This window comes from Diadema setosum, chromosome 16 (genome assembly GCF_964275005.1).
Source record: "Diadema setosum chromosome 16, eeDiaSeto1, whole genome shotgun sequence".
Lineage (NCBI taxonomy): Eukaryota > Metazoa > Echinodermata > Echinoidea > Diadematoida > Diadematidae > Diadema > Diadema setosum.
In genome coordinates, this window is record NC_092700.1 from 22,356,735 (window position 1) to 22,500,913 (window position 144,179).

The 144,179-nt window shown below is 38.4% G+C and overlaps 4 protein-coding genes and 1 pseudogene across 5 annotated transcripts; 3 read left to right on the top strand and 2 right to left on the bottom strand.

Moving 5' to 3' along the window:
- The first annotated feature begins 23,668 nt into the window (after positions 1-23,668).
- Positions 23,669-36,015, top strand: LOC140239707 (survival of motor neuron-related-splicing factor 30-like). The gene is made up of 7 exons (XM_072319529.1): positions 23,669-23,731; positions 29,556-29,621; positions 31,610-31,752; positions 32,684-32,771; positions 33,082-33,167; positions 34,025-34,151; positions 35,503-36,015. The coding sequence occupies exons 1-7, from the start codon at positions 23,669-23,671 to the stop codon at positions 35,650-35,652; spliced, it is 723 nt and encodes a 240-aa protein (XP_072175630.1). The 3' UTR covers positions 35,653-36,015.
- Positions 36,016-42,110: 6,095 nt separating this feature from the next.
- LOC140240310 (uncharacterized) lies at positions 42,111-59,524 on the top strand. Of its 2 annotated transcripts, XM_072320093.1 has the most exons (7): positions 42,111-45,732; positions 46,496-46,570; positions 54,814-55,006; positions 56,144-56,264; positions 56,739-56,798; positions 57,488-57,652; positions 58,787-59,524. In XM_072320093.1, exons 2-7 carry the CDS (start codon positions 46,537-46,539, stop codon positions 59,210-59,212), a joined length of 999 nt encoding a protein of 332 aa, XP_072176194.1. In that variant the 5' UTR covers positions 42,111-45,732; positions 46,496-46,536; the 3' UTR covers positions 59,213-59,524. The 2 variants fall into 2 exon arrangements, with proteins under 2 accessions (XP_072176194.1, XP_072176195.1); XM_072320094.1 differs by lacking the exons at positions 42,111-45,732; positions 46,496-46,570 and adding an exon at positions 47,196-48,314.
- A 964-nt stretch (positions 59,525-60,488) lies between these two features.
- On the bottom strand, positions 60,489-90,238 carry LOC140239708 (gamma-tubulin complex component 5-like). Its single transcript, XM_072319530.1, has 22 exons — positions 90,150-90,238; positions 89,185-89,291; positions 87,779-87,890; positions 87,211-87,304; positions 85,138-85,220; positions 83,865-84,115; positions 83,103-83,192; positions 81,083-81,176; positions 79,070-79,247; positions 77,966-78,229; positions 77,032-77,231; positions 76,009-76,124; positions 74,916-75,199; positions 74,178-74,430; positions 72,732-72,897; positions 71,410-71,564; positions 70,436-70,526; positions 69,797-69,917; positions 64,299-64,501; positions 63,600-63,814; positions 63,056-63,156; positions 60,489-62,158 (listed from the first exon to the last, which is right to left on the bottom strand). Exons 1-22 carry the CDS (start codon positions 90,195-90,197, stop codon positions 62,070-62,072), a joined length of 3,315 nt encoding a protein of 1,104 aa, XP_072175631.1. The 5' UTR covers positions 90,198-90,238; the 3' UTR covers positions 60,489-62,069.
- A 190-nt stretch (positions 90,239-90,428) lies between these two features.
- LOC140239508 (small ribosomal subunit protein eS8-like) lies at positions 90,429-110,848 on the top strand. The gene is made up of 6 exons (XM_072319339.1): positions 90,429-90,473; positions 104,421-104,527; positions 104,923-105,022; positions 106,128-106,303; positions 108,693-108,822; positions 110,654-110,848. Exons 1-6 carry the CDS (start codon positions 90,470-90,472, stop codon positions 110,761-110,763), a joined length of 627 nt encoding a protein of 208 aa, XP_072175440.1. The 5' UTR covers positions 90,429-90,469; the 3' UTR covers positions 110,764-110,848.
- Positions 110,849-125,033: 14,185 nt separating this feature from the next.
- LOC140239525 (uncharacterized) lies at positions 125,034-126,955 on the bottom strand (annotated as a pseudogene).
- Positions 126,956-144,179: the final 17,224 nt, after the last annotated feature.

A 144,179-nucleotide genomic window follows, 5' to 3' on the forward strand; every position in this document is an offset into this window, starting at 1 on the left:
AAGCCCAGCCAATTACTAATGATTATTAGTTTCCATGTTTCAAATATGTCTGATGTCTCGTAAATGAAATATCGCGTATTAAGAGTGAAGCTAGCATTTAATAGTCATTTAGTGTGGGCGCTCAGCATCAGCGAAAAGCAATTAAACTTTTCTTTACTTTTGGCGGATCCAGAGGAAGTCGCACTGGGCGCGCGCCCCTCTTTGTTTTGTTTGTTAAAACAAAAGAAATAAAAAGAAAAAATTGGGGGCAGCCCCCTTTTGATTGTGTATAGGCGCTTCCCCTTTACAGAATTCCTGGACCCGCCCCTGGAAGCCGTAGTCTTCCTGCTTGATACGATATGATTTTTTTTTTGTTTTAATTTTGATTTGTTCAATACATTTACTGGACGCTTGCAAAATGCCGGACAAAATTGTGCTGAAGCCGTTCCTTTATTATTATTATTGTTATTATTACATTATTATTATTATTATTATTATTATTATTATTATTGTTATTATTATTGTCATTATTATTATTATTATTATTACCATTATTATTATCATTATTAGTATTGTTATTATTATTATTATTATTATTATTATTATTATTATTATTAGTCACGTTACTGTATGAGTTATTTCATTCTTGTTAAATATCACACACGGTGACAAACGAAGAAGAGTATACTCCTTTGAGATGGGGTCATCCCACGAGACCTACACTCACGAATCATATAGCCCACGAGTTCGACACAAGGCAAATAACGCACATGAGTTTGACACTAAGAAAGAACAGCCAATGAGTTTGACATCACAACACCGGTCAAATGGGCCTAATTGTTTGCTTAAAATAGTGTCGAACTAATGGGCTATTATGAGTCGTGTACTGTATTACTCGTGGGACGTATGACTCGTGGGTTGTATGACTCATGGGTGTCAGTCTAGTGACAGGCATCATTTGAGATTTGCTACTGAAATTTTCAAATTATGAAATGCGTGATATGTGAACACCCCCCCCTCCCCCCTCAAAAAAAAAAATATATATATATATATAATTGTATATATGTATATATATATATATATATATATATATATTTATTTATTTATTTATTTATTTATTTATTTATTTATCCTGAGGATTTCCCAGAAACAATGTTCTTCTGAGGAAAATATTTTAATTGTACAATCGCCTGCATAATCACTATGAAATTTGAATATTTTATTCTTTAAGGGCCTGTTTAAGAGGCCGGAGTGGGATGACAGAAACAAGTGTGCTGTTATCTAAGTCATTGGCCAACATCAAGAACAAAATTTCATTTTGAAATACAAGACCTTGACAGTGCGAATATGAAAATGCAGTGTTGTAGACCATAGTTCTGTGGAATGTATATCCCTAATTGTTGGCATGGTTGGTCAGCAATATCCCTGTAAAACATATTTGCAATCAGTGCAATAATGATTCCAAACAATCAGATTCGGAGGACTTGGTGCGGATGTACAAATCAAATTAGCATGAATTTCACCAATTTGATCAAACATTCACAATTTATACAACGGCGCATAGACATCAGATTTGTACCAAAAAAAAAAAAATGCTATAAAAGTAGTCAAGTGACTTCATTGAAATAGTAAGCTCATCTGTCATTTTTCGTGTGATGGACGTCGGCTGGAAATAATTGACGCAATCGTCCGTAGAAATGAGATCGGTATGATCAAACGTCACAGAGAGAAATACAACTATTTGTATCGTTTGTGTTTTGCTCTTCTTTAGTTTTTTTTTTTTTACTTTTTTTTGGTGGGAGGTGGAGAGGCATTAATTTTGTGTTAGTCTTTCTATTATTGTAAAGCTGTCAAAGCAAACAGAGCAAAAAGTCACATCACGGATTAGTGTGTTATTGTAGTTGCCCAGGCGGGAGTAAATGTTAATTTTTTTAGAGTATAAAGTTTTAAATCAAACGTTGTCAAAGTACCATTTCGTCAAATCCTGTTGCGACTCCATGGTGTACTATCGGTATCATTTCGCATAATGCAATAAATAAAGAAAATAATTGAGATACGAAAAAATTGCCCTGCAGGTCAACGGAAAGTTTGAAAAGAAATGTCATCTTTATTCCATATTGTGCCTTTTTTTTTAATTGTCATTGCTATAATACCTCATCAGTTAATTGGTGAATTACCTTACGAATGCAGACGTCGACAACTGTTTAAGATGTCCAATGCTTTTTTGTATAACTCCTATAAAAACAGCAAGCTGCAGTCTATTTATTTTGTGTGTGTATCGTTTCATGTTTATTTGTTTGTTTTTGCATAATTAATTTACACAGAGGGGACTCTTGAATTCCAAATTGGAAAAAAAAAGTAGTTTGATACGTCATAACATGAATTGTGATTTGTATTTTGGCTCTAATTTATCATAATTAGTCAAAATCAAGTCATCCTAAACTGAAATTAAAAGTGGATAAATCAAGAGTAGAATTATTTTACAAATAACTCTGCGATGAGTAGAGATCTATTACATTTATTACTCTACAGAAATTTGAAACTGACCCTGAATAAGTGCATGGAATATAGGGACATAGTGCGCTTATACTTCAAGTATGATGAATTATGATGCAATTGAATTAGGGCACAATGCTACTCCGGAAATAAATCAATTCAAATTAAAAATTCGATGCCGTAGGTCAAAAGTAATTAAAGAGTTAAAAGATTGAACAGGACATTTTTTGAAGAAGAAATGTTATTCATATATTTTTACTTTTATTATTTCAAGCAGAGAGCATTTACATCTCACAGCAAAATTAAGTCAGGGTCAAAAATCTTTATTTTTTTTTTCTTTATCGACTGCACTTTGACTGTCTCAAGTAAACCAATGATTTAAAGGCAAAAGCAAAAACAAATAAAAACATGCAAAAACTTGGCGTGGTACCGCCTTGCTATAATACAAAGATAATCTACAAAAAAAAAAATCAAAGTTATGAATCAATTTGTTGCTGTTCACTTTAAATACTTTATATCTACCTACCAATCGTATAAATATTCTGACTGGGATTGAAGTTAAAGAATTCAAAACTCTTTACTGACAATAAATCAGTGGACAATGATGAGTTCACTCTCGTTGGTGTTGCGTTACATTGGTGCTCAAGTGTATGTACACTGTATAATATACAACAAAATATATCTGGAGCTTCATTCCGACCAGGCAAGATATAAAGACGCCACAGTTTTGTCATAGGTGTTGTATGAAAGGTCCCGTCTTCCGACCAGGGCTAACCGACAAAAGCCCCCCCCCCCTCCCCCCCCCCAAAAAAAAAAAAAAAAAAAAAATTGTGGCCCGATATCAAATTTTTATTAGTATGATCCTGGCATCGCTAACATGACGAGCCTTGACAAACTTCCTGTCTGATACCAGCCTATAAAGCACGCCCTCTGGGCCAGTGGAACTTTCTTTTATGTGCGTGGGGTCTCATGGGAGTGGAGGGGGTCGTGCTCATGATAGTTTGGTCAAGGATCACTGCTGCTTTTTCACACATTTTCTTTCTTCAACCTCCAAATGGAAATTTGAAGGTAAACCCTTTGTTTCATCTCCTTTTTACTCTCTTTTTTGGTAGGGGTGGCGGTGGGGGTGGGGCTTGGTTTCTTTCCTTTTGCTATTACAAATGGCCCAAGGGTGCGTGGGGGAGTGTCCCTCCCCTCAGCAAAGCAATCAATGCTTTAAAAAAAAAACACCAAATGCAAATGACTACAGGACCAGACGATATTCACATGTTGTTCATTCTATTGTTTTAAAAGATATTCCTACAGGCCAGCGATATTCCTCCTTGCTATTACTGGTCTCATGATTGCATTCGCAGCTTCCCTAAACGTGTGATTTGTGGCATAGCAGATGGCGACGTTCCAGCAGGAGTTAATCGACGTCGTAAGTGTCACTACCACTATGAACCAAGGGGGAAATGTTACATACTTTGCCTTTTCGAAGAAATAGCATATAAACGGAAGCCAAGAAATGCAGAACGCTCCATTTATTATCATCAGGGTTTTCATTCCTTTCGCTTTGGGCCGTTGCTGAAGTCCTTGATGATTTTTGTGTGTCTCCGTGATAATATGGTCACTCTTTGCTTTCCGCACAGCCCACATCGCGTCGTTTTGTGGCGCAACTTGCACCACTTTGCGGTGTTGCTTAGCCACGATGAGAAAAATATGAACTGTGGTTGCAATCTGGACAACGATCCCTATCACCACGGGAGCGACTGTAAACGCAATTTGCCTTTCACTCGTGTAGAATGCTATAATGAAAATAGTTCCAGTAAGAAGATACGAAAAGACAAAAATCAAAACTTCGCAAGCTATGACATTTCTCTTCGATATCCAAATCGTGTATCGCAGTGGTCTTAAAATCTTCAGATACCGGCAAACATTAATTGTTAAAATCATGCCAAGACTTTGGTAGTACACCGGAATTGCCACAAAATATCGAAAGACATCCGAAGCAATTTGGCATAAGAAAAGTGTTCCGATGACCTGGGACAACGTACAAGCCCCAGAGAAAATGTCTTTAACCGCAAGCAGCTTGTAAAGTAGTGAGTCAATTTCTTCAAACGAGTCACTTTTTGTGAGAATGATAAGAAGTTCGACACCACAGACACTAGAAACATGGTAACTGCAAGACAAAGAACAGCCAATGAGTACTCATCGCGGACATCTGCTACTGGACATTGGTCATCTACAAATGTCGTCGCCGTAGTTTCCGAGGTTAGTGCTGCTTGGTTCATCATCTCAGTTGCTATGAACTATAAGGATATTGAAACGGTGACTTGAGTCGACAATGTTTTTTTTTTTTTTCTTGTACAGTACTTCACAAAGTATAATAGGTTACCGGAAGGAGCAGCATGACATTCCCCAATCATACGACATAATGGTGCATTCCATTTTCTGGCGATTGTGCATGGATTAGTTGAATGTGTTTTAATCCAGCGATAGTAAATTGTCTAGCGAGCTAGACCGAAATATCAAGGCTCTTTTTCCACGCTCGACTTAGATAAGTAATTAAAACAAAAAACAAAAACAAAAAATATCCGTACGGCACTGTAATTATGGTGTCACTATGTTAGCAGACAATAATAACACGATGAGTGTAAGCAAAGTTTGCCCAATCCTCCAGAATCAGAATTGTACCATCTCTCCAAATATTGCTGATTGATCCATTATACTGGCGCCTCTCATACTCATTGTAATGATCATGACTCCTTCTCCCCCCCCCCCCCCCCCCCGAAAAAAAGGACAAGAATTTCACGAAATTTTGTCGGGAAAAAACACACAACGAGAAACACATGTCGGCAAGCCTGCATGATTGATGATTACGATTAGTTTTCATGTGTCAGAAATGTACAGACTGAGTGAAGTCTCCTCAATTAACTACCGAGGTAGCAAAACTATCATGTGATCAGGGAGTTGGAAACAGATAATCATCTCAGTGTGCATGCGTACCATCAGCGAATTATTGCAATAAAGCTTTTCTTTATCAAGGTTGTTTTCAGCACTCTCCCTGGCTGACATGATAGGATTTATTTCTGTTTTGCTTTATACGTTTAAGTAAGGCTTTCAAAATGTCAAAGAAAATTGCACTGGGTTCTACGGGAAGCTACATTTCTTTTCTCCCCGTTATACGTATTTTTTCAATTTAGTATTGTATCATACAAGTCACACACGGTGTCAGACGGAAGATCGAAATTTCGTGAGTTTACTTCCGTGAGATACTTTACTAAAATCATATGAAAAAATGTATCACAATGTATGTAGAGCTCGTATGTCTTTTTTACGTAGTGTCTAACTCGTTGACCGTATTATAGCTCGTAAATCTATCTTACTTAATTTTTAGCTAGTGTGCCTCGTGCACTTATCATAGAGTCTAACTCATGTAGGCTGTATGACTTGTGAGCTGAAAAACTCGCGTGATGGGCAGTTTGACTCGTGAGGTGTATGACTCGTGAGCTGTGTGACTCGTGAGTGTCGAGCTCGTGTCGTGCACCTAGGCACACACCGTTGTTTTCGACAAGTATCCATACCTTAGCTATACAACATTTACGTGGTGCAGATAACATTTATGAATGAATTCATGGAAATATTTTGTATTGTTACCTCTTTCCTTTAATCTATTTTCTGCATTTTTATTTTCTTCAAGTCTCATCAATGAACGCCAATGATGCAACAATCATAAACAAAAATGGGGAACATAGGGTTTGCTGCCGACTGCAAAAACGGACTTTCTTCGTTGCATATCACTCTGCAGAACGTGGTTGTCTGTTTATCACTATTTATATTGAGAAGATTCTGTTATTGCCCCGGGGATTTTTGCCTTTCCTTTTTTTTTATCATTTATTTTGGTCCTACGTTGCATCCGTGTTCCTCATGTGTATCTTACACTCTGTTCAGAATTTAGGACCTACGCTTAACAAGCTTGCTTTTAAGTAGGTTCCATCATATTTCTTTAGCGTTATACATAGAGCCAAACTTACAAAGATTGACCGGGCGCTATGTTTTATATGGTTACATTACTGTGCATCCAAGCCGGATATTATGATTCACTTTATTTTATTATATTTGATGTACATTCCTTCATTGAGAAATATGAAAATAAATTGAAGTGAATTGAATTAAAGTTTTGCTGACTGTTTCGATATTCTGACTAGTCCACTAGCCGCATTATACTAGGCCTAATTAAGTGGATAATCCTAATATAAAACACACCAATATCATGAATATAAAATCACGCTGAGACAAGAAAATGTTGATATAAGAACGTGCTAATATATTACAAAGAGCAAGTTGGTATAAGAACATGTTGATATGAGAACATGCTGTTGTATAAGAATATCGTGTCTGTACGCATACAAAGCTGATCTGAAAGTTCAGTCCAACCATGTTAGCCTGAGAAGATTTTGTTAAACTATAAAGGAAACAGACTCTTCGCGAGTGAGAGGACGGACACCGACCGACAGAATCGAAGCTACTCAGAATGCGCTGAGTGATCAAAGTATGTAAAGCTGTTATTTTCGCAAATTTTGCGAATCACTGTTAGATCGCGAATTTAACAACACGCAAAGATATCTCGAATTGACAGGCTCATAATGCACTTTTGATAGCCTCGGAGTCAAATTCGCGAAAACAACATCTCTCGAAAATGTCGTAACCTCCTTATTCGCGTAAATATTTGTACGCCAAAATAACAGCTTTATATACAGTAGTGTCGTCAAACAATGGAAAAAAAAGGAACAATGCACGAGATCATGCAATCTAGATGACCTTTATTCGTCGTTCCTTCTATTGTTGTAAAAGTTAACGCCTATAGGCCAGAAAAATGAATCCTGGTTATTACTTGTCTGATGATTGCATTCGCAGCATCCCGAAACTTGCGATTTGTGGCGTAGAAGATGACGACGTTCCAGGAGGAGTTAATAGATATAATAATATATATAAATAAATATAACTACCACCGTGAACCATGGGGGAAATTCCATTTAGTTTGTCTTTTCGAATATATAGCATATCCAAGGGACCCAAGCAATGCAAAACGATCCATTTATTATTATAAGCGTCTTCCATCCCCTCAAAGTAGGCCGTTGCTGAAGTCCTTGAGGATTTTCGTTTGCATCTAAAAATAACATGGCCACCCTTTGCCTTCCGTGCAGCCCATCTCATGTTGCTCACGTTGCTTGGTGGCGCAATTTTGACCATCTTTCGGCGTTGCTTAATAACGATGAGAAGAATATGAAAGGTAGTTGTTATTTGAATGACAATTCCTATAACTACGGGAGCAACCATGACCACTACTATTTTGTTTTCCGCTAGCATAAAATGCTCATGATGAAAATAATGATGGTAACAAAATAGGATAAAAAAACAATCACGGCTTCGCATGCCAGGATATTTCGCTTCGATACCAAATTCACGTATCGCAGTGGCCTTGAGATCTTCAGATACCGGCAAATATCAATTGTTAGAATCAGTCCAAGACTTTGATAGTACAGTGGAATCGCGGTAACATAGCGAAATGCATCCGAAGTAGTTTGACTTAAGAATAGTGGTACTGTCACCTGGGATAGCGTATACAGACGCCAGTGAAAATGTCTTCAATCGCAAGCAGCTTGTATAGCAGTGAGTCAATTTCTTCAAACGAATTACTGTTTGTAAGAATGAAAAGGAGAAATGAGTTAGACACCACACATATTGGAAACATGGCAACTGCCAGATAAAAAACTTCCAATGAATAGTCATTGAGGATAGTTTCGGTTGAAAACTGGTCATCTACAAATACCGTTACCATGGTGTTCGTGGTTAGTGCTTGGTTCATCCTCTCAGTCGCAATTAAAAAGGATTGAAGTAGACTTTATGGCTTGACAATGTGCTGTTTCTCCTGAACGGTGCATTACAACGCAGGCTGCAGGTACATGCAACAACACGTTTCTAAATCATATTTTAATCCAGCAACAGTAAATATGCGAAGCTGAAATATCAGAGCTTCTTGTCCACGCTCGTCCTAGTATAGATAAGCAATAGAAGATCATTACTGCTCTGAAATAATTTCGTCACTATTGATAAGCAGACAATTATTACGATATGACTTTATGCATTTAATTCAAGTTTGACCAGCCCTCCAGAATTAGAATTGTACCACCTCTTTGTTTAATGAGTACTGATCGATTGCTGACGCGTTGACAGGCATACTCATAGTTATAATCATGACCCCTCCCCCAACCCCTACCCATAAAAAGGAATAAGAATCTCTAACATTTTGTATGGAAAAAAACAGAACAACAAGGAAGACCTTTCAGCAAGCCCAGCCAATTACTAAGGATTATTAGTTTCCATGTGTCAAAAATGTGCGTGATGTCTCGTGAATGAAATCAAGTGTGCGCGCTCAGCATCAGCGAAAAGCAATTAAACTTTTCTTTACTTTTGGCGGATCCAGAGGAAGTCGCACTGGGCGCGCGCCCCTCTTTATTTTGTTTGTTAAAACAAAAGAAATAAAAAGAAAAGAAAATGGGGGCAGCTCCCCTTTTGATTGTGTTTAGGCGCCTCCCCTTTACAGAATTCCTGGATCCGCCCCTGGTAGCCGTAGTCTTCTTGCTTGATACGATATGATTTTTGTTTTGTTTTAATTTTGATTTGTTCATTACATTTACTTGACGCTTGGAAAATGCCAGAGAATATTATGCTGAAGCCGTTTCTTTATTATTATTATTGTTATTATTATTATTATTGTTGTTGTTGTTGTTGATATTATTATTATTATCATTATTATTATTATTATTATTATTATTATTATTATTATTATCATTATTATTAGTCACGTTACTGTATGAGTTATTTCATTCTTGTTAAATACCACATACGGTGACAAACGAAGAAGAGTATACTCCTTTGAGATGGGGTCATCCCACGAGATCGACACTCACGAATCATACAGCCCACGAGTTCGACACAAGGCAAATAACGCACATGAGTTTGACACTAAGAAAGAACAGCCAATGAGTTTGACATCACAACACCGGTCTCATGGGCCTAATTGTTTGCTTATATAGTGTCGAACTAATGGGCTATTATGAGTCGTGTACTGTATTACTCGTGGGACGTATGACTCGTGGGTTATATGACTCATGGGTGTCAGTCTAGTGACAGGCATCATTTGAGATTTGCTACTGAAATTTTCAAATTATGAAATGCGTGATATGTGAACCACCCCCCCCCCCCCCAAAAAAAGAAAATATATATATATATATATAATTGTATATATATATATATATATATATATATATATATATATATATATTTATCCTGAGGATTTCCCAGAAACAATGTTCTTCTGAGGAAAATATTTTACTTCTACAATCGCATGTATAATCACCATGAAATTTGAATATGTTATTCTTTAAGAGCCTGTTTAAGAGGCCGGAGTGGGATGACAGAAACAGCTGTGCTGTTATCTAAGTCATTTGCCAACATCAAGAACAAAATTTCATTCTGAAATACAAGACCTCGACAGTGCGAATATGAAAATAGGGCTTCTGGAGGAAGTGTTGTAGACCATAGTTCTGTGGACTGTATATCCCTAATTGTTGGCATGGTTGGTCAGCAATATCCCTGTAAAACATATTTGCAATCAGTGCAATAATGATTCCAAACAATCAGATGTGGAGGACTTGGTGCGGATGTACAAATCAAATTAGCATGAATTTCACCAATTTGATCAAACATTCACAATTTATACAATGGCGTATAGACATCAGATTTGTACAAAGAAAAAATGCTACAAAAGTAGTCAAGTAACTTCATTGAAATAGTAAGCTCATCTGTCATTTTTCGTGTGATGGACGTCGGCTGGAAATAATTGACGCAATCGTCCGTATATGTATAGAAATGAGATTGGTATGATTAAATGTCACAGAGAGAAATACAACTATTTGTATCGTTTGTGTTTTGCTCTTCTTTAGTTTTTTTTTTCTTTTTTCTTTTTGGTGGGAGGTGGAGAGGCATTAGTTTTGTGTTAGTCTTTCTATTATTGTAAAGCTGTCAAAGCAAACAGAGCAAAAAGTCACATCACGGATTAGTGTGTTATATAGTTGCCCAGGCGGGAGTAAATGTTTATTTTTTTTTAGAGCATAAAGTTTTAAATCAAACGTTGTCAAAGTACCATTTCGTCAAATCCTGTTGCGACTCCATGGTGTACTATCGGTATCATTTCGCATAATGCAATAAATAAAGAAAATAATTAAGATACGAAAAAATTGCCCTGCAGGTCAACGGAAAGTTTGAAAAGAAATGTCATCTTTATATCATATTTTGCCTTTTTTTTTAATTGTCATTGCTAAAATACATCATCAGTTAATTGGTGAATTACCTTACGAATGCAGACGTCGACAACTGTTTAAGATGTCCAATGCTTTTTTGTATAACTCCTATAAAAACAGCAAGCTGCAGTCTATTTATTTTGTGTGTGTATCGTTTCATGTTTATTTGTTTGTTTTTGCATAGTTAATTTACACAGAGGGGATTCTTGAATTCCAAATTGAAAGGAAAAAGTAGTTTAATACGTCATGATATGAATTGTGATTTGTATTTCGACTCTAATCTATCATAATTAGTCAAAATCAAGTCATCCTACACTGAAATTAAAAGTGGATAAATCAAGAGTAGAATTATTTTACAAATAACTCTGCGATGAGTAGAGATCTATTACATTTATAACTCTATAGAAATTTGAAACTGACCCTGAATAAGTGCATGGAATATAGGGACATAGTGCGCTTATACTTCAAGGATGATGAATTATGATGCAATTGAATTAGGGCACAATGCTACTCCGGAAATAAATCAATTCAAATTAAAAATTCGATGCCGTAGGTCAAAAGTAATTAAAGAGTTAAAAAATTGAACAGGACATTTTTTGAACAAGAAATGTTATTCATATATTTTTACTTTTATTATTGCAAGCAGAGAGCATTTACATCTCATAGCAAAATTAAGTCAGGGTCAAAAATCTTTTTTTTTTCTTTATCCACTGCACCTTGACTGTCTCAAGTAAACCAATGATTTAAAAGCAAAAGCAAAAACAAAACAAAACATGCAAAAACTTGGCGTGGTACCGCCTTGCTATAATACAAAGATAATCTACAAAAAAAAATATCAAAGTTATGAATCAATTTGTTACTGCACACTTTAAATACTTTATATCTACCTACCAATCGTATAAATATTCTGACTGGGACTGAAGTTAAAGAATTCAAAACTCTTTAGTGACAATAAATCAGTGGACAATGATGAGTTCACTCTCCTTTGTACTGCGTTACATTGGTGCTCAACTGTATATGTACACTACGGTATAATATACAACAAAATATATCTGGAGCTTCATTCCGACCAGGCAAGATATAAAGACGCCACAGTTTTGTCATAGGTGTTGTATGAAAGGTCCCGTCTTCCAACCAGGGCTAACCGACAAAAGCCCATAAAAAAATAATAAAAAATGGTGGCCCGATTTCAAAATTTGATTAGTATGATCCTGGCATCGCTAATGACGAGCCTTGACGAACTTCCTGTCTGATACCAGTCTATAAAGCACGCCCTCTGGGGCCAGTGGAACTTTCTTTTATGTGCGTGGGGTCTCGTGGGAGTGGAGGGGGTCGTGCTCATGATTAGTTTGGTCAAGGATCACTGCTGCTTTTTCACACTTGTCCGTTCTTCTGCCTCCAAATGGAAATTTGAAGGCTAACCCTTGTGTTTCATTTCTTTTTTTTTTTTTTTTTTTTTTGGGGGGGGGGTCTTTTTTGTTGTGTGAGTGTGTGTGTGTGGGGGGGGGGGGTTGGTTTCTTTCCTTTTGCTATTACAAAGGGCCAAAGGGGTGCGTGGGGGGAGTGTCCCTCACCGCCCCGCCCCAACACAACACAATCAATGCTTTAAAAAAAAAATGCAAGTGACTACAGGACCAGACGATATTCACATTTTGTTCCTTCTATTGTTTTAAAAGATATTCCTACGGGCCAGCGATATTCCTCCTTGCTATTATACTTGTCTCATGATTGCATTCGCAGCTTCCCTGAACTTGCGATTAGTGGCATAGAAGATGGCGACGTTCCAGCAGGAGTTAATCGACGTGGTGAGTGTCACTACCACTACGAACCAAGGGGGAAATGTTACATACTTTGTCTTTTCGAAGAAATAACATATCCACGGGAGCCAAGCAATGCAGAACGCTCCATTTATTATCATCAGGGTTTTCATTCCCTTCGCTTTGGGCCGTTGCTGAAGTCCTTGATGATTTTTGTGTGTCTCCTTGATAATACGGTCACTCTTTGCGTTCCGCACAGCCCACATCGCGTAGTTTTGTGGCGCAACTTGCACCAATTTGCGGTGTTGCTTAGCGACGATGAAAAAAATATGAACTGTAGTTGCTATCTGAACAACAATCCCTATCATCACGGGAGCGACTGAAAATGCAATCTGTCTTACATCCGTGAAGAATGCTATAATGAAAATAGTTCCAGTAAGAAGATACGACAAAATAAAAATAAAAACTTCCCAAGCTATGACATTTCTCTGCGATATCCAATTCTTGTATCGCAGTGGCCTTAAGATCTTCAGATACCTACAAATATTGATTGTCAGAATCATGCCAAGACTTTGGTAGTAAACCGGAATTGCCACAAAATATCGAAAGATATCCGAAGCGATTTGGCATAAGAAAAGTGGTCCGATGACCTGGGACAACGTACAAGCCCCAGAGAAAATGTCTTTAACCGCAAGCAGCTTGTAAAGTAGTGAGTCAATTTCTTCAAACGAGTCACTTTTTGTGAGAATGATAAGGAGAAATGAGTTCGATACCACAGACACTAGAAACATGGTAACTGCAAGACAAAGAACAGCCAATGAGTACTCATCGCGGACATCTGCTACTGGACATTGGTCATCTACAGATGTCGCCGCCATGGTTTCCGAGGTTAGTGCTTGGTTCATCATCTCAGTCGCTATGAACTAGGATTGAAACGGTGACTTGAGTTGACAATGGGCTATTTCTCTTGTACAGTACTTCACACAGTATAGGTTACCAGGAGGAGCCACAAGACATTTCCAAATCATATGACCTAATGGTGCAACCCATTTTCTGGCGTTTGTACATGGCTTAGTTGAATGTGTTTTAATTAAGCGATAGTTAACTGTCCAGCGAGACTAAGACATCAGGGGGGGGGGGGCATTTCATGAAGGAACTTGTCGGATAATATGTCCGACAAGTCAATTATATCTGACAAGTTCAGAAAAATCAGCCAATCAGACTAAAGAATTTCTCAAAACTTGTCGGATATGATTGATTTGTCAGATATTTTATCCGCCAAGTTCCTTCGTGAAATGCCCCCCCCCCCCCCGGCACCTTTTCCACGCTCGTTTTAGATAAGTAATAGACAATCAGTATACGGCTCTGTAATTATGGTGTCACTATAGTTAGCAGATAATTAACACGATAATGTAAGCAAAGTTTGCCCAGTCCTCCAAAATCAGAATCGTACTATCTCTCTATTTTAAATGATTGCTGATTGATCGATTGCTGACGCTTTGCATACTCATTGTAATGATCATGACTCCCTCCCCCCCCCCCCCCGAAAAAAAAAAAAAAAGGTCAAGAATTTCCAGAATTTTGTAGAGAAAAACAACAAGAAACACATGTCGGCAAGCCTGGACGATTGATGATTATGATTGGTTTTCATGTGTCAGAAATGTACAAAACTGAGTGAAGTCTCCTCAATTAACTACCGAGGTAGCAAAACTAACGTTTGATGAGGGAGTTGGAAAGAGATCATCATCTCAGTGTGCATGAGTACCATCAGCGAATTGCAATAAAGCTTTTCTCTGTCAAGGTTGTTTATGCAATCTTCCTGCCTGACACGATAGGATTTTTTTTTTGTTTTGCTTCGAAATGTCAAAGAAAATTGTACTTGGTTCTAAAAGGAAGCTACTTTTCTTTTCTTCCCGTTATAGGTATTATGCAATTTATTATTGCATCAAATCACACACGGTGCCAGACAGAAAGATGAAGATCGAAATTTCGTGAGTTTACTCCCGTGAGATACGTTACTAAATGTTTCAAACCATCAAAATGCTAATACATTCTACATTACTACTACTTCACGTCCAAACTGCTTGGTAGGAAGAGAATCGAATAGTGAGAACTGAGTGATAAACCAACAGAAAAACAGAAAAAGATACAGATAGAAAAATAATAGGGGAAGCGGTTGAATGATACTGCTACCATGATACAAACACCGTTACCATCGTTGTGTAATACTTTGCCAAAGATTTCCCAGAAGTAATGTCCATAGAACATTAGAAAGGGAATTTAATCTGAAAAGGTCTTATCATTCTCTGCGAGGTAGTGTTTGGAAATACACACAGGAGATATAGTCACATGGAATACACATTATGAATGTTGAAAATGGCATTTTTGAGGAGCTCGTGTGCGAGAAGCTTGACTGGGATGACTAAACCGGTGCGGTATTATAGTCATTGGACATCGGAAAGAAAGAAAAAAAATCGTTTTACAATATTATACAAGACACTGACAGTGCGAATATAAGAAAGAGCTTTTTGAATGAGGAATGCATACACATATTAATATTATATGAATTCAGTGTATATTGTATGCGTGAATGTATGCATGTATGTACGTATTATAGTCAAGAGCATATATAGGAGTCAAATAGAAACACGGCAGGAGCCAAGGTGTTTTTATTTGCCTCCTATGTTTTTTATTCTTGTTATCTATTTATTACACACCGACGTACAACTTTATTTTCATTTTAATTATTATATATATATATATATATATATATACATGATATACTAAAAAATATACCTATACGTCATGACATTGTGTACGTGTGTGTGTGTGTGTGTGATGTGTGTGTGTGTGACAACTGTAGTCTCATAAAATTGGGAGAGGGACAAAAATCAGTTCATGAGATGTGGATATGCAAGTCAATATAACGTAGAATTCACCAATATTATTGTAATTAATCATTCACAATTTTACAATGACGTATAGCGTCGAATTTGTCAAAATACTTAGTCAAGTATTTGGCTTGTTTAAACTGTCACTTTTTCGTATGCTGGACTTCGGCTGCAAATTGATGAAATACTCGGTAGAAATAAGTCTGTTATGATTAAATGTCGCATAGGATATACAACTAATTGTGTGTGTTTTTAAGTGTGTGTGTGTATGTGTGTGTGTGTTATATTTTTCAACCGGATTTCAATCGGATGTACAATGTTTGGTTTCAGAGCGTAAGTGTTTAGTTTTAACTCAACAAGGTCATGCTCAAAGTATGATGTTTATCAAATCCTTTTATGACTATACCGGTATACATTATTCTAAATTAATTTCGATGGTCACATAGGATAGACAAAAACGTTTCGTTGTCACAATACCAATCATGACAATTTCTTTTTCTCGAAACACGAAAATGATTGAAACACTAAATTTGTCCTACAGATCAGTGGGAAGTTCAAAAAAGAGATGTCATCTTCACCTTATATTTGCGTTTTGGTGTGTAACCATTTGTCATTGACTCCTTAAAAGATAGATAACATTTTGAATTCCCAGTCTCATTTTATATGAATTTTTCGTGGTTGCTTATGAAACTTGAACGTGGAATAAATAATAAATTATTTTGATTTCGGCGGTGGGATATGATCCCATTTCAAGATTTTCTTATTCATTTCTTTATTTATTTCTTTATTTATTTATTTATTTATTTATTTATTTATTTGTTTATTTATTCATTTATTTATTCATTCATTCATTCATTCATTCATTCATTCATTTATTTATTCATTCATTCATTCATTCATTTCTTCTTCTTATCATTACAAAAATCATATTTTCTCTTTCTGTATTGTTCTATCGGTATATTCAGGACCGATTTTTCCCTTATCACGTCAGAGTTTATATCAGTGCTTTGATATTGGTGAATTAAGTAGAGTAGCACAGAACTCGACAGTTGAGAAAGTCCAATGCTTTTGTCATATTTTTCTAATATGAGCACATCGAGCGAAAGTTATCTTGTTTTTAGAGCATCTTTTTGTGTGTCTTTATTATACATTTACACAATAGATTGATTGCAAATGCAATACGTCATGATAGTTTGTACTTTGACTAATTTATTATATTCAAACAAATTAACATTTATATGGACCGAGGTAAAAAAAAAAAGTATAAAACTCAAAGTGTTTTTGCAACTAGGTGTTCAGCTTCAGATCTACTACTCTGTTGTTTTACAAGCAGAATTTTAACTGACGCTGTAGAAGTAGATTGAAGTCCAATGTTGCGATGGATTAGAGTTTGATGAAATTACCTATGCAATTGAATTGCAATATTGATATAATCATTCTAAACTCCAACATTTACAAATCAATCAAACATTAAAAAAAACTGTTTTAAGTTTAGAAGCGATTAAAAATGAAATTAAAATTATGATTAACATTAAAATACATCGAGCAACATTATGTATTCTAACATATTTTTTCACGTGTCGTATTCAATTTTCCGTAACAGCGACCGCCGTTCTTCTTCTCTATTATTATAAGCATTAAGCATTAACTCTCTGACAGCTACAATACACCAATGTCTTTCATATTTGTCGACTGCGCTTTGGCTATCCGACGATATCTCCTGCCTGGAAACCCAATGATATGAAGCATATATTTTCCAAAGTCTACACAGAATATGCACAACATCATCGAAGTTTGTCAGACACTTACTGTAGCCTACACATTCAATATTTCAAATAAACTCCAAAAAGCGTACAGAACGTGAAACTTTTTTTCGTGTGGGGGACTCCTGAGAAAGGGCAGAGGAGGGAGGGAATAGACCTATACCAAGTCTCATTTATTGAGGCACACATTAACATTTCTCTTGCCCACACGCTTGAAGACCTTTTTCTCACACCTCGCACACCCCGAAAACATGAATTTCCAATCATCAAACGCGTTACATTTTTAGACTTTTTTTTTCCTTCATCACTATAAGCCACGATATTGTTTTTAGTACTGAGTATGCACCATACTCATATCGCACTGTACAGTTGTATTTATAGATTACAGATGATGTACCTCTATATCGTGCAAGATACCCCCATTCCCAACACACACACACACACACACACACACACACACTTATTTACAATTCTTTATTCGAATTTCGTTCAATTTCATATCACGAAATTCAGCTTCACAAAAACGAAACCAATACATTATACAAAGACAAACTGCATTACACACAAACATTGTACAAAATAATGCCAATCTTACATTATACAAAGACAAAAAAAAAAGTATACACAAACATTGTGCCCTGCAAATTAATGTCAATCTTACATTATGGCTCTTTTGGTGTTTTTCTTTTACCAAAGAAACTACATTTTCCTTTTTTTTCTTCTTCTCTGAAACCAACCAATTAAAAAGTAAAAAAAAAAAATAGTCATCTGAATATTACGTCAGAATCTAAATGCAATCTGAAATACTATATGCCCACACGCAGATCACAAACCTGCCGACATGATATCGCACTTGAATATCGCACTTGAATATGCAAAAAAAAAAAAAAAAAAAAAAAAAAATCACACTGTACTTTGTTTATATGCAAATTCCGTATTATATGCTTTCGTCGGAAATGAAATGAAATAATATGTGGGCATATAGATTTTATGCATCCAAAGCGCTCCCTCATTTTGACTCAACACTCTGAGCACAAACGGGCATAGGGTCAGTGCTTATGGTTCACAACCGGGTTTTGTAAAAGGTCAATACTCTAAACTTCCCCTTAAGGGAAAATGTCGTTTTAATATCTCTCTCAGAGCCAAATTTGTATATTGGTGTCTGTGAGAGGAGACCACGCCTCCCCCAGCCCCCCCCCCCCCATTCCGCGTTTCAATACGTGGCCTCTGTCAAGTGTCGTTAACGGACTGAACGACACCATTCCAAGGGACTTAACAGAAAACCTAAAACCAAAGAGCAATGTGGATTGAGTGAAAGCAGCAACATTAGTAGAACACGTCAGTGAAAGTTTGAGGAACATTGGACAATCGATGCAAAAGTTGTTATTATTATTTTTTTCCAGTGTCGGTGTTGTGATTACTGGATAAAGAGACTACTAGAGTTCATGACGTCATGTGTTGACAACAATATAAAAAAAATAAAGATAATCCCCCCCCCCCAAAAAAAAAAAAAAAATCTTTTTTTTTTTCATGAAAATTACACAAATCATCAACTTGATACTGGTCAGAATGTTAAGGGTATAGTAATTTAAATTCCCCTTGCCTCTGAAAGCAGTTATGTAGTCAAGTGCTCTTTCATCACGATAGAAAAGTGAAAGCATGTGGAATTTTCTTTATTTTTTTTTAATAATTGTTATCCACACATGGTGTCATAAACGCAAGTAGTCTCCTCATCCAGTGGTTCCAACACCAAAACTTTAACGATGCAGATTTAAAGATCGTTTTTCTATCAATGTTGCTGCTCTCACTCAATCCACATTTCTCTTTGGGTTTAGGTTTCCTTTCAGAACCACATGACACTCACTACACATGATGTTCCTTTTATCGTTTTATAATTGCTACACAGTAGCAATGTTCATCCTCGCGGTCACTTTTCTCATGATTGCATTCGCAGCTTCCCTGAACTTGCGATTAGTGGCATAGAAGATGGCGACGTTCCAGCAGGAGTTAATCGACGTCGTGAATGCGACCACCACCCCGTACCACGGTGGGAAAGTTACGTAGCCTGTCTTGAAGAAGATAAAGCATATCCAGGGGAGCCAAGCAATGCAAAACGTACCATCTATTATCAACAGTGTGGCCAATCCCTTCGTATTGTTATGCCGTTGCTGAAATCCTTGATGTTTGGTGTTTATCTCCCTAACTGTTTCGTCATTCTTTGCCTTCCAAACAGTCCCTATCACTTTGTTTGGTGGTGCAATTTGGACGATGTTGCGGCGTAGCTTTGAAACTATGAGAAGAATGTGAGAGGCAGTTGCTATTTGAATGGCGACTCCTATAACTACGGGAACGATCATGAACACAAAATTTTGGCCCTCTGTGTACTTTGCCATGATGAAAATCATAACAATATACAAATACGATAAGAAAACAATCAAAACTTCGCACGCGATGATTTTTCTCTTCGATATCAAATTCGCGTATCGCAGTGGTCGTAAGATCTTGAGATACCGGCAAATATTAATTGTTAGAATGATACCAAGACTTTGGTAGTAAAGTGGGACCCCGGTAAGATATCTAAGGTCATCAGAAGTATTTTCGCTTACGAATAGTGGAACTATGATCTGGGATAGCGTGCAAGCGCAGGTGAAAATATCTTGAACAGCAAGCAGCTTGTAAAGAAGAGATTCAATTTCTTCAAACGAGTCACTCTTTGTAAGAACAAAAAGAAGAACTGAATTAGACACTACAGATACAGGAAACATGGCAAGTGTGACACAAAGCATTTCGAATGAATAATCTCTCCTGGTATCGGTCGGAAAAATTTGCTCATCTGTAGTTGTCGTCGCCATGGTGATCGAGGATATTGCTAAATTCGCCATCCCAGTTGAAATCGATAAAGGTTGAAACAACGATTTGACGATGGATTTCTTTTAAAGTAACAGCGCTTCACAAAATGCTTTGCAGGAAAAAGCTATGAGACATTTTCCAATCATGGGACAGACTGTAGGTCACTTTCTGACGTCTATATGCCATCTCGGCGTATTTTGTTTTGATCAGTTATAGATGGAAATTCAGTTGTCAAGTTTGAGCAACTGTTACGAGTAATGTCTTCACATTAATAACGTCTTGCGATGTTCCGAAAGAAAGTTGTTGTCGCAGCGCGGAAACTTCGATTGGTGAAGTAATAGATCAGGACGTTCCAGCAGGAGTTGAGGGAAGTGGTAAAAGTGGCAACAGGGCGTATCCATTTGCAGGTTTGCCACTTAAAGACATAAGCGATCCATGGTAACCAGGCAACCGCAAAAGAGGCGTCGATGAGAAGCAGCGTCTTGACACCCTTCAGGTTGACGCGGTCACGCACCTTTTTGGTGGCCGGATGCTGCGGATTGGGCGTGTCTCTGTATCTTGCCGGCTCGCTCTCGAAAGCAGAGGCACACTGAACGCGTAACTGTCTGGCGTGCTTGGCCGAGATGTGCCCAATGTGAGAGCTCATTGCCATGGTAACGCCAATGCCGGCCATGACCGAAGCTGTTGCCACAACCGTGTACAGACCTTGGCCATATGCACACAGTGCGTGCAACGTGAGGCTGTGAATGATGGCAACAGCGACAACCAGGGCCAGGGCGATCGTGACTTTGCACTTAGTGACCCACAAGTGGTAACGAAGTGGCTTGAGAATCATCAAGTAACGACAACCGGAGATTATCACGACTGCGCCGAGGTTGATGAAGTAAATCGCCACTGTCACAACTTGAATTAGTGGTACCGCATACGAATATCCCATGAAATCCCTCGCAGAGCGCAACAGCGTCCCTGCGGCAGAAATCATGTCGACGAAAGCCAACAACTTGAGTAGCAGGCCCTCGGTCACGTTAAATTCATCACCACCTCTCAAGATGAAGAGAGCAAATGTATTACAAATGAGAGAAAGTATGAAAAAGAAAGCAGCAATAGGGACAGAAAACGCCGAGTTCGAATAGTCAGTGTATTTTTCAATGCATATGAATGTCAGGTTCCCTAGAGGTGCCGATAGATTCTGTCTGTCGAGGAGAAACACCGTTGGAGTTGCCTGCGCCATTTTTTGAGGCTATCACCTGATCCTAATGTCACGATTGTTGCTTGACGTCAACTTTAAGGAAAGGAAAAAACTTGTTTCATGCAACATTATCAGTCATAATTATCACTGTATACCAGCTGGTACACTGAGAAGACTGACGACGTCAAACACACACACACACACACACACACACACACACACACACACACACACAAACAAACAAACAACAACAACAACACTTTTTGATAAGGTAATAAGGGGAGACATCTTTTCTACTTGTTTTTATGCCCACACGAACCTTCCAGGAAAACAAGATAATTATAATCTTCCCATCGCGGTAGCCACGTTTACGCGATCGAAGCCAAGCAAACAGAATTGAACATGACCAGAGTGGAATATTTTGTTCATTAAAGATGTCAGTGACATATATCACCTAAGAGAAGACCAATCTCACTTTCTCCAAAATTAGCCCTTATATAGCAGCAAGCAAATTTTGTGCGCTCCATTAACGATGTCATCTTCATTGCCAAGAGAGAATCAAACTTGATGGTTCTTTTTATTCCTCTCTTCACGCTCAAAATAACATCGAAGACTTTTTTTTCTATTAATAATATGTATATCGAGTACGTCAATAATATCAGCATTGAGGGTGTTAGTTGTGGTAAAGTAAGTTAAAGGAGGCATTGACATGGTACACATGTAATTAATCGTCGACTTCATCAAAATGAGCAAACATACGGGGGTTGTCTTTTTTATAGCAGTAACTATTATGAGACAGCCCTAGAATATGAAGTACATCGATGAATGACAACTTAATTTGCCAAACATTGTTTGATGGGCGTCGGAAAAGTGTGGACGATGAATAAACGAGTGACATGAGCTGGTTATGATTAAGTTGTCACTCATGTCTTATGCAGAGATATAAATGTTATATTACCACAGATTAACCCCCCCCCCCCGCAAAAAAAATAAAATAAAATAAAATAACACTTTATAATACATGTGTTCATGCTCCCTGTCTTTTTCAATGTTCAAATTGTAGTATCTAATTTTATGAGTCGTATCTATAACTCAACAAGTTGGTGATACTTGTCTTGGTTTCCTCTGTCACCCAAACCCAGATTAAATGAATATGGACAGGAGTGAAGAGTTTGCAGGTCAATGAGAAAAAAAAAAAAATGACTTCAATTTTTTCAGCTTATAATTCTCGTTTTACATTGTGACCCATTTCACTGATAGATGAAAAACGAACAAACAAAAGCACACTATTTAGGCCATGACACTGACATTTCTAAATTACCGCTTTCTTCGTCAGGTCTTATGGAACTGCCATTATTTGTTATTAATCTATTTATCTTTACTTATCTATCAATTTATTTAGTTACTTACGTGTAATACATATTTCTTTTACACTACCTATTTCATTTATTTTCTACTTGAACATGTTATTTATGGACTTGATAATTACAGGCCTTTTGATGAGGGAAAATAAATCCGTTCCACAATAAATCTTTCATTAGGTCAAGTGTCTTATAGTTTCCCATAGATTTTTAAAGACAAGCATGCAAGATAATAATAATAATAATAATAATAACAATAATAATAATAATAATAATAATAATAATGTCTTATTTACCCAGGGTAGCCTCTTCAGTGTTGCCACTGCTCTACCAGAGGGCCCTGCTATTATTATTACCCTAGCGGCCATAACTGTCACTCCCCGGCCATAACTGTCACTGTTCACAAAGCTTGTTGGGAGTGCATTCCCCGAGATGAACGATTTCAGTTAAATAATTTACTAGTATTCTCACATAATAATTTCGAGCAGGCAAACTGGGGAAAAAGGGGGACATACGCAGGGTTGTCATTAAGCCAAAATAATACTGTCAATCATTGGAATTTAAATACAATGAAAAACTATAATACTCATAATGTATGTATGTATGTAGGCCTATGTATTTTGAATTAATTTGTATGACCGGGTGCTAGGGCTTACGCGTCGTGTAATGTTGTTTCCAAAATGTGTGTATAATAGGCACCTATTCTCTTGTCATTATTGTGTGATTTGAAAAAAAAAAGAAGAAAAAAAAAGGCAAAAATAAAAACAACCATAAAAAGAAGTAAGGTAACAGTAATTTGTTGACCGTCACCAATCATTCATGATTATATATCATGGCATATTATATTTGTAACATAGATACATAATGTATTCACATAATTTACTAAGCCATTCGATGATCAGTAGCCGAGTCACCTGCTCCCCAGTCCAAAGCACAGTGGTACTAGTAACTAGTACGTCCAAAGTCTTTCATGTCTCTTTATTATTAAACTATAGAGGGCGCATTTCAATTCTGTAATTTTTTTAACGAGAAAAATGGCGACGAGCAGTGACGACTACTCCGTGAACTTGGCCACATATAAAGCACAGTTGCAGCAGGTAGGTTTCATAAGTTTACATGGTTTCAAGTCGTATAATCGACAGTCATTACCCTCTTACATATAAGTTCAGTTTTATTAGAGAGAAAGGCCAGGTAAGGATTTTTTTTTCTTTATGCGCCATGCACAGTGTGTAAACCAACTCCATCACTTTGTCGTAGCTCCGTACATGTATTCAACACGTCCGTTCTCGTCGCGTTGTCCATGTTACACTGTCGTGTGTACGTGTATGAGCCGAGTGTAGTCTGTAGTGTAAGGCCGCCCCCCCCCCCCCCTCACTAGGAAGGCGACCGTGACGACCATGGCGATCTGTGACGATTTAACAAATCGTGGTGCGATCGCCATCTGTCTCCATTTTGGGCCTCCGAGGCGATTACACTACGCCCTACGGTTTCTCTACGCTCAATCTGCGCTGTAGCACAAGCAGTGTAGGCGATAGTGCCACGAATGCATGGCACGATAATGCTACGAGTGTACGACGCTGCCACGTTTTTGCCGCTCTTCCAAGACCAAGCTGACAAGACACGCTGCTTCTACGATCAAAGCGATCGTATTGCGATATTCGTACGCTTATCAAGACTTCGCCACAACAGTGATACGATCGGAGCGACAGTGATACGTAGTCGTTAACGCCGGGCTCATGCTATCTGTACAAGTACAAATTTACAATCTCAAGCAATCGGGGTAGGTTGAGGCCAATGGGGTCTAACCGTTGGATATCGCGCACAAAAATTTGTGATGCTCTTATAATACTGAATAGAAATTATTCCACAATCATACTTGAATTTCTCAATAAATTTCACGAAAATGCAGAAAAATCACCTCCTAGAATCTCCTGGTGATACGATGACGGAGTAGTGAGCTGTCGCCGTTTGTATGTCGGACTTAATTTTAATGCGTTCAATTTCTCGGGGTATGTAAAGGTCGCGCAACTGCCCTATGTAGTTTCCTGCGTGAAAGTGTCTGCCCCTCTGCTGCTGTAACGTGCTTCGGCTTTCGTAGAATATTACAAACGATCGATCGAACAAATTACGAATATTATCGGCTACGAACGAGACAAGCGAGACGACACGTTTAGGCTACAACATTCTTAAAACAGATTTTAAGCTAAGGTAGGTAAATTACAAGGTAAAAAATGGGAAATTTAGTGAAAAATTTGTTCGAAAAAATTGGAAATTTAGTGAAAAATTTGTTTGAAATCAAAATTTCTTACGTGCTTCCTTCTCATGTTTAGCTGTTGGGCAATTCCATAAATTCGGACGTACATTTTGAACACATTATTAAGCTGCCAAAGATACCAAGATTGAGAATATGAAACTTTTTTCTGGCCATGATATGACAAGTGGTTAGTAGAAAACAATTAACTATGAAAAAATTATGTCAAGACCTCAGTGACCTTGGAATGATTACAAAATAGCATGTGTTCGGACGTACACAGAAAAAATGAATTTTCTGACTTCATAAGTTCAATCACAAAGTTCTGTGAAGTATGCAATATTTTTCTAAAAATTCACATTATATCAGTTAAAGTAGATGTGAAATGATGTGGAAATGTAAAAAAAAATAGCATTTTCGACAATTAACATGGAAATTATTATGTTTGTTTTTTGTTTCGGACGTACAGTTTCGGACGTACACGACCGCCGTTTCGGACGTACACTTTGTACACCCTCAACAACACTTATAATAAATGCAAAAAGAAATTTGTTACATAACTATTTTTCATCCTAAGCCCTTCTCAGATGATAGCACTTGTCTATCATGTCAGCATTATCAGTGTAAATAAATAAAAGAGCTTCAGAACATGAAAAATACTGTATACATAGGGTCTGTGCATTATCAGCTGCCTTAATACATGTAACAATATTCAGGCATGATAAGCATGCATATGTACTTGTATTACAGAACCAGAATTCTAATATCAAACTTTGTGATTATAACACAAAATACAGCTTAAAACCTAACTGGCCAGAGCAACAGAATCACATTTGTTGCAAACTGTAGGTAACCAATTGCTATATTAATTATAGAAACATTATATTTCAGTTTATTTTTTTTTTCACGGTACAAAATAATATTCAGTCAACAAAGTACTGTACCAGATGCATTTATTTTAACAGAAAGAAAAATAACATTTGTGGAAAATTGAAAGATTTACGTGTAGTAACCAATAACTGTTTGTAACATACTGACTAGATATTTGTTACATGTACATTGTATACCATGGTGGCAAAACAGTATATATATATTTTTTTACAGACAACAGTAGAGTAATCCTGACACAATGGATATTGTTCATAAATGGGCAAGTCAAAGCTATTTGATTTTGCCATCTTATGGGAAACAAGAGTGAAAAATAGGCCTGTTTTGCCAATATTAGAATTAAACCCTCGTAGTCTTAAAGCATGTTGCAGTAGTAAACAAGGACCTTTACAATTGTGGAAAAAAATAATCAAAGGAAACCGATTACTGATTACTTTGTTGATTCAACAGTTAGTACATGTATTGGACCAGAAAATTTTACATGAATTTTTACTCTGTTCTCAAAACTCTCTGAACTTACAATGAAAAGAGCAAAGCAAATATTGCACGGTCACATTCAATTAATGAGCGATTTATGTATTAAACACAACATTCAGTGTAATTTAAACATTATGGGTTCCTTTTTGTGATGTCAAGCTCACAGAATCATGCATGGTAATGTATGAAGAAAGTAAAATATGGGACAGTTTTGCATTTTGCTTGGAATATTCTGGTAATTAAAGGCTTATTTGATGTTGTTTTTTATATAGAATATTAGATTTTAATAGTGAAATGTTATTGAGTACCTGCTAAACAATGGGCTCTATGCAGTGTATTTTTGTTGCATTATTCATTCTATGGAAAAAATCTTATTCACTCTGAAATATTTATAATATCATAAATCACTAACACTATCATTTGTGTTTTTATGGCATGACCTGCTCCAGTACTTCTTTGGCAGCAACATCAGTCTGTAATTTTCAAATGAATGATTAAAGTGCATGAGGATAAATCACAAATTAGACAGGGCTGCACACTTACCCATTTTTCAACTGGTCGGACTGGTCTGTCAGACCAGTAGGTACCCAGTTTTTCCATCTTTAACTCGTCCATCCCTTTAAAAAAAATTACTGGTCCGACAGTAATTTTTACTTGTCCTGGACCATCGGACCAGTAGCATTGAATTAAATCATTAAATTAAAAAAAGATATGATATGACATAGATACTACAGTAGACCATGAAACTGATTTTGAAAGAAGATATATACATCATAGCTTTGTGAAGAAAATTGACAGAAGGTTAAGGAACTAACCGAAGTGAATTGAACATGGTAAATGTACGTATGTCTATGAGGTCTTAGGTCGTAACAATGATGTATATCATGTCTATTGTTGTCTAAATTGCAGGCTGTGTGTCCATATATCTGTAATCAAAATGCATGAAGATGCAGATGATAACTTCAAGTCACAGGATTAGGATTGTAAACACCAGCTGACAAAAATGGTAGGAAACAGTACATTGTAGTATCGCAATGTGAACGCAAGGTGATAAGAAGCTGAAATACTCAGTCTTGGCCAAAATAAGAGGGTATTTCATACAACAAGCCACCTTCTCTGCTCTATGTAAGTAAGCAAGTAATCAATATCTGTCCTTGTAAAGACACATTGTGTAAAGAATGTCTCAGAATGTTGATATATGACCATTCCCTACTGTTGGTGGTTTTCATACATTCCACAGTATCAACTTCAGACCACGCTCAGCCTACACTGTAACTTGTTTGTGTACACACATACATGGACAGAATTTGTTTATTTAATGAATAATTAAAATCTTATTGACTATTATAAACCTATGTATACAAGAGGATTAGACACAGAAATGTATTCCTTAAACATGTAAGCTCAATAGGATTGTTTTCAATGGGTTCCAGAGCATAGTAAGAAGTCAACATGAAAAGTGTTTCGGACGTACATAAAAGTTGTTTCGGACGTACATAAAAAAGTGTACGTCCGAACACATATTTTTTCATTAATTAGAGATAATTACAAAATTCTAAAGTTACATATTTGAAAAGCAACAAAAACTTGCTTTGCATTGAGATTTTGCATTTTACTGGCATTCAAGTTTTTATGTAAAATTAAAAAAAGGTGTTTTTTTGTTTCGGACGTACATTGAAATAATGCATAAAATAAAAGTAAAGAAGACAACATAAATTCTCACTTTCACGTTCTCTACCCTATGGATATGGAAAAAGTGATTCATTACCTTCATATTTAATGATGTAGTGAGTTGAAAAGTTGTCTTTTCCTTCACAAAAAATATCAAATGAAATAGTGGATTATGAAAGTGGTTCCAGAGCAGTTGTTAAATGGCTTCATTGAAATCATTCCTGTGACCTTGACCTTGGTAAAGTGCATTTCTAATTTACATTTTTGAACAGTTTAAACAATTCCCATCAAAATGATATATAATTTGTGCTGATAATTTCATTTTGAAAAATTGACCCTCTGGTTGACAAATTTATGGAATTGCCCTGTTGTCAGGTATGTTTATTCCATGGGAGTATCGGCAAATTTTGCGCTTAGTCCTACGCGTAATATTGCTTGCTATACGCAGTTTCGCTATGCGCGACCATTACAAGTTGTAAGTCGCTGCGCGAGATCTAGTACCCTTACTAATAGGCCTAGATACTATACCATATCTACAAAAAAATGGGTTTCATGATTGAATTTCTTCAGGCAGATGTCAGTGTCAAACCAACATGGATATGCAAAATATAGTTTTACTCGTACATCTTAACATTTTCTAGAACACACCAATTCTGAATTAGAACCTGGGATGTGAAATTCCACGAGACACGGTTCTATTTATAGTTAAGTCCTCCATTCAGTTAAAAGGGTAAAATGTGTACCCGTATGTAATAAGAACCGGCTTACGAGCAAACTACAGATCGTATCCTACAACGAGACAATTTTATGAAGATATATTTGAAAAAATTATAACTTGATTTACTTTCATTGACTTGCAATGGTATATGACAAACAATTGAATAAACAGAGTAGATTCGTACGGAGTGTATGTGGAAAAATGAATTTTATACGCTTTTCTCCGTGTCCGCCTTCCTGGTCTGTTCATCGCTTTCTTTTGTTCATGGTTGGTTCCTGCTGTAAAAGTGGTAATTGTCACGGACGATGGGGGCCGCTTTCGATGCGCTTGAGTTATAAGCCTAACACGTTGCTACCCCGTCAGAGTTACGAATGTGGCACTTTTAATGTGCTCGTGAGGCGATTGTGATACGCTCTAAAACCACGGCGACCTCGCTACGGAAGTTTTGGACATACAATGTTTTCAAAACCTCCGTAGCGAGGTCGCCGACCATGGTGACGGTGACGACCCTCCGCGCTCCTGAACAGCTCAAGATATGATGGAGAAGATTTAACTAGCGACATAGCCACGATCCGCCGAGCTTTGTCGATTTTTGATGATCGTAGTGGAATCGCCGTCTAGTGAAATGGGGTTATAAGTAACGTTAGAGCCACACTTGTAAGTTTCTGTTTCTGTTTCAGTTCCGTCGGTATAATGTTACCATACATAGTACAGTACATTATCTTTGTTTACTTACAGGATGAAGATTTTTTTTTTTTTTTTTTTTAAAGGGATTTGTCATTTGTAGACCTAGAGGGCTACTACTGGTAGGCTTTGTTAGACACGTAGATCGTCTCGGGCCCCATCTAACACCTTACGTATATATTTTGTGACTTTATGAGAATCCATTTTATGTTAATTTCTCTCCTTTTCCCAGGTTGAAGCTGCCCTGACCAATGATGCAGAAAATGAAGAACTTCTCAAGTTGAAGCAAGATTTACAAGTAAGACAAAAAGGAAACAGAGTAGATTCTAATTTCTAATTCTATTCTAGATGTCGACAGTGTACAGGATTCCATGACATTTGCTTCTGAGACAATTGCTCGCATGAAATACAGTGTAGGAAGTATCTGCACTGTAATTCTAAGCCAAACATACATTGTAATTTCTACTCACAAACATACTGTAACTTTAGCCCAAATCCTAATCCTCACATCAAACTAATCCTAAAACCCTATCACAACCCTAACCCTATAAATCCTAAGTCCTTGGAGAACATAAGACCGGAGCAATTGTCGCAGGAGCGTAATAAGTCATGTCTACACAGTAAACTTTACAGACAGTGTGTAGCTATAGCTCTCCAAACCACTGTCTGTTCTGTGCCCAGATGCACAATCCAAGCTTGAAATGTCAAACAAAATAGTAGGACAGCTAGAACTTAAAGGACAAGTTCACCTTCATTAACATAAGGATTGAGAGAATGCAGCAATAGTAGAACACATCATTGATAGTTTGAGGACAATTGGACAATCCGTTCAAAAGTTTTGAAATTTTGAAGTTTTTGTGCAGTCACCGCTGGATGAGAAGACTGAGTACTGCAGTGTATGATGTCATATGCGTACAACAATATAAGGAAAATATAAAGAGAATTTCACAAAATTTCATCTTTTGAAAAAAGTACACATTCCCTTGACTCGTTACTGACATATGTTATGGGTAATATTATTTCCATTGCCTTTAGAAAGAGGCAAGTCAAGTGCTCTTTTATTATGCGAAAAAAGTGAAAATATGTTTAATTTTCTTTACATTTTCTTTATAGTGTTGTACTCATATGACATCACGAGCCTTAGTAGTCTCCTCATCCAGCGGTTCCAACACAAAAGTTTTAAAAATTCATAACTTTTGCATTGATTGTCCAATTTTCCTCAAACTTTCACTGATGTGTTCTACTAATATTGCTGCATTCTCTCAATCCTTACGTTAAGGAAGGTGAACTTGTCCTTTAAAAAGAAAAAGCAGCAACACACAATAAAATATTCCAGCAAAGCCTCGGTTGTTATCAGTACAATTTTGCTGAATGCAGGAAAGTGGGCCTTAAATAGTTAAGAATGCCAAGAGTCACAGTTATGAATGTCAAAAGATTATCTTTTTTACCTCTTTCATTTTCTTTCTTTTTAGATCTACTGAAAAAAGAAAATAAAAAAGCTGTGACATCTTTAAATACAAGGTGACACATTTTTGATAGTATCATCAGACTTTGCATGCATATGGCCCATATCAGAGTAGTAAAACAGTGTATGAAACATTCTGCTGGTATACCAATCTGATTTTTGGGGTGCAACATTATTTCACTGAAATTTTTTTTAAAGTAAAAGGTTGCTCAAAAAGGTTGCTACTAGTATGAAACAAAAAGCCTCAGAAAGGACATAACCGTAGAGATTGCGCACAGTGAATAACAAAAACAAGGTGCAGTACAGTGTATGTATGAACTTAGCATTTGTTGAAGGCCCTTTTGTTTTCCTGCAGGTGCAGAAAACGAGAGGAGACAAAGTCATGCCACCAGTGAGAGGCCAGCCAAAGCGAATAGGACGTATGTGGAGGCTTGTCCACAATTCAGTATCTTTAATGTTAATGAGTTACATGGATTAAGACACCTGGTATGGACCTCCCGTGAGTGAAAATAGCAACTCTTTTGTTTGATGACACTATTGAAATACATGTATTCAGAGGGGGTGGTACAAGGGTTTTGGCTCTCAAGACTCACAAATATTATTCACAATCACTGACTTCAAAAGGCCCTCAGGCTGATGGCTTGACTGTATTTCACTTCACACAGCGTGGTATTAAACAAAGACTGCAACAAACTGAGTCTCATTCCTCACTCCCATGATACTTATATCAGCTGTAGGGCACCCAGGTACTCCCATCACTCTCCTGTGGAGTGTGTGTCCATCTTTAACATTACATTGTATTTGTTTCTCTGGAATTGTAGGAGGTCATTGACCTGACGACAGACCTGCTGAAAGCCGCCCAGGGGACCACCACTTCAGCCGAGTCGGACTCAGAGGAACCAGCAGTTAGTCACTCGTGGAATGTTGCAGACAGGTGCCTAGCATGTTGGAGCAAAGACCAACAGTGAGTATGATTACTTTAACACAGTACTGGTAATTAGTATCATGTTTTTCTCTGTGAAATCTTTGTCTCCAAGTTAAAATACCATTTTCCACTTTAAAATATGCCCTTTCAGCCCTCAAAATACTGCGGTACTGTTCACATACAAGGGTGGTATCCCTTTGTGTGATTGTAAATTACCCACACTTTCCTGCTTTGCGTACAATGCCTATCTGTCAGCTGTTCTTGTAATTTAAGAATAGTTCTTCTTTTTTTCAAGAAAAAAAAAAAAGCTTTTTCAACTATTGTTTTCATATTCTTCTGTCCTGACCATCTGGTATTAAGTGATTTGTGAAAATTCATATTTTTTTTTTTTTTTTTTTGCAAATATTTCTCCTAATTGTTCCAAGTTGTTTAGTGGCAGCATTGCAGCATGTATGGCAGTGTATCAATATACCCAGTGACGTTCTTGTTTATCATCGTTTTAAGCCAATGTCACACTTGCGAAAAGGAGACAAGTTGTTTTTTCCTGACATTATTCATGGTGTTTGTAGGTGGGCCCCCAAAGCAAATTTTTATTTGATGATTTGTTTGTTTTCTTTTTTTTTAAATACCCAGATGAATGTCAGAATGCAGTGACAGGTGACCTGCCTCAAAGTTGAAATTGTTTTATAAAGTTGATGAGTTTAATGAAAAGGATAGGTGCTGCTCCCTTGCTAAAGAGCTTGTACCTGATAACATGCAAATGAATGCTACATGTAATGACCTTCTAGGAAGGCTGTTTTTGATGTGTCCTAAAATATGTGATGAATATCATCATTGTTCCATTGATTTGCTTGTCTGACAGACAATAGCAAAGTAATAATTTAGTATTTCATAATTGCCATTTAGACTTCATTCAGGAATGGCTGAAAGATTTGGTTATCTCTTTGTTTTGCTCTTTCTCGTTCAATAGGTACTACCCAGCGACAATAGACCAAGTTCACGAGGATGGTACTGTGACTGTAATCTTTGATGTCTATGAAAACATTGAAGTCAAACATGTGAGTACTGTATGAGCACACTGGTCTAAATATTTGATACTTATGTCTGTCTATCTGTTTATTTGCAGATATGCACAATGTACTTCCATTTCTTTTAAATGTCAGCCTATGCATTTATTTGTAGATATACAGTGTACTTCCATTTTTTTTTATTTTTATGTCAGTCTATCATCTGTTTTCAGTGTACATTGTATGTATGCTTGACATCCATCCATATATGGGACTGCATAAGTTGTTCTAATTAAACTCTGTACAATCTCCTAAATTGTTTTACTTTTCTTATTGTTTTATTTGTTCCATTTATGATCAGGTGTCCAAACTCAAAGATATACCAGAAGATCAGAGAGAGAAGAGACCTGCCCCTGATGGCGACTCAGACAACAGATCGATGTCAAAGTGAGTGCTTTCAAATACTGTACACGGCATGTATTTAGCGAGTGTAATTCTTTGTGAAACAGGACTTCCCAATGATTCTGTTGTGAGTGCTTACAATCAAATTTATGATTGTGGAATACAGTAATGAATGAGGAAGTATATACATGCAAGTAGCATTCGTTTCGGAATTAGAGTAGATATTTTGTGTATTGATTAATACACAGAAAAGCACCGGACTCTGCAAAATATGTGAAGTTGAAAAACCTCGCGAAATGTATGGCATATACAGGAACTTTTTTTTCCCTCTCATCTCTCTGTCTCTCATTTCTATTTTCATTTCTTATGTAAGTAAAGACAGGTCATGTTTGGTTGATTACTGCCTATGTGTGTGGATCCAGTGTGTGTGTGTGTGTGTGTGTGTGTGTGTGATCACTTACACCTATAACTGATCTTGTGATGTTAACAGTGTAGTTTTGGATGACCTGCAGCAAACATTTCTTTATAACTGGCATGTCGCATCCAAATGTCTGTTGCTTCATGAACAAGCAGTTTTTAAGCACGTACACGGTCATCTTGCTTAGTCGACCTCGCCTAAGTCGAAGGCCTTTCCAAGTCCTCTTCTCTTTATATTCCATAGATTTTAACCCCTCATACGTGAAATTTTCTCAAAGTCGAAGATATTTCTTCAGTCCAAATAGATTCGACTTTTGATGTACAGTAGGCAAGGTTGACTGTATTATACCTGTTTAGTGGAATGCACTTGTGCATGCATGAGCTTTGTTTTTTGTTAACTCTTGCATACTCTCCTTGTTGCCATTGTTTTTCCAATGTGATATTTAAATTTCGTTTCTGATTTTGACACCCTGTTTCTTTTGCAGGAAACAAATGCTAGCCAAGCAGAGGGAATACAAGAAGAAGAAGCAGCAGAAGAAAGCGGACCGGCTCAAACAACAGGAGCAGCTGCACGAGGACCAGAAGAAGTCATGGCAAAATTTCAGCTCCAAGGTGAACTGCCATATTTCTTAATTCTGTGTTGCCAACAACTCTGATGTTTTCATTGTGGGCTTTTATATTTATGTGTCTGGTCCAAAGAGCACCTTAATTATATACAAATAGTGAATGGTCACAAGTGCAATGGTACAAGATCTTGCATGAGGTGAAAGATAAGAGGTGCTCTATTCAACTCGGCTTCGCCTCATCATTCACCGAGTGCAAAGTCTTGTTCCATTGCACGAGTAAAGACCATACACTATTTGTTTTGCACAACACCTCAAACGTCAACAGATTTGGTCCACACAGATTCTTGAATTTAGCACAGAAATGGCAACCATTTTCCGTGAAAGATGAATTAGTAGCCGCACAGTCGCAGTCATTGTGTACGTACATATACTATGTGAAATGAAGTTGTCACAAAAATGAGGGACAAAAGTATGCGCTTGTATTAAAAAAAAAGCGCTCGTAATTGTCGAATGCCCGCGGCAAATGTTTTTTTTTTATTGTCACATCAGAGCCGTGTGATGGAACAAAAACTTTGAGTCAATCTTGAGTTTAACACGGGAGTCAGTTGAAATGGGTGACGTCAGCCATGCGCTATCCATTTTTGCTCAAACAAAATTGCATGGCTGACAGCCAGAGCGTGCGATGGAACTTTCACTAAATGTCACGTGATGGGCAATCGACCAGACTGATAGCTACATTCTGAATAGGTGTTGTATAAAACATGATGTCTTTTTTTTTGTGTGTGTGTGTGTGTGTGTGTGCTATTTTTTTGTCTCTCTGTCTGTTTGCCACAGATTTTGTCTTTAGCTTGTGAGAGGAGATGTCAGGAGCAAAACTGGCTGCTGTATTTAAACTGTATCATTTTGCGACTGAAGCTGTTCTGGAAAGCATGTTTAGTTTGCTGCAGCTGCTTGTTTTGAAACAGAATATTATACTCCTCCATAATTGACTCCTCGTATAGTTCATCAAAATGTCCATTTAAAAAAAAAAAAATTGCAAAGGCATGCATGCTCAGAATGACTCAACAATCATTTGATATCATGCTTTTTAATACAGTTACTGATAGTTGAAAAAAAAAAAAAAATCTGATCATGATTTTGTTTCTGCATTCAAGAGATGCATGTATGTATTCCATGGTAGGAAAGGCAGCTTATCCCATCGGAAAGTATGAGAGTCCACAGTAGAGCAAACAATAACTTATTGTAGGACTATTTCATTTACATGCACAAATTTACATTTGTGTAAAAATCTAGGTAATGATTGAATTCTTTGAAAGTGAACCTGCTCCAAAGATCTGCCGTAAGTTTGAAGTCAATGTTCAGTATGTGAATGGAATGTTATTGTCCACTATACACAGGCACTGAAAGGGAAGAAGGGCTTCACGAAGAAAAGCATATTTGCATCGCCGGACTTCAACGAGGGCAAGGTTGGCGTAGGGACGTGTGGAGTGGGCGGTCAACCCATGACCAAGTTCAAGATGCCCAAGCACAAAGTCGTGAGGAAATGATGGCACGAGGAGCGCGTCCAGTGAGACCAAAGCGGAGGAGCGTGGGAGGGGAGAGAGGGACGGAAGAAGGTATTCTTCTGAGAGCCCCAGCTGGATGCCAGCGGTGGCACCGTCTGTCGTTGTTGGTTGTGTATATTTTTTGACCGATGACGAGGACAGCCTTCTGAGTCGTCTTCTGCTCATCTCTCCCCATCCCCACCCTTGGGGAGGATGCATCATCCAGGTTTATCCTGGGGAGAGCCTGGCCGGTAGTGACATCATGGGCTAAAAACGTTTACTCTCAACGCTTTCAGCTGGCTCAGACAGCTGTACTGAATAGCTCTGCAGAAGCATGCCGAAGTGTATGTTTCCACAGAAATCTCTTTAAAGTAGACATTCAAAGAGATCATTAAATTCTGCAATTTAGGCATCAGTAGAAAGCTCAGAAGACATAGAAGGCAATGGAATTTTGTTACCTCGCTTTCGCGTTGCTAGAAAGAAGTAAACGCTCACGAAAAACTGCGGTTTTCTGGAGCCTGATAAGGGCCAATTCGTCAGGAAAGATGCCCGTTTCGCCTGACGTCACGCACTGGATTTGCGGACTCTGCCCGGTGAATGTGTGTACAATGTTAACGGAGGTACAACCTGATTCTTTTGCATTTTATTTCCTTATGTAAAAGTCGAATTGAACGAAATATAACTTTTCATGGTTTAATAGTAATGAAGAAACATTTCTCTCTCGATTTTTTTGTAATTCTTACAGATATTTTCGTCAATATTCAGGAATTCAAGCTACTTAGGTAATCTTATTTTTCTTACGTTTGTAATGTTAGCACGTTCAAGTTTCGCTGGTCATATGAAGCGTTTCATTGGAAATCATGAGGATGTCCGTGACAGGATTGATAATCTAAGACATGGTGATGTTGACAATAACAAGCAGACTTACGAAAAATTGCGAAATATCAAAATAGGAGAGATTTTAAAACGAGGATCGAGATAACAACTTGTGCTGCCCATTCTCGTAGCTCGCGATTGCTCGCATGCAGTATGTACTTGTATTAATCCGCGGTGAAGTGGCTCTACTGCTCCGATCCGCATTGGTAGCCGCTCGCCGCACCACCATCCTCACTGCCTGCGTGCCTGGCCTGTTACGTGATTAGCCAAGTCATGGAAGTACTTTCATTGGCGTAGGAACATAGACGTGAACTACTCGTAATTGCCATGCATGCTTTGCATAACCACGTGTGTTTGTTTACGTTCGCGCCCGATACTGTAATACTGTACGACTATACGAGATTCTAACCAGGGAGGTGGGAAGAGAAGGAGTGGAATCTTCGACATCGACAAGGTTCGGTGTTTTCGCGAGTAATTACATCACTGCTTCACCAGTGTGCACACGCTCGTAAAACTTCCGTAAATGACATCTGCTATGATGGCTATCACGCCATTGCGCCTGACTAGTGCTGTTGCTGACCTCAAACCGGTCAGACCAAGGAGGTACAATACTAGGCTAGCAAGGTCTAATAGCAGGGCGGACATAAGCACTTCCCGATTGCTCGGGCAAGTGAAAATCAAAGTCGTACAAGTGTTCTGAACAAGGATAAAAATGCTTGCCCGAATCGGGCAGGCAAATAATTTTGAAGCCACCTTCTTTCTCCACATTTTCCCTTCAACAAACCCATGAAATCATGCACACGCAAGCCCAAAACTAACAACTGTTTAGCGATGTCACGATTTCAACAACTGTCGAACACTGACTTACTTGAAGAAGCCCGGGTATTGCATTACGATGCCACATCAACGCTCATCGATATCGAACAAAGTTTTTATTCCAATACGATGTATTAGCCTATTTTGGCAGTAGAAAATAGCGATAGCAGAAAAAACTGCCATTTTCTGCTCGCCGTTAGCTGCCTACAGGTGAGTCGGGTAGTCACTGGTAGTGCGTGCTCCATGTGGATACCGAGCACAGTGCGCAATTCAAGATAAAAATAACACAAATCATGAACGCGCGGTCAAAAGTAAACACCAAGTTTACCAAGAAACAATTCCACGACGGCAAGGTGCCCGACTTGGGGATGGGGGGGGGGGGGGGGGGGGGGCGGGGGTAGAGGAGAGAGATCATTTGACAAAAACAGAAACCGCGCGTACTGGCGCATTCTTGGCGGTCATGAACAGTCTGGGGCCTGGAGGAATGAACAGGGAAAATGTTTGACAAGTCGAAGACCTAGCCAGGATTACAAACGTAATGATTCTTTATTTCTCTCATTTAATTTGCCTAAAATAGGGCTATCTCTCTCTCCCTCTCTCTCTTTCTCTCTATTTCCTTTTCTATTTCTTGTAAGAATTGTTTGTACTTACCGATAAAGAAAAATGAAATAAATAAAAAGTGTTAAACTTGAAATGCCTTATTTTCATGCTTTAAAATATTTCTCCATTTTGTATACATTATTTCTATTCTGAGTTATGAAAAAAAGAGAAAACATGTTGCTGATTGTTACTCTAAAAGTTGTTTATTCCGAAGGTTCGCTAATCTAAAACTTAAGAAATAAGAAACTTAATCTGGGAACAAATTCAATTCGTTTTCAGATTAACAAGCCTTTTCCCAATTTTCACATTACCCAAACTTCAGAATAATGCTACAAATGTTTGGATTAACAAACCCTCTTATATTTTCGGAAGAAAAACATTGGCACAGGGATTTTGCGTGTTTCAGATTTGGAATAACGAATTATAGAATACGTACAAATGTATCTCATGTCTTCTTCTTTTTTCATTATTTTAGGAATAATGAATACCGGACAAACAAAAAATTAAAGATGTCAAACTACGACATAAACTTTAATATGAGAGAGAGAGAGAGAGGGGGGGGGGGGGGAGGTTACTGGTCGTTACTTTAAAAGATCGTCACCCCCGAGGGTTAATTATCCAAAAACTGAAAAAGGGTTCTTAAATCGAAAAGAGAAAAAGATGAAAATTAAGTTTCGTTATTTCGAAGTCCTGTTCACTCAAAAACATTCCATATTCTGAATGTTCGTTTATCCGAAAACGAAATAAGTAATTTCTTGCCGCGTAATTCAATTACAGATAAACGAACTTTTCGAACCACAAATCAAATTAAACAAACCATAATTAAATTTGTCCGATTAACAAACATCCGCACATGCAATATGCGTGTTTCGAAATAACTACCATCGGCATAGTGAATCTTATTCTTTTTCGGAATAACGAGCACCACGCATAAGAGACGCGATGCTAAACTAAAATTCAAACCTATTTTTTCTCCTTTTTTTACCACCCGTCTATACACGTTTTCTGAACATTTCCTTATGCCCGACTAAAAAAAATAATGTTTGCACGTTACTGTGAAAGTTCGTTTATCCGAAAATGAAACAAGCTAGCTCGAGAGTCGATACTCTGAAGGTTTGCTAATTCGACAATGAAAAAAGAAAAAAAAAATGTTAATCTGAACGTAAGATTAGCTTTGATTTTCTGATGGTTCGTTAATAATAATAATGATAATAATAAAGAGGTTTTGTAACTATTCTTTAGATTCATGTCCGGATAAACGCATCTATGGAATCACAAACATTCTTGCATGTTTTGTTTTGTTGGTTTTTTCCTTTTTTTTTTGGGGGGGGGGGGACGAATCATATTTCATTGTTACATTTGCGATCATCTACATTCATTAGACAGGGCTCGACACTATTAAACTGTGGCCCGGTGGCCCGGGGCCACCAAAAAACGCACGTCGGGCCGACAATATTTCAGAAATGAAGATTTTGGTGGCCCGATCGGGCCACCAAAAAAGTCGAATGTTTGCTTTTACCATGTTTACTGTTGGAAATGAACAGCGGTAACAATCGGCTCCGTAAGATGCTAAAATAATTGGAAATGAATATTGGTAAGATTCAGCTCCTTACGATGCAAAAATTAATGTCAGATATTTGATTTTGCGTTCGGAAATGAATAAGGATAACATTCGGCTCAGGAAGATGCTAAAAGTAAATGTCGAATGATCCCTTGTAACGTTCGGAAATGAATAACAATGATATTCAACTCCGTACGATGATTAGATAAATGTCGGATGTTTGTTTTTACTTTCGAAAGTAAATAGCAATAACATTCGGCTCCGGAAGATGCTAAAATAATTGTCAGATGATTGCTTTTACGTTCGGAAGTGAATAGCAATAATATTCTGCTCCATACCATGCTAAAATAACTGTCGGGTGTTTGCTTTAAGATTTCGAAATGAATAACAGTAATGTTTAGCTGCGTTCGATGGTAAAGTAAATTCTGATGTCTGCCTTGACGTTAAAAAAAAAAAATGAAAAACAGTATAACATACGGCTCAGTACGATTTAGAGTCTCGACGATCAGTATGTACGATGAATGACGGCGGCGGTTTAGACAAACAAAAAAAAAAATGTGGAAAAAGAAGTACTTCCTCACGGCTCATTCTTCCACCTCTGTAAGTAGCAATTCGCTTCGTAGTTATTAATGTTTGATGTTTGCTTTGACGTTTGGAAATGAATAACAATAGTATTCAACTCCGTACGATGATAAAATAAATGCCGGATGATTGCTTTTACATTCGAAAGTAAATAGCAATAATATCAGCTCCGGAAGATGCTAAAATAAATGTCGAATGATCCCTTTGACGTTCGAAAATGAATAACAATAATATTCAACTCCATACGATGATTAAATAAATGTCGGATGTTTGCTTTAACTTTCGAAAGTAAATAGGAATAACATTCGGCTCCAGAAGATGCCAAAATAAATGTCAGATGAGTGCTTTTACGTTTGGAAGTGAATAGCAGCAACATTCTGCTCCATATGATGCTAAAATAAATGTCGGATATTTGCTATAACATTTCGAAATGAATAACAATAACATTCAGCTGCGTTTGATGGTAAAGTAAATTCTGATGTCTGCCTTGACGTTAAAAAAAAAATGAAAAACAGTATAACATACGGCTCAGTACGATTTAGAGTCTCGACGATCAGTATGTACGATGAATGACGGCGGCGGTTTAGACAAACAAAAAAAAAATGTGGAAAAAGAAGTACTTCCTCACGGCTCATTCTTCCACCTCTGTAAGTAGCAATTCGCTTCGTAGAACAGTATACGAAATACACAGATTACGTGTGGCGAACATTACTCGTACAGTATTGAGTTTATGTTCATCCATTATTATTACAAACAAAAATATGCAGAGAGAGCGAGTGATCAGCTATACAGGGAGTCTTGCATCGAACGTCGAGGGGGCATGGAGCTGGCGCACATGTTCGAAGTACGTACAATAGTACATGTTCCCATACACACACGTGTTTACGCACAGCTCTCACTAGACCGAGGAAGAAATCAGAGCACGAACACTAATATATTCACACACACGCAAACACACACAACGCAATGCGAACCACACACCAGCACAGTGCATGAACAGCCGATGCAGACCAGCTGAGAGCGAGACGTACCATCCAGCTTGCTGTGACCGGATCTACTTTTTGAAGGCACGGAACCGAAATGTGGACAAAAACGTCTGAAAGAAATCTCTTTTATGCACCGCTAGCATTCACAAATTTCATACTTTATGAGGATTAAATGTAAGGAAAAACTGTGAACTACAAGGAGACATGCAAGAAAACTGCTAATAAACTAAATAATTGGACTTGCTAGGCTCCTAAACACAACACTGAAAACAATTCACGGTAGTAGTCTATGGAGCGAACGTGTACTTTCAGAGTACGAATCCAGTGCGTGACGTCATCTGGAAGGGGTATCGGCAGACCGTTCATCGGGGCATTTCGGGTTCACTTTTTCGTCCGATTTCAATAATTAATAAAAAATAGTTGGGATTGTTCTTTTCTCTCGATATTTTGTGTACACCTAGGACAGATGTTCAAATTCAATATTTTCTTCTCAAATTTGTGTTTCGTGCTCTTTGAATTTCTACTTTAAAGGTAGACACTTAATTCTGGTGTGTGTGTGTCCTGTTAATAATGGCAGGGCAGTTTTAATCAGGTGATGCCGAAAAAAAATGTAATCAGGTCCCTGTTGCATAGAATGATGCAATCAAACGTAGAGTAAGTCGGAAAATCAAACATGAGTTTAATAGGTATCAGCCATTTGAGATTGAGCTTCACAGGCTTACATTTGATTTTCTGATTAATGTTTGAAGTCAATTGCCATGCAGCAGGAGTGATTAATTGTAGGTGAATTATCAAGTTGTTTTTGTTTTTTTTGTTTTTTTTTCCAGAGTATATATTGCAATCAGCATATTTATTCATATGGAATTGAGATGCCTGTTTTTTAAGTAGGTCGGTTGAATATATACCCTACATAAAATGGATACGTCAGTATTGTGTTCCTATCTATGATGGCTGGCAAGGTGACAGTATCAGTGATAAAATGCCTTTCTCTCCATCCAAACCCCCCCCCCCCCAAAAAAAAAAAACAAACAAACAAACAAACAAAAAAAAAAAAAAAAAAAAAAAAAACACACACACACACACACACATTCACACCCAAACACACAAAGAATAGGGAAAACAGGTATACAAGTGAAGATGGATAACTCAATCCTTGGTTTGAGTTGAAAGCACTGCATACACATAGTGTCTTCAGATGATACTTGGTCCTATGGAACCATCAATTGTGAAATTGTTGTGACAAACATTGTACGTTTTCTTATCTGTCTGTTCATCTGGTAGAAGTCTTCACATTGGAGCTAATAACGAGATTTAGATCTGCGACGTGAATACAAAAAAGATGACATAGCCTCCCGGGTTGGACAATGGAAACGGTTATCTCACATGTGTGCAGAACACTAATTTCTGGCCTAAGTAGTGTCATCTTAGCATTGCCGTTGCAAATTTAAAACTTGCTATTGCGATTAGGGATACAGTGATGATTGTACGAGGTTATTTGCAGAATTGGTCATGTACTTGTTATGGGCAGTAGCTCTCCACTTTTAAGAGCATGTGCAATTCAAAAGAATGTCTAACAAAAGCAAACTGTACATGCGTCACTCAAAATTATAAATTAGAAGCACTTGTAAAGTTCATGCAATGATTGCCTCTGTTGGTTTCATTCTTTCTCTTCATATTTTCACACTCTCTTGCCTGTATCTATCTTTGTACTGTGGTATGTGAATGCTTAATGCATAATTATACGCATGTTCTAGTATGGTACATGTATGTCCATGTACCCCAGGGGAACCTCATTAGAAAGAGCACATGGGACCACTGAAATGTCCATGTTATATCAGATATCTTGTTATATCAGGGGTGAAAACAAAACAGAAAAACATAAAAGAAATGAGGCCTGCAAAATTACACGTACCTCATTATTTCAGGTATGGCACTTTATCCCACCTCATTATAATGAGGTTCCAGTGTACTGATAATAGTTGCACAATATGTAGATGTTATTTTCACTTTGTATTGTGCAAATGCCAGTTTTTTTGAGCAGTTTCATACTTTCTCAGCCGGTCTAGAATGTCCGCCTGTTTGTTTGTTGTTGTTTTTTTTTGCAAGTATAACCAGTAAAATAAAGATTAAGCCAGATTTCAATCCTCTTTTTTCTCTTTCCCTTTTCTATGCCAACCAAAAGTGTACCAGAGTTATACTATGTAGAATACAATTATGTGTATTATACACTGTACTAGTGTCATATAGCTAAACTTAATGAAACAAATGGTTTGTGGTAAATCAAATGTTGGGACTTGTTAGTGGGTTTCAGACACCTTTTCAAACGATGTCAAATTCAGCGCTTTGCACATCTTACACAGCAACGTGCAAATCATCAGTTGAATAGACAAAAATCAAGGACAACAGGCAACTGATGAATCTTGAAGTGCATTCGAAATGAAAAGTAGAGCTCTTTATCTACTACATTGTAGGTATACACAGCAGTGGTATAATTTAAGCAAATGCTAGCCTTTCTGTGCAATGGCCTGAAAGTGTGTATCCAATTTGAGACTGAAGAGCTATAAATAATGTGTGAAGTGTAGAGTCCAGACGTAATGGCCAGTTTGTGCGTTATGTCTGGATTGAAATAGCCATGGATGTCATTACACTGTGAAGCCCATTAAAGGTATGTAGACATGAAGTAGAGCCTTTGTCCCCAAGCTGTGGAAATTATGTTTAGTTTCAGAATAGCTAAAACTGCTGGAAAGTGAGTACCAGGTAAGCGTGAAAATACATGTAGCTGAAATCTGTCAATTTCCTCCCTATTTCCTTCAGCTAGTAGATGTCCCTAATCCTTAACGCTTGCCTTCAAGGAGATGTTCCCATGGACTGTTTAAAGTACAAATGTGCTTTACTTTGTAGATGAACTGAATACCATAACACCAACATATCTATGCTAGTGATTGTTATTTCGAGATACTGTATATTTAATCCATTGCAAAGCATGCAGTGTTTTACAATATTAGTGCTACACTATCTTGGCAGAGTCCAATCAGCTGAAGAGAAAATTGACATTGACCAGCCTTGGTCACACTTCGTATTAAGGAAATGTGCAACTGCAATTACGGTCACTGTGGCTCAGTCACTGTTTGGTTATTTCCTGGCTGTTGCTGTGGTACTGTAACTGCAATTATTGCTGCCTACAATAATTGCAGGTCTCGGTATGAATATAAAGGCCCTTGGACAGTTTACCTCATAACCTTTGCAAAATAGATTTGAGAATAGATCAGTTTAGAAAGCATAGAAGGCAATATTCAGGTTTAAAATGTGATGAAAATGCAAAGTACTTGGTAGTATTTCAAAAACTCTTTGTCAGATGAGTTTATAATTACCTTTTCCTTGTCAACTGTCCTGTTTGATACTGCTATGATTTGCTTTAGAAAAAAGTGCAGACCAATCTTGGACTAAGACTTGTTTCTTGTGCGTGATAATGATATTATGTCCCTATATTTGTGTTTCTTGTATATGATGTAAATGTGTAATTAAAGTTGGAAGTACAATATTTTACCTGATGAACCTGATGTCTTTTACTTCAATTCAGCACGTGACTTGTTTACACGAGAATTGGGAGTTTGTGCATTTGTTTGTGTGTGTGTGTGTGTTCGGAAGGAACATTCAGGTATCTAACTGATAAACAGAAGAGAGAGAAAAAATGAAATCAGCTAGGATAGTCCATACCCATGTTTGATGTCACAGAAGTTTGTGACCAAAAGCTTCAACAATTAGCCCCTATGCCACGCCACAATGCAGCATGGTATTAATCATAACCATGATAGATGATACATTTTATCTATCTAATCAAAGCATTTCCTGCGAAGATAATCGCAACCCACAAAAAAAAAGAAAAACACTTGAAATCCAGCATATTAAGAGTATGTAGGCCCTAATGAAAGTCTGTAGGCCTACTACTTTTATCTTTCTTATGTGTGTACACTGTATCAACTGTACAATTTCATCTTGAAACTTCAAGTGGAATGCCAAAAAAAAAAAAAAAATGATAATGCAAAGTATGAGAACATAGGAACCATATGAAAGAGGAAAAAAGAATCGAAAGAAAAAGAAAGAAGGACAAAAAGGAAGTAAAAAAGGAAGATCAAAGAAAAAAGAAGGAAAGAAAGGAAACGAATGGGAGTGGGTGAGAGTGATCACCAAGAAAATGAGGTCAAACCTGTGTGTCAGTAATCTGATCTGTGAAATCACAGTGTGCAGATCAGGTAAAAATGACCAAGGTGGTTTATTAGGCTAGCCCGCAGTAACGGTATACCAAAGGGATTTTCCCCAGTGCATGGGGAGGAGAAAAATCTCTTTGCGGTACACGCCCTCGCCCCGATCCGCGTTGCGTGTGTATCCATCCCGTAAACAGATAAGTACGTACAGCAGCTCAACACCGGCGATATAAGTGACGCCACGGAATTGAAGAGACTAGAAACGAGGAGAACGCCAACATGTACATTGTTGGGTAGAAATTTAAATATAATGACCAACATAGCTGCAATTTTTCGGCGAAATGAGACAAGATGGTGAACGCAGCTTGATATGACCTCGAAATGCGTGAAAAGGAGTGTAGCAAGAGGTAACGCCAAGAGCCAGGAATCCACCGAGAAACAACGGGAGCGCACCGGGGTGAGTGCCAATGAAGTATCCCGCGGCAGCCGGCAGCCCATTCATTCGCTCGGTCACTAAAAAGGCATGATACACTGTGGCAGATACAATACATGTAATTTGTAACGGGTTAGACACCAGTGAAAGATAAATGGTGCCGATGGGTGAATAACTCTATAATACCCAATATACCTGTACTACAGGTAGGTAAAGGCCTAAATTTTATAGTTTTACATATATACACTGATACAATTATACCATAAAAAATCAAGAACACAGTAATTTTTTAGTCGAGAAGAGGTAGGGCCTACATTGTAGACCTGCATGCGCAAATTGAATTTCCTGTTAATTCTGCTTTCTTTTCATTGTCATTGACATTGACAGATGTTCATAAGATAGAAAGTAAATTTATCCTGGTGATATATCATATTTTAGGAGTTATGTACTAGTACAGTGTATCATCATGAGGTTCTGCACTAACTATATTATATACACAGCCCAGTCGCTGTATAAAACTTAATATTCGCACAGCGTCTGGTCAGGCTATATAGTTTTGCACCTGTATGATCCTCTAGGCTCTATGTCTGATTGTTGATCTACAATTTGATAATCAGTTCTTGTATGTATTAAATTAATCCAGAGAGCAATATATGGTACCGGTAGTCTAGCAAATGCAGGTACGGTGATTGTTCTGTTGCCAAATCATTCTGAGTTCTGACATAAAGTTGCTAGGTTTCTTATTAATTAATTTTTTTATTTTTTTTTTTTTGTCATTATAAATCAGGTGTGCCTTTTCTGTCTTCTGGAGCAGGGCGTCAAGATGCAATGGAGCCCAGTATGTCTCAGGACAATTGCCAAGGTACTGAAAAGTAAAGTATACTATAGGGCCTACATGTGTACATGTCACCATTCTTGATAGACAGAAAGATCGGTCTGTATCTTGTTGGGGATATGTTCTGTGGAGACTGTGACTGGCTTCATGGAATTCCCTTCTGCGGAGGAGAGCTCTGTAAATGTCAAAAAAAAAAAAAAAATGACTTTAGACTTCCTCCGGACAGACAGATTTTTGTGTCTACATTTTTGAACCCTATGTATTTAATAAGGTGAATGTTGTACTTGAAATAAGAGAGAGATTTATTTTGGTTCCGTGTATATGTGTGATTTTATTGCATTTCAATACCGGTAGTTTATTTAATTGTCTGTATTAAATACAACACTACCATACCTGTTTTGCATATAATGTTTGCATACTTGCCAACATTTTCATTTGAGAAAGCGGTAGAATCCAGGATGCCTATGCGAGCAGCGCTAGCTTGAATGCTAATGAAATCTTTCAAAAGCGGTGGTCTACCGCCAAATGCGGTAGAGTTGGCAAGTATGTGTTTGTGCAGTGTAGACCTACTTATGTACCCCTCTGTGCAGCTAGAAAACAGTGATTAAATGTCAGAGGGATAGAGAATTTTCACCTCAGAAGTGTAGCATGATGTATAATTAGCATATGCACTATCTCATATGAGCGCAAGTACTCATTGCGCGTTGGTTGTAAACGGCCGTTCTACCTTAATAAATATCATGCAAGAAGCATGACGTTCTTGTTCCGAATCTCCGCCTCTGATAAGTCCGTCATTAATGTCCCTGCACCAATCAACTTATGACATGGTGGCAGCGGTGAACCATGGACTCATCTGGACAAATTTTGAGGACTTTTGTGCATTAACGGGACTAAAATTCGACATTTATGTGCGCCATGCAGGCCTAGGACTGAGTCTGATTCTGGGTTACCAGCGGATCGCCTGTGCTATAGATGGCCGCATACATACCACGTTGTGAGAAAGCGCAAACGTGCACATGGAATCGCAGACGGACTGTACTGCATGCTGTAGACGTAGACCTACACCGTACCGAAGCGGAGTGATATCGGCAATCAAACACTGTACGCGAACGCATAAGCACTACGTCATAAAGCACAGAGACTGACGGATCAGTACAGTAAACGTGTGATTGGTGCAAACCGACAATGATATACGCGGGCGTAAGTGCTACGTCGTAAGCTGAAGGACTGACGTAACAATGGTGATCGTGCCAAACAAGATCGAAGTGCCAGCGGCAGCTGAACTCAACGACACTTTGCAGAATTTTTGAGACCGACATTGCTGCTAAATTTCGGAACGTGTTTTGTGATCCAAAATTCGGGACAAAGCGGATAGTATATCAGCGATATATTTGACTCTTGTTCTACGGACAAATAAAACTGTTTCACAAACTGGATCAGCCAGAAACGTGAATTTGGAAGCGCTTGTCATCTCATTGTGCCGTATTTTCGAGTTTGGCAGCCCACCGCTTTATATGCTACAATACAGCGATGAGACTTTGAGGCCACTGCAGCACCGATTGGAGCGAACACGAGCGGCGACCCGGCCAGTGACGGGCGGACGAACACAGCGCATAGACGCACACCACCGGTAGAAGTAGCCGACGACGACAGCTTGCCGTGGATGAACGGGACCAGAACTGAGCGCACCAACGCCGGAAATCCGTGGACAGAGACCTCAACTGTCATACTGAATACGTGGAACCCTAAAATTAAAGTGAAAACTTTCACTGTGAGTGCATTTTCAGGACGCTTTGCGGTAATTAAACAGGTATTTGTTGTTCATGAAAATACACATGATAAACATCCAGCTACATGATGTAGAGACTGAGTTAATCGGAACTGACATTAAACAAAAGCTGGATTGATTGACATATTACGGACTTAGTTTATGGACGCTTTCCTGAAACGATAATTGATTTATGTGATGTCCACATAACCTGTGGAAAGTGTGTGTGATTGTGAATGTGTTGGTACGGAATATGCTCTACTTCATGTCAACCGTTATCTTTTGTAACAAACACTGAATTAACTCTGTACTGAATGTCCTGCGTGACATACTCAGGATAAGGTACTACAGGTATCCTTACTCCTTTGTGTAACAGGATAAGACGTTGTCTTACTCCTCTGTGTAACTAATTCCACACATTTCATTCACTCACGCATTATTATTTCATTGTTGCACACAAAAGAAGTTTCATGATGGGGGACATGACAGGAATCACACCTCCATGCATGAATTGGTCATCCAGTGATCCACCTTCAGCTTTTCGTAGTTTCCAGCACTACAGCGAGTTGATCTTTGAGGGACCCTTAGCAAAGAAAACCGATCAAGAAAAGATCACGTATGCTCTGCTTTGGCTGGGACAGGAAGGAATACGCATCTACAAAGCCTGGAATATAGACTTTACGACAGTGAAAGAACTGTTTGAAGCATTCGCAAAGCACTTTCAGCCGAAAACAAATTTTCGCCTGGAGAGATTCAGACTTCAGAAATTCCAGCAGGAGCCTGGAGAGACAGTAGATGACTTTATGAGCAGATGCCGCACACAAGTGCAGAAATGCAAATTCTCTGAACAGTCTGAAGTAAATGATCGTTTGATCGAGCAACTGATTCTTGGTACTCGCTACAAGAAGGTGCAAGAAATACTCCTCAGCAAGGATGAGAAACTTACTCTCGATACAGCACTTGACATAGCAAGAACGCAAGAGGCCACTGAGGCAGATATGCGGTCTCTCCGTAACCAAGCGGTGAACATTGATGCTGTCACACAAGGAAGACAACAGAGCCGCTGTGGAAACTGTAACTTGAGTCACCCTCCTAAGAAGTGCCCGGCCTATGGCACCACGTGCAAGGAATGTGGTCGCCCAAATCATTGGGCAGCTGCCTGTCGCAGTAAGAAACCCCGACAACCCTGGAGAGGCCGAAATCCTCAATCCCAAAGAGGAAAGCCAATGTTTCGTGATCAGCACAGAGAGAAAACAAAGTTCAGTGATCAACGCAGAGGCAAACCAAAGTTCGGTGATCAGCACGGACGAAGCCCTAGAAACAAGAGGCTACACGAGATGACTCAAGGGGCATCAAATCCAGATAATCTTGATGAAGACTTTGACAGACTTAGTTTTGAGTGCATCTCAATCGATGAAGTGTCAGCTACTCAAGCATTTGCAAAATTGAACATTTGGCTAAAACCAAATAAGCCAGCAACTTTGAAGGCCAAGGTTGATACAGGAGCTGAAGGAAACATCCTGCCACTGAGGCTCTACCGGCAGATGTACCCAGACCAGGTTGACGTCTCGGGACTCCCAAAGAAAGGGGTTCTACGACCAAACACGACTGTCATCACAGCCTACAACCAAACGGTCATCCCAAACCTTGGAACACACACTCTCCACTGTGAGCATGAACAAGCTGAGATTGACGCTGAGTTCTATGTAGTTGACAATAACGGCCCTGCAATTCTCGGTCTACCAACACTGGTTGGACTTGGACTTATCACTCTGAACTGTGTAGTCGAGAAAAAGAACACACCTTGTACCATCAAAGATGAAAGACATCTCAAGGACTTGTACCCTGGTCGTTTTGAAGGCATCGGAAATTTTGAAGGAGAGTACCATATCGTGATCGACAGAGAGGTACCACCCGTGGTCCATCCTCCCAGGAGATGTCCCATCAGTATCAAGGAGGACATCAAACATGAAATAGACCAGATGGTGGAAATGGGTGTTATTACACCCATAGAAGAACCTACGGATTGGGTATCCAGCTTGGTCTACACACAAAAGCCCAATGGGAGATGGAGAATTTGCTTAGATCCGAGAGACCTCAATAAGGCTATCAAACGCAGTCACGTGCCTATTCTAACATTGGACGAGGTTAGACATCAGTTCATCGGGGCCACAACGTTCTCCACATTAGACGCAAAGCACGGATACTGGTCCGTAAAACTCGACGATGAATCAAGCAAGCTAACTACCTTCAACAGCCCCTTTGGAAGGTATTGCTTCAAGAGATTGCCATTCGGTCTATGCACATCCCAGGATGTCTTCCAGGCCAAGATGACACAGATCCTTGAAGGATGCCCTGGTGTAATCGCGCTAGCAGACGACATCGCGGTCATAGGCAGAACTGAGGAAGAACACGATGCAAATTTGCACAACCTGATGACAGTTGCTACACAGCATGGACTCGTGTTCAACTGGGAGAAGTGCCAGATCAAACGTGACCGCATACGCTTCTACGGACTTGTCTTTGACAAGGATGGGGCCCATCCGGATCCTGAGAGGGTAGATGCCATGAGAGCTATTGAACCGCCTAGAAGCAAGAAAGAACTACAAGAGTTCTTGGGCATCGCCACATACATGTCGCCCTTCATCCCCAATCTGTCAGCCCTGACAGAACCCCTACGGAACCTGTTGAAGAAAGACGCAACGTTCAAATGGTCGCCTTCACACCAAAAGGCATTCCAAAAGACGAAGGACGCCATCTGCAAAGATGTTACCCTTGCGTACTTTGATCCCAGGAAGGAGGTCGTGCTGGAGGTAGATGCCTCAACACAAGGCATAGGAGCTGCTCTGACGCAAGAGGGCCAGCCAATAGCATTCGCTTCCAAATCGCTCACAGATGCCGAAAGACGATACGCCAACATAGAGCGTGAGATGTTGGCAGTGGTGTATGCCTGCGAGAAGTTCCATCCATATGTATATGGAAGAGAATTCACTGTTCTCTCAGACCACAAGCCCCTTGAAATGATCACTCTGAAAAATCTGGGTTCAGCCCCTCCCAGATTGCAGAGATTCCTACTGCGAATACAAGGGTACAACATGCAAGTCAAATACCAACCAGGGAAACAGATGCTCCTTTCGGATGCAATGTCAAGGCTCAACCCACTACCTGAGGAGTCAAGTGAACCGCGCATGCAGATCAACTTCGTGATGTTCTCGGACCGAAAACTCCAAGAAATACGAACATCGACCTCCCAAGATGTGGAGCTATGTGCACTGCGTGATGTGATACTGGAAGGTTGGCCGGAGGAGAGGAGAGATGTACACCAATCCCTGCGGAAATACTGGCCGTTCAGAGACGAGTTGTCCATTGAAAATGGCATCTTACTGAAAGGGCCGCGGATCATCATACCACAGAGACTGAGAGAGGAATACCTACACAAGGTGCACGAAGCACACCAAGGTGTAACCAAATGCCAACTACGAGCCAAGTCATGCATATTCTGGCACGGCATCAATAAAGACATTGAAGAACTGGTGAGCAAGTGCTCCATCTGCCAGAAACACGGAGATGCTCAAACCTCTGAAACACTCAGACCTCATGAACTATCTACCAGACCCTGGCAGACCATCGCAGCCGATCTGTTCACATTCGGGGGTGTAGAATACCTATTAGTGGCAGACACCTACTCCAAGTTCCCCATAGTGAGGAAAATGCCAGGACACCCAACAAGTGCAGCAGTCATCACCTCACTCAAAGAGATTTTCTCAGAGCATGGGACTCCAGAAAAGCTGATCAGTGATAATGGTCCACAATTCAGCAGTGCAGTGTTTGAGCAGTTCAGGAAGGAATGGAATTTCAACCATACAACATCAAGCCCACGATACCCCCAGTCTAATGGCTTCATCGAACGCCAGGTCAAAACTGTCAAAGCCACTATGGAGAAGGCGAGGGATGCAAACGCAGATCCAAACAAAGCTCTCCAATGCCTAAGAGCTACACCCCTAGACGCGCACTTACCATCACCATCAGAACTGCTCCTTGGTCGAAAAATCAGAACCAACCTGCCAAGCAAAATCTCAAACCAACTGCCCCAGAAGGATGAAATCTACCAACGTCTCCAGACTAGACAAGACGAGCAGAAGGGATACTTTGACAAATTGCACCCTAACACCCTACCTCCTCTACAAGAAGGACAGCAAATCCGAGTCCAGAACCAAGAGACTGGCAAGTGGGAGCGAGGAAGAATCACCAAAAAGAGACCTGAACCAAGATCATATGAACTAGAGACAGAATCAGGTCAAACCCTACGTCGAAATCGTAGACACATCCGAGGGACTGGAGAGAGAGATTTCAGAACCCATGAGTATGGTCACACATACCATGACAGAGACAATCACACCACTTCCACAGCTCAGTCAGAAGAACAAACACCCAAGCAGTCAAACGCACAACAAACACACAAACAGCCATATACCACCAGATTTGGCAGAAAAGTCCACACACCAAAAAGATATGGTGACTACAGAATGTAAAGTATCAGTTGAAATAACTGTATGGTGTTAATTCATTTAACATCTATAATAGATGGTTATGTTTGTTATGAAGTGTTTGTTCATGACTTAATGTACATATGTTATTCATTTTTAGGTCGGTAACCGGAGGTAGTATGCACAGAAAACAAAACAACTCGACACAATGGAAATTGAGGAATCATTTCATTTATTATCAGATATGTCAGATCTCAGGCAAACTTTGAATAAATATTATTGCATGGATATGTTATGAAATAATAAGTTGGTTCATTTGGATTAATAGAAGCGAAATTGGTTACATATGAATCCAGTCTAAATGTGTTAGAGAAGTTTCACTGCAAGACAGAAATGTATAAACTTAACATTCGCAACCGCTCATGTTGATATTGAAACCGATGGTTATACATGTATATAGAACTGAAGTTATATAGTAATTGTAAATGTGCACATTATAGGAAAATATGATACCGAGTATTTTAAAGTCTTCGACTTTTTGTGAAGAGAGGGGTTGTAGCATGATGTATAATTAGCATATGCACTATCTCATATGAGCGCAAGTACTCATTGCGCGTTGGTTGTAAACGGCCGTTCTACCTTAATAAATATCATGCAAGAAGCATGACGTTCTTGTTCCGAATCTCCGCCTCTGATAAGTCCGTCATTAATGTCCCTGCACCAATCAACTTATGACAAGAAGAGTTTTTTTTTTTTTTCTCAAATGTTTGAAATGAAACTAACCATTGCCTGTAATAGGTAAGGATGAATGAAATTTCAAATCCAATATTTTTGTGTGATCTCTTTAAAAAGAACATGTCATTCTGTAAAACTAGCCTATTCTACAGTACCGGTATTTTCTCCCCAAATTGGCTGACAAGAAAAAAAAAAAAAAAGATTAACAAAGGTTACCAAGGGGGAGGTTTAAACCCCCTTTGACCCCCTTCAGATCTTCCTACTGGAATTATGACTATTTCACCATTTTTTAGAAGGCTCCTTTTCCCCACTGTTCCTTGGAACATGGTGGGCCTTTTGCAACTCATGTGAGATATCATCAGAATCCCTTTTGTCTGGTAAATACCAGAAAATGAGCTGCACAAGTAAGTCAAGAAAGGTTAATTTAACCCTGTTCTAACTGGGGGGGGGGGGGGGTCAAATTGATCCCCCTTGACATTTCGCGCCATGATTCCGCAAAGATCCCGAAAAGAGCTCAAATTCACGATGTCGTGTGCAAATCCAATGCAAATTGTGGGTTTTTTTTGTTAAATTGTCATAAATTAGATTATTTCAACTTTGAATCTCTGAAATTAATCAGTTCTAATGTAGATAAGCTTGAAAGAGTGCCTGCAACAAATTTTGGAAAAAAAAAAGAAAACAAAAGGTCGAAAAACAATAAAATACATAAGAAATTAAAACAATAAAAAAGAAAGGAAATTGATTTTGATTGTGCTGTTGTTTTTTTTTTTTACAAGAAAATTGTTAAATGTGTTTTGAGGAATTCTGACACAAAAATCTAGCAATCCTTCAGTCTTTTAATGGAGTTACAATATGATTTCATGCATAAATTTGCATTTATAATTAATTTACAAAAAATAGAAAATAAATATTTTTTTTATTTGTATGACCGTGCAACCTTGTAGTTGACATCCGGTTCTATGTTCAGGCAAAATTTTGCGGCAATCGCACCATCAGCGGCCGAGATATGAAGGGGGGGGGGGGGGAAATCAAATTGACTCCCCCCCCCCCCCCCTCCCCCTTAGTAAAAACTTGGTCTCAAATAGCCCAGTTAAAATAGGGTTAAATGAGAATTGCAAAGTGATGATAAAACATGAACTTTGCAGACAAGACAATCAGTGAAATCAAAGTTCATAGTAACTGTTTAGGAAATGATTGTAATGTGCATTCTTTTTTGTGTGTGTGACCTAACCCTCGATTCCATCTCTCTCTCTCTCTCTCTCTCTCTCTCTCATCGGCAGCTGCCATCCAAGGAGCCCCCAACCCCAGGCCCCACACAACTATGACTCCAGAGGTGGAGTGTATCATCAAGCTGGGAGGTAGTGCCATCACCAACAAGGATGTCATCAGGACGCCCATCCCCGAAAACATCTCGGCTGCAGCGGACATGATCGCCGGCATCAGCGGACAGTGCATCGTGGTCCATGGAGCAGGGTGAGAATAGTTGCATTGGTAGGAGTACTACACACACATTTTTATTCTACCTCTTTTGTTATTTTTGTTTTTTTTTTACATGATGTCAATGTGTAGAATGACTATTAAGAAAGTTATAAAAGAACTTCACGCATGTAAGTCCACCTTGCCTACGTTGAATTCAGAGAAATGGGAGAACATCCGTTGAACCTGGTTGACTTAGGTAAATTTTGACTTTGTACACAATAGAATTAACCCACATTTATATCTATTTAGGATGGAATTTTTCTTTGACTTGGCCAATTTTCTTAGTCGTGCGAGGTCAAATTAGGAATGAGCTAAAGTGAACTTAGGCAAGGTAGACTTGGGTGAGGTTGAGCAGGGTTCAAATTTGGACGTCACATTCATTTGTAAGGCATTCCATTCACAATGATATGCTCTGCTATAGTTTGTGATTATAGGTAGATGTTATATGAAAAAAAAAAAAAAGAAAAAAAAATATATATATTTGGGGGATGGATTTTCAGAATGTGTGTGTGGGAAAGTACCTGATGACTACTGCCTGATCAGAATACTTCCACTGTGTGGAGCGAGTGCTGTGTATGAAGTAGTTGAACATGATTATTTGATGCCAATGACTAGCATTGTGATACTGTATGTAAAATTGTATATTGTGCTTAATGTTTGTCAGCCTCATTATGTATTGGAAGTAGGTGCAAAACAAAAAACAATTATCGGCATCATTATCATTATGCTATAATCATACTCAATACATGTACAAACTCTTAGCTATAAATGGGCACAAGGAGCATTTAGCAATCATTAAAATGACTTGGACTTTAAAATAGAGTTGAATGGAAAGTTCAAGAAAGCAGAAATAGGAAAAGTTGTGAAGCTTCAGACACACTTCTTTTTGTCTGTATTGACCAGTGATATATATATCCACAATACGACCCTCCTATCAATGTATCCTTTAAGTACTTAATAACTATCAGTATGTGTAATTAGATAGGGATCTTGAGCCAAGTAACCTGTATTTTTTCCCCTTTTCAAAGCTCCGATGAAGCTCAAATCACGAGCCAGTCTCTAGACAGTGTTGCACCCTCTTGTTCTGTGTTAATGTTTTACCCTTTTTTCCCCCTCTGGCCATCAATACAGGTCATTTGGGCACTTTGAAGCCAGTGAATACAAAGTCTCACAGGGATACAGGCATCTGTCATCAGCGCGGAAAGCTAGGGTTCAGGAGGGTTTCTGTAAGACCAGGCTGTCTGTCACAACGGTATGTCCGAGACATCTTTGATTACACAAACTTGAAAGCGAAGATGCGTCCAAAATGATTTTCACACTTTTTCTAAAGTCAATACATACATAATTGCTAGGAATTCAGTATTTTTTTTTTAACAAAGTGAAGCGGTTTGCAAAACTGGAGGATAGAGTACAGTTGGACTATTCATAGTGAAGTCAAGATGAGCAACATCATTTGCAACCACATGAGCCTATAAAGTGAGCCTCTTGGTAAGACCCATTCCCCCCCCCCCCCCCCCCCCAATTTGAGTTAAAGAGAGGCTAGAAGTTTGTAGCAATGTATAGCTGCATGGCCAGGTCCCTACTATACTACAAGTCATGAAACAAATAGAGATTTGTAAAATATTTAATAATAATAATAAACAGCAACTGTTTCTAAACAATTTATTATAAACAACATTCAATTGAATACTGTTTTCCCTCTCATTCAATCTCTGGCCTATCTCAGTTGAATCACCTGATAGTTCAGGCCCTTGTGGATAAAGACATCCCAGCTGTTGGTGCATCTGTAAGTACTGGCATTGCTCATGTCATCAGCAAGTTATCTATGCAGTTACTTAGGAAAATATATTACTCTGCTCAAGAGTCATGTTCATTTATAAGGAGCCAGTGTTGTTTCAGCAGGAAACAAGCAGTCCCACAAACAACACAAAAGATTTGTACTATATTAAATTTGTTATTACCATTAGCATTGTGTCTTCTGTACAATACGAGTGGCATTTTAGTGTTTGTGAAGCTGTTCATCTGACATTGTCTGTTGAGCCTACTACAGGTACGTTTAGTTGTGCGCTTGTAAAATAGGTTATCAGTCACGTATAGAATGGTTCAAATGGGATGTATTCTGTACAATGGACTAATTTAATGTAAATAGTATACTAACTGTGGCATTCTTTCTGTATATCATACAATTGTATTTGCCTTTCATGGTAAGTCAAAAGATCTGCCTTGGATGTAATTTCACAAAGGATTTGCAGAGGAATGTTATAAAGAAAGATGTCCTATTTTGTATGTTTACATGTATTATTTTGAATGGATAGGAAGAGAAAAATCCAGGGAGAGCCCCTCTCATTTGTTGTGGTGTTTTATCTCTGTATCACATTCAGCACTGACACAGTGTAAGATATGTCCAATGTAATATGTCAGTTTTGTTTCACTTTTGTTTGTTTGTTTGTCTTTTTTTGTGTGTGTGCCATGGAGGTATGTAGGGCTTGGAAGACAAAAGGAAGGTCAAAGGTCATCCAGAATGACTGCCAGAACGTGGCCGAGCTGCTGAGTGAGAACTTTGTGCCTGTGTTGCACGGTGACTGCGTGCTGGATGAGGATTTGGGGTGTACCATTTTAAGCGGGGATAACATCATAGAGGTAGGGCATGCTACATGTACTGCGAAAAAAAGAAAGTCATGAAGGTCTCATCATGCGCAATACATTTTTTGCAATGGTTACTAACTACTGGCTCTTCATCTTCATGAAAGGAAGTCACACAAAACAAAGAGACATTATTATATTTATACAAATGATGCACAAGACGGATATAGAGTGGATCGGAGAGAATTAGATGCGCAAGTTTCACCTTAGAACTGTTTAGACCCACTCGCTGTGCTGGTGGGTTTTAGACTGTTCTAAAGTCAAACGAGAGCATCCAATTCTCACTGATCCATGAAATAGGCCTGTGCATCATTCCTGTTACAGAATGGGCCTGTAAATTCATGAAGTATAAGCTATCACCCCATCATGCGACCGGTACACCTACAACACTACAAGGCTTGAGCCATGCGTTCAGATTTTATGGGATGCATGGCTCAGTGTGGATCAGTAAAAATCAATGCATGATAATTGACCAATCAGAATACAGAGATTCTAAAGCCCATTTTACAAATTTTAATAATGGACAAGCAAACTTGCTGATACGTGTAAGTAGCGTGTCAGATATCAGTTTGCTGTAGAGCAGTAAGAATGTGGAAAAACTGTCTGGTAGTGGTTGTGAACTAACATGTAAACACATTGAAAGAAAGATATTATTCAGAGGGGTGAAGGTTCAGGTACGACTTTCTTCACTTTGTCTCCCTCTACAAATTTGATTTGCAGAGGGAGACAAAGTGAGGAAACTCGCACCTGAAGAGACACATTACTATGTATTTTGCAGATCAATGATGCTGACTGGGTAGTGCAAGTGTATTATCAATTTCAATAGTTCATTTAAAAATCAAACTATGAGAAGTATGTAAAATAGATGATTCACTTTTCATGATGGGACATTTTACATTGAGATGATTGTGTTTATTGTTATTGATAAAAAGTAATGCCAACACAGGAAAATCATTTACTACAGTGTACAGTATGTTGTTTTTGTAGTAAGGCTGCTAGTGTGGGCCTATGTATCTAACACAGATTCAATGTGATGTTTAATCTATTCATAGACAAGTTTGTAACTGATTCAGAGAGATAAGAAAACAATTCTGCATTGTTCCTTGATTCATACATGTATATCTCTTGTAGGTGCTGAGCCGCTACTTTCGACCAAAAAGGGTAGTCTTCCTGTCTAACGTAGATGGGATATACACAGCGCCCCCACAGGAGCCCACCTCCAGCCTCATCCCACGCATCTTTGTCCGGGAGGACGGTAGCATAGCAACCAGCATAGCAACCGATCAGTTGGACCACGACGTCACAGGAGGCATAAAGAACAAGATTTCGTCGGCTTGCTCGATAGTGAGGAACAGTGAGGGCGCTCTGTCAGTCTTCGTTTGTCGGCTTGGGAGCGAGGCAGCGATTAGTGCATGCCATATAGGAGATGAGACAGGGTGGACTGGAGGAACATTAATTCAGCTGGAAGGTGGCCCAGTTTCTAGGCAAAGTTTATCTCCTTCGCACAATGCCTCCCCTTCAAAGGACTTGGCAGACTGTACAGTTGATCATACATAGTCCTATGTGCAGTTTGAATACACTTCCTTGGTTTTTCACTGGCAATTATGTGCAGAATGATATAAATTTTGTCAAATGCTGTTCAGGAGGTATGAATCAAACGGACTCTTGTCAGAGACTGTGAACACGACCATAGAGGTAGCAGGATTAAAAAATAAAGGGGCGCAATATTCGAGGAAGCCTTACAGATATGACATATCTTCAGGAGTATGTAATGGAGCTGCACATAACTAACAAGTACATTTTTCACTGGTGTGAGTGACTCGGCAAAGAGGGAATTCCGTAACAGCAATAAAAGCACAGAATACAATATCCCTTTGTCTTCCTCGAGTGTGCTCTGTGGAGTGAGAACCCAAATTGCTGAACAAAGGAAAGGAACTCATCCTCAAATTTCATTTTCCCAATTCCATGGTTGTCATCGAACATAAGAAGGATTTAAAAAGGAGTTAAAATACAAGAATGTTAATGTACATGACATAATATTGTCGGTTGAGGATGAGAAGGGCGTTAAGTTGTCCCAAACACTATGGGTTTAGTGGCAACTTAACGCCCTTGTCATTCTCACCAGACGATATCATGTAAACAACAGAGCTACATGAATATACTGCTGTACACGCATTAAGATTCCTTCCAGGTGCATTCAGTCACATACACATGTACTGTCACTTAACTGTATTAAATCGTCAGTTGAGAATGATAAGGGCGTTAAGTTGCCACAAAGCCCGTAGTGTTCGAGACAACTTAAAGCCCTTCTCATTCTCAACAGACGAAATGTCCTCACATGCAATGAAGAACTAGATTGTTGAAAGTTGGATTCTTTCAATAAGATTTATTCTTCACATAATTTAATTAATATGTACACTATTTCAACAAACATGTATTTACAGAATTAGCATGGAAGTAGGGAGTACAATTTGAGACATTTTGTGAAAAACACAGAATTGAATTTCCTTGCTTGCACAATCTTCTTGGAGAACACATCATACCACATGGTATTGTGTAGTGACTATAATTACTCAGAAACTCTGCCGTCGTTTGGCCATTTGAATTTCTGATATATACTTGTAGGTTCAGAGAAGAAGAAGCAAAACCTACACAACACTTACATGAACCTATTCTTGCCAGCACTTTCTTGTGTACACAGTCTTAAAGAAGTCCTCACACTAGAGCATTTAAAGTAAACTGTGCAATCCAACTTGGATCAGTGTATTGGGACCAATGGCCATTTTTCCTCCTGAGAATCCCATATCTTACCCATAGTTTTATTCTTTGTACATGTAAAACCTTTACAGTGCACTACTGTAAAAGTGGATATTTTAGCACGACTAATTTTTCTCGCTCAGCTGGTTGAGAAGAGTTTCGCATTGTTTTAATTCTGCGGAATCGAGACATTAACTACTGGAACATATGGCAAGCAAAAATATTCATGTGCTTTTATTTTCGTGCTAGCTTCTTGTTGCACGAGATGTGCAAATATTTTAACACCGCAAAAATTTCCACTTTGACAGTATAACGAACAAGGTTATAACGAAATCCTGGTTATAACGAAGTAAAAATTCAGGCCACAACAATATCTGCTCTATGTTCTTTTATTGTTTATCAGTTCGGTTGTAATGAAATTTTGATACAGCGAAAGAAAACTGCTAGTCCCAAAGACTTTGTCATGACGTAAGTCCACTGTACTACATGTACTTATAAACTGAAGGTATGGTATTTAATAAACTGTAGGATTTCCCTGGTACGTATACAGCTCTGTCATCATACATTTCAAATTGTACTTTAATAGAGGGTGTCTTTGGATTTGAAACTGATGTAGAGAAAGAATGGAGAAACTTGCAAATTGAGTACCTGTACCACATTTCAAAACCATTATCAATACAGCACACTGATACAGGCGACTCCTGTTATAACAAAGTCCTTGGTATCAGCGGTTTTCCTTTGTTATATTATAAAGTATATAAAGATAAACAGATAATGATTTTGGTACCAGAATTTTTACTTCATTGCAACAAGAGTTTCATGATAACTGTGTACATTATAATGGGAGTGCACTTTACCGAGATGTATACTCAAGCAAATCGAGAGTATCATTTACCAGAATGTTTGATGCTACATGTATTACTATGATGGAGTTTAAAACTTCAAATGTACTTTTCTACCACGACACTTACAACGTATTGTGCAGCCATGGCTTGTGTATTGGCAACTCTTGATAAATAAAAAAAAAGGTATTTAGGAAAACAATAACTTATACACACAGCATTTTTGATACATTCACTGCCTTTGCTGGTTAATGCGTGGCCAGATAAGGTATATGCAGTATATTTCGCAGTGTTTTTATTTTCATGTTTTTTGTGAGTCATTTGTTATTTGCAAATGAAGACCTCACAAAAATATTACCTCCTGTAGCCCATGTGTGGTGTGAATTAGAAGTTATATATTAAATTACCTTTTTTTTTTTTTTGCATTTTGATACTAAAAGTGAACCTTGCATATTGGTAAGTCAACATGCACAGAGCTGGAGAAAATGCGCTAATGTCAGCTTATGCGGGAATCAACAACACAACAGGAGGAAAATTTGGGACTTTCATTATGTTGGCTTACATGATTTGTTGACTTTCTCCAGTGATGACTTGCATAACGTCTACTGTACTTTTTTCTCATTCTGTCCATATTGTGACAAAATTGTCACACATGCACAAGTCCGAATTTGTGAAATACATGTATTACACTCTCGAAATATGCGGGGTATATCATGGTTCCATCGAAGAATATGACAAATGCATCATGGGTCATGTTAAGGCAACGGTTATTTACTATCTCCCTCACAATGGAGCAAAAATCCAATGTTGTGTCTTCACCTCATCTTGGCAGCTGCATGCTCAGCGTCGCTGCTGTTCTTTCCTCTTGGCTTGGGACCAGATAACGATAGTGCGAGAGCCTCCACTGGAGAACAGAAGAAAAAGGGTAAAAATGCTTTGACCGATATGGTACAAATATCAAAAGATGGAGAAATCTTTTTTAAAAAAATGCACATGCACACAAAACACCCAATGCTTATAGTCAAAACAGAAGTGTGCTGTCAATGAAAAGAGCCATAATTAATCCAGAAAAGGTAAGAAGTTGCTCTGTGTAAAAAAACACAAACAAAAACAAACGAACAAACAAAACGGGTTTCAAGGCTTGAAGACACATCTTCACCATTTCTTATCGAAGATGCAGAGTCCTAATATGTGTGACATGGTACACAGACAAGAATAATGCTCTAAGATAACTAAAGTCACACTTTAATCTGGCCAAATTATACAAACAAAGATACACAATTGTGGTCAGCAAAGAGGAAAAAAGATAGAATACATTTAAGATACTGTCCTATTGTGCTTCCTGTACAGTGAAAATGTATACTCTTATTAACTTTCAAATGAAAACTTTTCAAGCCATTTCTGCTCTATGAATATGACTCAAAAGTATCAATTCATGACCTAACTGGGAGCACAGCCACCCCCCACCCCACACCCTCCCTTCATGGGAGTAAATCTGGGCCATTGCTCTGTGCTCTATCGGATTCAGATGAGAACTTCACATAGTCTCCAATGTGACATACAGCCAAATCTGTGAGAGTCAATCTTGACGGGAATGAAGAAAACACATTTGATAAGTTTGATGATATTTCACCTGTGCTTGGGCAGAAGAATAACACACATAAGGCCATGAACATGAATTGGGGCTCTTTTATTATCGACAACATTACCGACTGATCAACATATGCCTTGTCAACGTTATCTGCCATAGACATATGTGGAATTGACTATTTTCGAGTCGAGAGGTCAAAGGAGTACTCACGATGAGGAAATGTGCCCCTCCTGATGATGTTGGCCAGGAGGGTGGACAAGAACTCATTGCAGTTACTGAATTCCTCCTCCATCTTGGCAATGCTATCCTCACTGAAATTGCAGATATCAAATACAGTGGAACTTCGTTATAAAGAGGTCGAATATAACAAAAGCTTTTCGTAATAGAGTGATTTTGCAGGTTCTACCTCTTGATATTTCTTTGTTATTGAAACCCAATACAGCGAGAATGTGATATGACAAGGTAATTATCATGGTTTTTAGGTGCTCATTAGTTAAATAATGGGGTTCCCCCATAACAAATTCACAAAATGTGACTTTGAACATGGATGATATTGAGGTTTGTTGAAAAAGTATATAGCCATGTTTGTTATAATAGGAGGGCACCGTCATTATTGTTGTTAGGTTTTTGGTGTGACAAAGTTCCCCTGTACCATTCTCTATTTTCCACTGAGTTAATGGCGTAAAACGGCCCAGGACTTGAATGCTACAAAGAAAAGAGTCATGTCCGACCAGCCAAGGTTAGCTGCACTGACCTGATGGCCTGCAGTCCGGCGTCCCACTTGGTCTGGAAACGGACCGCCATGTTGAGCACCTTGGCCACCGCCTCCCGTACGAAGGCCACCTTGTGGTGGAGCAGACACCGCTCGGAGACCTTGGCCAGGTATCCCCGGTGAGCCCCCAGGATCTGGTCTAGGTCCGTGGCCTCCTCTACGGCCGCTGTAAACTCTAGGCCAGTGCTGTACAGGATCTTGAGTGGAGAGGGAGGGACAATGGTTGAGGGAGTGTCCATCAAAAAACATCTATGGCAGACCTCAAATATGCAGCAAAAATCCTTGCAAAAGAAATCTCGACAGATGATCACCCATTTCCATTGCGATGAAAAAATGGTGAATAGATTGCCTCCTACCCAACATATATTTGATTCACGACAGTCCAGGTAAAAATGTCAGGTTAGAGCATGGTGGCTCAAAGAGATAAGAACACTCTTCACCATTTTGACTTTTTACAGCAATTCCAAGAAAATGTCTTTCTGGTTTTCTACCGTAATAAAATACACACTACTAACATTGTTGCAGATGCACAAAAACACCGTTCCAGCAATCGTGTTGAATACACAATTGTACTTACACAAAAGTACCAAACAAATATATGATGGGATGCCTGCACACAAATTTACTTCAAGATACAAAAATATGCAACATAATCAAAAGATCCTGATCGAGAATACCCACCCTCGTCATGAGGTAGTTGTGCACTGCATTGACAAAGTGCATGAGGCGAAAGCGAAGGAGGTGGAGTCTATGGACGAGGGGCAGCTTCTCTTGCAGCTCATCGTCGCCTTGGAGACCACGGTGTAGCGCAGACGTGGTCCTGCGGTCACCATAGTCCATGCCACTGTGGTCAAGGCTATTGTCCCTCATGGACATGGCCAAATCTATAAATTTGAAAAAAAACAAAAAAACAAAGCAAAACAAAACAAAATCAATACTGAGCGCAAGAACAAATGAAAACAGAAGACTTTAGGAAAAAAAGAAAGAAAGATGAAACAACACTCTGACCCTGTCCTTTGCCATGACAACTGATGTGTACCAATTAGGTGACGGTCGGCCGTCAGATGGTAAAACGGTCTAACTCGAAAATTTGACTTTTTGAGGTAAGTTCACTTTCCGGGATATGTGAGAGTGCTCTTTCCAATGGTGCTATCGAGAAAATCCCATCATGTCTTGTTTTAGAGATAATTTCCGCTATCTTGGTACTTTTTTGTATTTTTCCTTCAGATTTGATGGTAAAACGGTCTATCTTTGAGTTAGCCCATTGTCGGTAATATCGTTTGGAGGTAAAACGAGCTATCTTTTACATAAACCTTTTAACCTTCTTAAGTGAGATTTTTTGATCATCGCTGTCAGATGGTAAAATGGTCTATCTTCGAGTTAGACCAATTTACCACCTCACGGCCGCGCGCTGCTTGTATACGTGTGCGTACGTCGTCTACAGGTAAAAATCTCTCGCGGGACTAAAATGTTGGAACAGTCGTTGAGTTGGAGACGTGGTGACTGAAAAGGCGACTATTTCCTTCGAATGTAAGTAAATTAGTAAATAAATACATAGTTCTCTACTGCACTGCATAAGGGAACTTTTAAATTTGTTTTGATCTAACAGTTAGTATATATAACTTTGATTTGAGATTTGGTATAAAATATCAAGGTTCAAGCGCTAGTAGAATCTAACGTATTAGGTCGATGCCTTATGACTGCATTTCGCACCGATCCAGCGGGCATGCCTACCAACCCCCGGGCCGCCACCCGACCGTGCCGGCGGTGTGGAACACCGATTATTCCGTAAGGCACGTCTTGACACGGTGCGAAAAGAGGCCTTGCTTGAGGTTTACGTCTATATTTAGGTGTCTTGTCCGATCTAAGGTTTCTAATCTATGGCCTCATCACATGCAGTTAGACTGAATCCTCGTCTAACCTTAGGTCTATGGGATCTAACGATTACACTCTCTTTAACTCTGGACATTAGCTATCGTTAGGGGTTAGAATGTGTTAACTGTTAGGTGAATTAGGGCTCTACGCCTGTTGGTGTTAAGTGTTATGCCAACACAATTATGCAATCGAGCTAACCGTTAGGCCTTAATCACAATGAATTTACCACCTAACGTTAGCACATTAGCAGTTGTATACTGTAGACAGTACAGGCCCACCCTATTAGGCCTACTATTAACGTTAGATGTACACTGTATTTGTAGGGCTAACGTTAGAGCCAGGTCCAGGGCAAGAGACTGTGCATAGTCTATACAGAAGGTACCATATAGCGTAGTGCTCTAACGCTGGATCTACTATTACTAACGTTTAGAGTCTAATCAAATACAGTACTAACCCTAGTTAGACCTGTATAATTATCATAAAATCTAACGAGTCTTAAGTAGAAATAGCTGGCGTCTAGTCAAAATCTGGGCCACTGATTCTACGTAACGTTAGAGGTTTCTAGTAACCTTACGCTAGTATATAATGGAAGTTTTATTGTAAGACCCAGCCTACCGTTAGATAGACCTAAGTTTAGACATCTAGACCCTCAAGAGGTTCTAAAATCTATGCATAAATGATACATATTATACATCTAACGTTAGGCTAACTTTGCTCCATAAAAGTAAGAGTTCACGTTAAATCTAACATTTCTAGATCTTGATCTGAATAGAATATCCTAACATTAGCTCTGAACGTTAGCACTAATTAATACTAGTCTCTAGAGTAGAGGTCTGCCAGACTTCATCAGATGGAGGAAAATATATGACATGTTGGTCAGAAAAAAACAAACAAAACTGCACATTAAAGTGCTTAAAAAGAGAAAACTTCACAAAGGAACAGTTGCTGAATCTGAAAGGAAATAGCACAGAGCATGTATTTTTTTTCTAGTTTAAGATATAAAAGACATCGGTAAAAGGTTCCAACCCAAACACCAAGTACAAGAAGTAGTGAAAAGAATATGATCTGGTCAAGATGTATGTTTTTCCAGTTGTTTTTTTTTCTTTTTTCACATGTGCCATAATTGTCATGATGTTAGTAATACTATAATATAATTTATGTTAGCTATTCAGGACCCCAGCAATGTATTCTGGTACTTGGGATAAGGGAAAGTATTAGAGGGAAGCATTACCCACATGTTTTGGAGAGGTGATTTTTTTTTTCTTCACTGAGAGACGAATACTCAGTACAGATATCTTATCGCACTGGTCTGCAGAACACAAAAATAATATCAGACTAAAGGTAGAATTTTAAAATTTTGGCAGTCACCATTCTAATTTACTTATACAGTGACGAAAGTTCAATGCAACAGCGTACAGTCATAATTAGCTAGGATATGTAACCAGAAACTGTGAAAAAGATAGAGATATTGAAATATCGCCTAAAGAAAAAATTTTGTTTTTCTAACTGGTGTAACGTTTGTGATGGTGGACACATAGCATACGTCACATTAAACAAATAGAGTTTATCAATGCAGTTAATGTAGTCAGTGCAATTTGTATTGTTGATTTTCAAAGTCTTTGGATGTATGTCACAGACATTTGTTCATGATGAAAAAAAAATCACTGAGGACTCATTCTTTCATTTAAGAAGATTGCTTTCAGATGGAATTTTTGTTTTTGTTTTTGTTTTTAGATATCCACAAATCGAGACTGAGGTTCTTTACCTTCCAAAACGAAATAGATAAAAAGCAGTTTGATAACCAACAACATAGATGTCAAGTGCTGCTTTTCTAGTAAATGTGCGCTGATGGCAAATCATTATTAAAAAAAAAGAGAAATTGCTTCGTTTACTGTTTACTGTATTTCATTGTGTATTGATATAGTCCGTAAACGCAATTTGAGACGATGGTTGCGAGCGTGTGCACATTGTGTAATCCGTTTTGTTGGCTGACTGGGAATTTAGAGTGTTTATGATAACTGAAATGATTTTTTTAATCACAAAGATGTGATAATATAGAACACACACGCAAAAAAAAAACAATCGAATTGCAAACAAACCATTTGTTACATGTCTGCTCCAAGGTCATAGAACTTGGCCAAGGATAAATATTATAGACTCGATGATTTAACCGACTTAATGATGGGAAGGGGAAATGAGGCTGTTATTGCATTGTTCGCATTTCATTTCTACTTCCTTTTTGCTTGTTGTTTTCTTTTTTTTTGAGGGTGATATTTGCCTTATTATTTCACACAAATATCTAGGATACATATATGATATTCTTATGTCGCAGAATAATTGTGTGTTCCAAACAACGCTCATGTAAACAATCAATCATCATAAAAGAAACATTTAGTAAGTCTTCTGCGGGAGGATGGATCAAAATAAAATGCAAACACCTCGCCTTAGAACATTACAAATGTAAAAGTGCTTTCGTGCCTATCCCTTGCAGGGCTGCGTTTCAGGGCCCGAGAATGCAAGCTATATCGCATTGTATTGATAACCATGAATTCCCAAGCTTCTCGGGGGGGGGGGGGGGGGGGGGGGGGAGGGGGAGGTTGAGTATGCAGGATGGGAGATTTGGTACCGTAATTTTGCCAAGTAAAACGTGATTTGTTATCACGGTTTCCATGACAACCATTTCTAAACATAGTAAGCAATCTATATATAACTGGTATAAGCAGGTTTCATTGATAAACAGATTAGATAGATTAATACATTTCTCACACACACATACAAAAACATGTTTCAACACTTCTACGTTTTAAAATCATGAATATTTGAAATTTTCTGGGAGTGACCTAAATGATCAGTTGCCATGGTAACAACATTACTGACCAGCCCTCTTTGTATTTTTTTTTTTCTGGCAAATAAGCACATTTCAGTCATATCAAGGTGTCACAAAGGGTTTTTGCAGTCAGCTATCCAACCTGTCCATTGACTTCGCCGATTATGTAAGATAAGTATACCTACACGCACTATACCATGTACAATATATATGGGAATACGCTATACATTCGATTTTCCATTCAAAATGCGCGTCCAGTAAAAAATACATCGTCCCATTTAGGATAACATAAAACGAGTTATCTTTCGCCTTATCTTATAATTTCTTTGCTGCATAAGATATCAGAACATATGTTATATTTCGAACAAATAAAAACGTTTGAATAGACTGATTTCGGTAGTTAAAAAAAAAACAACTTTGAAATATTGGTAGATTCTGCAAAGTAAAATTTTAAGTAAATCACGGTTTTATGTTTCATTGCGCCATATATGTGCGTGTAATATTCTACTTTCACATGTATATTAGTTAGGTTCTACACTTGAAATGGAAGATAACACATTTCTAGTTTAAAAGGTACTTATAAACTATTAATTTTTTCGATAAAAAAGTAAAAATCTTGATTTTTTGATATTCTTTCAAATTTTTGGCTAAAAAAGGCATTTTTCGGCAAAAACGCGCTTGACATCCGGCCGTACGCTAAACTTTAGTATTTTTGCAACACTTTCATCTGGGAAGAAAGACCACTTTAAAACCACAAGATAAAACGGTAAAATGGTCTAACTAAAAGATAGACCATTTTACCATAGTATGGCAATAGTGTTTGTGGTCTATCTAGAAGATAGACCATTTTACCATCTTATGATGTGTAGCGGAGTGTATACATGTGCTGTGGTTAAACAGTCTATCTGCACAAAAATCTCATTTATTTTATAATTAAAACCCCAAATAAGCACAAAATTCTTCAGTTATCAGTGTTTGATATGCTTCTTCTTCTCCCATTGCTAAAAATGCATTATACCCATCTCGTAAAAAAGCTCAAACCTCTAAACTTTAAAGTCATTTTTCTCAGAACAGCAATTTTCGAGATAGACCGTTTTACCATCTGACGGCCGCGGTGTGGTGTAATGACATAAAATATGAAAGTAAAGGTGGCACACATTAACAATATACATGTACATCGTACCACCGGCATATCTTGCATATGATATTTTATAACAAAAATGTTTACAGCTCAACATGATGTACTCCCGAGTCACTTAATTGACAACATTATTGCTTTGTGTGTGGACTTCAAACACAAGACTTAACACGTGTAATGCTTGACATTAGGCTGCCTCTAAGGTAGTGAAATAGAATGGGGGAAAATGGCTACCATGAAACAATGTACACTCAGGGGTACTACAGGAGAATGCACAGTCATGCAATAGCCTTGAATGGAAACTAAACTTCAACCCGAGTTGCTGCAGACCTAACCCACCTTGGAACCGGACCTGCTGGAGACAGTACTGGGCCCTCTTGACTTGGAGCAGGAACCGGAAGACTTGGTTGTAGACCTCAAAGGAGTGACGGTTGATGATGATGTCAATTGGCCAGGGTACCTAGACATGGACGATAGGAGGAAAATGCTTGAATATTTTGGATCATTAGTGCACCTTCATGAGGCAAGGAAGTAGCTGCATATATATGCGACTAGTAGTTTTTACAAGCCAGGCATGGGGCCTGATCCAAGCAAATCTGTGCATACTATATTTGCAGCAAGTTCTGATTCTTAACATTATTGGCTTGCCTAGAGTCAAGTTTTGCTTGAATTGCGTTTGATGGCAAAGTTTCTAGCTCTGAAGCTCAGGACTAGGATCAGGATCTGCATCAAAACCTGACCTTGATCTGGATTCCAATCCAGACATGGTCCCCAATCGCATACGCTGCCAGGCACAAAAGCTAACATAGCTCACATGGCACACTGCCAAAGAGTCTTCAGTACCAACACAATCTTTGTTTGTTTGTCTGTCTGTCTGTTAGTTCTATCTCTTCTTACTTATATCAGGTTTATCACAAGGATGCACCCCAAGTCAAATGATAAGGCTATTGCTGTAGGATGGTAAGAGGTGCACTTTACCTTGTAATGAAGAGTCAGGCTTTCCAGAGCTCTAATTGGTTCTCCTTCCCCCTTGCCAGCCATTCTGTGTGGTTCCACGCTGATCATTATCCTGTGTAAAATAATAAGAAGAAAGGACGCACAACTGATTGTTACATAGCAGTAGCAAGATATGTCGAGTACTGTAAAACGAGGAATGTTTGCGTGCATTTTAATTTCGCGAATTTCACGAGCGCCAACATTCGTGAAATTAAATTGTATGCAAAAGTTCTTGTCAACACAATATGCATTGGATGCCAGTTGCAATTCGCGAAAATTTCATGCCGATAGAAAGGCCGTTGGCTCCAATTCGCGAAATTTTCATACTGCGAATATATCGTGTTTTACAGTATGTATGATGCAACTTATAGAAACTCTGTAAGGTATTTATGTTTTTAGTGATAATGATGCAGATGATGATAATGATGATGATGTGGTGGTGGTGATGGTGGCGATGATGGTCATGATGATAATAGCGGTGATGATGATGATAATGGTGGTGATGGAGGTGATGGCGATTTTGATAATGATAATTATGGTGATGACGATGATGAGTAAATATTTTTCATTCCCGAGGGCAACATGTTTACTCCAATTTTTGATAGGATATGACTGTCCGTCAATCTCATTGTATGTGTCAGGCAACATGTGCCACATCAGCAGTGTACTGTAAAACAAGAAATTTTCGCGTGCATTTTAATTTCGCGAATTTCGCGAATTATTTCGCGAATTTCGCGAACGCCAAAATTCGCGAAATTAAAATGCACGCGAAAGTTTTTGTGTACACTACATGCATTGAACGCCAGTGGCAATTTGCGAAAATTTCATGCCGCGAAAAAGGCTGTCAGCTCCAATTCGTGAAAATTTCATGCCGCGAATACATCATGTTTTACAGTACTTGAGGGAATCCCACGACCACCATCGGAAGATAAAAAAGTGAGGCAACTTTCACTTACCTCGCTGCCTCATCTGGGTATCTGGCGCTAAGCGTCTCTTGGAGATGATAGTTGAGATTGAGGGCATCCATCCAGGATTCCTCCCTCCGCAGCTTGTTGAAGAGCACAGAGTAGAAGTCGTACATCACGTCACCAGCTTCAAGCAGGAAGTAACGCTGGTTACGTGTCCAAAGAATGATAACGAGAACTTCTCTTATGTATAAGCTTGCTTTTCAAATGGTTACACGACCTCAAAGTTTAAAGGTAGGGAATCCCATTTGCATGCCTTAAATGAAGAGTTGTATAAACACAGTGGTATGTTGAAGAGAGTATCATTTTAGAAACTCCCATAAAGTATTGAAAGTGGAAGGTAACATTTAGTACATTTTTATTGACCGTTAGATTTTGAATTGAATTTTTTTCGGGGCTCATCGTAAATTCCAGTACATTTCTAGGCTACCTTTGCAGACCCATGCACTGCATGTGTGTCCATCAAGTATATTTCGTGAATAAAATTCATCAAAACTTACAAACATTTCTATATACATTCTTGCCACACACTCTATATGTTATTACATCAGCTCTTATACTTTTAGATTTGTGTTTATAGATTAAAAATACAGAAGACTGAAACAAAAAGGCTTAAGTGTGGCTGACACGCAGAACTACTGAGTAGTTGAGTTTTGTGCATTATTCAAATTGTAGATAACTGTTGACTTCCAAATTTCTAAGCAGTGGCCTAAACAAGTCCACTGAGGTTCATATTTAATGTTTTGTTGCATTTTAGGAGTTCTGTAAAAGGTATCCCCTACCTTTACGTTGTACATGTATTTGCTCTGTTTTAATAGGTCACAATAAGAGTGAAAGGACTTCTATTCCATGTGTACCTGGGTTTCATGCCAAGGAAGGGGGCAACAATTACAGTGGTGCTATCACAAAATGTGTCAATGTCTTGTGATAATGTAAATTACAATTGAACTGCATCCTCTACAAATGGTTCTAGCAAATGTATAAATGAATGAATTAAAGATACAATGAATGGATGTGTAGATCAATAAATAAATGGATTGATATATAAAAGAACAAATTTAAAGATGTGTACTATTTATTTAGCAAAGAGACAATTCATCTAATAAAGAAAAAAATCTAAAATAAACAAGTTAAAAAATAAATATATATACACACGTGCATGCATGTACATAATGTACATAAAAATATCCATAATACAATGTTGTATGATAAAAGAATATCGATTTACAGATCAATCAATCTATCAGTCAATTACTACATTGAAAAAAAAAAATGTTTAAACATGCATGATACGTAATTTCAAGGTCACATACCCTAAGACAAAGCAGGTGATCTTGAAGCCTGAAGTCCTGTTTGAGGACGGAGGCCAGCTGGGTGCAGACTGCCTGGCAGCGGTTGATGATTGTAGGGTACAGGTGGCGATACAAGATCAGCTCCAAGGGCTGGGACTGGATGGGCAGGTTGGAGTCATCCTTGGACCTGAAAGCAGAAGGCAAAGCAAGGAACATGGGATTGGACTGGAGAAACAAGAGGGCTTCATTGATCTACAGTGACTCAAAATTTGTAGACTTATTGCTTTTGTGCCATACTCGTGTGTCGCTTTGAAGTTTTTAGCATGTGCTCTCATAACCTAACTCTATGAAATTATTCATTTTTTGTTTTATTTTTTATTAATTTATGTGTCATCTTTATGCAGCAAATTGCTGCTATCATCTTCCAAGACAACAGCCAGAAAGATGTTTTTTGCACTGTCCACCATCCGGAGTACCACATCAATAGTATTGTGATCAGGGCTACAAACAAAAACAACAACCAAACCTAGAAAAAAAAATGAATCAAACATTTTAAAAAATGTACAGCAAAGAATGTTCAGGTGCGAGTTTCTTCACTTTGTCTCCCTCTACAAATTAAATTTCTTAATTTGATAATTTGTAGAGGGAGACAAAGTGAAGAAAGTCGTACCTGAACCTTCACCCCTCTGAATAATATCTTTCTTTCAGCTAAGAATGTTGTTTCAAATTTCAGAAATTGGAACATACCAAGGGTATTTTCCATTCCAATAGCACAATCTTACTGCTGATGCAGAAAAAAACATAAATAATACCCAAAGAACATACTAACTGGTGGATGTGTATGAAGCTATTAGCTATTAAAAGCGATGCTGCTCTTAATGGTAACTGACATGGAAAAAGTAGAAAACAAGCCAAACTTTGCTTACATTTGACTGACAAAATAAATTGTAAACAGACGCAAAACTAGAAGCACTGTGAGAGCTTTCTACCTAACCATGTCCTCAGATCTAATTCAGGCAGATAAGAATTGAGCCTTTCAAAACTTGTAGATCTGATGAACAATGTCGGCATAGGGCAGTACCCCCCCCCCCCCCCCCCATATGCCTGAATCCTTAGTCATACTGTATTATATGCCATATATATTTAGCAAGTCTTTTTTTTTTCTTTTTTTTTTTGCGAATCAGGACTTCCCAATGATTTTGCAAGTGGGTAAATTCATGATCATTGGAGTACAGTACTAAATGGAAAAATGTATGCAAGCATGACTACCTCATGTCGGGATCAGAGTCAATATTTTTTTGTGTGTTTTTAAATTGGAAAAGAGCACCTGACTCGGGAAATTTGTGAAAATAAAAAATTCATGAAATAGTCCGCGCAGACAGTAAATCATTCTACGCTGGGATATTCTGCCACCAAGATTAGACAAGTAGTAACTGTAAATCTTTTGAGGGCTTTTCAATTGCTTACCCCTTGTACCCCCTGCCTTCCACTGGTGAGGAGCCTTGAAGCTCCCCCACGCCAACCTCGCTGATCCCCCTGGCGATCAGCGGGTCGTTGTAACCGCGGAGAGACAGCTGCCGCTGCACGACTTCCACCACGCTGGTTTCCGAGGACAGAGAGGGCGGTGTCTCCTTCGTGCCCCTTGCAGTCGTCCGAGGTTCCGGGAGTGACTGTTTGCCTGGTTCCGCAGGTAGACGAGGGATGTCAAACTTGAAGAAATCTAGTCATGAAAACATGTTGAAGTATAATTATGAGACTGATAAGACAAGCACCGACAAAAAAAAAAAAAACAACAGTCACTTGTTCTGTGTACTTGTACATGGTAAAACTGATGTAGAGTGATATCAGAGCACATTGTTGAAAAAAAAAAATAAGCATCTCTTCATGAAGAAAAATAGTAAATGTTTTGACCACATTCAATCAAAAAGTAATTCCTACAGCATAGTGAGCTGAATTCCTTCGAAAACTACCTCTTCCCAAGAAGAATACTGTGGGATTGTAAAATCAGTTAATATTCATATCTCCAGAACATATCATACCCTTCAAGACAAAGAACAAAACAAAACAAAATGAGACGAAGAAGCATCCCTATACCACCAATAATCAGAGAAATTCAGTTTATCACTTTATCTCTTATTTAAGAGATGTTTCAACATTGTAAAATATGAACGGGATTGTTAGAATTGATTTCCTTAGACACAGTACCTCCAGTTTCTGCCGGCCCGGCTCTGTGCAGTTTGCCTGTAGACTCCAAGATCTCCATCGACTTCCCGGCAAGCAAGACGTGGGGCAGGACCGGCTGCAGAAACTCCGGCACCGCGTTGGGCGGCTCCCTCCGAGACGATCGGGAGGACCCCCGGGCCGAGCGCGACCTGTGATTGGCCGGCTGTGAGTAGACCGTTCCATCCGTCTCCTCTGTCGGCGGGAGGGACTGCAGGCTGAAAGCTTTCTTCCAGTAGTTCTCAGACCTGATACGGATCTCTTTATTTCTGAGGGTGAGTCGAAGCAAATGCAAATACGAAAGAAACATACGAAATAAAAATGTAATATCTTGCAGTAGATCTGTTGGCTGATGGGTCTTTTCCTCCTTCCTTGAATGCCTTTAAGCCCTGGCTGGGTGCCTAGGGATAAAAAATATTAAACTCTCCAGCAGGCAATTGTATTATAGGAATAACACACAAAATACTGGCACAATGCCATGTAATGAGGTACTACTGGTCATCTTATAATAAACTCATTTCAGCTTAAAATTTTCCTAACCCTTCCATCCATAAGATTGCAGAGGAATATTGCAGCGAGGTAAGTGCAGTAAGGTATTGGTAACATTGCTGAGTGCAATTCAAAAATGAAAAAAGTAATAATGGCAATGTAACCCATTAATTAGGTTGAATTATAATTATCCTGAAAATATAACAGATTTTTTTTAGGTAAGTTTATTTCATAAAGACTAACTGACATTGCATGTGTAATGGATGAGACATTGTTTGCATGCATTCAGTGTCAAGTGTTGCAAATTGTTTTTGTGTTTTCTTGTTTCCATTTTGGCAAAGAGGCAACGAGGTAGGGGGGTATTTTTACTACTAAAGCATGTTCTCTGCTCGAGCGAGGCGCTGCGCAGCTGGAAAGTGATGACGGAAACAAAAGGCTTTTATATTGGGATACTGGGTGATTTTCAACATACTCGTATCACTGGAAATGAGCTGCTTGCAAGAGGTCTGCACTCTAGAGTCTAGGAGTGCTTTTCTAGTTCAGCATGTTATTGAATGTGAGGATGTGGTAGAATCACTGCTGTGGATACCTGTGTATTGCAAACTCCCTGGCTGGGTCTGAGAGAACCCCGTGGGTGAGCCACTTGCTGATGAAGCTGATGTAGGGTCTGGTGGTCGCTGACCACAGGTCCCAGAGAAGGTCCAGCTGATGAGTGACCAGCCACAAAAACAGATCAATAAACTCCTACATCAAAACATATGGAACTTTTATGACAGTACTACAACATGACTGCTGTTCCAAGGTAGTGCTGCACTGTAAAGTACAGAAGGAATGTTATTCTACTTCAGGAACATCTGCTCACATACACATAAGTCAATAAGTTAGCAATAAATCCTGTGGACATAAGTAAGTCACTTTTATTAGCTGCAGTCTCAACAACAAGCACTGCATACCACTCTCACTTGTGGCTGTGATAATTAATGCTCAACTAGACAACACTGAATAAACACTGAGTGTAATGAAAGTGAGTCCTACAGCTGCAACCGAAGGTGTCACAGGTACCAGCATGCTGTAATGCCGTATTTATCTTTTCTGTAAATAAACTAGCCAATATTTGAGGCCGTATTCAACATTTGGGTGCAGTTAAAGGGATAGTATCGTTATTGGTTGAGACGAGGACTCAGATTTCAACTTTTTGCAAGATATTCAGAAATACTCGGCAACCACTTAATGAAATGCTTAAGAGCATACAATTCTAAAAGGAACTCAAAATTATTTAATGAAACTTGGTTTTAAAATGACTGAGGTATCCACAAACAAAGTAAAGCAAAGCGATCCTAATGAAAGGTACGTCCCACCTTTTTATCAGGATTGCTTCGTCATAGAAATCTCTGTCATTTCAAAACCAATTTTGATCAAACAATGAATTCCTCTTAGAAATCATATATGCTCTTTCAAATTTCATAATCGGTTTCACATAATCTGAAAATAAATCATCATCAAAAAATGTTGGAAACCCGAAGCCCTATCTCAGCCAAAACATTACCATCCCTTTTATAATACATTGACAATTATGGGGCATAAAAAAGGAGCTTTTTGACCAGGATCCCACCTGTTTCTCGGCCCTGAAGTCCAGGCAGTAGTACTCCTTGATGGCAGCCTGCAAGACCTGGAGGAGGAGGAAGACGCGATGGGAGGGAATCGCCACGGCAACCTCCTCCACCCCTCGCCGACAGACGTCGTAGGCCAGGTGGAGGCGCGGCCGCCACGAGCCCAGCCAAGCCATGAACACGGTGAGGGTGTACGTCTCCTCTGAGGGGAACATAAAATGGTGGCATGGATGAAAGTGAATTCACACAAATCAAAAAATTCCTTGACATCCTTAATAATTGTATTTCTCACTCATCTCATCCTCACACACACACACACAAAACCTACTATGACACCCTTTTACATAACATTTTTAATTTGGAAACACAATTATGTATTTGAATATTTATAATATAGACAAGTTACTTTCACTGTCAATTCTTATTCTGTAATTTGTTTTTCCAAAATGTGCTGCCCCTGAAACTGTACTGTAAAAGCTGTTATTTTCACTAAGGTTTAATTTCTAAAAATTCAGCAAATTGCAATTGGGCCGTAAATTTGACAAAACGCCAAAATGAAGTGAACAGACAGGCATTAACAGTGCACTAAAAACTGCCTTGGTATTAAATCACGAAAACATCTTGCGAAAATGTCTGTGACCACCTCATTCACAAAAGTCTCTGTCCCTGAAAATAACAGCTTTTCAAGACAATGAATCTGTTCGCATGATACAATAAACTAGCACATTCCTGTTTAACATAAAAATTCCAGTTTGAAGTTCAGCATAGATATCATACACCTTGGCTGGCTACATAAAAATCACTGTTTTACCAGTGGTGTGTAGAAATTGTTAAACAGAGGATTTAAACCTTCAGAAGATCACTATTTTTCAAAATACCATAAAAATCTATTGGAAAATAGCTGCAAAGATTAAAGAAAAAGCTAGTCTGCTTTACCTTGGGCCACAATTTTCTTTTCCTCTTTTATGAGGTCTTCTCTGAATGACGAAATGAACTCGGCAAGGGCTTCGGCGAAAGCCTCATAGGTCTGACATGTGAAATAGCCAGGCGCGTCCGGCGGTTGGCCGAAAACGTCTCCATTACGCCCTGCGGCGCTATCGCGGACAACGTCCGGAAGAGAGTTCAGCGGCCTCCCTGGGGCTGTTTCCAGATCACCCACGGATGGAATTCTACCAGAGGATCGCACTGGCCCGAGGGCATCTTTGTGGGTGGACAGAACAGGAACAAGAGAAATGAGACTGAATACATGTGCACGATACAACAGTACATTAATACTACAAACAGAGTTGATCTCGTCTCTCTCACTGGCAATCAGCCTGTTTACACAAAACTTTGCTATACATATTACATACCGGTACATATGTGTGTGTGTGTGTGTGTGTGTGTGTGTGTGTGTGTGTTTGTCTGTGCTACTTGAACATAACAAATTTCATTACATTTCATTACATTTTTTTTTTCAATTTTGCTCTTCTATGACATAAATTGTCTCTGAGTGCTCTTGAAATCTTTTTATTTCTTATTTACTTTTTTATTGAATAGGTACGTACAGTTTCAATCTTTTGTGTTACTGTAAGTGGATATTTTTGTGTTAGTTTTAATTTTTTGCATTCTGCCGAGTAAGAAGAATTTCGCATGTTTTTAATACTAATAATTGATGTAACAACTAGAAATATTCCTGTGAAAATAATAGTTTCTGCTGGAGCGAAATGCACCAAAATTTCTACACTGCCAAAATTTCCACTTTTACAGTATTTCATCATCTGTACAATATTCACAGGCATACACTTGATCAAGTCATATCACTAGGAGGAATATTTTGTGTGTGTAATTGCCAACTTTTATATCTGTTCCACTGAATAAAAGCCACAGTTGTAGTAAACGAAAAATGCATACGTTTTGTGTGTGTAGACAGCAAGACTAGAGCAAGAGAGAGAGGGCATGTACTGTCGACATTGATATAATACACGTAAAATACATACAAATTTCCAAGCAGTCTACAGTACCCAGTCATGGATTACTACGCAATGTTGTATGGCTTACTCTGTGGGGAGGCTTCCTCTTTCTCGGAGGAGACGGAGCCCAGCCGCGTGACCCTTTGTGACCTCTGACCTTGGCAGTAGGTCATGGGGTGCGCCCTCATGCGGTCGATGAAGGACTGCAGCCGCAGGAGCTGGGAGCCCAGCTGTGCCAGCTCTCTCGTCATGCCCGTTAGGGCAGCCTGAGGGCAAGATTAGTGGACAGATCGATACAGTCACAGTAATGTTCACGAGTTTTCAGACTTAAAGGAAGACTCCATATGATTTTCAGACTTTTACATTTTAACAACTATAAAATGGTTTTACTGGGTACAGAGTTGCATAATTTACAGTTACTGGGATGAGGAATAAGAATGTTTGCGCAATTTATAACACATCACAATGAACGAGCATGATGACATAGCAGCTTCACTATAGGAATGCACAAGTGGGGGCTCAAGGAAGCAGAGCAAAAGAAAGCATGCATACATTCTACATAGGTGAACTTGAATAAAGCAAGCCGTATATAAATGGACTACAAACTAAATTGCTACATTTCTGAAATATGTGAACCTCTTATAGCATATCGTCGCTGGGGCGATAAGACCTCGTATCTGCAAAATGTCAAATGTTCAGGAGAGCCAAAAAACATGGCGGCCAAAGCACTGTGGCGACTGGGATAGCCTTTCCTTTGACATGCCGTGGTGGCTTCATTTTTGGAGTAAGACAGTTGGGATTTGGACAGGACATCACTTAACCCATTATTTGACCATTAATCCAAAAAACTTATTTTCACCAAAATTGCAGATACAAGGTCTTATCACCCCAGCGACGATATGTCATCATCCTTGTTCAGTGCAATTTGTTTTGGTTTATTTTTTTCAGGATATTACTTTCTCTGCTCAAGTACCGCAGTAAATTCTACAAATCCATACATGGAGTTGTCGACTAATGTACACTACATGATGTGAAATTTCATGAAAATTGTCTCTTCTTCCCCTTTAAGACACAACTTGTTTGTAATGTTCCTGAAAATCATTACCACATGTGTCTACAGTTACGTACACTCATACGGTCAAGTCACTGAAATCCATCCACTGAGTGAGTACGAACTACGGATGTACAATGTAACTGATATACAAATAGTGAATGGTCACGAGTGCGATGGTACAAGATTTTGCACGAGGTAAAAGATAGAGGCGCTCTAATCAACAAGGCGAAGCTGAGTTGAATAGTGCACCTCATCTTTCACCGACTGCGAAATCTTGCTCCATTGCACCAGTAAAGGCCATACACTATTTGTTTTATACAAGACCTCGATTCTTGAATTTAGTACAGAAATGGCAACAAAATTGCACTGCTGACAGCCACAGCATGCACTGGAACTTTTAACTTAATGTCACATGATGGGCAATCAACCAATCAGATAGCTACATTCAAATTAGGTGTTGTATAATGATCAATGTAACAGCTGTATCACAAGATCCAGAGATCAAGCTACGTAAGCTCCACCTTCCTAATCAAGTTTTTAGATACATGTCAAAGTGTGAAGACACCTTAGGACCACTTCTTTTTACATTGCTTTTGAATATCTCAGCCATTTCAAATTTTCATCAAAGAGACTTTTAATCCCTTTTACAATTATATGAAGAGTTTGTTTGAAAAAACCAATAAGTCCATTTTTGAAGATTTCGAAGTACGGTCTCTGTCATAAAGTACAAAATAACACCTTTTAAATGATATATTGTTCACTACATCTAAAGGTACATTTTTGAAGTTATAGTCAAAAGAAGCAAAAATTTTCTCATTATTCTCTTTATTTTTCTTGACCTTTAATCGCAAATATCTCCATTTGACAAATATGGACTTATCGGTTTTTGCAAACAAACTCTTCATATGCTCTTTATTATTTCATAGAAATGGTTTCTTAATATCTCACAAAAAGTTAAAACCTGAATTCCCTTCTCAACCAAAACTACACCATCCCTTTAACTGACATAAAATGCCTGAAATGATGAAATCACATTGATAAACGTACTGGGGTCAAATGGGAAACTTGCAGGTCGTCTCTTGGTCTGTACACATTCTCCTCCAGCCTGTAAACAAAGGACTTGCCAGCACCCAAGAGCATCCTATCGATACAATACAAAACAAAACCAACAACACGGAAGAATTGCATGAGTGCATATTTCAAGGTTTGCAGGGGGGAAACACTACTTTAATAGCAATGTTGCAAGATAAGCAAATTAAAACTGACACACAAATATGAAGGTGCTCTTTTATTATCACTTCTATAGTGTACTGTAAACGTCAATATTTTCGCGCGATTAATTTTTCGCGCTGAGCGGCTCGAAAACCTATTCGCGGGTTCTTAAATTTGCGCTCCGCAGCAGGTTACTTTACTGTAGTACACATTCACTGCTTTCATCCAAAGCCTCTGCTACATAGCTTGCTATGCCAGCGTACGACAAGCGACGTAGCGAGCGGCTCGACTGCGAGTACTAGCACTCAAATACGTAGTACAGCTGTGACTCTAGTACCGTAGTCACGGGGGACTGTAGCATCGATGCGTGCGGTGCACACATGCATGCTACAGTACACAGCAATCTAGGGTATCGTCTCTTCGCACAGTACTAGTAGCGTAAACATGCCTGTACTTATACGTAGCAGTATCATGGATGAAGCGCACACAATTCATCCCGTTCAAAATGTGCGTAGAAAATTGTGAAGATACATTCGCGCGTTTTTGAATTCGCGCTAGCCGAGCGTAGCGCGAAATCCGCGAAAATTAATGTACCGCGAAAATTTCCACGTTTACAGTATGTGGATGTGTCTAGTTGTTGTTGTTTTTTTCTCTGCATTGATTACCTGGAAAATATGATCTGTAATTTGTTTTTTCTTTCTTCTTTATGAAAAGGTTAGGGGTATTTCTGTAGGTTTTTAAATTTTTTTTCCTCCTTGCTTTAATTACATTTTCCTCTTGATTGTGAAATAATATCTTCAGAAAATAACTATTCACAAGAAAGTGAGGATGCATTTGTGAGGTGAACTAAATGAAATATATGAGCAGTAATCTCTTCAATTTACTCTTCATACATCTCCTGGCATTGGAAAACAATTGGCATTGTCAATAATTGTCATGTGTTTAATTTGATTAATGTGTTCATTTCATTTGTACATAGAATACCCGGTTAATATCAATGTAACCGGATTTTTTTATTTTTTATTTTTTTTTTTTTACTATTGGACCCCTTTGAAAATCAGCACTTGCTGAAAAGGCTTCCACCCCACAGTGGAGATGAATTCATTTCATATTTTAGTTAGTAGTCTTTGATCAATATATTTTTTCTTTTTTTTTTCTTAAGTCTCAGCCTTTATTCTCTCTTGCACTGTCACCTGCACACACGACGCACTGTCACTCGCACACACCTACACTTCTATTGTCTACTATACCATGCAGTAGTCAATGGTGCAGCGTGCTGTTTTTTTTTTCTAGTTTTAAAGCGCCAAGTCAGTATTTTTCCTTTCTTTTTTTTTTTTCTTTTTTTTCTTTTTTCTCTAGCAAAATGTGTTTCGTGTATTAAGATTAAGAGTTTTATGAGTACATATATAATTGGTGTTGTATTATATTGGTATCACATATTCAGATAGGGCCTCATCCACGTCAAGCTCTGCTTATGATGACGGTCCCCTGTATTGATTTCTCCTTTGTTAATAGATACAGTATGCCTTAATATGTTATTTTGATTCATATGTCACTTCAGACTAATGTTGTTACGCAAATTATATATTTTTTGTATTGATTTGTATGTTATCTGAATCATTCTGTTTTCATTTGCAATTGTATTTGGAGAAAGAAAATGCAAAAATAAACCAAACAAACAAACAATATCATGTCATGTCATGTCACATATCATATATCATATCATATCATATCATCATATCAAATCCTCTGATGTCAGGTTCACTGCCAAAACATCATCAAAGAAAGCGATGATAGGATGTTCTTGGTCGTTACTAGTGCACAGTGGAGAACTGCCTACTGTATGTCCACTCACCATATGGACTCCCTGATGATGTGGCTCTCTGTAACCTGAACCCTCTGGCTGCCGGAAGGAAAAGCTTGCCTCGACTCTTCCACTACTTCCCTGCAAAGCAGTGAAGGAATAAATTCATGGCTAGGAATAAATTCATGGCTAAAAAGGGCATTGTTTAACAATGGTTCCAATTCAGTAAGACCTGCATTGCATCATGTTCCAAGCTATCAGTGCCTCACTTTGATATTGTGGGAAACTGAAACTGAAGCTGTGAAAAAGATTGCCCTTGATGTACAATATTTTTTAAATATTTCAAGAGAGTGGCCATCCTTGGTCATACATACCATACTCAATATCTTCTCACAGACAGGAGTTTTGGAATCCAGTGTACACCAAAAATGGCTTGTTAGCATGGTAGCATTTCTTCATAGATACCTCACTAGCAAAAGCAAACTTCAAAAATGTTTGTACAGCCACAATGTAAAAATAAACAAACAAACAAACAAATTAAGAGTACAGAACATACTTCAGATTGAATTTCAGTGAAATCTTTGATGGTTAAGATCAGTGCTTCTTTGGCTAAATCAGCTTATCTTGGCAAAGTTACATTGCAGCCCAATACAATGTCAAATATCTACGTGCAATACTACTGCCCAAATGTCATAGGATTTGCTATTAAACTTCATGACAGTATCATTCTTTAGAAAGTGTTGCCTGTAAACATTGGACCAAAGCTTTTCAAATACCAGGTACTATTTCAGGTTCTGATAATACAGCACTCACCAATGCCTGGCCATCCTGTTGCTAAGGTGGTTGCTATGCACCGGGATGCCCTCCCCGTCTCCGTCCCAGTATTGGTCCACCACCAGATCAGCCAGCTCCATCCACTCTGCGCTCTGCAGCCCCGCCCTGTCTCTGAACCTTCCCAGGGTGGTCGGGCGCTGCAGACCTGAACCAGCTGGAGCGAGACGCTCTTGGCCAGCCATACTCTCTTCGTCATCCTCCTCCTCTTCCTCCTCTTCTTCAGACCACTCCTAGAGACCAGAATGAACAGGGCTGGCAATCATCATTGATTTGTACTGTGAAGTACTGTTGGGTATTGGCAGTCATGGTTGATGATGCAAAACAAATATACAGTGTAATCCATAAAATCAACAGTGGGGATCATCAACCTGGAACACACACACTCTGCACTTGGGTCTGTTCATTAATTATAAAGCTATCTCAGCCCTTTAAAAAAAGAAAATAAAATCTAAACAATATTTAGCATTTTGGCTGAGAAAATGCACAGTCATTTCACACAAGTAATGTTACCTCTTACACTCTAATGGTAATAACAAAAACCATAATAGATGTACACAGCAATGCAGGCAGGTGACTTCTTGATTAATTAATTAATTCTTGAACCTGCAGCCTGGCTAGATTCACAATTTGAATGCTAGAGGAGAGGATACCTACAACATTTATGGTTACCATGGATTAACATTGTATCAGTTACAACATCAACATGCATGTTAAAGTCTTGCCTCAACAAAAACAGAAAAAACCCCAGAAATGTTGCTATGGCGACTGGCATGCCTCCGCCATAATGTATGATTCTCCTAATAGGTCAATATAGTACGTATTGACAATGTGTGATGACAGTTTCATCTAATTGGCAAAATATCAAAATGACATGTTATAATGTGTTGAGTGTTCACTTTCCATGAATTAGGTTATAATTGGATGAATGGCTAAATTTTCTTTAAAGAGTGCATGTATTTGGGGATTTGAGGACTTATACTTGAATTTTGACCCTTTGTAAGTCTATGCATTGAGTAATTTTCAAAGTATAGAGAAAAAGTGTAATTTCTGTATTAAATAGTAAATTGTTAGCATTTTCACCTGGCCTTTGACCCTTGACCCTATGACCTTTATGCCTCCGGCGACACTTTGTGGCGGAGGCATAAAAATGAAAGACAGAATCAACAACAATCTTGTTTTGTTTTGTTTTTTGTTGCTTCTTTCTTCTAATAGCACTGATTTGAATTGAAATATGAAAAGGTCCTTGGCTCACCTCATCTGAAGACTCTTGAAATGATCTGATTGGCTGCAATCCTTCCAACAAGAAGCTGGCCCAGTCAAACTTCTGCTCAGGTGCTTGATTTATTATCAAAGGCATAGAATAAGGAGGAGAATTGTTTAATGAAATTCGACACCACATTCAAGTTTATGCCAAAGGACAGAAATCGGATGAACAGAACGGTTGGGGTTTCATCAAAATCATGTACACATTATTGACAAGATGAAATGATATGAATTCTAAAGCTTCATATCGTCACTGGGGCGACAAGACCTCGTATCTACAAAATGTCAAAATGTTCAGAAGAGGAAAAAAAAAACAAACAAACAAACATGGCAGCCAAAGCACTGTATCCAATGGGATAGACATTCCTTTGACATGCCATGGTGGCCTCATTTTGGGGGTAAGACAGCTAGGATTTGGACAGGACATCACTTAAATGATTATCTGACCATTAATAAAAAAAACTAGATATATCGCTACGGCTACTGATATGCCTCCGCCATAATGCATGGTTCTCCTAATAGGTCTATAGTACAATGTCTTGACAATGTGTGATGACAGTTTAACATAATTGGCAAAATATTAAAATGACAGGTTTGACACAAATGTGCTGAATGTTCACTTTCCTAGAACTAGGTTCAATTGGATGAATGATTAAAATGTCAGAGTGCAGATTTTGGGGGAACTGATGATTTTTACTTGACTATTGACCCTTTTATAAGTTTATGCATTGAGTAATTTTCAAGGTATTGAGAAAAATTATAATTTCAGTATCAAATGGGAAAATAGCATTATCTAAACCTGGCCTTTGACCTTTGACCTCACAGTTCCAAAGAGAATCACTGTTAGGTTAAACATGCATAAATATGTAAGTTTCATGATGATACCTTGAGTTACTTTCGAGATATGGAGGAAAAAGTGCAATTTAGCACTTTCACTTGACCTTTTACCTTTTGACCTTTGACCTTTTGGCAAGAAACTTCCCCAAAAATATATATTGGGTAATACATGCCATACATCAAGTTAAAAAAACAAAAAACAAAAAACCTTCAGGCATATTGCATTTTAAGGAAAGTAGTGATATTTTGAGGAGTTGACCTTGACCTTTGACCCCCTGACCTTTGACCCATGACCCCCAACTTCCCTAGATAATCACTGCCCATCGGTACAAGCATATATACTAAGTTCCATGAGAATACCTTGAACCATTTGCAAGATATGGAGAAAAACATGAAATTTCAATGTTTTTTTCACAAAATAACCTGTGACCTTTGACCTTTGACCCTGTGACCCTAAAATCCACACAAAGTATTATCCCCCAAGGATATACCCTCATACCAAGTTTGATGTAAAACCACCACACGGTTCTTGAGATATCGACAAAAACAAAACGGGACGGACGGACGTACGGACGTACGGATGGACGGACGACCCGAAAACATAATGCCTCCGGCCACTTCGTTGCGGAGGCATAAAAAAATCATTTTCACCAAAATTTCAGATAGAAGGTCTTGTCACCCCAGCAACGATGTATTTCCATGAAACAGCAATACTGGTCAAAACTACATTACTGCAAATCAGCAAAGGGAACAATGTTGCCAATTCAGAACATCTCAGTTGCAATGTGCACAAAAATATCAAACAGCCAGGTTATCAATGTTTGGTTCAACAAATGAAAAAAAAAAAAAATCCTCCAACAGCCCTTTCCTAATCATAAAACAGGTTAATTGGTACAGCATTCATTAATTTGAATAAATATGCAGCACCTGCTGATAAGGATCAGAACCAACACTGACACGGCTATTGGACAAAAGCTTGGTAGTCTAGTGGACATGACAACTGCCTTGTGGTCAGGGGGTTGTGGGTTTGAATCCGAGCCAGGTATGTATGCCCATGATTTTTATCATAACTACTTCTAAAAACACTGAATAATGCTTTCTACAATGTAATGTCAATGAAGGGCAATTTGTCAATCACTTGCATTTCTTTCCCACATATACAGTAAGACATCACTGACAGATTGAAATTTCTGTAGAATTATACATGAGGAAGTTGAAACTATACCTTCTACTTTTGGTGGCCTCTCGCGCAAGACTGTGTTTGATGGAGAATGCGACAGATTGAGCAAGAAGGACAGAACCGCATAGTGAGCTTCACTCTGTAGAGATCACCATATCAAGAAAAGGAATGGAACCCAAAATCATTTGTTTTGTTTTGGGGGTTTTTTGTGTTTTTTTTTGTTTTTTGCAAACTGACACCATGAACAGGAACAGAGTAACATGAAGACACAAGCTGTATCTATTATACAAATAATCCCAGAAATTAATGCACTTTGTCAATGAAGTCTAAAACTGGATAACAGGAAGCACATTACTTTTGGCAACTGAATTGTGACTGGAAAAGTAAGTCTTGTGGTTGTTGTTTTGTTTTTTTGAGTCAGTATATGCATGATACAACTTCTTCTTTCTGACACATTTTTGTTAAATGTCATCCCCATGCAAACTTCTTTAATTGCATTTCTAAATGTACCTGCATTTTGAACTCATGCACAGTAAATTCTGCATTCACTTAGAACAACTAGCTTGTCTACAAGAAATTTTGAGTAGTTACACAGAGTCAAAGCCTGCCTCACCTTAACATCTTCAGATCTGTGGGATAAGGGATTGTTCAGAATGAGTTGGACCCATCTCTTAAGGGCCGCTGCTTTCTTAGCCTGGGAGTGAATGAGAAGTTTTTCCTCTATGCTACAAAACAAACAAACAAGCATCAATCAAATGAACAAGCAAGAATGGTGCATTGTATGGAAACTCACACATACAGCCGTAACAATAGTATAAATTGTGCACTGTACATAATGAACACATTGATCATTGAAATACAACATTTATAGGTGTACATTCCTATCTATTTGAACACATGCACACAAAAAAAATATTAAAAAATGTAAAAAAAAAAAATGTCATTTGCAAGAAAATTAATGTGATACAACATCAGACTTGATATCAAATAACACTGTTTGAAAATGAAAAAAAAAAGAAGATATAATAATGAATGGATGTCACCAATCTTTTAGGCTAAACATAAACAGATTTTTTTGCACTTTCTTTCTCTCTCTCTTAAAATTTTAAACTGCAACTGTGTGCAAAATATGAACAAAGCTGTTAGATACAGGTGTATGTAAAACTCTAATAGTTTTGATGAAAGTTCTAAGCTGAAATGTACGTGTACAGGTAATTGTGTTCTTAGTAATCTATTCCTCAAACTTTGGGGGTCCAGTAGCTACACGCAGCCGCTGTAGAGACAGCGGCTGCACCTCTATTCCTTCGCAGACGTTGTCATTTTTCAGTGTGGTTGTGCGACTCCTTCATGAATATCTTTATTAATCGTGGAAAACTAAAATACAAGGAATTATCTTAATCTATGATAATCATTCAATAATTGGTATGCGATTTTTTGTTTAATTATGTCAAAACCTCACCGAAATCTGTGGCTGAAATCAGGTCTGTAAACGTCCTTATTGCTTCACTCCTCATCTGCGTGTTATTATGAATGGCATTCACTCTCGTATACTACAACGTACAACGTAGGTAGTCGGAGAGGCGCCCTCTAGCTCTCCGACTACTTACGTTGTACGTTGTACTGTAGTATACGAGAGTGAATGCCATTCAAATAACACGCAGATGAGGAGTGAAGCAATAAGGACGTTTACAGACCTGATTTCAGCCACAGATTTCGGTGAGTCTTTGAAGTAATTAAACAAAAAATCGCATACCGATTATTGAATGATTATCATAGATTACGATAATTCCTTGTATTTTAGTTTTCGATGATTATTAAAGATATTCATGAAGGAGTCGCACAACCACACTGAAAAATGACAACGTCTGTGAAGGAATACAGGTGCAGCCGCGTCGCTTTGCGACAGCGGCTGCGTGTAGTTAGGGGTCCAGTAAAAAAGAAAAACAAATTAAAAAAAAATTCCATCATCTGCTTCAAAGCAGTCTGACAAATTTTATTTTTTGACGAGTGAAAACTCACCCATCAATAGTCCGCATGATCTTGTGACTGTCCGGTGTCAGGTATCGATGAAATCTGAAGTTTGACTGCACAAATTGCACTGTCCTCTTGAAGTTTTCAGATCCATCCTGTGAAGACAATGACAAAGTATTGGCAGGTCTAACACAAGCTTGTGGTCTTAAAGTCAAAGAGTTTTACAGCGTCCCGCGCTGGAGCTAGGTCTAACCAATGTTAGTAAAAGGTGTTCTAAGAACTATGCACAGCTGACAGTCTAGTCGCTGTAAACAAAAACGCCGTGCTTCGAACGCACAGCATCTGGTCGGGCCTTGATCGCACTAGACAAACACGTGTCTGTAGCCAAAATATGGTAACCATCCATGTTTGTTGTCAGTTGCATTGCAGTGTAGTGTCTACTCAGTAAACTGCGAGACACAGCCCGAACGTAGAATGCAAATCGTTCTTAACTGCTGTGTACAAGGTCAAGGAGCGCCCCGGGCCGGGCCGGGGGCGCGGACTACCGGGCGGTTACTCACAGACACAGTCAGTGTAACGTTGGTCTACGTACTCAGTCAAATCAAACAACAGCATGAATTGCCTTAACCATTGTTAACAGTGCAGAACTAGATTTAACTTTATAGGAAACCAGAAGGCTGTCAGAATCTCTGCAGATTGCAGGTACACAGGATAAGTCAATAATGATTTTACTAATGATTTACATTCGAGTTAATTCTATGGTCCACTTCTCCAAGAGTCCCAAGACCAAACACAAAGGAAGTCCGCAAGAGAATGCAGCGGAACGCTCACAGTCAGCCACCGGCCTGCGCCGGGCAGAAACTGCACTACACTGCTGCTTGCTGGTACATTACTACAACCGCACAGAGCAGAGTACACGCAACAGCATCAGCACGCAGCATAAAAACTAGCACCACTAGCGTTTGGAAACTCTGGTATTCAACTATATAAATCACAAATGTAACCATACATACCCTAAATCCTGTCAGTTTCTTCACTAAGTTTTTAATTGTCTGCTCCATTTTCAAATCCGTCTTGTCTGTGCTTATAATAATGTGGTTCTCTTTTTGAACGGAGCGGGGAAATTAACTTATCGCAACCACGAACGCGCCATCTTGGTTTGTTTGTTTGCTAAAAGCTGAATAGTGAACTGGGCAGTAGCTGGGCATGTTATGCATGGGGAGCTGTGCGCGGGATCATGATACCATCCTCCACTGAGCTGAGCTGAGTGAGCACATCTATATCCCATCGTACCTTGCTCTTAAAACTTCCTCTTTAACTTTGGCCATACAAGATGGGTAATGAGATTCAGATTATCATTGTTAAATCTTCTCAAATCTCAGCAATCTACACTTTTGTTCAAAAATCGTAGCTTCTATATGAATAAGGACTTGACATTCTCTTACCACGATTGACTTTGTATCCACACTGTATGATTTTCATCGTAAAAGAACGAATATTTGGGTTTATCCGGAACGGAATAGACACATCGTATCTCACTGAGCTCACACAACGTGAAATCCCCTACACGCAGTAGAAATCATCGTGCGCTTTCTCCGAGCTCCGTAGACCTCTAAAGACTCAATAGGTTCTACATTCTCATACTGACGTCTACACCCTATTGTGGACTTAGGGTTTCTACGTTACACTACAAGGCATTATCGTGGAAAATTACCCCACTCATTCACTTCCTACTGTTCGCACACACAGTATCTGTTCAATTGCGTATGTCACACCTGTCGTACTCGTACAGTAGGGTAACATCCCCAGTATTCGGTCACTTAAGCTTTTTTGCAATATTTTTCAAACTAAAATAATACATACATACATGATATCTACAGCAATGTAGACTATGTGAAATATATCAAATTTCTTTAATCTCAACTTTCATTTTGTTAAATATCTCACAGAATTGCGCAAAATCCCGAAATATTTCACCTTGAAAATTCCCCAGTATACGGTCACCGGCTCCAGTATTCGGTCACGCGATGTGCGCGTTCAAAGTCAATGCGTGTTCAAAGCAGCTGAAAAATGCGCCCGCGCGCTACCTTGTTGGCGCAAAATTGCATCGGGGACATTGCGGCGACCGTTGGTGACCGAATACTGGGGCCTCGGCACTTGCATTCAACCCTTGTACATTGGCAGTAGGGGAGCAGAGACAAAATCGCAGGTTCCTGCGTATTCGCAGAAACCTGCATATATGCAGGCGATTTTAGAGGTTTTTCGCTCTAAAAACCTGCGAATTCGCAGGTTGCGTTCCGATTACAGCCTCTTGCGGCCAGGCGTTTCATCAGAGGTTTCCGAAAATGGCACCATCCGAAGCAGCGCCTAACGTTGCCTTAGATGCGAAATTTATAGAAAATTCTGGTGTTGCGTTTTCTTTTAAATCGCCGATAAGTGAAAAATGTGTAATCGATCGAAAATGAAGTCATCGTAATACAAGCCCAGTCATGTGACCAGAGCACGTGACACACAAAACCTGCGAATTCGCAGGTCGACCTCATGGAGGGGAATGTTATTACCGCCAGCGATCAGACTGCAATGGGAGTATACATTTCAACTCCCCCAGGAAGGCTAATTGATTGACACCGTTTATCTTGTCTTCTGTGGTCTGGTCATGTAATCTATTTTTATTGGCTGTCTGTGAAAGCTGTTTCTGCTTAGGCCTATATAGATAATGCCTAGATTGTATCGTTGAGAACTAGAGTGTACATTTCGTCAGGTTGGGACACACGATCGAGGAGTCAAAGGTGTGAAATGACACTGTATCATCAAAAGTCAGGGATCTCACCAGCGTACATCTATCACCCTTGTCGGCGCCGACAAGCGTGTGGTTTGAAGAAATAGGCAACTTGCCGACAAGGGTAACACCACGCGTGAACTTGCCGACAAGGGTAACACCATGCACGTGTGAACTTGCTTGACGAGCTAAGTTCGGACCAATTTCTCGCCTTTTTTACTCTTTATAATCTGGCTAGAAAAGAAGCTAGATGTTGACGCTTGTTACGCTTGTAAACTGCTGATCCCTGCTTCTTCTTCTTCAGAAGAAGAAGAAGAGGATGTTGAAAGGAGCAGCAGTTTACAAGCGCAAAAAGTTACACACCGATCACAACAACGCGGCTCAACATAGCGACGTACATGAACTAGCTGCACAATCCATACACACCACATCACACATACACACTTGCTCACTCACTTGCGCTCTGATTCGGGATCCACACACACATGCACCAGGGAGGTCCACCTCCCTGGTTGCATGCACCCAGCCGGCCACAGACAGCCGCCTGTGTGTACGACGGTATTGTGAGAGGGAGAGAGAGGGCGGAAAGAGGGTCGGAGGCCGAGACACGTGCTCGCTTGTTGTCACGCTTGTTGTCGGGTTACGCAAAAACAAACGACAATAGAAATGCATGCCCCCCTCCGCCAAAGGTTGTATTTTTTTTTTTTTTTTTTTGCTGCTTTGGTTTGTTTGTTCGTTTATCTGCCTGTCTGTCTCTCTATTCGCAAAATATGTGAACATTTGGGAACAGATTAGGATGAAATTTTCAGGAACAGTAATTGGTAGGTAAAATGGCGCAAGGAACAGAATATGATTAAATTTTGATAGTGAGCAGGATTTATAATACCACCGGAATTCAACGCCAGGATCCAAGATTTTTAGACTTTGTTTTGAATATTTGAAAGGATTCGTATCAATTCTTTAGGAAGTTGGCCATCGGCAATGACGCAAAATTAGACGCGTTCATAGCATTGCCGCAGAGAGAAAATTAACTCCATCTTTCGATGGAGTAAGCAAATGCAAATTGTTATTTTTTTTTTTGGTAGTTTCAGCGGGTTATTTTTTTTTTTTTATTATCATTTATTTAAAAAGCCATGCGTTCCATTTGAGCCTTTTCACTTTCCATGGATTTGTAAACGTCATTCGTGAATATTCCATTTTCCTTCTCCGGGTCGACATAGTAATTCTGTCATAATGGTCTATCAAGTTCAACGCACGCAATGCTCCACGTGCTTCTGGCTTGAACAGGTGGGTTAGGGGGCCTTCATGGGCAGAAAATAAATGGATAAATTATTCATCAATGTTCCCAGTTGGTTTACATGCTATTTACACGCTATATTTACGACCACTGAAGCAAGGTGGCAGTACGCGCGGCATTCCTTTATCTGACACCTTGCTTTCGTGGAAATCTCGTGGAAATTTCTACAAGCCATGATATCAAGTTTCCCCACTGCCTGTGGTCGTGTGTTTTGTTTTTTTTTAATTCTTCATTACGAACATCAATTTGTTCAACTTGAAAAGTGTAGATAATTTGCTTCGAACACGTGTTTCTTTCTTTTTTTTTTTATTGCAGCGTCGGTAATATTTTGTTTTGTTCATCGTCCGTGCATGGCAGGGGTTCATGGGAGTAGAACGATAGGAATGACTGGGGAGAAAATAAAATGAAAAAAGGAAGCATCTTTTGAGCAAGCTGTCTTTGTTTTTCTCTACACCAGCATCAGTGTGTGTCTGTGTTTATTCTTTTTTTTTTTTTATCATGCTCTTGCTTCAAGGAGCTACGCTTTTCCCGCATAAGATTAATAATGGATACCGCACGCAGAGGCCCACGCTTTGACGTGAAGAACCATACATTCTTTATCTATATATAATAATTTTTTTTTAATTTAAAATAAAGAATGTTTGGTTGTTCAATGTAAAAAAATATTATTTTGACTTTTCATGCGCTTAACTGCCGAGCATTTCTTTTTTTTTTTCTTTTACGGGAGAGAGCGAAATGTTCTTCTCTTTAGCAATGACGGCCTACATAGGCATATATACATGTATATCATATATTGTGACGCAGTTTTGATTTTCGTGAACACGTGAATTTTTCTCTTTCCAGATAAGTTCTTGATTTAGTGAAAGTTAACAATGTTTTTCACATTCACAAAAGCAGTTTGGTTAGCCTGTGTTCAGTTCGCTGCCAGTGAAATTTCTAAATAAAGCGATGCCCCAAACGGGTTTACCCTGAGGGTTTGTTCCGAAATAGTAACACATTCCTTATTATTCTGAAAGTTCGTTAATCGGACAATAATAAAGAAACAATGTCCGTTAATTTCCAAACAAAATCAGTTTTGTTGTTTCGAACGTTCTGCCAGTGAAATTTCGGAATGAAACAGTAAACAGTTTTCTTACTCTGAGGGTTCGTTACTCCGACAGGAAAAAAAAAATAGTAATGAAATAGTACTAGATTCTATATTCTGAAGGATCGTTAACCGAAAGATAATATAGAAAAAAAAAATTGTCCTTAAATTTCAAAACGAAATCAGTTGTCATTTCGAACGTTCTGTCAGTGAAATTTCGGAATAAAATGACGGCACAAAACAGCGTGTTTTCGTACTCTAAGGGTCTGTTAATCCGACAGAAATAGCAATGATAAAATAATACATCGTAGATTCTTTATTCTGAAGGTTTGTTAACCGACAATTAAATAAAGAAAAATGTCCGTAAATTTCAAAACGAAATCAGTGCGTCATTTCGAGCGTTTTGCCAGTGAAATTTCGGAATAAAACGACTGCCCAAAAACAGTTGCAGTATTCTTACTCTGAGGGTTCGTTACTCCGACAGATTAATGATAAAATAATACTATAGATTCTTTATTCTGAAGGTTCGATAATCCAAAAATGATTGAGAAAAAATGTCCGTTCATTTCACAACGAAATCGGTTTTGTTATTTCGAACGTTCTGCCAGTGAAATTTCGGAATAAAACGACGGCACAAAACAGCGTGTTTTCGTACTCTAAGGGTCTGTTACTCCGACAGAAATAGCAATGATAAAATAATACATTGTAGATTCTTTATTCTGAAGGTTCGTTAATCCAAAAATGATTAAGAAAATCATGCCCAAAAACAGTTGCAGTTTTCTTACTCTGATAAAATGATGCTAGATTCTTTATTCTGAAGGTTCGTTCATCCAAAACTGATTAAGAAAAAACGTCCGTTCATTTCATAACGAAATCAGTTTTGTTATTTCGAACGTTCTGCCAGTGAAATTTCGGAATAAAACGACGGCCCCAAAACGGTTACAGTTTCTTTTACTGTGAAGGTTCGTTCCTCCAAAAGAATAATGATGATAAAATACTTTAGATTCTTAATTCTGAACGACCGTTAATCGGAAAACTATAAAGAAGAAATTTTCGTTTATTTCCAAACGAAATCAGTTTTGTTATTTCGAATGTTCTGCCAGTATAAACCATATTACGGAATAAAACGACGGCCCCAAAACGGTTACAATTTTCGTTCTCTGAGGGTTTGTTACTCCGAAAGAATAATGGTAAAATAATACTCTACATTCTTAATTCTGAATGATCGTTAATCGAAAAATGATAAAGGAGAAAATAATATTCGTTTATATCCAAACGAAATCAGTTTTGTTATTTCGAACGTTCTGCCAGTATAATTTCGGAATACAACATCGGCCCCAAAACGGTTAGTTTTCTTACTCTGAAGGTTTGTTATTCCGAAACAGTAACGATGATAGATGATAGATTCCTTTCTGAAGGTTCGTTGATCGGAAAATAATTAAGAAAAAAATATTTGTTAAACTCCGAACGAAATCAGTTTTGTTTATTTTGAACATTCATCTGTAGTACCGACCTTTGGTGTTGTTGTTTTCGATTACAAACCTTCGAAGTACTCAGTAATGAATCGTTTCATTTTATGATTAAACAAACCTTCGGAATAATGACCATCATTACATTTTTGTATGGTATCTCTTTGATGTCACGGCCAAACTACCGCAGTATACACAGAAAGGAAAGGGCAACGATGTCCCGAAAGTTCTCGATCGCTTCTCGCGCATCTGCATGCAATAGGCCTACCACGTGGTCGAGCAGACGGCGAGCGAGAAAGCAAAAACACTACGGCCCGAATTCTCAAAGGTGGAATAACTTTATTACACCCTTATTCCGCCGATTTATTACGCCTCTTATGCAAATCAGGCCCACGTGACGTAAAATGACGCGATTAATCCCCGGAATCTATTGTCAAAGATGGAATAACTTATTCCCCGGAATAACTATTCCGTGGAATAGTTATTCCAGCTTTGAGAATTTGGGCCTACGGATATACACGGCGCGCGTTGTTGCGATGCAGAGACAGTGAATCAGGAAAGGCCTAAAAGAAATTGGAACCTTCACCATCGGCACCTACTTCTCTTTCATCTATTATTTAGGAACTGCCGCCAACAAAAGGTATGGAGTTTCTGCATTGTTTCTGTGAGAATATGCCCCTCACAACGTTCATTACATCTCCGTGAAAATGTCGCATTTAGTGGCATTTTAGCGGCGATTTATCTATGTTGTATTGAGCATTAGCGAAGGCTTCCGCCCACCCCCAGAACAGCGCGAATTAGTGCCGACAAGCGTGAAGAAATTCCTGGCAAGAACCCTGAAAGTATCACTTATTTCATGTACGAAGCACCTTTGGGTGTGCAAGAAATTTCATTTTTTTTTTTTATTAATTTTTTTTTTGACATGCGCATGTGTCTTGTCGGACACATGATATGTAACATGCTTCGTTTGACGTGACATTGACACGATGTCATTGTTACGTCAAATTTCACAAATTCATGTTTTTCAAACATTTACAGTATGAATTTGTCAAAATGATTTTGTGTACTGAGAGGGCGCAAAAGTCACACAACAAAGATCAGTTATGTCAGTTTATGTCAGTTTGTTACCAAATCAAGCAAATATTACCAAATTTGCTGTTTTGATGTAGTGCCAGTGTTACGTCAGCATTTTTAAACATAACGGTTCGCATTTGGTATTGTTTCTGCTACATGTATGTGTGTGGATTTACTACCACTACAAGAGTTTTCCATATTGCAGTTTGTGTGTCTCTGCAGGCCGACAAGTTAGTATTAGCTATAGATTGGGTAATGTATAGGCCCCCTCCATAAAATTGTGAAAAATGTTAATGTAAATATTGATGTCCATTGGCGGCGATTAGCGGGGGGGGGGGGGGGGGGGGGACCATGCCTCCCCCCCCCCTCGAATTTCAAACTTGCATCACAGATGAAGGTGACAGGCTCAAACTCCCATTTTTGCACGTTCTATGCCAATGAAAGTACTAAACTGCTCGCACTTCTCATTAGGATTGTGTTACGCCCGCCCGGCCGTGGATGGGCTTGAATTGCCAGATCTGGAAATGAATAGAAGGAGATGGTCAAGACGACTGGTCTGCATGGCATCAAAATTGGATCTGGTTTATTAAAATCAACTGAAGAAATGACATAATATATAATATCCATTAATATGCAACAGGGTAGTTCTAATTTCTAATCAAGATTTGAAACACATATTCCTAAACTAACTGAATGTCGTCATAGCTTGAGCTTTTAACGTCTAATTGCATTTATAACACTAATACCTTGATAGTCATTATACAAACTCGTGGGAACGGCATAATTAGTTGTCACTCAAGCTAAATTCGTTATGTAACAACTCATTGTAATATTAACACTAAGTTGTGATCGGGGCAAACTGTATGCCTATATTCCGATTTGGCTTTGTACCTTGTATCATAAATTATCAAAATTACTTATCGGTAATCTAATGATCCTTTGCAATATAACTGATAACATACACCATAACTCTCCTTCATATTCACTGCTTATCTTATATAACTCATTGATGATGATGATAATAATGAAATAACACTTTACTTTGATAACTGATGCATCAAAACAGTTTACATCGACCTTTACATGATCAGAGGAAAACATATAATAATGTCCTGATTTTATCATCCGTGCCTACATGTAAGCTGTATCTATGCACTCCAAATAATATACTAAACTTTAGATGAGTGATATGATACACAATTTCTACTATCCTAAACAAATACACGTACGTAGTCACAGCGGTCGTTATGGGAAGATTGCCAAGGGAGATGTATATAGAGAGAAAAGGAGAGAAAGGGGGGAGAGGAAAAGAGAGAGTGCGAAAGAGGAAGATATCGATGGAGTGGGAGAAGAGGAAGAGAAAAGGAGGGCGAGGGATACAAAGAAGAGAAAGAGAAAAGGAGAGAGAGGGTAAGAGGAGAGAACTGGACGTATACAAGCTTCATAATGCCTAAACCTGCACTACAATCATGTTAAAGGGTGTGTACAGTTCTGGTCGAGGTGAGGATTTACACTTGTAGCTTTTAACGTTTTGCGAGATATTCAGAAACCACTCTATAAGATGTCAAAGAGCATGCAGTTCTAAGGGGTATCATAAGTTTATTCGATGAAAATCGGTTTTGAAATTGCTGAGATATCCAAAAATAAGGTGAAACAAAGAGATCCTAATAAAGTTGTGGCATGTCGCCTTTTATTATTAGCACTTTTTTGGATATCTCAGCCATTTGAAAACCAATTTTTATCAAATAAACGTTGAATCCTTCTTAAAATTACATGCTCTTTCATATTTCATAAGAGGCTTTTCATTATCTCACTTAGGAATGTTCAAAACATGAATCCCCACCTCAACCAGTACTGTACAGTCCCTTTAAAACACTAAAGGTTCTCTCTCTCTCATTTTCTTCTCCGTAGTCTTGATAACATCCTAGGCCACGGCAACCACACACATTCCATTCTCTGGACCAGCTGCCAGATCATATGAGAAGGTCCCTTCTTTCAGGCAAAAGTGAAAATGTAAATGCGCTAACTGGACACTTCTCCACTCTACACAGTAAAGCATTCTGAGGCGGTCCCTTGTTGCTCAGCAAGGAGTGCTTGACCACAACTCACTTCATGGCCGACAGGCCATTACTCATCATTTCTCTCACTTCTCCCAGGATGTGAACTACAATGTGAACTCGGCCTTGTAATACATCTAGTTACAAATAGCAATCTAGGCTGTGTTCCCACTCGCATATTGAATCTCATTCCACTTATATTATATTAATTAATTTCACATAATATCTAATTATCAAACTATCAACACCACAATTATCACTAACATATATCAGAATGATATTGATAATGAACACTAGCAACAGTAAAACAATTATTATTTAACAGAAGGAGTGTACATCATTAGTAATAATGAACATTCCAGAGATGCTGGTATATAGAATTAAACACACTCAATCAAATATCAATAAATTGGCAATACATGTATATCCATTTGCCGAATACCGGTACTCATTCACCTCAACATAGATATATGATAACATCATTGGTTAATAGTTACAACAAAAGATAAATGAGAAATGGGGTAGAAATTGTAATTTCTTACTTGGAAATGAATACATAGAAGGAGATGTTCAAGATGACTGTTCTGCATGGCATCAAAATTGGATCTGGTGTCGTGTGTCTTGAACACTGCTTCCTCTCTTTCGGGGTGTTGGGAAATATTTTGAGTGAGTCATAGTTTCTCTTGGAAATCAAAGAGAATGTCATTGAAGGAGGCTTTCTCTGTTCATACATGAAACTGTGATGTTTTTCTAATTGGCGGAATCGGGGAAGTCCTGAAATTGTGATTAAGGTGTATTTAACTGAAATAAGGAATACATATATATTTCTTTAATTATTATTCAGGACCTAGGGGGTCTATTTCCTGAGGATACAGCAAGTGTGTTCGATGATGTTTGACAGCATGTGACACAGTAACAGTAGCAGTTTTGAATTTACATCAATGTGGTTTCCGAAAGAATTATTCTACAGATTTGGCTTTGGTCCAGTTGTATGATCAAATTACAAACGCAATGGCAAATAGAAAACATGTTATAGGAGTTTTTATGGATTTATCTAAGGCGTTTGATACGTTACAACATGATATTTTACTTAAAAAGTTACAGTTTTATGGTGTTCGCGGTGTTGCACTCTCGTGGTTTAGGGATTATTTATCATGTAGACAGCAATATGTTGTACATAATGACATGTCGTCGAATTTTTTACCGATAAAATGTGGTGTGCCCCAGGGCTCAATATTAGGTCCCCTTCTCTTTTTGTTATATATCAATGATAATGTTAATTCGTCGTCTATATTATCATTTATATTATATGCCGATGACACGAATATTTTTTATTCCCACGATAATATAGAAACGTTAGTATCCACACTTAATGCAGAGTTACCAAATGTATCAAATTGGTTTAAGAATAATAAATTATCACTTAATATTGATAAATTGAGAAATCAAATGCATGGTTTTCGGAGGAATTTTGTCAAAGGACAAAGAGGTCCATTTTTTAAATAAGCGTAGGCCCTATATTGGCTTTAGGGGTGGATATGCATAAATGGAGGCCATTCCCAATGTCTTGTTTGTATCTCTGAAATGTGACTTTGTATTATTTGATAAATAAATATGCTGCATATATGTTTCTAGTTACCGATTGTTTAAATGTGCCTGCATTCTCTGTAGATTATAATGACGTGTTGAATTTGTGTGACTGACTAGACATTGTTATCGTAATATCAGGTGCGTAGACAGGAGAGGGATGAATCCCCCAACTGACAGAGTGGGGGATGGCATGTACAATCATCCGCCCCCCCCCCCCCCCCCAACGGTTCAGGGAGTTTTTTGTTGTTTTTTTTTTTTTCTAAGAGTGGTGTTCTATCATTATTCGAACTTCCCGTCTTTTCACCGTCATCTTCCTCCTCTTCCACGTTTCCTTCTTCATGTTCTGTTTTTATTGTTCTTACTACTGTTATTCTCATCTTGCCGTTTTACATCGTCTTTATTTCCATTTTTGTACAGACGTTTTGTGTATGGGTGGGTGGGTGTGTGGAATATGGATAATATACGTGTTTGTGCCGTGTAGCAGTGTATGTTCATTTTTGTGTTGCTATAATAAGAACATGTATTATTTTGTGAGCATGGCCGTATGCAGGGGGGGGGGCAGTTAGATTGGGAATCATGAGTTCAAGTTCGGTGTTGATGTAACATGCAATTTTTGGGCAACTTTTTTATGTTAAATATATTCACAAACAAAATGTAGATATATCATGAAACAATACATAATGAAAATGATATACAACATAAGTGATCCAAAACAGTAGGCCTAGTACTACTACCGTAGTAGTAGTACATAAGCTATGTCCCTTTCACGCAAACATAGTCACATAATTTATAGGAATGATATAATACATCTACATACAAAAATATAAATATAAAACAATTCCAAGTTCAGGGCAAAATGAAAACGTTACAATAAAAATTAGCTTTTACAGCTAATATGAGCGCAAATCATCAAAGTTTCAAGCAATTTAATGAGCAATAATCGACTCGGTTTCTTGAATCGATTTTTAACTCATTGTTATACATCAAGTATCAGCATACTATATACAGACATGGAGCTGCAGATAAGAATTACATGGTGTTCATCATGCACGCATGGAGCTCCATGATGCATAGCGAGTCAGTGTTTGTTTACCTCCATGGTCTGCTAAAACTACATGGAGAATCTGTGTACAGTCATGGAGCTACTCCATGGTATAGTACACCTGCATGCGGATGGTCGCTTTGACGCATCTACTAGTAGATTACATGCCCTACTCAGTATAATACATGTAAACGGCAGTCATAACATTGCAGGGTGAGATTCATATTTAACAGTAGACTACACAATCAACGCCAAGGTCTGAAGGTCGCATAGTCGCTTAAGTTAACTGTATCACCAAGATCTATATAAGCAGAAACAGCTTTCACATATTTAAATCCTCAGACAGCCAATAAAAATAGATTACATGACCAGACCACAGAAGACAAGATAAACGGTGTCAATCAATTAGCCTTCCTGGGGGAGTTGAAATGTATACCCCCATTGCAGTCTGATCACTGGCGGTAATAACATTCCCCTCCATGAGGTCGACCTGCGAATTCGCAGGTTTTGTGTGTCACGTGCTCTGGTCACATGACTGGGCTTGTATTACGATGACTTCATTTTCGATCGATTACACATTTTTCACTTATCGGCGATTTAAAAGAAAACGCAACACCAGAATTTTCTATAAATTTCGCATCTAAGGCAATGTTAGGCGCTACTTCGGATGGTGCCATTTTCGGAAACCTCTGATGAAACGCCTGGCCGCAAGAGGCTGTAATCGGAACGCAACCTGCGAATTCGCAGGTTTTTAGAGCGAAAAACCTCTAAAATCGCCTGCATATATGCAGGTTTCTGCGAATACGCAGGAACCTGCGATTACCCTAGGCAATGTATTGTCACCTGTCCTCCATTCACTTTACACACTAGAGTAAAATATCCCATTTGCGGCAGTTTAAGCATTGTTAAGGGTTTTTCCAACTTGTAAACAAATCAGGCAAATTATTTTCAACCATTTCATTTATCATAGACAAGATTATTAATTAACGCAACTGTTTTCATAAAAGAAATTTACCATTGACCAACGCAGTTTTCATGATTTACCAGGGCAAAACCCTGCACAATTTTCGCCGATAAGGGCGATATGCGACGTAGTATTTCTGCTTGCTGCACGATGTACAATCCCTATGCACCTTGTACGCTTGTGCAAGTTATTGTGAGTTTAGTGAGCATCGGTGAGCTGAAGGTAATTCGCCTTATAAGACAACATTTTCTGCATCATAAGCAATGAAATGCATCAAACAGTCGCCGATTGGAATCATTTAGGTTTAATCGACCCATGTAAGTATTCCTAGTAATAATTGTTGAAAAATAAAGGAAATATAGGGTCGGAACGGCACCCGTTTTGTACAAGAGACTACAACATTAAGATCTGAATGCGAAAACGGCGCAGCCCCAACGCTGTACGCGTTGGGGCAAAATCTTTCTTGTTGCTCAACACAAAGCAACTCGTTCTTCGCTAGTGATTGCAGGGTAGTTTTACGCTGAGATCACTAGCGAAGAGTGAGTTGCTACGCTGTGATCACTAGCGAAGAGCAAGTTGCTTTGTGTTGAGCAACAGCAACAAGAAAGTCAACATCAATATCAAATTGCTTCCCGAGAACCGATTTGGTTCAAATTCAATGATCGGAAATAGGCTATCAGTATCAAATATTTCCTGTGATTATGGGGTATGGTGGAGTTTGGGTTGGCAGAATTCAGATTGTGAGCTATCGACGCGGATACAAAAAAAAACAACAACATAGGAGATCTTGTAGTAGAAAACACTAGAGGAGTTCTAAGCCGTCCAAAATCCAAGGGCCTGTCAGAATCTGCTTATCACTAGGGTGACCTACATGTACCTCATCATCATGATTGTAATAGACCTCTAGATCTTTTGTAGATCTTGATTATCTACAACAAGCCAGCAAATTCTGTTGTCACAACACACACAAATTGCATATTTTCACACACTGCCACTGGCATTGTCATCGTCTGATTCAAAACAGGAAATTCCCTTAAAATTAGTCACCTCCCAAAATCTATCAAAATCCCAAATTTCAGTTTCCACCGTCAAAAAGCGAAATTGGCGCCATGTGTCCAAAGCATGTGGGGCTCAAGTCCAATGTTCAGACATTGGGGTTTTTGTGGGTTTTTTTGTTTTTGTTTTTGCATGATTTGTGACAAAGATACGACATTGATGATTCTGTTCAATTAATCAGCATGACAGTTGCAGTACCAAGGTGGTCCACGAGGGGTTTCAGCATGTCGCTGATGTTTGCATGTTCAGCATGTTTGATGTTTGCATGTTTGCAACAAGCTCAAAATATAATGTATTCAAACATGTGCAAAACATAAAAAACATCAAACTACCTGGTACTTAGATATTTGTTCACAAAACATGAGAGAGAACATTGAAAAATTGATAGAAACATCAAACTACCTGGTACTTAGACATTTGTGTGCAAAACATGAGAGAGAACATTGAATGCAAGCAGCACAAAGAGAGATGAGCTGTGAATATTACGTGCTCATGATGTGCGTTCCACGCATACACAATTCGTCGTGCGCATGGCAGATTGTCGTTAGCACGCTTCCCTGCGCCTGGCAGATTGTCGTTACAGCGTGGGAGTGCGCATGGCAGATTGTCGTTAGGGTGTGGGAGTGCGCGTAGGGTTAACAACATTCTGCCATGCGCACGGAAGTGCTCTAACAACAATCTGCCATGCGCACGGAAGCGCGCTAATGACAATCTGCCATGCGCACGACGAATTCTGCAATATTCTCAGATTCTGAACTTACATCATGCTCAAATTTCAAGTTGTGGACCACCTTGCAGTACATGCTTAAATACTACACATATCACATTTTATGGTTATGTCTCATTTTGTGCCTCTCTCCCACTCCCATCAGGTATCTCACGAGACAGATGGCACAAGAGACGAAAGACGGGAGGTCGGTGCCCTCCCATTCGCATGAAGAGGAAGTTTGAGCTTGGACGCCCACCAGCAAACACCAGGGTATGTTTCCGAGATTAGGGGAAATGATGCTTTGGTCTCCTTGCATCTTGTAATTTTTCAAATGTTTTCCTTCTAAAGTATGCCAATGCTGCTCCTCTTCATGATTGTATCTAATTACTGGTAGTGAGGACATATCAACCAATGTCATTCTAAGTTGATCTGGAAATCTATTGCTGTTAAGCAAAATTTGACTTTCAACATAGAAAGGGAAGCGGAAATTTTCATTGCATGCATATGAATGATACAGATAGTTTGTCTAGTAGCTAGCTTCAGGTGTAATCAAAAGAATGAATATATTTTGCCCTTGTCAAGATCTGAAGGTGCAATTTTTCAGTTATTGTAGGTTGAAACAGTTGACATCAATGTTGAGCTTGTCTGTATTTTTCAATCGGCAGCTCGGAGCCAAGAGGATTCATCTCGTGCGATGCATGGGTGGAAACATCAAGCGCCGTGCCCTTCGTCTGGACCATGGCAACTTCTCGTGGGGCTCTGAACGTAAGTGGACAAAACCCACCTTCATCAAGGTGGAGCATTATGTACAAGCTTTCCCAGTTACATACATGTACATGATGCGTTTCTGCTTTTGATTGTCCAGTGAAATCAGACCATCTATAGCCTATCATGTTTTAGCACCTCTTTCAGGTTTTGCTGTGAAAGTAACATGCATTTGTAGATCTTTCAATCTCCCAACTGTATTCCATTCGAATGTCAATAATGTCTTTCATTTGTTTGAAGACACCTATTCTCATTTTCTTAACTCTCTTAGATAATTGCTTAACTTGATCACAATGCATTGAGAAAAGCATTTTTCAGTTCCCATGAAGGGACAGAAAAGATAGTCATTCATTCAGGAAAAAAGTGTTTTTCTTTTGTTCCATTTTATGCTTGGCTGCCATGAATACTGTGCCAAACTTGTTTGGCATGAATGAATCTACAAAGAGAGGGAGAGTTGGCATGTCTTCAGAGATATCATCCCACCCCCACCCCACACTCCCTTAGAAATGTCATATAAGCAGAGTGATGTCTTTGATTAGTCTTTCTGATGGACGGAATGTTCTCGTAACATCTCAGTTCCATGAAGGCTCTAATGTCATAGTTACACTGACTGCTTTGTCAAGTTATTAGTATGATGTAAATGAATGCTACCCTTCTAAAAATGATAACTCAGATGAGCATGCAGACCTCCCAACCATTCTGAATTTGGAGAAAGAATCCAAATTTTACTCATTCCCAGCTCTGGTTTCAATTAGATTTTCCTATTTTTCTAGATATTTTTACTACACATTCCTATGGGAACTGCTCTTTCTTCCCTACTTTTTTTTTTTTAAAGCCAAATTTAGTGGTCAGAAGGTTAGGAGGTCTGTAAAATCATGAGATCTACCTGTCATCTTTCCATGTGTTTACCTTTTTTCTCTCTCTCTCTTTCATTTCTCTTATGGCATATTCATCACAATCAGTTTCAATAGCAGAAACATTTTTCATTCTTTCCGCAAGCATTATCTTTGAACTGTATAAAAGGATGAGTTGGGTGGAGCACAATTTGCTGTCTTGAATTCAAAGTTATTGTGCAATGATTGGCATTCTTTGAATTCCTGTGCAGAGGTGACCCGCAAAACCCGTATCATCGATGTCGTCTACAACGCCAGCAACAACGAGCTGGTGCGTACCAAGACCCTGGTGAAGAATGCCATCGTCCAGGTGGATTCCGCACCTTTCCGCCAGTGGTACGAGTCCCACTACGCCCTCCCCCTCGCCAGGAAGAAGGGTGCCAAGCTGGTATGCTGTTGTGACACTTTCCTGGAAGTTTTTAACTTTCCGTTGTTGTTAGCAGTATCCCATAGAAGATTAGCAAGTCATGCTCATATGGCAATTCTTATACTTAGAAATGGGTTTATGGCCGTATGTTCCATTTCAAAGGAGCATGATATTTCACAAGTGATTGAATTTGTGATCTAGAACCACAGTGGAACGTTGAGACAATCGTAATCCCTATTGCAGAGAAGAGTTAGCATCTGTCCATCTTTAAGATGATACATTCCATATCTGTTACAAAAGGCAGTGGTTAACCCTATTCTAACTGGGGGGGGGGGGGGTCAAATTGACCCCCCCTCGACGTTTCGCGCCACGATTTCGCAACGCGCAAAGATTTTGCCGCGTCGTTTCACGACTTTTTTCTTTGAAGTCTCCCGCATATTTTGAGACCAAATTTGCGACGTCCGTGTACACCGTTTTGAAGTTACGTAATGTTTTGCATATGCATGTCAACCAAAAAACAGCTCAAATTCATGATATCGTGTGCAAATCCAATGCAAATTGTGTTTTTTGGTTAAATTGATATAAATTAGATTATTTCAACTTTTAACCATTGAAATTAATCAATTCTAGTGTAGATAAGCCTGAAAAAGTGCCTGCAACAAATTTTGGCAAAAAAACAATAGAAAACAAAAGGTCGAAAAAACAATAAAATACATAAGAAATTAACAAAACAATAAAAAACAAAAATTTGATTTTGATTGTGCTAATTTTTTTCAAGAAAATTGTTTGATGTGTCTTGAGGAATTCTGACACAAAAATTTAGCAATCCTCCAGTCTTTTTAATGGAGTTATAGGTGAAAATATGATTTCATGCACAAATTTGCATAATTAATTTATTAAAAATAGAAAAGCAATATTTTTCTATTGTATGACCATGTTATCTTGTAGTTTACATCCAGCTCTATCTTCAGGCAAAATTTTGCAGCGATTGCACAATCGGCGGCCGAGATCTGAAGGGGGGGGGGGGGGGTCAAATTGACCCCCCCTCAGTAAAAACTTAGCCCAGTTAGAATAGGGTTAAACGAGTTGATAATTTTATGAATATTGTCCAGCTTATAATTTTATGAATATTGTCCAGCTTGATAAATTTGTGGCATTTATCGTGTTTGAGTCAGGGTTTTTTGGGAGGAACCCCCTTCCCCCCATGCATACCTGTATCATTTACTGTAAAACGTGTTACATTCGCGGCATGAAATTTTCACGAATTGGAACCAACGGCCTTTTTTGCGGCATGAAATTTTCGCGAATTGCCATTGGCATTCAGTGCATATAGTTTAGAGAATTTTCACATGCATTTTAATTTAAATTTTAAACGCACGAACATTCCTCGTTTTACAAGATGTGAGTTCTAATTACGTGCTGCAAACACTGAACCCCAAACACTTGCCTGAACAGACTCCTGAACTTGTATTTCACCCGAGAGATTCGTGGTTGGAAACAGCAGAATGATGCCTAAGATTAGTCTTTCTGATTGACTGTGGGTCGTCTTGACCTTGACACAGTCTCTACTGAAGACCTAAATGTCATAGTTACACTGACTGCTGTTTGCCACCAGCACTGGCACTATCCATAAAGGTGTCTAGTACTGGTACATGTATTATGGTAGGGCCCTAAGGGAATGTAAATATTAAATCACTGTGCTCAGGACTCGGCATTAGCAGTGGCCTGGGACCACTAAAAGTTGATGTCGGGCCACCAAATAAAACAATTTAAAAAAAGTAAGCTATCATGGTGGCCCAAGTGGGCATCTAAAATTTAAAATCAGTTTTCATATCTCTTGATTTTGGGCCACTGCATTCTTTTTTGGGGTCACCAAATTTCGAATTCAAATATTCTATTTGCCCAATAGGACCTCCAGAGAGAGAGAGAGAAGGAAAAAAAAAAGTTAGTGTCAGGCTTGGGTGCTGTTAATTATGGTTGAAACAGATGGTCTTGCTAGAAAGAAATAGCAATTCAGGGTAGTATTTTTTTTTTTACCCATCGTAGTCATGAGTTCAGAAGCTGCCAAATGACAAGTTGTGCATATTTATATGAGTGGACTGGACTGATTTTGAATACAGTCAATCTTGCTTATGTCAACCTCACATAAGTTAAATAATCATGTGAATCAAAGGTCTTTTCAAGTCCAGTTCTTTCTAAATTTTTACTGATTTTAATCCCTCATAATTGGAATTTTCTCGTAGTCAAAGCTATTTCTTCAGTCTGAATAGATTTGACTTAGGCAAGGTTGACTGTACTTTATCTTCTTATGCCGACCAGTATTTGATATTCATTTGTTAGTCTGCCCCCTTACACTGGTATCATTATGATGAGCTCTGTTCCCATGTCGTTTCTCCTTCTTCCTGTCAAGACTGAAGAGGAGCAGAAGGCCCTCTCCCGCACCGGCTCCAAAAAGGTGCAGAAGAAGTACGAGGAGCGCAAGAAAACCGCCAAAGTCGCCCAGGCCCTGGAGGAGCAGTTTGGCACTGGACGTCTCCTTGGTAAGCACCTCTCAATTTCGGCAGGATTATCATTTTACACCATGCCTGTGTGTGCTTTATGAGAGAGTAACATTCAAAAACACAGTTCCATTTGCAGCTGGTGCATTGCCATGTCGTCTTTTGGTGGTACATGTGACAGCATTCGAACGCTCCTAAAGTGTACCGTACCGTACTGTACCGAGTCAAAAGTGGACCACTTCCCGATGTGCTCCAAAAGCGTACCAAAGCGTACCAAAAGTTCGTTGTAAAGCATGCGCGTATCATGCGCATACGTCACAATGCAAAAACATCATTCTCTTTGTTCTGGACAGCTGTAAGTAGTTCAAGCGCCAGGGGTGAATGACATTCTTGCTACAAACAAGCGTGACCTTTCTAAAAATAACTCGTGAGTACGCTTTCTCCACAGAGCGCTCGAACGCTCCAAAATTGGCATGGTACGGTACGGTACGCTTTAGTTCAGTTCGCTTTGGTTCGCTTTAGAGCGCTCGAACGCACCCCTTGATATCAATAAACTCATGTTTAGCAAAACTATTTCTTACTCCAAAGTTTAAGTTGCTTTGCGATTCAGTGCTTTGTGAACCTTGACACAACAAAATGATACTGGTCTTATGGAGTTTTTTGCAAACCCTGTGGAGGTCGGGAGGACATTAACAGTTCTGTCCATTCTTGGCAAAAGGTTGCAAGTGACAAGTTCCCCAAATCAGTTCTCTTTGTTTGTAGATTGGTCTCTGTTTTGCATGAATGAATGAATGAATGGTGAATAACCATTCATTCATAACCATAACCACAGAACACTCTTGTCTTGTATCAGTTTTTGTGCATAGTCTTGAAACACAAAGCACATGAAGGCACTGTTCTGAACACTACAGTAGTTGGCCTTGTTTTGCATGGAGAAAACAAAAGCAGGCCAGGCAGAATGATGTACAAGATTAGTCTTTCTGATGGCTTGTGAGTCGTTTTGACATTAACACAGGCCTGTGAAGACTGAAATGTCATAGTTACACTGACTGCCATGGCCAAGCCTGCAGAATGTCTAGGCCAAAATATCTCCAAGAGTTCAGGAGGGGAGAAAATATGGGGCTATCTGTCAGATGTTAATCAATAAAGGTGTCAAGTATCGATAGGGGTGCATAGATAAAGCAAAGAAAAAGTAAGGCAAAGGCAGACCTCTCAAGCATTGTGATTTTGGAGGAAAGAATCTGAATTTTGACTTTTCTCGGCTGTTGTTTCAATAGGAATTTCCTACTTTTCATGATAATTTTACTACACACTCCTATGGAAACTGTTCTTTTTTCCTACCCTTTGAGCCAAATCATCCATATATTTCAGTCAGAAAGGTTGGGAGGTCTGCTATTGTGGAGGGCTATTGTGATATGAAGGTGCTTGATGGAAAATTTGAGGATTGTGGTAGTATGCATCACAGAGAAAAAAAAAATAGGGAAGTCTGAATTTCTTTGAACACTAAAAAGAGTGAAATTGTCAGAGATGCTCTTAATCAGAAGTGGAACTTCATTTTTTCCTCCTTTTTTTTTTAAGTGTGACACACTTTCTTTAAAAAAAAAAAAAAAAAACAGAAAGAGAAAGTAGTTTCCATCTGTCACCTTGTAATAGAATTTTTTCCCATCACAGCAGATGATGTGAATGTGTGCAAGTTACATCATTTAGTGTGAATGTTCCCCAAGTCAAAGCGCATTCTCTAGTCTCTGTTCATACGACCTTTGCACAGTTTTACCCTTTGCATTTTGAAAACTGGAGTGATTCCTGTGATGTAAAGTATTTGATTTTTTCTCTTCCCCATCCCCAACTTCTATTGGTCACTTTCTTGCCTCAGCCTGCATCTCATCCAGACCAGGCCAGTGTGGACGATGCGACGGCTACGTCCTGGAGGGCAAAGAGCTGGACTTCTACGTCAGGAAGATGCGTGCCAAGAAGGGGAAATAGATCCGTGGTTCTCTGTAGGCCTGCCAACTCGCAAGACCTGTTGTAATTAAAGTGATGTAACAAGACATTCAAAAACACAGCACAATGGCAGAGTTATCGTCTTTTTTCTTCCCTCTCATATGTCGGTTTTGTGAAACAAAACAAAGTAGACTTGGAACTTTTTGAGCTGACTGTGAATGGCTATGTCAGTGTGTCATGTGGAAGAGCAAGTTGTACTGGATGTGGTGTGTGCAGTGTGCTCCAGTTAAATAAAAATTAACACGGTTATAGTAAAATTTTATTCTTATGAAGTAAAAATTCAAGTCCCAAAATCATAATCTATATATGTTTATCTTTACATACTTTATTTCTTTGACTACAATAAAATTTTGATATAATAAAAGAAGCACAAAGCACAACCAAAAATGAATGTTGTGATGCCCTGAAGAGTTGCTGTAAGCAACAGATCGTAGGTGTATCGTAGCATAGCTTGTATTATGTTTCTTGGATGTACATTGTAGGGCGGAAGTCCAGTGGCCACATATGTATTTGAGGTCTACGTGTGTGTTGTGTGGTGTGTCAGATTCCTAGCCATTCCAACTACATCTACATGTACACTATTGTCGGGGCTACATAAAGCAATATGTTGGTCATTATGAGTGTGTGGATATGTTTGATGTTGTGTACTCTGTATTCCTGTGTGGTCAAGGTCCGGAAAAGTGATTTGTCTGTAGATGAGTGTAATGGGAAGCAAACTGCAGTGATCAAGTTGACACGGATTGAAGGAAGCAGAAAAACAACACCTTTATGCAGAATTGCTTTCACATGTACGGATGTACATGTTCAAGTTTACAGGTAAACTTGTTACTGGTGTGATACACAATGCTCTGCACAGTCCAGAAAATCTAATTATACATTCATAAGTATTAACATGCAGTTACAGTCTCACATATGCACCTTTTACATCTACTTGAAAAGCGCAGATTCCTATAGGCAAATTCTGTACGGCGAGGTCAATTAGATGTCGGAAATTATACTCGTGGGGAGGTAATACATGTACATTACAGTGGTACATACATTGCCCCAGTTACCTTGCATTTTATCAGATACATGTTCATGAACAATTTGTGTGTGTGTGTGTGTGTTTTGAAAGTATGAGAATAAGACATTTATCAGAGGGGGTGAAAGTTGATTTTTTTTTTTTTACAATTTGTTTTTGAATTAATATTTATATTCCTTTTTTCAGCGAGGCAAATTAAATTTGAACATATGTATTATGTATTACATAACAAATGTCATTTTTGTTTGACACACACATGCACACAAACGAGCGCCGTCACTGTACAGGCATGCTAACCTGGAAACATTAAATTGCACATAACTGTACTTGAATATGAGACCATTCTGAAGCAAATAATTTTCACACAACAATAGTATATCACAAGGATTGGAACAATCATCCCCCAGCATTCCCACTGATCAGTTACTAGCCATCCCCTTTATACGTACCAATGTCCTGTTTTTTACATTGCTTAAAGCAAGACATAGGGTAAACTTCATTTTTGTTCTTACATAGAAGAAATCGAAAATCAAGATTAAGTGATTGAATGAAGAGAGATTTCATGCACCTATGTTGTAGTACAATGTACCTCTCCTTTGATGGAGAACTTATTCTGAATTTTGAACCGATCTGTGTTTTGGAAAAATGATATATGCGTAACAACGCTATATTATAACACACACATATGTGACCCGCTACAACAAAAGGATCCAAAAGTCCCTAAGAGTCGACCAGGTGGATTTTCATAAAATGACATGACATCATTCCCTCACTCTTCCGCTTTAATTTGTTATAACACAACTTATAAAGTACATTGTTGCGGAGATATTGATGATTTTATGAGACCATGTCAAGTGGTCTAAGAAATCAGCGTTTCGAGAAAACCGCCTTCAAATTTCTCTTTCCGACGCAATCGTGATAAAAGGGAGGTAAGACAGTTTTCACCTCTTGACAAAAGGTCGGCTCATTGCAACCTCCGCGATGTTCGTTCAAGCTTTAGCGTCAGCAGTCTACGCAGGACCAATCAGTAACCAGGATGCCACGCACTGACTAATCAGATCTCTCCCTCGTTGCTAGGGGTGGAGTCTATCTCCGGCTCTAAATCCAAATCTTCGGACATGTTTTTGTTCCATTAAAAGTCAAAATGTCATGGCCCAGAAAAACGCTAATTTTTTACCCTCCCTTTGATCATTTTAATAGCTTCGAAATTTCGGCAGATGATACACGAAACATTAGACTACAACATTATGCCCCAAAACGGAAACTCGATAGTTTTGACGGATTTTGATGATCTGACTTCAAACTCGATTTTCTCGGCTCAGCCGAGACAGACAGACAGACAGACAGACACGCACACACATACACTATATATATATATATATATATATATATATATATATATATATATATATATATATATATATATATATATATATATATATATATAATTCCTTAACATATATAATCATGTTATACAGTGAATATATATATAATACAATATATATATATAAATACAGAGAGATAGAGAGAGACACTACAGATTTTGCAGACGGACGACAGACTGAGCAAGAGAAAATTTCATACAATTGCATAATAAATTGACACATTTGATCACTTAGTTAATAATGCACACTTATATTTTTATTCGAAAGTTGTATGCAGTCCTCCTAAGTTTTGCTTTTACCTTTGAATAATTGCTATCATCTTGATATCAATCGTTGTAATAGTTTGCGTGGTCGTTTCCAGTTGTTTAAAGTGTACAATGTATCAACACACTGATGCATTTAATAATTCAGGATTGTTATTCCAATGCAGAACAAAAAGAAAATGAATGAAATCTGAGACTTTCAAATATCTTGCACTTCAGTACGTTAACTAATTTTCCTGCTACATGTAGCCAATGTACAATATATTTTGAATAAATTTTTCCTTACATCTTTTTACCTTCCTTTAAATTCTTTCTTTGCATACTTGGTCTCTATTCATGCTTTAACTTCTAAATGGACATGAATTCTGAATCAAAGCCCCTGAATCATCTAGATAAAAAAAAAAAAAAAAAACTGTCAATATCATACTATCTAGGATTTTATTTATCATGCAGAAAGTGGACGAAAACTCAATTTATAGTTCTATTGGTAAGTGTAATAAGAACGACCATATTGATAACGATGATAATCAGCATTACTGCGATAAAGATCAGTTTAATTCAATTCAAATCAATTCATTTCCCATCCACAAAAAGTAATACATAAAGCAGGATGTACATTATTAATTCATGTTATCGAGTAATTAGAAAAATATTAAATGTGATATAAAATATCAAATCGGATAAGATTTCGGGAAACAATAAACATTTTGCAATAGAAACCAAGAATTGATTAAAAGAATGAATTACTAAGAAGCAGAGTTTGTAAAACGTCGATTACTCCAAAGATCACCAATACAGATATAACATATACATCCAATATAAGTCGAAATATCTCAGTTTAAAGCTTTTAAAGTTGTTATAATCGTATATGATGCCAATGATAAGACGCAGAGATAATCGTAGTTATGGTGATAATCGTAGTCATGGTGACAGGGAAAACAACAATATCAAGAATTTTATTGTATAATTATGAAAAATTCCATGTTGCATAGCAATTCCAGGATTATCAATCGTTTGGTTTTTCTTTTCTTTTTTTTTTTCTTTTTTTTTATAGAACTGTCTATTTTCAATGACTGGAATTTCGGAAACATGGTTGAATTGAGATTCTCCACAGTCATGTTTTCAATCCCTTATCATAATATTTATTTTGATCCGTGCAGTCATGGGTATGGTACCTAGGTGGAATTGCATTGTGTATTCAATTCTACATACAATATAAACTATGAAAGAATATCAATACGACTTTTTTGTCCCCGCCGAACGAGTTCGAGCAGGGGACTATGAAACGGGCTCCGTACGTGTGTGTGTCCGTGTGTCCGTCCGTCCGTGTGTCCGTCCGTGTGTCCGTCCGTCCGTGTGTGCGTCCGTGTGTGATCAAAATGTTCAAAATGCTACTCCTTCGCCATTTCTAACCCGATTTTGATTCTGTTTGCTTTATATGATAGCACTACATGGGAGCTTTGAAACTTCTATACAGAATTTCAGTTGTGACCTTTGACCTTGACCTTTGACCTATATTGTACATTTAATTTGCTTCAAAATGCTACTCCTTCGCCATTTCTAACCCGATTTTGATTCCGTTTACTTTATATGATGGCACTAGGTGAGGGCTTCGAAACTTGTACACAGAATTTTGACCTTTGACTTCTTTGACCTTTGACCTTGATATTTGACCTATATTGTACATAGCCTACAAAATGCTACTCCTTCGCTATTTCTAACCCGATTTTGATTCCGTTTGCTTTATGTGATGGCACTAGGTGAGGGCTTCAAAACTTCTACACAGAATTTTGACCTTTGACTTCTTTGACCTTTGATCTTGATTTTTGACCTATATTGTACATTTTGCTACAAAATGCTACTCCTTCGCCATTTGTAACCCGATTTCAATTCCGTTTGCTTTAAGTGATGGCACTAGGTGAGGGCTTCAAAACTTCTACACAGAATTTTGACCTTTGACTTCTTTGACCTTTGACCTTGATTTTTGACCTGTATTGTACATTTTGCTACCAAATGCTACTCCTTCGCCATTTCTAACCCGATTTCGATTCCGTTTGCTTTATGTGATGGCACTAGGTGAGGGCTTCAAAACTTCTACACAGAATTTTGACCTTTGACTTCTTTGACCTTTGATCTTGATTTTTTTACCTATATTGTACATTGGCTACAAAATGCTACTCCTTCGCCATTTCTAACCCGATTTCGATTCCGTTTGCTTTATGTGATGGCACTAGGTGAGGGCTTCAAAACTTCTACATAGAATTTTGACCTTTGACTTCTTTGACCTTTGACCTTCATCTTTTTACCTATATTGTACATTTTGCTACTAAATGCTACTTCCGGCGGGGACATATATTACGCACCGCGTAATTTCTACTTTTCCTTGTTTTTTTTTTTTTGGGGGGGGGGGAGAAGGGGGAAATGAAAATAGATACAAAAGACAGTTGTGTATGAATATCCCAAGAGTTAAAGTTGTCACTAATAAATCATTTGTTTCTTGTCAGTTTTCCCTTGGATTGCTTTGATTTATTTTAATATGTATTCATATACACATATTCTTTTAGTTTATTATAAATTTCGGTATGACTTATCCTATCACATACTCATTTTCCTCGTCTGTTTCCCACTTAGATTCAAGTCGAAGAATAAGTTCGTATGCGTAGAAAAGTAATGTTGATATTAACCATTATTGAATATGAATTTGATTGATGAGATCTGGCAAGAAATTTCTGATGAAATATGAAAGAATCCATAAGTTAGTTAATAGTTAAAAATATGCCAGCAATTAGATTTAAACAAAGAATATGTATATGATACTCTTGGATTACAGTAGGCATTCTTGATTAAACCAAAAAAAAAAATAAATAAATAAACAAACGATTGGCCAATAAAGCATGAGTTTATTCGACTCAAATTTCCGGCGTCCTACGCCTTCTTCAGGAGTGCATTACCAGTTTGTTTCTTCATTTAGATATATATATTCCGAAGCACAAAAAGCAAAAAAAAAAAACAACAAAAAACCAACAACAACAACAACAACAACAACAACAACAAAACAAAACAAAACAAAAAGAAATTATTATGAAGTTATCACAGAGTCTTATCCAGGTATGGAGTGGTCTGATCAAAAGTTGTATTTTGTGATTGTATTGATTCTAGGAAAATCAGTGGTAATAGAATGGTACATGCGAATTATATTGTGGACAAATTTTCAACTTAGACACGTTTTGAAGATATCACATTTGTTCCACAAAAAAAAAAAGAAAGAGGAAACCTTTTATGTTCCGCTCCTTTCAAATTCGATTCTGTCTATTCGAAATGCTACTCGCTTTGTCAGTAAAGATTGTAATTCTATCATACGAATTATCAAATGATCAATTTGTGATTTTAGTACCATTGGGAACATTATGATCTATGATAGAATCAAATAAAGCTCCCACACATTTTTCGAATTTCACTCTTATTTTTCCAACTTGATTTCTTCAGGCACGCTGACACTGTGCTTTCCAAAACAAAAACTGACGATGTATACTGTATTCACTACATTTGCAAACAAGAAAACACAATTTCCCAATTACAGCCTTATATGCCTACCTATATTCATTCATTCATTCATTTCATTCATTTATTTATTTCATTCTTATTTTCATTTTTTTTTCTTTCAACAAAACATGACGCAAAGTAAATCACAAATTCAATCATAAGCATATATACATTACAAAGTATGACAATCAATGGTAATCAACAAACTTACAAAGATATGCACACATACTGGAATTACATAGTTATGTTTGAAGGATAAAAAAAAAGAGAGAACTGAGAGGTCCACTAAAAAGCATTGCTTGTAGATTGTGGACCACTCTAAAATATCTTCAAAAATACTTATTATGATTACAAGTACATGTACATAATACAATTGTACATAATACAGAAAATAAGACAAAATGAAACAAACAACAAAGACACAACAACATGACATGACTAAACTGAGGGGGATACGATTGAAAGGAATAGAGCAAAAACAAATTTAAGGGAAGAAGGGAAATAAAGAAAGAGAGAGAGAGAGTGCCTACACACTGGACAGAGAAACGGAAAAGGGGATTGTGGAAGTATTTCGGACAGCTGGTGACTGCACGCAGCTGTGGAAAAGTTAAGGAAATGAAATGCCGAATTTCATTACTTTATAATGCCGTTTTTCATTGTGAAAAGATGAATTCAGTGACTGATGATGACGCTTGCTGTAACCTATATAGGTAATGAACATAAATATGAAATATAAAGATTTCAATTTACGCTTAAAAGAATATAACGATGGAGAATTTTTAATTTCAGAAGTTAATTCCAAAATGTTGGGCCGTTGTGTTAATGTATTCTGAGCTAATAAAGTTCTGAAAAGGGTTAAATGAAACTCATTAGACCGTCTAGTAGGATAATCATAAAAACATTGATTTCGTGGAAACATTGAATCATCAAAGTGTTCCCGCTGCATGGTGTTGGAGTAACTTGACACACACACACACACACACACACACAAACAAACAAACACACACACACACACATACATATATATATATATATATATATATATATATATATATATATATATATACATATACTTTGCCAGAACAAAAAAAAAGTAAAGTTAAAGGCCGTGAGCTATATATAACAAATGCAATGAATATCACGTGCTACAAATTTAACCAATCACAAATCTTGTTATGAAATACATTCTTTACTATTGTGTTATCTTGTGAATAATCATGGTAGTAGCATTTTGTATGGCGGTCCTGAATGGGCTGAGACCACTTGAGCTTCAAACCTGTTGCTCGCATATCAGGGAGGCATGAGAATTGCAGCTTCGCCGATAAAAGATGATACCATCGCCGGAGCTCGTCCTTCCGACGACAAGACACCTCCCGTCATGATCGTCCTCTTTAATACCTGCAGTACCCCAGACTGTGCAGAAATATCAAAGAAGAGAGCTAGAGAAACAAGGAGACAATTATGTCTCTATGCATAATGACATAAGGAGATGAGAAAAAAAAAAACTCAACAACTATTGTTCAATTGTTTTGTGTAATAACCTTGAAAAAACTAGAGTCTAATAGGCCCAGTCACACATTTCTGGGCAAGCTACGTGGGTTTGTTGCGTGTAGGAATTTCTCCCCAGGCAGGATAATTCTCTGCGGGCAGACGAGGACTTTGGATAGTTTCGAGATACGGACGATACGCTGGCACAGCGAAGTACAGGAGTACCTGCGGTACAGCTACCTGTATGGGAGTTGCCTGCAAGATGTGGCCGCTACGAGCCTCTTATTGTGTTCTGCGTGGACCTCTGCACTTCCGGCCAAGCCATGCTTGTGGCATGCGGGGGGGGGGGGGGGGCAATTTTCGCTACCGCGGGGGGGGGGGGGGGGGGCAATTTTCGCTACCGCGGGGGGGGGGGGGGCAATTTTCGCTACCGCAAATGACACGCACCCGACAGTACCTGCTCGTATCTCGCCCGTATAGTTGCCAGACAGTGCGCACGCAAGTCCGATTTACCCACAGCCAAGTTTTGAACGGCTCAATTCTTGTTCCGGGTGTGTCGCGGGGATTGCAGGTCCAGGCAGAACACCAGTAGGAGGCCCGTAGCTGCAGCAAGTCCGAAGCAGTAACCCGCTTGAAGTAGGCCCCCACGTAGCTTGTCCGTTGATCTGTGCCTATGAAGTATGCGCCGGACACGCGCGTCATGTGTGGCCATTCTACGGAACATAATAGGGGTGTTTTACAGGCAAGGACTGGTGTCGATACCATTGGATACTGATCTGCGGGCGTGAAGCGATCTATACGAGCATATCACGTGCATACTGCGGGTCAGCTACTGCCTTTCTGTTGGTTAGTTGACAGTCGGCTGCTGCCAAGATAATGACATTCGTATATGTGGAACTTCTGCCATATCAAATTCCTTCAGACGGATTCCTTCACCGTAAGTACCACGGGTCCAGCTGGTACGACGCATGCGAAACCCGCCCAAATCCTTGTCCGCCAGCAAAAGAAAAAAAAAAAATGTCCTGCATGCTGGAAAATCCCCACACGCAACAAACCCGAGTAGCTTAATTGCCAGGAAAGGTGTGGCAGATATAGGACTTCTGTATATTTGTCTGCTGGTAAATAGGACTTGCGTGGGCAACTTCGGGCAACTACGGGCGAGATAGGTGCTAGGTACTGTCATGTGCGGGCCCATTTGCGGATACCCCCGGGTAGCAAAAATTGTTCTTCGCAAGTCATACGCAAGGCTGGCCCGGAAAGGTGTGACAGGGCCTTTACTTCTACCTTTTCATGTGCACACTTTTTTTAAAACTAGCAAACAATGTAGATAGAACATTCTGTACAGTATGTCCCCAAAAAAATTACAATCAGATTTTCGCATTGATAACACCCAATATGATTAAATTGTCTAAATGCTACTTCAGCGTCTTAGAACATAACATCTTAGCTCTATTTTGCAGAAAACCCCATTCAATTTAGTTAAGCGGTCACAGAGAAATGTGGATTGTTGTAAAGCATGCCATGAGTCTGATTCTTCCAAGTACAGCACTTGGATGCTGTTGTGTGTGAACACAATAGACAGGACTTGGAGGGAAGGGATTCCTGACATGATCTATAAAATTCCTCATTTCTCTTTGACCACGGAAGCAAATCAAATCGGATTTTCTGTAAGATGTGGGCAATGAGTTATAGTTTCGTACCCTGAAGTTGTATTTGGATTTATTCAATATTTTTAAAGTTATCATTGCGGAGGGTCCCGTTGTAATTTTTTCTTGGGACATACGTTATAGTGTTTATACGATGATCATTAAACCATAGTAAGAGGGAATGAGAAGAGAAGGGAAAAAAGGGGCCCACCCTCAGAAGCAAAAAATAAAAAATAAAAAAATAAAAAATATGGTCTCAACAGGGCATCTTTGTTGTCAGTTTGAACTCTCTTGCAGTGGTATAGACGTCACATTTCTAATCAGTCAAGAACCACCTTTAAACGTGAATTTTTTTTTTCTGTCATGATCATGATGATGATAATTGCATTTTGTATCAGATTTCTGTGAATTTCATGTCTTTGATGTACGACCTTGTGGTAGAAGCAGCTGAGCTGAACGTTCTATCCGCGTAGAATGTGTTTAATGAATAATGGAAGAATAAATGGACAAGATACGTGTAGATATAAATGAATAGCTATAGAACAAATCAGATAACCAATTTACTTCAATCATACCTATATCTTCCCTGTAGATATCCGAAAGACGCACATCCTTTCCCAAATGGGTACACACATAATTGCTTCCGATAGCGGGGTAGTTCTTTAGGGCACAGTTGAGCCACACGGTGACAGGTTGGCACACACGATTGACCGCGTCAAACGCGTTCAGGAGGTGTGAAGTGCTGGCCGGTGAGATAACCTGGCCGTAATACATGCAGATATGAAAGAGTGTCGGCCCCTCACCTTCCGTGCAAATGACGTGGAATTGATCTGTAGGACCGTCGGCAAACACACAGAAACACACATTTAAGAAAATACAAAAACATTGTAAGGCAGGTGAAAAGGACGTTAAGAAGGGGGAGGTTATTATCCCCTTATTCCATCTCCACCGAAAGTATGCCCCAAATACTGTACATGATTAACACTCATGGAATTGATACATGAGGATGACTCGTGTGCCCCCTTCCCCCTCCCAACTCCAGGGTTGGACGGACTGCATACGTTCCCTAAATCTCCGGTGAAGCGGGGTACTTTTTGCGTGACGAAACTCGGCCTCGCGCGCATTGTAAAATAAAGGCGACAGTGACTCTTCGATCGCAAGGAGATTTCTTACGAAATTAGAAAAACAAAACATTTGTGTTATATTGTGTTCTGTTTGAATTCTCCTGAGTTCGGAGAACCCATTTTGTACAGACACACAATATCGTACCTATATCGTATTAGGTATTTTATTCAATTCAATTCAAAGGTTTTATTTTCACTTCTTTCAACAGAATGTACAAAAAGTATGAATTCCACATGCGTTTGAAGGAATGATACATAGATAGCAAAGAATAACATTTGTCAAAAAGTTATTACAAAGTGAGGCATTTTTCATACATTCTGCGAAAAAAAAAAGCTGTTCTTGTACTATGTGGGCACCTCACAGAGAGAAAAAAAAATGGTGAATAACTTAACTACAAGTGTGCGGGAAATGAGAAAAGAAGGGGAAAAAATGGAGACAGAGGAAACAGAAGACAACTACAAATGAAAAGCCTAGATCAATCGATACATTAAGAATCAAGCCCACAGAGACTATTAGCCATATTAGAAGTGTAGAGCATTGAAAGTGACCGAGGAAGTGACATACATGGAATTGCTGATAGCGGAAGATATTATCTGTTTTTGTGAAGGCACGTATAAAAGTAAACAAATTCGCAATATGGCATGTGCAGTGGAATGCCGCGATAGACGCGACCTAACATGCCTACAAAATAAAACCTACATGCTTAAAAAATAGACATACAAACTTAGTTTCTTTCTGTTACATCATAAGACTTAAGGAGGAACGATTTCATTTTTTTTTACGAATGCAGTGAAGGAGAATTTTTTTATGTCTGGACTAAGGGAGCTCCAGAATTTTGGACCTGTATAAATGTCTGTTGAGCTAACACAGTTCTAAGCAGGGGCAAATGAAATTCATTTGACTGTCTTGTTGGTTAACTATGGTTATGAGGTAACATGGAATTAAATATAAGCGGTAGACAGTCAGTATTATAACTATACATAAATTGTCCTAAATAAAATAAAAACAAGTCTTTAATTTTCAAAATCTTATTTTCAAAAACAAAGAAGCTGTATGAGAGCAAGGAGCGGCATTACAAATGATTCGAAGTGCCTTTTTTTTTTTTTTTTTTGGTAACAATAAAACCCTATCTGGTAGTGTTTGATGCGTGTTTCCCCGTGCTAAAATTACGTAATTTAAATTAGGTAATATCAAAGACGAATACAGTGAGTTTTGGGGAAGAAACAATTTAAGAGTATTAATAACGCCTATATTACATGAAATAAGTTTACAAACATCATCTATGTGAAATTTCCAAGAAAGTTTATTATCTACTGTAATTCTATGAAAGTTTGTATATGAAACACTTTCTAAAACAGTATCATCAAAATAAATATCCATATTCAAATTATCTAAAGTGTTACTGAAAAAACATATACTTCGTTTTATTGATATTCAGGGACATCTTATTAGCTCGTATTCAATCACGTAAATTTTGTAACTCAGAATTTACTGTGTGCACAAGAATATTTGGATCTTCATGTGAAAAAACACATTTGAATCATCGGCGAAAAGTATGAATGATAACACTTGGGAGGAAAAAATCATTAATGTAAACAATAAATAACAGCGGGCCCAATAAACTACCTTGTGGCACGCCACAGTTAATTTCTCTCATGTCAGAGTTATAATTGTTTATGAAAACATATTGTTTACGATGAGTTTAACTCGTGAACCACTCCAAGGCCTTCCCACGTATACCATAGTGGGGCAACTTATAGAGCAATATATTATTATGGTTTATAGTGTCGAAGGCCTTGGAGAAGTCCAGGAAGACACCGATCAAATGAGAGTGATTATCTAAAGCATGTGCTGCTTTATCAATAAAATTCAAAAATGCATGAGAGGTGCTATGCTTTTCTCGGAAACCAAACTGGAGTTTGTTAGAAAACAAAGCGTCTTCGAAAAAAAATCATCGTTCTTTTACATATAATTTTTCTCTAGGATTTTTGATAAACAAGATGATAAAGAAATAGGTCTATAATTATTGTATCTAAGTTATCTCCATTCTTGAATATATGAATAACTTTCCGGAAACTGACCATTTAACATTGACAAATTGAAAATATACACCAAAGGATCCACAATAGAATATATAATTCCTTTTAAAAATCATATTGCTTATATCAGTATAACCTGCACCTTTTTTTTTTTTCAAACCGGATACAATAACCTCATACCTAGTGGTAGGAGTAAAAAATATTGAGCGTGTATTATACTGATTCAAAAAATCAGTAAAATGTTTATCAATATTGGGAATTTCTTGAGCAATATCTTTTCCAATTGTTGTAAAATACTTATTGAAAAATATTTGCAATATCCAGAGAACTATCAATAACCTTGTCATCATATCGAATTTTCATAATAATGACAGCTTAATGAGATGAGGTGGGTGACTGTCTGTCGCGAAACAACCGGGGGGGGGGGTAATCATATCCTCCCAATTCCTTCACAATATGTAATACAATTCTACTTGCACAACTCTCATCTCTTTGTTATGGAGGATAGATCAGAAATACATGACATTGAGCAGCTTCAGCCAAAATTTTGAACAAGAGTGAATGGGTCTAGTATGTATGACTGATATAACTTTTTTTTTTTCACTTTTTTTTTATTGATTTTCAAAAACAAATCATACATAACATTAAAACGATCAAAGCAAAAAATAAAAATAAAAATAAAACAAAACAAAACAAAACAAAACAAAAAAAGCAGCCATACCAAGTATTTCACAAATAGCAGTTGTCACCCCTTTTCACAAATCATCTTAAAGCAAAATAATGTAGGATTACGAGAGATGTCCCAAGCAAACCGCCGACAAGCCCGCGAACATGCCAGCCGGACCGCCGCTCAATCCACCAGCACCAATTCGGGCCCCTGGCAGACTCCATTCTTTATTCGAGTGTTACATTTTTAGTTAAACATGACAAATCATCCACCCACAGTTACGATACTCTTTACTCGACCCTTCTTTCTTCATACACTTACGCAAACATGCATACCCACACACAATAATCAATATACAAAATGGAATCTGCCCACAGAGCCGATCGGGTTAGGCCGGAATAGAGAGAGCAGCAAACCCACCCAGCAGGCACCCAAGGCCACCAACGGAAAGCCGGAGTCATTCCCGAAACCTGCTGGCAGTATAAACTGTATGTGACTCGCTGGAATGGAAAACAACCTAAAACAGCATAAACCATGTAAACAAGTTTTGCATAATACTCATACAAAACCCAAATAAGTACATGTATGTACTATTGTACATAACATTCTTTCAGGTTTAACAAATGATAAAATATCTCAACATCCATGTACCTACAATCCTAGTACAGTATACTAGTAGTAATCTAACTTACTAGTAAGGGAAAATTAAGGCAGTCCTTCTGTCTCATGAAAATTTGTACCCCATCCACATTAAGTGTCACTAACATGACACATACAGAATATGTACAAGTACTAAGAATATGAAAAATTGTGTTACATTAAAAAAAAATATACATAACTTATTGAAGATGAGGGGTTTTTCAATTTATAGATAAAGATACGAATACATGGCTACATGTATTTGACAATAGCAATTAAGCTTTCCTCTTTAACAAATTAATACAATGTCCCATAAAACATCATCCACAGACCTGTATGGGCAATGTAGCCTTAAAAACCAAAAAAGCTTTTGAATCACCCAATTCCACAGAACAGATAAGATAACCAACTTCTTGAATTATACATAATACAAAATTATGGCTGATTCTGCAGAAACATGTAAAATACATACACATTGTATACCATCAAAACATGCCAAGGTTAAAACTACTCATACAGACCCATGTGAGATGTCGTCTGCAAAACTAAAAATACTATTTACAGATCAAATCTCCATTTCCTGAAATGAATCGAAAGTTTGTTATTTCTTTTAGCAATATTATACTCAAGCTCCTTGTTGGCTATGACATACGATTTATAACCTTTAAAGCTTGGTGGTTTATTTTGAAATTTACAAATATAAACATAATATTTAAGTAAAAGAAAAAGATATGTCAAAAATTTATCAGAATCAAAACCAAACATTTGTTCAAATAATGAAACATTTAGTGGCTTATTGATTTTCTGAGAGATAGCTTTAAGAGTATCCTCCCAAATGGGTTGAACTGAAGGACATTGAACAAAAATATGAATATAGGTTTCAGGGGCATTCTTACAAAATGAGCAATTGGGAGAATCTTTTCTTTTAATTTTATATAGAAAGTTATTCAAACCTATAGCTCTGTGAAATAGCTTAAAATAAAAAGATCGAATACGTGTATTTATGGTACATAAAAAGTTGTTCACATGAACCTTTTCCAATTGATTTCTTCGGACTCTTGGAGGTCACTCCAAAATACAGTCTGTCTTTCTGGATAACATGTTTCTTGTATTATACTGTAAGCGAACTTTGGATTTTTTTGAGTCTTTAAAAGTTTTGCTTTAATTTCCTCAAATATTTTGTCTGGAGTTAAATCAGAGGAAACAAACCAATCTTTTGGAATATTTTTCAATAAAAAATTGTATTTCCGCCTGTCCTTTTTGCTAATATCGTAATCCAAAATCAGTTCTTCAAATAATTTATAACCTGGATGGGGAGGGTTGAGTAGATCACTTATAAAGACAATACCTTTGTCTAACCAATCTTCATACAAGAAGTATTGTTTGGATTTTGAACGAATACTTCTGTTAAACCAAATGCATTGACAAGAACCAATTGCAGAAAAAGCTGTATTAAATTCATCTTTAACAATTTTTTCTCTAAAAATGTACCATGTTTGAAGAGATTCGGCTAATTGACTTGAGCCTAATTTGTTCAAAATACATGCAGGGGGATGTGCTTTCCACAATATATCTTTTCTACCACTAAAATCATCTAAAATACATAATTCAATAAATTTCCATATACTTTGATAGTTATCATCAAGAAGCATTTTGACCCATGTCATTTTTTGTGCAATCGAAAACATGTATGGATCAATCATTTTTAAACCACCCAAAGAGTAATCATTACACAAGAGGTGTCTTTTGACCCTATCACTTCCACCACTCCATATAAATTTATATAGTATTGTGTTTATTTGTCTAAAAAATTTCTTTGGTATTTTTATACATAATACCGAAAAATAATACAGAAGTTGAGGCAGCAATAGGGTCTTTATAACACAGATCTTCCCGACCAGATAAATTTCTTACACGCCAACAATTCAAAATATTTTCAATGGATTTAAGCTTTGTCTTGTGGTTAAGATCATACAGATTACCTATGTTCAAAGAAAAATGAATACCCAGAGTTTTAAAAGTAGACTTATTCCATTTAAGACCTTTCTCCGAAAATGGAAATTTTTGAGAACCCTTTAAAGAACCAATCCAAATTGCTTCTGATTTAGAGATGTTAAGCTTACAGCCAGAACTCTCAGAAAATGAACCAATAGTATCAAAAAGTGATTTAAACGAGTTTTGTGAACCGTCAATGAAACAAGTAGAGTCATCTGCTAGCAAAGAAATTTTCAAATCATTTTCGCCCACTGGGATACCTTTAATATTTAGGTTTTGTCTAATAGCAAGAGCCATAGACTCGATAACCAACAAAAACAGGTATGGGGATATAGGACACCCTTGGAAAATACCTCGTTCCATATTTATTGGTGTAGTCAAATGTCCATAATTTGAAACATAGCTTTTCCTACCTGAGTAAAATACCTTTATCCAATCAATAAATTTATCACTAAAATTAAACTTTCTCATTACCCGATACAACATGCGAAACACTGTCAAAAGCTTTCTGAATATCAAGGAGAAGAATTGCTCCAGGAATTTGCTTTAAATCTGTATATTCTATTATATCAATAATTAAGCGAATGTTATTTCCAATATTCCTTCCTTTTAAAAAACCAGATTGATCTGGATGGATCAAATCCGAGAGACATTTTTTTAAACGATTTGCTAAAGTTTTGGCTAAAATTTTATAGTCTACTGTTAAAAGAGAAATTGGTCTGAAGTTTTTCAAAAAGGAATGATCTTTATCTTTTTTGGGAATCAAAGTAATGACTCCATTTCTTTGTGAACTAGACATTAGTCCATTCTGCAGGGAAAAATTAAACGAATCTAAAAGTAAATCAGAAATGTCTTTCCAAAACACGATATAAAATTCTATGGGTAGCCCATCCAAACCTGGTGACCTGTTATGTTTCATTGAGGTAATTGTATCATACAATTCCTTCTTTGAAAGTGGTTTATCAAGAAAATCCTTATCAACTTCATTTAATTGGGGAATTTCAATAGAATATAAAAAAACATCTTTTTCATCACCTAAATTGTTATTTTGTTTGTTTGTTTGCTTTTATTTCTGCATTCAATCAAATGCAATTTGAATGCAAACTTCAAAAAGTACAAAGACAAAGAATAACAAGTGCAATGAAATGAATCGATAACAGTACATAAATAGATTCACATAGGTGATTGCATTGAGCAATGTTGATACACAGAAACATGAAATAAAATATACAGTATTTTTCAGTAAACAACAGAGATAATTGAATGCAGGAGACCACCATCATAAGCGATTAAACTTGAAATGGATGGAGGCCTCACATCACATTGTTATCACATTGTTATCACATTGTTTTGAGTATAAGAGCTGATAAAATGAATAAATTTCTTCCAATATAGTGTCCTGCTTAACAATAATCTCATCATCATCATTCTTTAATTTAAAAATACTTTTCTTCTCTCCAGACCTCTTTTCTAAATTACAAAAATATTTTGAACTTTTTTCCCCTTCTTCAATCCAACGAATGCGCGAGCGAATAATTAAACCTTTGGTTTCTTCATCCAAAATATCATTTAAGGCTTGAGTTAAAAAATCCTTCTCATTAAGAAGCTCATCATCATTTAAGTCAACACTCAATTTTTTTTCTACCTCCTCTATTTCCCGCAGAAGTTCTCTTTTTACGAAATTCTTTTCTTTCTTTTTACGTGCACAGTATTCTATACAAATGCCGGTAATGGTACATTTAAGCGCATCCCATAAAATATTTGGATTACAATTACTTTTAAAATTAATAAGTTTAAATTCTTCAATGTTGTCCCTAATGATTGTACAAAAATCTGAATCTTTGTGTAAATACTGACAGTTCAATTTCCAAAATCCTGGACCCCTTAGTGGTTGGGCACCTTTAAAATTTAATGTAACGAGGAAATGGTCAGATTGAATACCTGGACTTATTTTTGATTGCGAACAATTAGTAACAAAGTTATCAGAAACAAGAATATAATCAATCCTGGATAACACTTTAGGATTTTTTTGATGTCTGGTGTATTGTTTAAGGTTTGGATTAAAAGTACGCCAAATATCACAAAGATTAAATTCTTCCATAAGTGTTGTTAACATTTCACTTGATTTGACATTAGAGTGGGTGTCCCTACCCCCTTGATAGTCCAGATGGCCCAAAACAGCATTAAAATCCCCAGCACATATAATAGAAGCGTATTTAAATTGGTCTACTTTGTTAAAGACTTCAAGAAAAAAATTGGGGTCATCATTATTTGGACCGTACAAATTTACTAAAACTAAAGGAACTTCATTAATACTAGCAGATATAATGAGGTATCTTCCATTAGGGTCAATGTAAGAAGAGTCAAGGACCAAAGAAACCCTATTTCGAATTAGAATGGCTACACCTCTACTGTTTGAAGAATGGCTGGAAAACCATGATTTTTCACCCCATTGTTGCATCCAAAATTGTTCATCCGATTTTGAAGAGTGGGTTTCCTGAAGAAAAATTATATCACTCTCAATGGATCTTAAATAATGAAAAATTTTGCGTCTTTTTACATGATCTTGAATTCCCCTGCAATTAAATGTTGCAAGTTTTAAATCCATATTTGTAATGTGGGGAAAACAGTCCATTTCTTATTACCTTTATACAGGACTTTCAATAAGTTTGAGAGCAAGAACACCTGAGACAAAATAACTGCCAACAAAATAAAATTATGAGATACAAAAACATACTGAATAATAATACTTGCAGCTGCTGTGAGATTAGAAAAAAGTGGTATGATTAAAAAAAAGAAAAACAATTGGAAAAAAAACAAACAAAAGGATGGGTGCACAAGATAGGGTGGCACCGGGCCTCAAATTGTGAAACGGCCCGGGCCAAAAGTGCAACTTTTGGAGTGGCCTCAATGGCCACCGGCGCATGGGGGCGTAAACACATATCATAATCGTGCCCTTCATATTACATATGAATTGGTACAAAATCAAAATGAAATACAAAATATATCATATGAACAGTCAATACTACAACCATTCAGGTCCCCCCTCAAAGAAAAAAAAAAAATTCTTTCCTTATTTTTTTTTTCTGCTAACAACATAATGGAATCCACATAAGTTATATTAATTAAATGTAATTACTATTCCAAATAAAATAAAAATAAGTTTAGCTTATTTAGTTTTCCAAAGTAAAGATATCAACGGAAGAAAAAAAGGGGTATTTTACTTTAAAATACACCAATAAAATCTTTTACAACAAACTTGCATTATGAAGATCTTATTCTTAAAGATCAAAAATTTGAAAAAAAAATATCAAAATGATAATAACATTTGAAAAAATAATAAGAATCTATTATGAGTGTAATGTATAATCAATTGTATTGACTTCTTCTCTTTAACCAGTACTAAACTAAAATAACAACAAAACACACCCATTATACAAGTTACTGACTACTGTACCACTAATTCTACTTTGTATACAGTGAAACAAACGATATCAATTAGAACTCGATCAGAATGAAATAAAAAGCTTGCAAACAATAATACAGCCAAGTGCAGACAACATTACCAGAAAGTGGAATAAAGTCTTGGAGTTTTCAAATCGGCTTCCTCTCCTTTTTTTCTCTCAAGAAGTAACATTGGTTCAGTATATTCTGCAACAGTATATCAGTTATCAGTAGTTAAAGTTGATATTCTTCTTGTGTACCAGATCTTCCACATGTCTCTAACTGGACTTCCATCCTGAGATGCCTGTATAATCACGAAAAACAGTTTAAAAAGCATACAACAGCGAATATGAAAAAAAAAATCCGATCTGGTGCTCCTGAAGCATGAAACAAGACACCTTGTTTAACTTCCTCTGGGAACGTCGGTATTTGCCGTTGGTGTTACGATCCTGCCCGAAGAATCTCTCGCCTTCAGAATGGCTGGGTAGATAAAAAAAGGCTTGAAACCTTTTTCCTTGAGAGCTTTGAACTTGGTCAGCTGAGCCTTTCTTTGGTCCAACACCCGCTTAGACATATCATCGTTGACAAAAATCTTTCTGCATCTCTGGTCTGGGCCTGAAACAAACTTTATCAGCTCCTTCTTAACTCGTTCTTTTACACGATAACTGTTGAACCCGATATGAATAGGGCGAGGGCGAGAGTTCTTCTGGTTGCTACGGTATGTAGGTGTGCGATGGATTCTGGAGGTCTCGGCTTCAATGTTTATGTTGATCTTGGCCTCAGCAAGTAGGAGCTTCACTGATTTCAAACTCGCGCTAGCCTCATGGGCATCATCTCCTTCCGTTTCTGGCAGGTTGAAAATAACAATGTTAGATCTCCGCGAGCGGTTTTCTAGGTCGTCGATTTTCTCTTCTGCCTTAGCTAATGCAGTTTCCAGTTTGCTTACTTTGTCAGATACCTCGCCAATCTCATGCTCGAGAAGGCCGTGGCTGTTTCGGCAATCCGCAGCCAGCTGCTCAAATCTAGCGTGCATACGGGCTTCAAACGCCCGGGCCCATGCCGGGGCTTGTTCTTCATCGTCCGGCATCGCTGTAGGTACACTCAAGTTTTCGTTTGGAATCACAGAAACATCAGAAAGTGTGCCTGTTTTTACCTTTTTCTTCGCCGGGCTGGAGGTTGGGTCCATTCTTTCGTTCACAACTGTCCATACGATGTAAAAAATAGCAGTATTAAGACTAAAATTGAAATAAATTCAGGGCACGAAAATCCACACGTGTTCACGCATTAGTGTGCGCCGCCATCTTTTTCATGACTGATATAACTTCGTAAATGGCATGATTTTTTAAGGCATCTTTTTGGATTATTTATTGAGAATAGTAAAAAGCGGCAAATATTAAGTTCTTGCAATAGGTATAGTAACAAGTGAACAGAAAGAGATTAATAAATAATTAAACTTACTCAGATCCGCATTAGATCTACATTTTGCTTTGTCTTGTGTTTGTGTTTTCCTTGGAGATGTGAAAAAAAAAAAGATTGCTGGGTGGGTGAGCATGAGATAGGTTACTGAGGAGTGAGACTCACGCCACAGGCGTGAGACTTGGTAGGTTTGCATTGCACTTTAACTGTTTCTTTAAGAGCTTCACCAAATGCCTGAACGTTATGAATTCTCTTCGGTACGCAGAGACTCGACCTCTACCTACACTGTATGTTTTGATAGACTAATCATATAATTTTGTGAAACCTGTAAGTCTCTGGTAGGTGCACCCATTAAAACATTGTGTGTGTGCGATAGAATGTGTCATTCACTTGGTTGAAGAATAATGCTCCATAGGCAGCCAATTATCTGTGTACTCGGAGGTAATTCATTTCATTTTATTTCGTTTTATCTATCTATTTCGGCACGCCACATGCTTCACCGCATTTCCGTAACGTAAAATGACATATTATATCCAAAAAAAAAAAAAAATTATAAATTATACATGTACAAAAGTATAAGATATGTATACAACTTAGACATGTATGTATCTGTCAGAGTATACCTATTGCTTTACCTCTAATATTTGCAAATCACACTATATCTTTGCCATTTATTCATGTAATATTTACGAAAATAAATCATAAATCACTGTAAATCACAAGAGTCTGAATCTAAATTACGCACGCCATACAAATTGAAGGTAATCATTTCATTAAAAAATACTCGTCACCACAATCGCACCATGTTAACCACTACTGTCCTTCAGTTCAATTTGAGAATATTTATAAATGGTGATAGAGGAGAAAGGGGGGGGGGTAAGGGCAGTGCCGTATACGGCACTGGGTAAGGGTATGGGGGGGGGGCTGGGAGAGAGACGTAGAGAAGAGGAAGAGGAAAATGAGGGACCCCAATAAACTAATTAGTGTAACAACCACGTGACGAGAATGCTTTGAGGATGTTTACTAACATTGCTTTGCAGTTTTTGGAGGTGACGACGGAATGGCAGTAGTGGAGTGAGGACCAGATACTAATGATGTGGGGCTGTTGCCATGGTGACGCTGGTTGGGTATACTGCTGGTTTCGTTCTGCGCATACTCTGGAGTTCCTTTTACATTCCCTGCAAGGTTATAAAAATGGGTTGATTTGAAATATTGTATTTCATTGGTTTCCATGCATGTGTTCATTGACAAAAAGAAAATAGTCACAAATTACATAATATTGTCAAATTATTGCGTACGAATTATGAAATTTGATTAATCATGCCAAGTCAGCCAAGCTGCTATTAATCTGGCAGAACTACATAAGTTTTTAGAATTGATAATTATTACTACTTATAAAGGCCAAACTGTCAATTTTGCTGTTAATTAATTCTTTAGACCAATTATGACCAAGAAAAGAAGAAAAATGCAACTCGTCGTATCCCAGTTTTAGAAAGGTGTAACATTGAATCTTTAAAGCCGATTTCTGGCGTAATGAGAAAAGGGGGATACGGAGTTCTGCCAGATTACGGCCGATCTTGCCTACCATGCCTAGGGGAGAACTAAGATGTAAATGGACATTGCGGTCTCGAAGTCGTTACGCGAGTTTTCCTCGGTTATCGGTGAATATTCGCTCATCAAGCGCAACTGAGACACTATACAGGAAAAAACCGTATGCTCCTAGTTTATAGTGCCTGACGTCACATTACACTGTGTTGTCGATGTTTTGTTTTCTATTCATAATCAACATTTGGCAACCTATCGTAAACCTGTTTCTAGACAAATGCAAAGCGTTGTCTTGTGTTAGTCTTTTGATGCGCGACTGCAAGCTCAGAAGAAAAAGGGGATATATCGCATGAGGTTAACTTTTACCATAATTCCATCTGCTGTTTGCTCCGACTGTCTTCAGAGCGAACACAACCAAAACCGATATGCCATAAGACCTGTTGAACTCTACGAATGTAGTTATAAATAATGAACCGGCAGAAATTAATGTACATAACAATACAGTAAGTCACTTCGAACACTACTACTGCTGGATTCAGAGCGAATCATGGAAAAGCATTAAAGGTATTAGCCCACATTTGTAAACCTGCAGCAATTGGTCTCATAATTAGCATGGAGTTTGGGTATGATTGCAGTAACACCTGTGCAAAATTTCGTTCCAATTAGTCCATTACTTTCATAAAAATAAATGAAAATGCACCGTATGCATGCGTATAAAAACGCTCGCTAGCTCCTGTCCACCCACGTATTACATGCATGCGAAACATGTGTAAGTTAATGTGTGCAGCTAGCCCGCGCTCGTAATTTGATTTTGGGTCGGGTTGACCCGGTTTGAAAATTGATTTTAAAACGATGATTTTCTCTCTTTTATCGAATGGTATAGACAAAGAGCAACAGGTGAGGTATGTTACTGTTATAACTTGTACTTGAAGTCATATTGGACCTGTTTTATGCAGTTTTGATTTTCGTGGGTTTGCAAATGTGGGCTAGTACCTTTAAAAGTGCATGGTCCCGGCGTTTTAGTCAAATGCGTACGCGGGCGCACGGCGCAAGTTTCCTATAGAGACCTACGCTATCGACTCCTCTTTAGCGCTTACGCTTTGGCCCACTTCCTCGAGTCAGTAAGCACTATCTGGGCACCCGTCCCGCTTCATCATGAATATTCATCATCTACATGTATCATCATCATCATACATCATCAATGCTAACGGTGATCAACAGCGCCCTCTACACTACGGGGACTATGCACCTTTAAGCGGCAGCATTAACCCTAAAAGGGATTAGGGCGGAATCCGCAGCTACTTCTACGTTTCACGCAGTATAGTTCTGCAACATGAGAGGATCTCGTCATGAGGCTTCTTGACTTTTTATTTTCAAATCTCGGGCAACTTTTGAGACCAAACCTGCAACATCGGCGAGTAACGTAATGAAGCCACGCCCGTTTTTGTAACTGCATGCCACCGTAAAACGGCCAAAGTTTTGTGACTTTGTTTACATTTCCTGTGGAAAATATTGCCCTGTCATGGAAACTCATAGACACCAGACTTTTGATTATCAATCACTTTGATTAATTAATTTTGAGCTAATTATGGAAGAAAAGTTCTTAGTGCCAATTTTCAATGAAAATACAAAGAAAAAACAAAGAAATACACAACAAATTCCAAAACAATAAAGTACAACTGAATTTAAATGACTTTGGGAAGATTCTTTGATGTATATATTGTGTTGAATATGTTAAACCAGATTTACAAAACAAAAAGCAGACACTAAATTCGTTTAATTCTTCTAGTTATTCAGTCCAGCATAAATCTAGGCTATATTTGCATAATTATTGAAATCAGAAACTGATAATACATTTCACAAAATCTCCAAAAACATTCGTGCGAATTCGGCTTCGGTGTCCCGCGTGCCAAATTCCATTGCTATAGTGCCACTGATGGCCGATATCGGGGGTGGGGGGGGGGGGGATGGCGGAATCCATCCCCTCCTGATTTAGCATAGCAAAAAAAAAAAAAAAGAAAAAAAAAAAGATACCCGGCCTGAGCAAATATAGATGTGCATACAGCGGCTGCAGCAATGCTAATAAAATTTGAAGATTTGGTGCAGGCATCACTGGATGAGGAGACCACTAACTGTTCATGACGTGGCATCAGGACACGATATGAAGAAAATATAGGGCCTTAAAAAGAAAATTTCGTTTTTTTTTCTTTTGATTGAAGTTCACATTCCTCTGATTACGCTGATACATTACGCTGATATAAATATGTCTTAAGGGTAATATCATTTTCCATGCAACTCTCTGAAAGAGGTAAGTCAAGTGCTCTTTGTGCTATGAAATTACGAATACATGTACGTTGTTACTAGGTTTTTGTTTTTGTTTTTTTTTTCACTGTATAGCGTCGTTCATTCGTGACATCATAATGTTGTAGTTCTCTTCATTCAGCGATGTCGGCACTGCAACTTTACAAATGTATTCCTTTTGTACGAGTTGTCCAATTTCCCTCAAATTTCGATGATGTGTTGTACTAAATAATTGCTTCATTCTCTTTATCCACATATATGTCTGTTTCTTTCAATTCCTTGAAAACAAAGTATATCGATTGCATCAACTTTAAGTATATTATGTCATTGAGAAAAGAGGCATATCAACTTACCGGGAACCCCGCATATGTACAATCCGGCGGAAGCCCTTTTCCCGCCACACATTCCTCTGGGTGACGGCAGGTTTACGAACTTCGGAACGAGTTGAACCACCAAACCATTTATGATCGTTTTTTTACATCGCACGCTTGTCCTCACAGTGTGGGTTACGTTGTGGCGGTCTAGACATACTTGGGCTTAAAAGAGGCAGACATGAAAATGCATATATGATATATATATATATATATATATATATATATATATATATATATATATATAATTACGGCAAGCCAAATGTCCCATTAATCGAAAAACTACGGTGTTTATCGACCGATAAAGTAAATTTCATAATAACAATAATAATAATAAATAATAATAATGATAATAATAATGATAGGAATAATGATAATAATAATAATAATAATAATAATAATAATAATAATAATAATAACAATAAATAACATTTATAATGCCCAGCTGCTAATGCATTATTCAAAAGATGATCTTTTAACCCCGTCTTAAACTAATCATCTGTTACTGTAGTTGCTTGCCTTACAAACACAGGGAGATTATTCCATAATTTCGGCGCAGCATTACAAGAACGCCCTGATGTCACCAAGAGCAGCTTTTGATTTTCCTGATGGATATTTCAATAGTGTTTGATCCCGTGAATTTCGGAGATGGTAGAATGCTTGAAATGATAATTTCAACTCCGCAAGTTCCTGTATGTGCACTGGTGCTGTACCATGAATAGGTCTACGATCAACAGATATAACGTCAGTTTTTAATAGGAGCGATTAAACCAGTTTATCGCCTTTATGCTGCTCATGGCTTGTCATATCTATATCAAACCATAACAGTAAAGAGGTAACAATAATGATACTAAAAATTACAGTATAATGATATCAATGATACCAAACGATACTGATGATAGCAAAATAAGGATGCTATACCCTGCTGGAGATAATTCTGATGTTAACATTATTCAGGAGCATTGTGGAGCCGGGAAATGTGCAAACGCCGGGAAATGTGCAGACGCCGGGAATTGTGCAAACGTCTCGCCGGGAAATGTGCAAACGCCGGGAAATGTGCAAACGTCTTGCCAGGAAATGTGCAAACGCCGGGAAATGTGCAAACGTTTCGCCGGGAAATGTGCAAATTTCATCAACGGGAAATGTGCAAACATGACGCCGGGAAATGTGCAAAAGTTCGATTTTGCCGGAAAATGTGCAAAACGTCGCCGGGAAATGTGCAAATCATTTACTTTAGCGATATTGTGTGTAAAGATAGTAGATAAACTCCATATCAAAACTGCCCATGAACTTCCACCATTTACAATTTAGATTTTCTTAATGAAATCCTTGACAGATTTTCAATAAAATTGGCAGGTAGCACGATTATGGCAATGGGATCTCAATTTGTTCATAAAGTAGCCACCCCCCCCCCCCCTGAAAAAGGGGAGGGGGCCTCAAAGTCCCAGAACTACGGTATTATCAAAATTCTTCTTGTATTATATAACCAAATAAGAATGAGATAGGTTGGTTCTTTAAAGATATTGATGACAGGAGTTCACGTTTAATGGCAGATCCAGGGATGCAGGGCACGGGGCCATAAGTGGGGAGGAGTCTTCAAATTGAAGCCTCAGAGTCCCTAATCTAGTGCTATGAAGACATTAATGACTGAAATTGCATGTTTGATTATGACGGATCCAGGGGTGTCCGGATCGCGGGGGGGGGGGGGGGGTGAGGGGAGGAGAGGGATTTTCTACATTGTCAGTATCTTTTTGAAAAGTCTAGGACAGATTTTCACTAAACTTGTCAGATAGCCTCATTATACAGTGATGTGATCTTTATAAATTGAAATTAGCCCCCAATCCCCCCCCCCCCCACCCAAGACCGAAAAAGGGGGAGGGGGGGTTGAAGCCTCAGAGTCCTTAAACTCTGGATTTTTAAAAATCTTTTTCTGTCGAACAAAAAAAAAAAAAGATAGAGCTAAGTTAGTGCCTTGAAGACATTAATGACTGAAATTTCATGTTTGATTATGGCGGATCCAGGGGTGCCCTGAATTGGGGGTGGGTATGGGGGGAGGGGGGGAGTGATGGAGAGGAGAGGGATTGTCCACATTTACTGCATCTTCTTGATGATTCTCAAGAAGGATTTTCAGCAAACTTAGCAGATATCATCTTTACGGTGATATGGTCTTATATGGTAAACTGAGCCCCACCCCCTCCCACCGCCAAGGGGGGGGGGGGAGGAGTTGAAGTTTCAGGTCCCTAAACTCTGGAATTTGTAATCTTCTTCTGTTGAACCGAAGAATATGGAACTACGTTATATGAAGACACTATAGTTACTGAAATTTCAGGTTTGATTATGACGGGTCAAGGAGTGCCCTGATAAGGGATGTGACGGGGAGGAGGGGGATTTTCCACATTTTCTGCGTAGTCTTGTAAAATCTATGACGGATTTTCACCAAACTTGGCAGATAGTATATTCATTGTGATTCGATCTTAATTTGTTAAATTGAATCCCCCCCCCCCCCCCGCCGACCGACGAGGAGGGGGGGGGGGGTGAACCCTCACAGAATCCCTATTCTCTTGATTTTTTTTTTTTTTTTTTTGTACTTCTGTCGAACCGAAAAAGTTAGTGCTCTGATTGGGGGTAGGTGAGGGTGAGGGGGAGGGGGTGCTGTTCGTTATTCCGAAGGTTTGTTATTCCTAAGGGTCGTTAATCCGAAACACGCAAAGTCCCTATACCTAGAGGTTCGTTAATCCGAAAATGAAAAAGGGTTCGTTAATCCGAAAAATTGTGGCGTTATTTTGAAGGTTCGTTATTCCGAAGACTGGTTGATCCGTAAATGAAATTCGGAACAATGAACCTTCGGAATAACGAATCTTAGGAATAAAGAGCCTTCGGAATAACGAACCTTCGGAATAATGAGCTGTAACCAGGGGGAGGAGGGGGATTTTCAAAATTTTCTCCATCTTCTTGAAAAACCTACGACGAATTTTCACCAAACTTGGCAGATAGCATCTTTATGGTGATAGTACTGTAAATACAGTTAAAGCATGATGTAGGTTCAAGTTTACTATAACAGATGAAGGGATGCCCCAAAAGGGGAGTGGGTAGGAAGGAGGCTTAATTTTCACATTTGTTGCCTTTTTCCTGAAAACTCAAGACGCATCCCTCGGATAATAAAATCATATATCAGCTTAAAAAACAAAACAAAACAAAACAAAACAAAACAAAACAAAACTTCTATACAAAAAATGATGGAGCTAATAGAGTGCTAGTGCCTCTTATGGTAAGTTAATTCATGAATTAATGTTAAGTGCGGCGGAGGCGGATTTGTCACATATTCAGCTTCTTCTTAAAATCCTTATATAATAGATATTTGCCAAGCTTGAAACGTAGCGTAGCGTATTTATCTGGTGATATGACCTCAATTTGTCTAAATGAGCACTGCCTCAACCCCTAAGGTGGGAGGAGATGGAGCCCCCTACCCCATCTCCATCCCTTGAACTTGAAAGGGACCAAGGCGAGGGGGGTGGGGTCGTTCGGGTGGAATTCAGAATTTTATTGAAAACCCTATACATATGAAACAAAACCGGAATACATACTTTTTAAAGAATTTTTTTTTTATACAACCAAGAGTAATAGAACACAATTTTATCACATTTTTCCATAATCTTACTATCTGTCAAGTTTGGTGAAAATCCCTCATAGATGTTTCAAGAATAAGATGCTAAAAATGTGGAATATCCCCCTCCACCCATCACCCCCCCCCCCCCCCCCCCGATCTGGCCACCCCTTGATCCGCCATAACCAAACATGAAATTTCATTCATTAATGCTGTGTCTTCATAGCACTAACTTAGCTCTATCTTTATCGGTTTGACAGAAGAAGATCAAAAAAATTCCAGAGTTTAGGGACGCTGAAGCTTCAACCCCCGCAGCCCCACCCCCCTTTCGGCGGTGGGGGAAGGGGGGGGGGGGGGCTCATTTGAACAAATTAAGATCATAATTATTACCATAATCTTACTATCTGTCAAGTTTGGTGAAAATCCCTCATAGATGTTTCAAGAATAAGATGCCAAAAATGTGGAATATCCCCCTCCACCCATCACCCCCCCCCCCCCCCGATCTGGCCACCCCTTGATCCGCCATAATCAAACATGAAATTTCATTCATTAATCACGTTAATGTCTTCATAGCACTAACTTAGCTCTATCTTCTTCGGTTTGACAGAAGAAGATTAAAAAAAAAATCCAGAGTTTTGGGATGTTAAAAGTGAAGCTTTAACCCCCCCCCCCCTTCGGCGATGGGGAGGGGCGCATTTTAACAAATCAAGATTATATTACCATAAATATGACTGTATTTCACAAGCTGGGTGAAAATCCGTCCTAGATTTTTCGAGAATGTGCTAAGAATGTGGAAAATCCCCCTCCCCCCCCCCCCCTCACCCCCGATCAGGGCACCCCTGGGTCAGCCATAATCAAACATGAAATTTTAGTCATTAATGTCTTCATAGCACTAACTTAGCTCTTTCTTTTTCGGTTCGACAGATGAAGAAAAAAAAATCAAGCGTTTAGGGACTCTGAGGCTTCAACTCCCCCCCCCCCCCCCCCCTTAGGACTGGTGTGGGGGGGGGGGGGGCTCATTTTGACAAATTACGATCATATCACCATTCATATGTTATCTGCCAAATCTGGTGAAAATTCGTCGTAGGGTTTGCAAAAAAAAAAATGCTGAAAATGTAACTTAAAAGAAAAAACCAGAAAGATGGTCGCTAAGACAGGTGGTAAAGATGGTAATGGTTCATGAGAGTTTCTCTTCCATCTCTACATAATATAGGTGAAATGAATGGTTTGCACATTTCCCGGCGACGTTTTGCCCATTTCCCGGCAAAATTGAACATTTGCACATTTCCCGGCGTCACGTTTGCACATTTCCCGTTCATGAAATTTAGAGATTTGCACATTTCCCGGCAAGACGTTTGCACATTTCCCGGCGTTTGCACATTTCCCGGCGTTTGCACATTTCCCGGCTCCACAAGCATGCGCTTCCAATTTTTTACATTCATATATTAAAATGCCATGGCAAGCACTCCAAATCACTTTTAATTTCGCCTTTGAGAGATCAGTTTGTACGAATGAGTATTCAATTTCAGAATACACATACCTAATTTATAACAAGAGTGGTTTTGTCCATTTAATCATTGAATGTCACTCTTATTTCTTATGTTAGTTTCATTGTCATCATGATCATAATTTCTTCCTTTTGATACTGAACATCTTTCTTTCTCTCAACATTTGATGTGATATCCAATATGGATCATTCTTTTTTTTTTCACCAGTATTTCCTGTAAACTTTGCACACTCACCACCAGCCGTACCAGCTGTAGTCTGTAAAATGCAAATCATGCAACTGAAAGAAACCAACGTCCAATGAGAGATGGTCAAATCCTAGTGGAAGAGTCAAAGAAGACAATAAAGGCTATGGCTGTAAATAAGAAATGAAAAAAAAAAATCTGTGGCATTCTTCAATCTTAAAAAGGCCGTGTCACACCTTTCCGTGCAAGCCTTGCGTGCGACTTGCGAAGAACAATTTTTACGACCCGGAGGTCCCCGCAGATGACCCGCAAATGACAGTACCTAGCACGTATCTCACCCGTAGTCGCCCGGAGGTGCGCACGCAAATCCTTTTTACCCGCAACCATGTTTCGACCCTGTCACACCTTTCCCGGCAAGCTACCCGGGCTTGTTGCGTGTGGGGATTTTCCAGCATGCCGGACAATTTCTGAGGCCGAACGAGGATTTGCGAAATTTTTGCATGTGTCTTGTCTTGGCCGCATACTGGCACTGCGAAATACCTGCGTGGGAGTTGCCTGCGAGGTGCTGCTGCTAAGGGCCTCCTACGGCGTTCTGCGTGGACCTCTGCGGGCAATCCTCGCGCCTCACCCGGAAAAAAAAAAAGTTTTGGTCATGCTCAAAACTTGGCTGCGGGTAAACCGAACTTGCGTGCGTACCTCCGGGCAACTACGGGCGAGATACGCGCTAGGTACTGTCAGGTGCGGACCAACTGCGGAGAGCTCCGGGTAGCAAAACTTCTGTTTCCCCGCAAGTCAACCCGAAAAACTTCCCCAGATACGATATGACAAGGCCGTGGGCATGTTCAAAACTTGTTCCCAGTGACTGCGGGGGTTTGCCCGCAGAGTTACACGCAGAACACCTGTAGGAGACACTTACAGGCAGCACCTTGCAGGCAACTCCAACACATGTACTTCGCAGTACCCGTAAGTCGCTCGTAACAAAAAACGGGTCGGGTTTAAAACTCTCACGTAGGTCACACGGAATACAAGCAAGTACAATGTAGAAGGAAGTAGCACGCGTTTAGCAGGTAAGACGCAAGTCCGAAACTCGCAAACATTTTTGTCCGCCCGCAGAAAATTCTCCTGCGTGCTGGAAAATCCCTACTCGCAACAAGCCCGCATAGCTTGCCCGGAAAGGTATGAAACGGCCTTAAAGGGACTGTACAGTACTGGTTGAGGTGGGATTTATGTTTTGAACATTCGTAAGTGAGACAGTGAGAAACTTCTTATGAAATAATTTATGAAAGAGCATGTAATTTTAAGAAGGATTCAACGTTTATTTGATGAAAATTGGTTTTCAAATGGCTGAGATATCCAAAAATGTGCTAATAATAAAAGGCGACATGCCACAACATTATTAGGATCTCTTTATTTCACCTTGTTTTTGGATATCTCAGCCATTTCAAAACCGATTTTCATCGAATAAACTTTTGATACCCCTTAGAACTGCATGCTCTTTGACATCTCATACAGTGGTTTCTGAATATCTCGTAAAACGTTAAAAGCTAAATCCTCACCTCGACCAGAATTGTACACACCCTTTAAACAAAAGAGCACACCTTTGTTCTTCATATAGATAAAACATAGATTATGGGTAAAGAACTAGTCACAATTCGATGTTAATTGATTAGTTCATAAATATATACTATTCCGAGATTTAAAGTATGTCTGTATCTGTATTTATTAGAAGGGGCCAAAAGTAATTACCATCATCGGGCCCGTCCTCAGAGAGTACCTAGTCATGACGCAATGACACATGAATCAATCGTCTTCCTATATGTGGGGCAGATCCACTAAAAGCACATACTTCAAAATATTTCTGAGTGCAGTGGAAATTAATATTATGGCATCATCATAAAGTGGTTACAGCTCGTTATTCCGAAGGCTCGTTATTCCGAAGGCTCTTCAGTCCGAAGATTCGTTATTCCGAAGGTTCGTTTTTCCGAATTTCATTTTCTGGTGAACAAATCTTCGGAATAATGAACCTTCGGAATAACGCCACAAATGTTCGGATTAACGAATCCTTTTTCATTTTCGGATTAACGAACCTCTAGATATAGGGAATTTGTGTGTTTCGGATTAACGAACCTTCGGAATAACGAACCTCCGGAATATTGAACCTTCGGAATAACGAGCAGCACCCCATAAGGTTAGGAGTGTTGCTACTTCATCTCATAAACCTCCATGGTTTGACCATTTGTACACGATCTTCAAACATAGCTGCGGCTACGTATAATCGTCCATGAATACAAGTTCTTTCATTTTGTTGTACAATGTATTCGTTTTCCTAATTTTTTCTTTAGTCTATTCGGGCATACTCTCTAAATTCCTTTGATTGGGATTAGGGACAAATCCAAAATTAGACTTACAAATTAGATTGTCTTCTAAATCTATCAGATTGAGATTTCCATTCTAATTTGGGGATTGTCCCTCATGTAAATCTAAGAAATTTAGAGAGTAAGCAATGAAATGCACAGTTCTGTGTCTGAAAGATTAATTTAAGAAAAAAAAAGAATAACTCACCATTTTTCGTCACGGACCTCCTGAATGCTTCCTGTTGACAAGGCCTGTGTGTATAGCACTGTACTCTTAATATGCGTCGAGTCTTTATCACGTCTTACTTTTGATTGCGGTTACCATGCTGTTGTAATAGTATAACCTTGCTTGTGTTCGCGCAACTCTTAAGCTGGTTATCATCTGTTACCCACTGTTACACGTGACTTTGTCAAATTCAAGATTGCTAATGGAACAAGGGTTCTGTTGACACCCGGCAAGTCAAACCTTTTGTTTTAGATTGTAAAAAAAAATAATGATAATAAATGATCGGTTCCGTTAATAATGTCATTTGCAAATGGCTTACTTTAAAAAATAAAAAGAACAACAATTTCACAACTACGAAACTAATGGTATTAGAAAGCTTCATCGAGGGGGAGGGATATAGGTGGAAAAACAATATTAAACTTCCTCGTGGCTGCACACGTGAAAACCAAAGTGAGTAGGCGTACCTCACAATGCGAACAAGCATGAGAAGAGACACGTGAGGAGTGAAAGGACGACCGTCATAAAAGCCCTCGTAAAATTTTATTTCTGTGAGCAATTTGATGCGATGTATAAAGTAAACTCTAGTATTCCTCGACCGTCGGAACTTTGGCAGGTAAGTAAATTATTCACATCTG

Coding starts and splice junctions, on each gene's coding strand:
- LOC140239707 (XM_072319529.1), top strand. CDS start 23,669: ATGGCGACGAGCAGTGACGACTACTCCGTGAACTTGGCCACATATAAA. Junction 29,622..31,609: donor AGTTGAAGCAAGATTTACAA/GTAAGACAAAAA, acceptor CTGGAATTGTAG/GAGGTCATTGACCTGACGAC. Junction 32,772..33,081: donor AAAACATTGAAGTCAAACAT/GTGAGTACTGTA, acceptor ATTTATGATCAG/GTGTCCAAACTCAAAGATAT.
- LOC140240310 (XM_072320093.1), top strand. CDS start 46,537: ATGGAGCCCAGTATGTCTCAGGACAATTGCCAAG. Junction 46,571..54,813: donor GTCTCAGGACAATTGCCAAG/GTACTGAAAAGT, acceptor TCTCATCGGCAG/CTGCCATCCAAGGAGCCCCC. Junction 57,653..58,786: donor GCGGGGATAACATCATAGAG/GTAGGGCATGCT, acceptor TATCTCTTGTAG/GTGCTGAGCCGCTACTTTCG.
- LOC140239708 (XM_072319530.1), bottom strand. CDS start 90,197: ATGGAGCAGACAATTAAAAACTTAGTGAAGAAACTGACAGGATTTAGG. Junction 75,200..76,008: donor AGGGAGTTTGCAATACACAG/GTATCCACAGCA, acceptor ACTCACCCTCAG/AAATAAAGAGATCCGTATCA. Junction 63,815..64,298: donor ACAACTACCTCATGACGAGG/GTGGGTATTCTC, acceptor TCTCCACTCAAG/ATCCTGTACAGCACTGGCCT.
- LOC140239508 (XM_072319339.1), top strand. Junction 104,528..104,922: donor GCCCACCAGCAAACACCAGG/GTATGTTTCCGA, acceptor TTCAATCGGCAG/CTCGGAGCCAAGAGGATTCA. Junction 106,304..108,692: donor GGAAGAAGGGTGCCAAGCTG/GTATGCTGTTGT, acceptor CTTCCTGTCAAG/ACTGAAGAGGAGCAGAAGGC.